Source organism: Desmodus rotundus, chromosome 5 (assembly GCF_022682495.2).
Source record: "Desmodus rotundus isolate HL8 chromosome 5, HLdesRot8A.1, whole genome shotgun sequence".
NCBI classification, from domain to species: domain Eukaryota; kingdom Metazoa; phylum Chordata; class Mammalia; order Chiroptera; family Phyllostomidae; genus Desmodus; species Desmodus rotundus.
This window is the reverse complement of record NC_071391.1, coordinates 12,195,109-12,297,252: the sequence shown is the minus strand read 5'-3', so window position 1 is coordinate 12,297,252 and position 102,144 is coordinate 12,195,109. Positions and strand designations below refer to the sequence as shown.

Here is a 102,144-nt window from a genome sequence, read left to right as displayed (position 1 = left end):
GGTTAAAGAGCCAGGGAGTGACGCCCTGGCCAGGCCCCATTTCCGCGCCCACTGAGGCACATTAGAGCTACAAATACATGTCTGTTTCTATACCGCAGCCCACGCTTGGCACGCAGATGGGGGTGGGAAGGGTCTGCTATTTGCCTGATGGTCTAGGTCAGGGGTTGACCAACTTTCTGGAAAGGTGCCAGATGGCAAACCTTTGAAACTTTGCAGGCCCTACAGTCTCTGGGCGCAGCTCTTCACCTCTGCGGGGCAGTGTGACAGCAGTCGTGGACGACGCAGGGAGAGTGAGGGCCGCTGGTCCGACCAAATGTTACTCGCCAGCACGGGTGGCTGGCTGGAACTGGTCCATGGGCCCTAACTCACCAACCTCAGATCTAGGTTCTTTGTCTCTTTTACAACATGGGGTCTTATTTTTTAGGTGGCAGAATGTGTATTAAGCAACTCTGTCTCTCTCTCTCTGTCTCTCTCTCACGCACACACACACACACACACACGCAAATGCACACGCACAAATCATCAGCAAAGTGTGACTTTCTCTTGAAAGCAGAGAGAGTGATTTGCATTTGTAGTGGGAACTTGCAAACAGCATCCTCATAGTTGAGAGAGGAGGCAGATGTAAGGCCGCTTTTCCTTAAAGGGCTCCAGCACATTCTCTGGGAGTAAGAAAGGAATGATTCGAGGGTGTCTTTGCTAGCTGCGTGTGGGTGCTTTGTGCAAGGCCTGGATTGGAAATGCCAAGTTGTGTTGTTTTTGGTGGTTCTTTAAATGTGAGTACTATAGTACGCCTCCTTCTGAGTTGTTCAGCCTGTGATACTCTCCTCATCGCCTCGAGGACGATGGGGCTCCGACACACCACCAGGTGTGGGGGTCATGGAAGATGAGTAATTTGCTGCTTTCGTAAATCTGCAGCAAAATTTCAGGAAGTGACGTCGAGATCTCTCTCTCTGTCTCTTCATTTGGGCCTGTTTCAAGTACCTAGTCATTTTGCTCTGAAGGTTTTCAGCAAATCTCACACGCAGTCCTTTGCCGCATGCGGGAGGCAGCATTGCACGATGGTATTTAAAAAAGTATTTAAAAAATTTGTGACAGATGCTCAACATCACTAATCATCAGAGAAATGCAAATTAAAACAACAATGAGATACCATCTCACACCTGTCAGAATGGCGACCACCAATAAATCAACAAACAAGTGGTGGAGAGGTTGTGGAGAAAGGGGAACCCTTTTGCACTGTTGGTGGGAATGCAGACTGGGGCAGCCACTATGGAAAGCAGTATGGAGATACCTCAGAAAATTAAAAATGGATCTGCTTTTTGATCCAGTGATCCCACTTCTAGTAATATGTCTGAAGGAACCCAAAACACTAATTCAAAAGAACACAAGCACCCCTATGTTCATTGCAGCATTACTTACAATCACCAAGGTATGGAAGCAGCCCAAGTGTCCTGCCATAGATGAGTGGATAAGACAACTATGGGATGTTTACACAATGGAATACTACTCGGCCATAACAATAGAAGGAAATTTTATCCTTTGCTATAGTATGGATGGTCCTGGAGAACATTCTGCTAAGTGAAATAAGCCAGTCAGAGAAAGACAAATAGATTTCACTCATATGTGGAATCTAATGAACAAACTGAACTAACAAGGAAAATGGGGACAGACTCATAGATGGAGAGCAGATGACAGCCAGTGTGGGAGGGGAGGTTAGGGGGTGGAGGGACTGAGCAAAAAGGAAAAAGGACTTATGGACATTGTCAGCAGTGTGGTGATTGCTGGAGCACAGACAGACGCACAGGCACGGGCACAAACCTGGACAGTCTGCAGACCAGTCAGTGCACATTCCTAGTGCTGCCTTGAGGCGTTGGAGGCTGGACTGCAGAGTGGGCCCTTGGCACCAGGGGTGGTTTGTGTTTCTGCTGCCGCTGCAGGAGGGCGGGTGTGACTGGAGGAAATGTGGGTATCAGTAAGGAGAAGAATTGTGCATGGATTGAGTTGGATCCTTGGAAAGGGACAAGATCACCAGTGACCAGCTGTGGAATGAGAGGACTAGGAGGAGAAAGCAAAAATAAGATGGGGGGCACTGGGTGCGGGGGACAGCTCTCCCGAAGACTCTGAAAGGAAGCGGAGTGGCGAGAAAGCTGCTCTGCGAACAAAGGGTGGAAAGGGAGCAAACGGAGGTGGGATGCAGGAAAGCTGCAGGCGAGAGGCAGAGCGTACAGAGGTGGTAGAGAGACAGCTGACATGAGGCAGCAGCCCTCTCCTTCCTGCCCCACATCTTCCAACGAGGCTTTCGCATCCTAGCATTTCTCCCCTTCTCTGGTCTCTTTACTGGCCAACCTCTGCATCCCAGCGGATTGCACTTTCCAGTTACTAACACTCCTGATGGTTCCCCAGAGTCTGCAGGATGAACCCCGAAGTCCGTAACAGTCCTCCGTGAACAGGCACGAGACTGCAGCAAGGGATTTTTTATAATTCACCCACTTAACAAAAGAGTCTTTTGTCTCCTATCATTTCAGATCACCCATCCCAATTACCGCCTCCTGGAGGAGACTCCATGGCTAACACACATAATGTGACTGAATTCATTTTTCTGGGACTTTCTCCTAATCAGGGGGTGCAGCAAGTTTGCTTTGTGATATTTCTGCTCTTGTACACAGCAATTGTGCTGGGGAATTTCCTCATTGTGCTCACTGTCTTTGCCAGCAGAAGTCTTTGTTCCCCCATGTACTTCTTCCTCAGCTACCTGTCCTTCGTGGAGATCTGCTACGCCTCCACGACAGCCCCCAAGCTCATCTCCGATTTGCTGGCTGAAAGGAAAGCCATATCTCTGTGGGGTTGCATGACACAGGTTTTCTTCATCCACTTCTTCGGTGGCACTGAGTTTTTCCTGCTCACCGTGATGGCCTATGACCGCTACGTGGCCATCTGCAAACCCCTCCACTACACCACCATCATGGACCGGCAGGTGTGTGCTGTCCTGGTGGGAATAGCATGGCTGGGGGGCTTTGTGCATTCTTTAGTCCAAATCCTGCTCATCTTCCCCTTGCCTTTCTGTGGCCCCAACGTGATCGACCACTATTTCTGCGACGTGCTTCCCGTGCTCAAACTCGCCTGCTCTGACACCTTCCTCATCGGCCTGCTGATTGTTGCCAACGGGGGGACCCTGTCTGTGCTCTGCTTTGTGGTCCTCTTAGCCTCCTATGTGGTCATCCTGCTCCATCTGAGGACTCGGAGTTCTGAGGGGCGGCGCAAGGCCCTGTCCACCTGTGCGTCCCACATCACCGTGGTGACCTTGTTCTTTGGGCCCTGCATCTTCATCTACCTGAGGCCTTCTGCCACCCTGCCTGTGGACAAGGTGGTGGCCATTTTCTACACGGTGATCACGCCTCTCCTCAACCCTCTCATCTACTCCCTGAGAAACGCTGAAGTGAAGAAGGCCGTGAAGAGGCTGTGGTCGAGGACCATGAAACCGGACTGGGAGTAGAGGTTGGGTTGTGTCTTGGCACTCGTCCCGGGGCTTAGAAGGGATGAAGGGAAGTTCACGGGACTTGTTAGCTCTAGAGTTATTCTAACTGGTCGTCATCTTCAAAAACTTTATTGTAATCACTTGTAAAATATTCCCTCTTAGGGATTTGTGTACTATATTTTAATTAGCCAGTTCCTGTTAGGTCATTTCTATGTTTTTACTAGTACAAATAACATTGTGGTAAGTTGATGCGGACTCTGGCCAGCCATGTCCGCAGTGTTGTGGATGAGACGGGACAAATTCACACGGACTACCAAAGTCCTGTGGAGAAAAAGGACAGTGTGGTCACTCTCTCAAGAGGGGAGCACCTCAACCCTTGCCTGGACAGGCTTTTATTGCTTTCTAATAGCATACATCAAAGAAGGTTCTCATTCATTATGCTCAGTTTTGCTCTAGATAATTACTTTTTACAGATAGGAAAGCAAAGGATGTTACTGATTACTTCCTACAGATTAACAAGGGAAAAATGTTGCAAATGCAAGGGAAGATAAGAGTAATTGGTCTGGTTACACTTCAGTCCTTGGGAGAATTAGCACAGACTTCAGGAAGTTACTTGAAAGATATTCAGTAAGCATTTGCTGCTTCAACTCAGGGTGAGAGAGTTTTAGCAAGAGCAAGCCTTATAGCAGCCTAGGTATAATGCGGGCCTGATTTCCCGTGGCTGAACCGATCCGTGGGTTTGGTGTCCTGCCTGCCGCCATGCACCTATGGGCTTTCCAATAGGGCTGGGCTGCATTTGCCATTTCACACGGTTAGGTTCCCTATAGTAAGTATTCTTGAATAGAAATCTTCACACTTCTGATTTTTCCTTAGACTCATTTGCTATAGTAAATTCACTGTGTTATAAGGTATGGCAACTTTTGATGCATAGTGTTAAATTGATTCTTAGAGAGATTGTAATAACTAACCTTCCACGTGAAAGTACCCTCGACAGAATTGAACAATGTCATTCAGCCTTTTCTTGATGAGAAATAAGATTTTACATAGCCTCAAAGTATCTCCCTGCAAGATACTAATTGCAAGAGGCAAGACGTAGCTCAATAGTGAAACCTGGAAGACACTTCCTTCAATAACTGCTCAAACTTAACGTTGTCAGTATTGAGAGGCACATGGACTCATTAATGTGTCCTTCCCACCAAACGTACCCAACCTGAGACTGGTCATGAGAAAATATCAGGCAAAACCCAAATGTAGAACATTGTCCAAAATTGCTGGCAGCATTCTTCAAAAGTATCAACGCAAAGAAATAGAAGAATTTTTTTTACAGATAGATGATCACGAAACACTACCTGCGATCCCTGACTGAACCCCGTGCTAGATGAAGGTGAGTAGTGGGCAAGAGAGCTGTAGGTGAGATGAATAGAGCTGTGTCAAAGTTAACTTTCTGATGTTGACAATTACAGTGTGTTTATGTCAGAGAACGTCCTTGGAATGAGGAATGATTTACTAAGGTATCTACAGGTAAATGGGCATTATGTCGTCACATTTCAAACATTTCAGAAAAAATTCTATGTATTGAGAGAATGAATGATAAAGAAAATGTAGAAAAACATTAATATTTTGAAAATTTGAAGGAAGGGTTTATAGGATTTCTTTGTATTATTATTGCAACTTACAAGTCAAAATTATTTCAAAATATAAAGTGAAAATATTTTGCAAATTAGACATCTTGTTTAATTTACATTTTTTTGGAGTGAGGTGAGACGTTTTAATATTTATTAGCCTCAAGTCGTATTTTTAAACGTTTCCACGTGGGCTGGCCCCTTCATATTGCTCTTCTTTTTCAAGGGTCTCCTAGGTATTCCTCCCTCACAGAAACTGTGGATTTAGTTCTACTTCTCTGCCTGCTCTATAGCACCCCCACCCTGCAAGGACTTTTTCTGACTGATACCACATTATATTTGTAAGTGTATTTAGAAAGAAGCAGCACCTGAATGGTATGCCTTCCCATGCAAAACTAGGGTTTGTCTTTCCATTTGCTGATGTCTTCTTCTGCGTCCTTCAGTGGAGATTTATTCTCTTAGCAACTGTCAAGTATGTAAGGCCGTAGGAGGAACTATAATCACCCCAGAACTGGTTCCTTCACAACTGAAGTTTGCATTCTTCAATGAACACGTCCCCACCTTCCCCAGCCCCCAGCTTCTGAAAACCACCGTTCTATTATCACAGGTCTTTATATTGCTAATGAGTATCCTTTTATTTCGGCTTCAAGAGCTTCTTTCAGGATTTCTTCTAAGGCACAGGTGACAAACACAAGCCCTGAGGGCCGAACGCGGCCCTCCACCTTGTTTTATCCACCTTGTTTCTACCCGGCAGCAGTGCTCGAGCTCCTTGCTCCTAGTTAAGGAGTAGTTACATTTACACAGTCCTGAAATTCCGTTCGGCCCTTTGAAGGCTGATGTGGCCCCTGGTGAGAATGAGTTTGACACCCCTGTGAGGCCAGTCTAGTGGCGGTGACCACTGCTGGCTTGTTTGTAGGGGAAAGTCTTTATCTTGGCTTCATTTCAAAGAACAGCTGTGCCGGTTAAAGTAGTTTTTGAGCCATTTTTTTTTTTTCTTTAGCACTTTGACTAGATCATCCCTCCTGGGAGGTTTCTTCTGAGAAGTCCGCTGATAGCCTTTGGAGGTCCCTTGTTTGAGAGAATTTGTTTTTCCTTGCTGGCTTTAAATTTCTCTGTCTTTGTTTTTAAACAGTTATAATGGTTTTGGAGAGGATATGTTTGTATGGACATTTTGGGGGTGATCTATTAAGTTCATGGAATTGGATGTCCAAACATCTCCCCAGATTTGGGAGATATGCAGCCATTATGTTTTTTAAAAAGCCTTCTGTCCCCCCCCCCTCTCTTCTTCCTCTGGGGCTGCAATAATTCACAAATTATTTCTTTGTACGATATCCCACCGTTCACATAGGCTTCCTATACTCCTTTGTATTTTGTCTAAGTTCCCCTCTGACTGGATAATTTCAAAGGTGCTTTCTTCTACTCACCGATTCTTTTTTTCTGATTGATCAGTTCTGATGCTGAACTTCTCTATCGCGTTTTTATTGTCATTCATTGTAGTCCTCAGCTGCAGTGTTTCTGTCTGATTATGTCGGTTGTGGTAATCATTTTATAATGTATACAATGTGATATATACCTTAAATATATACTATTTTTACTTGTCAATCATACTTCAATAAAGCTGGAAAAATTGAAAATAAACCTAGTATTAGCTATTTTTATTACCTTTCTAAGCAAATGGTGTGTGCGTGCGCATGTGTGTGCGTGTGTGCGTGTGTGTGTGTGAGGTGTATACACATGAGTGAGTGTGTGCGTGTGTGTGAGAGAGGCAGGGAGGTGTGGTGTGAGGCGGAATGGAAGTGCTCCCTTCCTGTATTCCTTCAGGGGAGTAGAAATGCACGCACGGGCCATTGCACTTCTTCACTCTATCCTTCAGCCTTCGTTGCTCCTAGAAGCCCTTCCCGGGTCCCTGCTGTAAGCCAGCTGTTAGTGATGTAGTGAAAGCTCACTGTCTTCCTTTTTCCCTTCTCCAGAGCTATTTTAGTGAGAGGTTGAGAAAGGCTGTGTTTATGACAGTAGCCAGTGCTGTTTAATTAGAAACTAATCAATTCGGGGGTTATTGATGTATATCTGGAAGGATTTAACATAGGATTCTTTAAGTAGTGAGAATTCCTGGTGCTTTAAAAGTAGAGTGGGAGTTCTCGCGGTGTTTCAGAAGGATTATGGTCGGGAAGAAGAGGCCACGCTTACGCCATTGTTTCATACTTTATTCGGCCCCCAGGACCAGAACTTTGATGAAGCAGCATTACTGCAGGAGCGGAAGAAGATGGCGGGCATAGCTGAGTTAGTTTTATTATTGGCCTCTTTGTTTCCTACCGGGGCAACAGTGGCTGGTGACGTACTCTGTTTGGGCAGGAAGTGTTACATTTAGGCGTGCGGCCCAGCTGGACGATCTATGGGTTGTGTGGATGTGAGCCATTCTCTCATCTTCCTGAGCCCCAGTTCCCTAGTCTGTTCAACGGCCATACCAGCCGCCCCAGCGGAGTGTTACTTTGGCTACAGGTGCGATGTGGGAAAAGTGGCAGGTGCAGTGCTGCCCAGCACACGTGCGGTGTGTTGCTACTTAGGAGACTATGCCGAACAGTTAGGGAACTCCAGTCTTTCCGAAGCCCTGGCACATGAACCCGTGTGTCGGAAGTTGGTGGTAAAGTGCTTAGAACATTAGGGACGAGCCGTTGAACTGTTACAAAGCGGGGGGGTGTGTGGCTCACGATAAATTATTACAGAAAGGATCCCCCTTTCTGTCTCTGGAGGTTCCTCCCCCCCACGCCCACCTGCTAGGTTCGCAATGCCCGCCGCCAGAGGAAAAACGTCTCTCAATGCCAGAGACTGGTGAAAAGGAAAAGAATTGTTTATTTAAAAGTTACACAGACTTAGAGTAATGACTTAATGTCTTCAATAAGATACTAAAGTCCTCTAGAATACCCACAGATGCACAGTCCTTCCCTCTCCCTGTGCCCAGTCCGGGGTACCGTGTCTCAGGAAAGGAAGTAGAAGTCCGTGATTCAGGCTCCCGGCACCATCAGCTGTGTGGCTGCTGCAATCTCCAGTTAATCCAAAGCCATGTGGCACCTTCCCATGGCCCACCAGCAAGAGTCCTTTCTCCCCTTTTCTTCCTGGCAAAGTCTCTCCTGCTACCTAAGCCGCATGGCAAAAAGAAGCACTCCAAAACCTCGTGGTCCTCTCTACTCTCCTTCGGAACCTTGTGGTCCTCTTCCTTTCCCCCAGAACCGCATGGTCCTTCCTATTTACTCCAGATCCTCGTGGCCCTCTCCCTTTCCCTTCAGAACTGCGTGGTCTTCTCCCCCTATGGATCCCGGGCCTAGGTGTAAAGCCCAGTGCCCATCTTCCTTTGCAGCCCCATTTCTGACTCCTCCTACAGTCAGTTACACCTGCCAGCATCCCCGTATTCTTCCAGCTTTACTGGGCTGCCATAGTAAGTCTGGGCAGGTGTGGCCCCATGGCATGGAGCCGATCATCTTCACGCTCTCACCCAGGCCCTGTAACCAGGGGGAGTTGCTTCCCAGACCCATCTTGGGTGGAAGTCACTCCCATCTCCCTGGCTCAAAGCAGGGCCACAGCTATGGAACATATCTATGAAACCAGTAAAAGGTTATAGATATGTTAAATGACTGTGCCAGGGGTTAGCTGCAAAGCTCTTGCTACCCAAAACAGCTCTGAATGGCCCTGTTCCATGTGTCCCATCCCCCCTGGCTCAGGCTTGTGGGGGTGAGGACATCCTACATACATTTTTCTAATATTTCCTGGACACCTTGAGTTCTGGACCCCATTACAAATCCCTTCTTGGGGTCCTCCTCTTGGCTGCACCCTGCTTCAGAACGACTCCCGTTGTAGGAAGCAGGACAGAGCTGCGTTAGCCGTGCCACCAGCGCGTGGGGCAATTTGCACAGTAATTTTTCCCTTTGGCTGTTTTTCCACCTTCAAAGTGAATGAGTTGGATGTGATGATCTTGAAGGCCCTTCCATGTCTAACTCGATATGATCAGGTGACATGTCAAAGCGTGTGTGCGAAGTGCTCCAGGCCCATTGGTTGAAGTCCCCTTGGAACGCACCGTGAGGGATGAGGGCAACACGGGCCACGGAGAGCCTCTTGCGGAAGTCTGCGGTGGGGACACAGGGGTCGTGTGAGTTGGGTTCTTCTCTGTCATTTGCTTGAGAATGTGGAAATAAACCTCTAGGGGCCAGGACAAGTAGAAGTCCTGACTTTTTAATTGGATTAATTAGAAATAGTTTCCTTAACCTCTGTAAGAAACAACTGGGAGGGTGACTTTTGCTCTTCTCGGAAACTCCCCAGATGGGAGAGCTAGAACAGCTCAGGGAATTCAATTCTCTGATCTCAATTTTCCACCTTATGCACCTTAGATGCTTCCAGCTCCACAGTCCAGCAAATATGCCCTTCAGTCCTCACTGTAGTGGACTTTAGGGTAGACTGTTCTATTTCCCTGTAACTGTCTAGTGAGAAAGTGATTAAGTTCTGGAGTTGGCCGACAGAGGTGGTGGCATGGATGGCAACTGGTGAGTCCGTAGGGGAAGATCAGAATTTAGTGGCCCCTTCATGTGTGGAACAGATTCTGAGTCAGTTCATTCACTGAGGCTTTACCATGGATGAGCTGACCCTGAGGCCGGGCCCTTCACACACATTGGCATGTTTTACTGATGTTATTCCGGCTTCCAAATCCTTCCATAGGTGGGGAGCCTTTCCTAGGTGGGGAGCCTTTCCTAGGTTTGCTCCCTGGTTCAGCTGATGGGGCAGACCTAGGCAACTCTCTCCTGCCTACTTTAACAATAGGGTGAGAAGGTAACTCTGTTTCTTTCTTTCTTTCTTTTGTTGTTGTTCAGTTACAGTTTCCCAATTTTTCCCCTGTTGCTTTCCCCTCCCCCACCCATCCCAGCTCCCACAATCAACCCCCACCCTGTTGTCCATGTCCATGGGTCTTTCATACATGTTCCTTGACTAGACCCTTCCCCTTCTTTCCTCTCTTATCTTCCTCTGGTCACTGACAGTTTGTTCCTTTCTTTTTAAAAGATTTTATTTATTTATTTTCTAGAGAGGGGAAGGGAGAGAGAAGACAAGGAGAGAGACATCAATGTGTGGTTGCCTCTTGTGTGCCCCTTACTGGGGATCTGGCCAGCAACCCAGGCATGTGCCCTGACTGGGAATCGAACCGGTGACCCTTTGATTCACAGGCCGGCCCTCAACCACTGAGTCACACCAGCCAGGGCCAGTTTGTTTCTTATTTCCATGTCTCTGGCTCTATTTTGCTCATTCATTTTGTTTCTTAGGTTCCACTCGGAGGTAAGATCATATGATATTTGTCTTTCGCAGCCTGGCTTATTTCACTTAGCATAATGCTCTCCATGCTATTGTTGCTCTTCAGCTTGGCCTAGAGCAGATGTTATAGTCACTTTCACCAGAGCCACTTGTAACGTGCTCTGTGTGGAGTCATTTGCAAAGCTAGTTTTCAATCAACTGCTGACTCATGCATTTTCAGAAATATTCTCTTGACAAGTTTAAGGGGATCGGCTAAGACAGTCCCACATCTGACCTTGTCTGGTAGAAATGAAGGCATTAGCTTTGTTGGAGCCTCGGTGGAGATTTGGCTACAGAAACCTGAATTTTGCTGAGGACCCACCTTAGCAAGATGTCCAGGTGTTAGATCAGTGAACACTAATTCCCCCAAGACCTGGAATTTATTTATAAAAAATTGTGTATTTACTCCTACATGTTTAAATGCCAGTCACCTTTACAGTACTCTCCATTTGATGCAATACACCTATCGAGACCTTTTTTCCACTGCTCAAAGCAGTTTTTGAGCTTGTCAGTTTTGATGCCTTTCAGTGTTTCTGCTGTTTTTTGTTTCTCCTCTCCCACATCAGGAAAATGTTTCTCTTTGCGGACTTTTTTCATCCGGGGAAACAAAAAAAAAAGTTGCTTGGGGAAGATTGAGTGAATAGGGAGGATGGGGCACGGGGCTCATGCTGTTTTTGGTAAAAAACTGCTGAACACTCAGTGCAGTGTGGGCAGGTGTGCTTGTAAATCACCCATCATGAAATGAATGGGCAAACGCATTGAAACAGTCTTCAAAAGAAATTCACTGAAGCCAGGCGCAGCCTCTCACAACAACACCAGTTGGTATACTGACCCACATGGGTTCCTATAGCACTAACCTAGCTGGGGAAGCCTCTACTAAGGGCCTGCCCTCCAGAAGATAATTCCATTTTCTGGAGTCCCCCACCTTATATTTCTTTGATTACTTTATTTTTACATGTTAGTGAAGCAAATCTTTCTTTTCCTGGGATGACTTGTGCAAGTGAATCAGCTTTCTGACTACAAAATATCCAGAAGAGAAAGTTAAGAATCAAAGCAACAAAACAATATTCAAGGTAGGTTCATTCCCTGAAGTTCTATAGAGACATGCTTTGGAATTAGTTTCAAAAAGAAGAGCTATTTTTTCCATTCTTTTTTTCCCCACATTTTTTTAAATGTTGTTCAAGTACAGTTGTCTCCATTTCCCTCCCCCCCACTCCTCCCACCCCCCTGCCAGCCACCCCCACTTCCCACCATTGATCCTACCCCCCTTTGGCTTTGCCCATACGTCCTTTATAGATGTTCCTGAAAACCATTTCCCCTTTCCCCCCTCATTATCCCCTCCCACCTCCTGTCTGGTTACTGCCAGTTTGTTCTTAATTTCAATGTCTCTGGTTATATTTTGCTTGCTTGGTTGTTTTGTTGAAGAGCTATTTTTATACTAGATACCCTCCCCATACACATTAGTCTTTTTATTTTTATTTCTACTTATATATAAATGAAATCCTTATATTTATAGGCCCCTTGCAGTGATACCTTGGTTTTGAAATAGATACAGTAGCAGATGGAGGATTCAGGGATCAAATCCTAGTACTTATTAACATCTACTGAGTTCCCCCTACCCAACTCCCCCAACCCCCGGTTGAAAGGAGTGACAGTGGATATGAGACTCTTCTAAAGCCTCCAGAAGGTTCTGTGCTCTTCTCTGAGGAGCCTTGACAAAGGCAGGTGAAACAGCTGGAGAATGATCTGACCCCTGGTGACAGAGTGCTGGAGCTCGGACCTTGCCACCAAGCACCTGGCAAAGGCTTCTTTCACTGGCAGCCCAGTCTGGCCAATTCCTAAACTACTCTCTCCTCCCAGGGCCCTCCACACTCCTCACAGGCTGTCTGGGCCGGAGGTGGAAAACTGAAGTCGGCCCACATTATGGTTCATTTTCTCAGTGTGAATTTTTTTTTAGATCTTAACTCTACAGTGTTGCTTTGCCTTTTATTAGAAACACATACCGTATTTTTTGGACCATAAGACACACCTAGGTTTTAGAGGAGGAAAATAGGAAAAAAAATTTTGAAGCAAAAAATGGGGTAAAGTATTTAATAACATAAATAACATAATAGTTCACCAATGTAAATGTAAATGCAAGCTACATTTGGACTATAAGACGCGCCCCCCTTTTCCTCCCAAACTGGCGGGGGGGAGTGCGTCTTACAGTCTGAAAAGTACGGTATATCTTCTCTCTCCACACCCTCCCTCCATTAGGGAATCCAGCTCTGGGGGAGCACCGGGGGAGGAGTCCGTGGAAAAGAGCGGTGAAGCCAGTATTGACCTGAGACTGTGGAGCCTGATCCTAGTCTGGGCTGCACCCCAACTAGCTGTGTGATTCTGGGTCCAGGTTCCTCTTCCTTCCGATTTAACAGCCTCCAATTCCTCGGTCAGGGACACTAGCAAGGACAGGCCCTGTGCGGACTCCTCTGGCGACAGGATATCTTTGGGGAGAAAGCAGGAGAAAAGGAATGCTAGAAAAGGCCAGGTAGACCAGTCTCATTTTTCAGAAACCCCCAGGGCATGGACTTCTGTGATAGGAAAGATACCATGAGGAACCATGAGGTGGGGACCAGATTTATTGTAAAGACTGAAACATTTTCACAGATGTTGCCCATCGGGGCCAATCTGTCTCAAGCTTCTATTATATGTCATCCTGTTTAAGTTTCCTGAACCACAAGCTGCGGAAAAAGGCACACGATCTCGTGCTTGTCTTTCAGTGTCTCTTCCTGCCAATCAAAAAGTCAGGATTAAAGTTATTCTATAAGGAAGTCACTGCCACCATCAATGGCTTAGGGGTCTGATGACCTGTTTGTGAAATTATCTCTAAAATGTCCTCCATTTCTACTCAGTTTCAACACATGTGAATTTCCTTTTCTTTCTTCCATTCCATGGCCTTTAAAAATTTAACTTTTCAGAGGAGATTTGATGACTCCACTGTATGTATACATCTCACTCTGCTACCTTCAACAACTTTGGAAAGCAAAAACTTAATTTTACATTTTTACCTGGAACCTAAAGTGGTCCCTACAAAGCCTCTGAGAGGGACTCTCACTGACACCCCTAATCAGAAGCCATTATAGAAGCAGCGAGTGTTTACTTTCAAAGCTTAATTTCACAGAGATGACTTGCCTAGTAATAGAGCCAATTTGGCTACGAGGGTGAAACAGCCCACTGAAGATTCCTGCTCTCCATATAGAAAACATCCCGGGTGGAAACATTGGTCATGGCGCAAATCAGCTGGGAACACAGTGAAGCCTGATGGAGAGGTAAGGGAGGGACACAACAGTGAGAGGAGAGCTCTGTGCTCAGAGAGGTTGAGTCACTTCCTGAAGGCCACACAGCACATATCTGAGCTGAGGCCTGTATTTTCCAGATGCTTTCATTATCTCTTACCCCTGAAGCTGCCTTATGTTGGCTGCCTAATAAGGTGTCATATCTGACCTGCCTTACATATTAACATGAAATTGACTTTCTACAGCGTGTGCCAGTGTTTCTCATCCTCAGTTACTCTGCATCTTTTGAAACTAACCAGCCCCCTAATAGGCATAAGAAAGAGACTAAAGGGGGCGGGGGAGGGGGAAAGACAAATCTGACCTTGTCCTTGGAGGTGGGTCTGAGGAGGGGAAACAGGAGTCATTTGGGTTTGTTTGTTTAATTGTGTAAAATACACATAACATCAAGTTTACCACCTCAACCATTTTTATACGCACAGTTCGTCACGTGGTTGTGCAACTGCCACCAGCATCCACCTCAAGAACGTGCACTGTCCCGAACTGAAACTGTGCTCCCTTACGCACGGACTCCACCTGCTCCCTCCCCAGAACCTGGCAACTGCGTTCTACTTTGTCCCAATAAACTGTACCGCTCTCTCCGGGCATTGTGGGCTCAGACAGTGTTTTCTTTATGTGACTGGCTTAGCAAGTCACTTGGCATATCCGGTCCTGTTGTATCACAGAGCCCGCTAGTCCACAGGCCGTGGGCGGAGGCTCAGATGAGAACCCTAGGGTGCGGCAGGTCCACGCAGAGGTGGTATCTGGCCTGCTCCTAAAGCAGGAGCACCCCGGCGAGTCCCCGGCTCGCTGCCCTGATGGGACACAGGCAGAGTACAAGCATGTTCAATTATACGCCAATGCTCTTGCCAGTTATTCTCTTGTACTATTACTGTTTGTTTTAAAACTTAATCTCAAAATAGCACCATGGAAAAGGTATTTTCTTTCTGTTTTTTTTTTTTTTTTTTTTTTAAATGAAAATTCTGGGCTTGGAGGAGATTCTGTGCTTGTTTAATGTCACAGCTAGCTGCCAAGCAGCAGAGCTAAGACTGAACCCAGGTCTCCTGACCCCGAGGCCTGTGCTCCTGTCCCCAGGTCACAGTGCTGCAGCTGCTCTGTCACATGTCGGGGGGGCTGCGAGCTGGTTTGCGGGCAGGCATGTTTCACCCCGAGGGAGTGACTGCTCAGAGGCTGTGACGATGGAGTTCCCGTGTCTGCTCACCTAGTCTGTGTTCAGAGCCCTCTGCAGTGCATGTCGGGGACTCCTTCACTCACGTGTGCTTCAGGAGGCGGTCCTGACCCCCCACTGCCGGGCGGACTTCTTCTGGTGCGGACTGCTCTGAAGCTCTGTGGTGAGCATGCGTGACATCCCCACGGAATAATAATAGGCTTTTATAAAGTGGAAACTGAAATGACCTTTGAATTATTTCTTAGCCATGGGTTCCAGGATTGTAGAGGCAGCCTGCTACTGCCTCACATTTCCTCTTCCCCATCTCCATCTGCAGGAATGGTAGTGGAGGCTTGGTGACTCTCCTTCCCCTTTTCAGCTTCTTCTTTCTGCCTGCTAGCGAGCCAGGTTAGTTTCACAGGTGGCAGAATAACTGGGGTGGAGAAACTCTGGCAGTCACAGCAAAGACAACTGGTTCCACATTACGGTGTGAGGCAGGGTGGGCTGAAACTCTTACTGTGCAGCCAAGCGAAGTTCAGGAGCAGAAGATGAAGCGGAAGCATCTGCATTTTAAAAGATACAGACCTCAGTTCAGATATGAGCTCTGTGGCTTTGAGTTAGTGACCGAATCTTTCTGAGTCTCAATTTTCTTAGGTATAAAATAGCCACACATTTTTCTTTAATCCCCACAGAGGAGATATTTATTGATTTGAAAGAGAGAAAGGGAGAGAGAGAGACAGACAGACAGACAGACGTTGGTCGGTTGCCTCCCTCACGTGTCCAGACTGGGGCTCTGTCTACAACTTTTGGTGCACAGGCCGATGCTCCAACCAGCTGAGCACCGGCCAGGATGCCTCACATTTTTGTAGTGAGGATCAGAAAAAACCCTTCAAGGTAGTTTTATTATAAACTCAAATCTTTTAGGAAGAATACTGAACAGCCAATAATCATCATTTTGCCCCTTGCCTTGCGGAGAACATGTATGGGAGATGCCCAAGGGAGGGTGGGACTCAAGAGGGAGCAGAATGACAATCGCTGTCAAGGTCTGAGAAGGATGTTTCTGATTATTGAAGGACAGTTCTTTGATTTCTGTTATTCCAGGCCATCAGCCTCCGTGCTTTAAAACATGGTCCCTCCGAGCAATGTGACTGAAATCACTTTCTTGGGATTTTCCCAGAACCGGGGCACGCAGAAGGTCATTTCTGTGATTTTTCTCCTCATGTACTTGGCCAGTGTGCTGGGCAATGGCCTCATCGTGGTGACCATCATGGCCAGTAAAGGACTCACCTCCCCCATGTATTTCTTCCTTGGCTACTTGTCCTTTGTGGAAATGTGTTACTGTTCCGTCACAGCCCCCAAGCTCATCCTTGACTCTTTTATTGAGAGGACAGTCATTTCCCTCAAGGGATGCATCACACAGATATTTTTCCTCCACTTCTTTGGTGGCACCGAGGTCTTCCTCCTGACAGTGATGGCCTACGACCGCTATGTGGCCATCTGCAAGCCCCTGCACTACACGAGCATCATGAACCGGCGCGTGTGCGGCCTCCTGGTGGGAGCAGCAGGGGGCGGGGGCTTGCTGCATTCCATGGGGCTGGCCTTCCTCATTTTCCAGCTGCCCTTCTGTGGCCCCAAGGTCCTTGACCACTACTTCTGTGATGTGCACCCCGTGCTGAAGCTGGCCTGCTCCGACACCTTCCTCATTGGTGTGCTGATCATCACCAATGGTGGCTTCATTTCGGTGATCAGCTTCATGGTCCTGCTCGCTTCCTACGTGGTCATCCTGTGTTCCCTGAGGAGCCAGACCTCAGAAGGCCGGTTGAAGGCCCTGTCCACCTGCGCCTCTCACGTGGTGGTTGTAAGCCTGTTCTTCATTCCCTGTTCCTTTGTCTACATGAGGCCCTGTGTGGCCCTCCCTGCAGACAAGATAGTCGCCATATTTTACACAGTGGTCACACCTCTCTTAAACCCCATCATCTATTCCTTCAGGAATGCAGAAGTGAAGAGCGCCATGAGGAGACTGATGGACAGAAGTGACTCGGGAAGAAAAATAAATAACTTAGGTAGGGCAAATGGGAGAATCAAAGGACGGGAAATTGGGGCACAGGATTCCCAGTTTGCTTCTACTTCAAACTGAGGGAGTGGCCCCAGGCCAGTCACTTTCTCTCTTTAAGTTTCAGTCTCCTCATCTTTATGGGATTAGAGAGGATTGAAGGGGTTTCTAGGATGAAGTCTAGGAGCGGTCTTCCCATGCTGCCCTTCCACATTTCACAGTGACCTTGAGGCAGATTGGCTGGCTTTGAGACAGTGAACTCTTCTAGAAACCAGGCCCTCTCAGGGAATAATGATGAAGAGGGAGGTGGAACAAAGAAGGACAATGGCCATATGCCTTTGTGTTTGAAAAGCCTGCACTTTTGGAGTCTGGGAAGTCACGCAAATGCTTAGAAATTCTATGGACTTGACTCCCTGAGAATGTGCCTAGTGGGTTCTGGGCAGGCCGAGTGGACCTAGAAGGGATTCGTCTTCAGAACAGAAAGTGTTTTGACTTTTGAAGAGATTCACATTAGGTCATGCTTGCATTAGACTCAGGCTTTCAAGATTTTAAGTGATTTGAAAGTACTGGCCAATGATACTCACTTTGTAGGCACAAGTTTTATTTTCCATGTAATATGGGTACTTAGATGTCTAACACTCTCTTCTTTCACACCTGCCATTCTTTTTCCCTGTTTTTTCTTCCAGACCTCTGGTTGTTTGGCCCATTGGTTTTCTGTGTGTTCAGCCCCTTGGCATCTTGTGATTCTCAGTCATTCCAGCAAAACACCCGATAACTGATAACCCCCTCTCTCATGCCACCATATTGAATTCTTGCTCTCCATCCACCAGCACTCTGCTCCTTTTCATTCTTCATTCTGGAGCTACGTTTGATTCAAGTGTGGGTTCAGCTGCTCTTGGGTCCTCACTGCTTGTCCTATGGTATTTTAATCATCTTTTTTTGAGTCCTACTTCATGTAGCTACCATCACATGGCATAACAATGTAACCTCCGACCCTAACCCCAACACTAACCCTCACTCTCAGGAGATGATTCCTGCCCCCTCCGCCCGCCCCCCCCATTTCCAGATTAATCACCCAAAAGCACTTCTCTGACTTTACTATTCCCCTCCACAAAGAAATCTTCCATGCCTCCCTGTTGCCCTCTGCATCTACCACAAACTCCTACCTGACACACACCACCCTCAGGGTATGGCCTTCCCTTTATGCTCTATTTTTATTTTCAGTTACATTCTGGCGGACACAGTGCTTCCTGAATATCTCCTTGTGTCTCCCACCTAAAACACTTCCCCCATCTCTTCCTGTTAGCATCCTATCTACTTTCTAATGCCCACCTGAACTTCTGGACCTTAAGAAGCTTCCATGATATTCTTGTTTGGATATGTCCCTTTCCTTTTTTGAACTCCAACAACTCAGCGGAAATCCTTTAAGGCCTATAGTATCTATATTGTAGTGATTATTTTTTCCCCACTAGACTGTCAATCTTTTAAGATTATGGCCTGAATCAGACTTTTCTTTGTATCTGGCTCTAAGTGACATAGAGTAAAACTCAGTAAATGTTGGGCCAATTCAATTTCTAGAAGTCATTATTTCTTCAGATGTAAAATGTTGTTATGTCTCTATTTTCACCTCAATTATTAGGTAATATACCAATGTTTCACCACTGAATACAAATCAGTGATCATTCTTGATATTGTTTCTGAGAATAATATTTATAAATAAATAAGGAACATGTATGTGTGTGTTTATTTTACTACTACCCAAGAGATTTCATATATTTTATATAATTTGATCCTAAAACAGTCTGGTGAAGTGGGTATGAGGACCCTGTTTAACAGAGGAAGAGACCAACTCTTTGGAAGGTCAGCGTCTTGATCAAGGTCTCAGTAGCTTACAGAGCCTGAGTTCAAATCTCGATCTGCCTTATTTCTAAGCCCCTGCTTTCTCTGTCCTTTCCTCTGCTTCTCTGCAAAGATCCCCCAGAACATAAGTACATCTAAGTCTCTGAATTCTAAATCTGAGGCTTGATAATTTCCCTACTGTCAGGTGTTTCCCTCTGGAATTACTTCAAAGTGAATCAAAAGTTTAAAAAATATATAGCATGAACTCCTCATAGGTGTTTACAGGTGTTCCTGGGTCCACAGAAAACTAGGGCTCGAGATGCCAGATCTGCAACTGGAGGACAGGAAAGCAGGAAGATATACTGTTTCTGTGAGCTCAGGCTTCTCTTACGTTGGTAAGCCTGGGCATTACCTGCAAGAGATGCCTAATGGATGGAATCAAAACTCTATGTGTTGGCCAAGAGGAGATTTTTTTTCTAGTGACATAATATGGAAAATGGCCGCATTCTTGAGAATATCATTCAGACCAGAAAATGGGAAGCAGGAGGCAAAAGACTAATATGAACGAAGCACCTGCCAGTAAATTTCCTAAAATTAAACCTCAGGACAGCGCTACCCTGTAGAGGGGATAATGCACACTTTGCAGCTGAGAAAACTGCAGATCAAAGACGGTTCCAAAGTCCTCGATGTGTTTTCTATGCCAGTGGTTTATGGACTATGATTTGGAGTTCAGAATTCTTCAGGTATGTCAGGGATTGGAGCAGGAGGAGCAGGAGAGGGTAGGAGGCATGCAATCGGGCATGTGCGGGACTTCAATCAAAACAACTGATTGTCTGTTTTTGAAAATCTTCTTTATATAGATTTACATTGATAAGAGGTATTTAAATCCTGAAAAACATGTTTAAAAACCACTGTAATATTCTATGCTTACACTTCTTTCTTGATTGGTCATATACAGGTGTGGCTTGATAGGAAGTGTCAGACTTCAAGAAATGAGACCTCCATTCTGAGAAGGGGAAGCAGAGCCAAGCCCTCTTCTAAAGTTTAAGTCCAGGCAGTCAGGGCAAGAACTTCTTTAATGAGAGTAAAGACTTCAAAAAAAGTGGCCTGTCTACTTGGGGTGAACTCCCTTGAACATGCAATGTGGACTCAGCCCCATCTGAAACTGCCTCACCTCTCGGATGATGCAGCTACAGCCCCTTTCTATTACAACTGCAGAATGTGCCAGGAGACTCGGAGCATTCAGTCTTCTTCACGATTTAACAAAATGTGTGGCTTGTATAGAATTAGAAGTTCTGTGCTTGGATCATTCATGTGTGTGGTTGATGCCGAGAGAATTGGGTGAAAGTTATATTATTCCTAAATTATTCTGAGAATTCTAGGTGTTGAGGCTTTTTACCAGTCTGAGAAGCCACGTCCAGCGACTGCTTCACGGGTCCCTCTCTTCTTGCCTTTGCTCCGCATCCATACAGAGTGGCATTTCTGGGAGGCAGAGACATTAGGTAGAGATATGGCTTCTCTTGGAAAAGTGTGGGAAGTCCGCTGTTGCAACGGGATGACTGATATAAGTGGTTATCATGCTGTATCTTCTGGAAACGGTGGTGTCCTTGTGTGTGAAAACGCGCCGTGGTGAATTGTTCGTAGTGTTAGACCTGGCACAGTCATAGCTGTCATAGACAGGGCATTAATGTCATGAGGGCCTTGGGGATGCTATGATGACCCCTATTTTACGTGGGTCGCAGCTAAGACTCAGCTAATTTTGGCTAAAATTGAAGAGCAGGTAGGTAGAGAGGGGATTTGATCTCACCATGAACTCTGGAAGGCAGGCTCTTTTTCTCCCCCAGCACTTGCTCCATCAGGGAATCTAACTCACATCTTCCTTTAGCATAGACTGCTCTTCAAACATCTTTAGTGCGCCTGAAAGGCACTTGATATTCCATCTTCTATTCAATATAAAAATTTGATTAGAGGGTGTTTCTTGAGTGGCAGCCACAAAACGGATAACATGGGCACTGGAAGTGTGTAACTCCCCATGGCCCCCTCCTGGTGTTGTGGAGTGGGACAGAGGCAAGAATGTCCCCCAGCAGCCCCCATACCTGTAGACACTCCCGGGAGGCCCTGCCCCTCTGCAGGTGCGTGGATGTGAGCAAATGAACCTCTTTCAGGTCGAGTCTGGGCTCTTCTCTAACTCAGGGCCCTGGAGTGGTGAGTCTGCATGCGAGCTCTGGAAGAGCTCTTTCTCAGTTTGCTCAGCACTTGGGGTCTCCTGGACGCGAGTCCCGTTGGTGTTCAAAGCAGGTGTTTTGGGGGCTCGTCTCTCAGGTGCAGGTCTTAAACGTTGGGGTGCCCCATGCGGGGTACAAGTCCTCTCCCCCTTGGAGAAGCTCTAGGTGTGTGAGTTCCCCACCAATTGTGTGGGTCCCTGTTGGGAACCACCCTGCCTGGTTTCAGAGGCTGTAACCCCCATGATTAAGGCTGAGTCAGAGTTGGGACCATAAGCCACTGAGGAGACAAAGCTTGTCTCCCTGGCAGGTGTGCCACCTCTGCCCACTTCACCCCGCTTGGCCCTGAGCTTGGCCAGTTAGCCAATGACGCGTAAGAATCCTCAAGGGAGGATCAACCTAAGACAGGCTCTGGTCACGGAAGAGGCCCGCAGGGAAGGACTTGGGGGGCTGTGGAAAAAGGGGGTGATGGACCCTCGCCCCTCGGCTTTCAAATAGCCTGAGTCCTCATTCAGTCTGCAAGAAGTCTCCTAATCTCTTGGCTGCCTTACTTCCCTTGTCTGACTTAAGCCTAAAGCAATAACAGAGGGCAGTGCAGTCCTGTGCTGGGAGGGGCTGATTCCCTGGGGAATCAGGCCTAAGAAACATACATACATTCCTGTGAAACCTACTTAATTTGTACCCTCAGTTTAAGAGATAAGGGTCCAGACCTGAGATGAGTCTGGCGCCTAAAGTTTTATGGCCCTCTAACTAATTGGCTGTAACTCAGAATAAGCCCTCAGAGTTCACTGTAAATCTTGTATTGTTTAACCCTTACTGCCTGACAATGATTGATGAGCTTTATCCATATTCCTATGCGAATGAACCCAATAAAAGCCCCTGGAGAGAGAGGCTCTGGGCCCTTCTCCCCTGGAGAGAAACGGCCACCTTTCCTCCCCAAGCAGATCATGTCTTGGTAGTCTTTTTCTTCATCCGTGGTGGACCGGGGGGGCTGCGTTAAAGCCCCCCGACAGGTCCCCACCCTGGAGTGGGGTGTATGTCGTGATTGTGTCTCTTCTGTACATTTCGACTTGGCCTTCTTCTGGTTTGCCTGATGTGAAGGAGCTGCTTGGTTAGTTTTCAGGTCTTTTTCAGGGGAAATTGCTCCATGTGTAGCTGTCGGTTCAGTGCGCCCATGAGAGGAGGCGATGGGTCTCTGCCCGCTGTGGTTTATCACCTCTGTTTTTTCATGTTGAAACCTCGTTGTGTTGCTGGGATAGGCCTACTCGGTCATGTATATTATGCTTTGTACCCATTGCTGCATTTGATTTAAATGTTTTATTGAGGATTTCTGCATCTATGTTCATGAAGAGTGTTTGTGGTTTTCTTTTTCAGTGGATTTTTTTTGGGGGGTCAGGGTTTGGTGGCAGTTATACTGGTTTTATAAATAAGTTGGGAAGTTCTGTCTTTTCTTCTATTTTTGAAAATGTTTGTGTAAATTTGGTGTTATTTCTCCTTTACGTGTTCGATGAAACCAACGAAATCATCTTGGCTCGAGGGCTTTGGTGTTTGTAATCTATACATTCAATTTATTTAACAAATACAGGGCTGTTCAGATTTTCTGTTTCATTTTGGGTCAGTTATGTAAGTTGTATTTTTTTCCTAGGACTTTACACTTTTCACCTAAGTTGTAGAATTTGATAATTTTAGATCAACAACTAACATTGATATTAAAATTTAAAGTTGTCTCATAAAGGCCTGGCTTTAGTCCAAGTTTTTCTGTGTTTTTGTTTTCCCATGGGATTAATTTCTGTTACTTGTGTCCTTCTACTTTGTATTGAAATTTGCTCTTTTTTTTTTAATCTCTTAAGGTGAAAACTTAGTTCGTAGATTTTAGAACTTGATTTCCAATATGAGAATTTAAAACTGTAAAGTTTCTTTAGGCAATGCTTACACAGCATCACCTAAAATTTCACATGTATTTTTATTATTATTCAGTTAAAACATGCTCTGATGTTTAAACATGATTTTTTTGTTGACCAATGCCTTATTTACAAGTGTATTGTTTATTTTCCAAATATTTGGGGTTTCGCCTTGAAATCTTATTGTTATTGATATCGAATTTAATTCCATTATGGACGGTGCCATTCTTTTTACATTTATTGACAGATAAGGTCTGTCTTGGTGAAAGTAGCATGTATGCGTGAAGGAATGTCTGTTCTTTAAAGCGTAGTGCTTTATAAACATCCGTTAGGTTAAGGTGGTTCATATGTTGCTCAGATCTGTTTTTGCTGATTTTTAAAATCTAATCATACTCTCACTTGCTGGGGGTGGTGGTGGTGGTAACATTTCCAACTGTTACTGTGGAATTGCATGTTGATTTCTTTAAACCTGAGAAAGAAAATACTGCAGATGAGAACATGGTATCCCAAGATGTTAAGCCACTTGTTAAAGGCTGTGCGTATCTTCCAGGCCACGTTAAGCTTTGTCCAAGCCAGCTTGACTTCCTCGCCCGCGTTTTTAAGCGCCGTTCTATGTCGCCTCTTTTGCGTTCCGTCCTCACAGGTGGAAGCACTTTTCGAAGTGCTTTGTTAACGTAGGATGGTAGTCGAAGTGCTAGTTTAGATCAAATTTGTCTCTGCTACTTAAAAAAGCAACATATTTGACACCAGCTTATTTCCCCAAATAGCTAGCATAAAACGATGCCCTTTGTATAGTAGCTGCTTAGTAACTATTGTTGACTGAATGAGTTTGGGATGATTCAGCATAGAAATCCAAAGCCAGGATAAACACAGTGGCTTCTTTGTCCTCTAAAGTTTGTCTGAAGCACTAAGTTAATGTGACAGGAGGGTATGGCTGTCTCGGTGGCCCACTCCTTTAATTGGGATGTGATGCCCCTGGGGTCTTATTAACCACACTCACGGAACTTTTGCGAACTATGAATGTGCTATGGCTTCCAAAGTGCTGTGTTTTTCACATTTGGCGATGACTTTGGCTGGGGTGAATCCACGTGAGCTCCCCCGAACCCTCTGTGCTTAAAAGTTTACTGCGACCCTTCTGTTCTCCGTCCAGACTCCCTGACTTCCGCTGCTCAGCTGGGGAGCTTGGAGCTCGCTAAGGTGACTATCCTTATAGTTTTGGTCTTCTGAGAACTCTCTGCCTAGAATAAGCCTGTAGCAATCGGGGACCCTTATGCAACGCAGATGTCCTTGCTTGCTTGCTTTCTCTCTGTTGTGTGCTCATTTATTGTCCTGCTGGACAGTATCTGAGTATTCTCAGGTTCCTGGCTTCAGATGCCTCCAGTGTGAGTTGATACATAGGTTTAGAGTTGTGAGTATGTGAAACAGAGTTTATTCTTATATTATTACTTATTAATTATTGTATTATTTTCCATACAAACAACTGAAAACCTCCTTTTGCCCACTCCGTATATGTATTTTTTTTCTCAGAGTCCCGTAGCATCACTATAACCCTCCTTCCGTCATTGTCTTGCTCACAGTTTAGCTGCTGAGAATGTGTCCTCCTGGGTGATCAGATGCTTACACTTCCCTAGTCAGGAGTGTTGTTTAGTGACTAAGAAGGCGGCTTGGAAGACCGGTACCCTGGGTGGTGTTTCCTGTTCTAACCCTCACTGGTGTGAGAACTTGGCCAAGTCACTCATTTTGTTCTAACCCCCACTTTTTTCTCAACTGAAAGGTAGGAAGGGTCATGTGAGCACCTTCCCAGTGCTGTTCGGTGGGTTAAGTGAGATGGGGCATTTAAAGTGCTCTCTGCAGGGCGTGGCCTACGGCACTGCTCAGGGAAGGCGAGCGAATGCTGACTGTGGGTACTCTTCCCTCTACCTGCGGTGCTGTTGAAGGTCAGAGAGGGTTTTCACACATTTTTTTATTTAGAGGCTTGTGTGCGAATGCCCAGATCATGGCTGGGGGCTGCTGAGTTCCCCAGCCTTTCCCCTGGCTGTCCTGTTGTGTGGGCATGGACAGCACATTAACTTTTTGGAGATTAGCAATTCCAGAGTGAATGTCACTGAAGCATGGTCATGGTACCCTGTCCCCAAAGCCCAGGTCCCCCTGGCGAGGCGTTGTTGCATGTATGTGAATCCCTGACATAGGCAGCTTGAAAGACTCTTGAAAGACATATTTATTAAATATCTTTTTAAAAAATTAAATAAGTCTTTCAAGAGTCTTATGAAGATTTATGAATTTTAATCTTTTAAGGTAGAAAGGTCCCAAGTTACACTGCAGATTTCCTTTCACTCTCAAGACAGAGAATGTGTCTGAAACCTGGCAAGAGAACAGATTCAGGGTAAGGGGTGACGAAGGTAATAGGAGTTCCCGTGGTCCTCAGGCAAAGTGGAGAGGGACTAGTAATGATGTAAATCTGCTCACCTGCTTCCTCGTTATTTAAAAATTCATCAACTATTGATTATCATTATCAGCGAAATTAACTCTTTGTATTTTGACTTTTCCAGCCTAGAACCCAGCACTTAGTCCAACCGTCATTTTGTAGAGATGGGGAAATAGAGCACCCCTCAGAGGGTGTCGTTTGAGGTCACTTCGTTACCAGTGACAAAGCCGGGGCAAAAGTCCAATGCCCTTTCGTGGTGCTGTGCTGCGTGTTTGGGCATTTTCATGTCCGGTGTTAATCTCTCGGAAGTTTTTCAGTAATGGGAGATTACAGAAAGTAGGAGGGTGTAGCCAACAAACATTGCAAGGGGAGGGGGAGGAACAGGCTATTGCAACAGGGAAAAGGGATTAGCAAACTAATGGAGCTCAAGGAGGGAGTCATGGGAGCCCCCATCTGTAGTGATTGGGTCAGAAGCACGCAGATGATAACCTGGGCCTAAAATGTGTGTGTGTCATGGGGTACAGAGCATGGATCCCCTGAGAAGAGAGCAACATCCCCACAATCCTGTCACAGGATTGGAGGCAGGGAGAACGGATAGTATGTGTTTAAGATACACCGCATAACCGAGGCAAGTTAACAGCCGTGCCTTCCTGAAAGGCAGGTTTTGGGGAGCTACAGAATTGTGTGCGTGACTGTGAGAGTGTGTAGTGACTTGTAGGACAGCCAGGCAGCTGTGGGGGTCAAAGACACTGGGAAACTGACAAAAATGGTGGGCACTAATGCACCATAGGAAGGGCAGGATATGAGATTAAAAAGGAAGTTTAAAGCAAAGCATTTAAATTAGGGCAGCCTAAGGTCAGAGAAAAAGCCACGAGGTTGGGAGGTCTGCCTGGAAGTCTGCCTGGAGAGGACAGCGGCAGAGCTGATGGTGTTGTGGGGGACACGACTAGCCACCCACACCTGGAGAAATGCTTGAAGCTGAACTGTGACTGGGAACGCTGAGCTGTAGACCTTCTGCTTTTCTGAAAGATGGTACCTCTGAGTGGTGTATTCTGAAACTGGCCTGGTTTGGCAAAGGGAGGCAGGACTATGTTTTGGGGTTTTTAAAGGGAGTGGGACTTAACAGCAGACTTCTGCCATTATTCTAAACCTGTATAACCTTTAAATAAACAACCCCTTTTCTTTTTCACCAAACTCTTGCCTTGGGAGTTATGCTTCCTGATGGTGGGCAGTTGAACCCTATGGCTGTTCCAGAATACCATTGGCAGGGTTCTGTAACATGTGCGTGTGTGTGTGTGTCTTATAGGACTGAAGCTTAACTTGTGGGACCTGATGCTACCCCTCCAGGTAGTGTCAGAAGGTGAGTTGAATTTAGGACTCACAGCTGGTATCTGAGAATTGCTTGCAGGTGTGGGAGAAGCCCTCTCTCCAATCAAAATTGGGTGTTAGAATCATTATTAGACCTGAGTTCAGTGTTCTGACTCCCCGGTTTTGGGATATTTTCTTATATCTCATAATTTGTGTGCTTGCAGAGCTAACCACTTTGTCGGTGCTCAGGGCAGAGAATCCATGGGTACCAAGAACAACGTGACCGAGTTTGTGTTGTTTGGCCTTTTCCAGAACAGGGAATCACAGCTTGTGTGCTTCGTGCTCTTCTCCCTCTTCCACGTGTTCACTCTCTTGGGGAACCTTATGGTCATCATCACCATCCGTGCCAGCAGGACCCTGCGTGCCCCTATGTACTTCTTCCTCAGCCATTTGTCTTTTGCCGACATGTGCTATCCATCCGCTATCACACCCAAGATGATCGCTGACACTTTCGTGGAGCGCAAGATCATCTCCTTCAATGGCTGCATGACTCAGCTCTTTTCTTCCCACTTCTTTGGTGGCACAGAGATCTTCCTCCTCATAGCCATGGCCTATGACCGTTACATGGCCATCTTTAGGCCCCTGCACTACACAGCCATCATGGATCGACAGAAGTGTGGCCTGATGGCGGGGGCCTCCTGGGTGGCTGGCTTCCTCCATTCCATCCTGCAGACCCTCCTGGCAGTGCAGCTGTCCTTTTGTGGGCCCAATGAGATTGACAACGTTTTCTGTGATGTTCATCCCCTGCTGAAGCTGGCCTGTGAAGACACCTCTGTCGTGGGGCTCATCGTGGTGGCCAACAGTGGCATGATCTCTTTAGTGGCCTTCATCATCCTTATTGCGTCCTATGTGGCCATCTTACTGAACTTGAGAAGCCGGTCATCTGAGGGCCGCCGCAAAGCTCTGTCCACCTGTGGCTCACACATCACTACTGTATTTTTGGTCCTTGTGCCCCCCATGTTTATGTACATTCGTCCCTCTACCACCCTTGCTGTTGATAAACTTGTCATCCTCTTTAACATTGTCATGCCACCTTTGCTGAACCCTCTGATCTACACCCTGAGGAACAATGAGGTAAAAAATGCCATGAGGAAAGTGTTTAGGGTCAAAGGGAGTTTGGGAGAGAAGTGACACCCCAGGGAATCTCATCGAGCCTGGAATGTGGGAGTCTTCCCATTTCGTAGCATCCAACACAGGCTTTGCATCTGCAGTGTGATGTTTGTGGTGATGACTCTCTTAGCTCTTTTTTACAAATTTATTGGGGTGACATTGGTTAATAAGTTTATATAGGTCTCAAGTGTATGTTTTATGATACTTCATCTGTATATTGCATTGCGTGCCCACCATCCAAAGTCAAATCCTCTTCCGTCACCGTATATTGGACCCCCTCTGCAAACCTTTACTACTCCCACCCCCTTCTCTCCAGCAAGCACCATACTGCTGTCTGTGTCTATGAGTTTTTGTCTGCCTCCTAGCTCTTTTCATAATAATACTCCCATAGGTTTCTTCAATCCTTCACTCATTAAATATTTATTGAGTATTTGCAATAAAGGAGGTAGTCACAGTGCAGGAGGCTCATAGTGTGATAATTAAAGGCTCATTCAGGAAACATGTGAGAGCCTGTGAATGACGGAGTATTCGAGTAGCTTACCCATACAATGGGTAATAGCACTAGCTAGCTGCTTTATAGCGGCTAACACAGTGCTTGATGAAATTTATGACATTCATAAATTTCAGTGCTGTCTCTTTTATGATATTCAAGGCACATAACCCTCATTCCTTCATTTCATGCTCTCTCAGCAGGCAGATGAATTAATAAATGTGGAGAGGTTAAAGGATCTGGTTAGTCATATAATAAGTCCAGAACAGGATAGGGACTAGAATCCAGGTTCCCTAAATTTGCCTTCAGGGCTCTTCCCCTTCAGGACTCTTTGACAAAGATTGAATGAATGGACACTGAGTAGTACAGACGAGGACATTTTGAAGGTCAAGGATTGGTGGTGGCCTGAGGTGACGGAGAGCAGAGCCGGGGAGAACGAGCTTCGGCACTGCACCTGGCAGTACTGGCCCCTCTTGCCCAGCAGGGCCTGTGCCCCATTCATCCCCTTTGCTTTACTGTTTTTATCTAGAGGGAGCCCCTTTGTGCACAATGAATTCAGAAGAGCAGGATCAGATGCCCTGCCTAGTTAACCGTTTATGGGCCATTTCATCTGACTGGGTCTCAATTTCCATTTTTACAAATGGAGACAGTAACGATACCAGCCTCAGTAGGTCGCAGGAGGACCTACAGGACTTCGTATAGTTCTGTATCAGTGTTTTCAGAGATGGCTGCTACCTCAGTGTCCTTGTAATGTCTTCTATTCTCTTCTCCCCACCCCGTTATCCACTCTGACCCTGCCCTTTCTCCTAAAACCCTTGTAACTACTGGATTGATTGTTCACCTCTCATGTTTACTGATCACCCCATGAAATGAGCATATCATCAGGGGAAGTGTGCTCGGGGTTGAGTGAGGATGGTAGTGTTGAAAAAACTTCTTGTGTCATCTGATGACTGACAAACACAAGTGCAAACGTTGATCTCGACTATGGGAATAATAGCAATAAAATGGCCATTGACATCTTGAAAAAAATATTCTCAGAAGTTTTTGTACACCAGCTTAATTACTCTGTGTTGAATAAATTACCCTCCTTTAAAAGTCCTTGCAGGAATGTGGGAACATGGATGGTTGGTCATTCAGGTGTGAAGATAAATGTGAGCAGAGGCAGGCTACATTACTTACACAAAGTCACATACAAGGACTGCAAATTGCTAGTTTAATGCTCTTCCTACTGCCACCTTCACAGAGCATTTTAAACTGAAGTGATGCTGATGTGTATGTTTTACGTGTGTTCATGCAGATATGCTCATGTAGGTGGAGACAGGCATACAAAGGCATATGTGCATACAAATGGATACACATGTATGAACATGTCTACAGTTACTGGGGAAGATTGAATATACAAGGTAAAGTTTCAAAATTTAGATACTAAGCATGTATGTGTAGTAGTGAGTTACTATGGCATCTGGAAATTCTACCCTCTTTGAGAAAAACCAAGCATTTACATAATGAAATTCTGGGTGCAGAGGGGAATGAAAAGTGATTATTTAGGAATCTCGTTGTTCCCTTTAACTCCTGTTTATAGGAGTTTGCCCAACTTGGAGGAACATTTTCGGGTTGTGGGATCACAAATGAGCTTGGTCTGTATGGTGGGTGGTTCTTCCTGCTCACGCTGGGGTAGGGGCAGAGGAGGAAATCGGGGGATAACAGTCCATCTGTGTTTTGACTCTGGGTGAGGGGCTGTGTGTGGTATGAGAACTGGGCTCTGAGAGAAGAGGTCATTGTGTGTGATGTAGTGGAAACTGCATGAGAAGGCAAATCCAGAACATCATTCTAGGTACAGGGCTATCTCCATGATGTGGATCCCAGCCAGTGGGATCCGTGTGCTGTGGCAGCAATGGACAAATTCACATGGACTACAGAAATCCTGTGGAGAAAAAGGGACAGCACTGCCTCTCTCTAAGTGAGAGAGAGGGCGAGAGGACCAGAGAGAGCCCAAGAGAGCCCGACCCCTGCCTGGACAGGCTTTTATTGCTTTTCTGGGCACATTACATTGAGGATGGTCCTCATTTATTATGCACAGGTTCACTGTAGGTGATTACCTTTTACAGACAACAAAGAAAAGAATGCTGTTAATTATTTCAAAGAGAAGGATGTTACAGATCAAGGGGGAAAGTAGTTGAACTGGTTACACTCCATACTTGGGTGGTTTAGCACAGACTTTAGGAAGTTAAAGATACTCGGTAAACATTTGCTGCCTCAATCCAGGGTGAGGGAGTTTTAGCGAAAGCAAGTCTCATAGCAGTCTAGGTACAATGCAGGCCTGATTCCCCACGGGAGAACCTGTCCATGGGCGTGGGTCTTGTGTGCCAGACCTCGCACCCACTGGCTTTTCCAAGTGGGAGCTGGACTACATTTCCCACACGTGGAACAATTCCCTATATCCCCACATCTCTCCAAGTTCTCCAGGTTTGCATTACCTGGTGTTCACAAATAAGGAGATTGGCTGAATCTGTAAGGACCTTCAGCTCAGATACCCTATGAATCAGGCACAGGGACTATGTAGTGAATCTGGCTCCCTGCCTTTCCTCCTCATTTTGTCCTTTGTTTCCTCAGAATGATTTGGGGGAGTTTTATAAAAGGAAAATGTTACATATAATTTCTATAGATTTATGGACTTTACATATTTATTCCAAGAGAAAAACATCAAATTAAGCAGGGTTAAGTGTTTTCCAGTATTCCTCTTCCTTAAGAGAATTCCCATTTTAATGTTCCTACCTCAGGTTTCCGGAAGCTACTAATAGAGGAAGTTCATTGTCTGGACACTCAGCCACTCACTCACTCTTATCCTTTCTTTAAACTGTATTTAATAATTTCTATTTTTCTCAAATGTCATTCACTCTCTAGTACTGACTTTCCCTGGAGGACTTATCAGTTACAGATGTAAACAAGATGCAATGTTGTTGTGAGTTTATTTCTTCCGCTCTGGTTGGGGAGGGAGCAGAGAGAGGCTGCTGTGGCAGCTGTGGGCTTGGGGAAGCAACTACAAACTCCTTCGTGGAGGGTGAAATGTCCACAGTGAAGGCAGAGAAGGAAGGTCAGCCAGAGGTTAGATGCACCCCTTCTGGCACCGATTCCCATCATAAAAGCATTTTTTCTTTATTAGCTCTTAAAATATTTGATACAAAGGAACACATGATACATAAACGAGATGTCAGAAACAAAATTATTTAGCGGCCAGTCACCCACTTTCCAAGAACTAAATTGCTAATTGCCATTGCTAATAATTTGTGTCTATGTGTTTCTTCTCTGTTTCTCTGCTTCCCACACATTATAACCAACACACTGAAAACTGGCTTTCAATTTCCTTACTTTGCGAAAATATTTTAACGTATGGGTGTGTGTGCCTAAACAACTCTTGCTTAGCTTTGCTTGTTTCTGATTCTAGAGATACATGGTATCAGACATATATTATCTTCTGGACTTGTTTTTTCCTCTCAACATATTTCAAAGATTTATCCATGGGGTTGCATGAAGCTATATTTTGCCATTTTTTACTATTGTACAATATTCCTTGGGGTGAATATATCATAATTTTACTATTCTGTCATGGTACCTTGGTTGTTTTCATAGTTTCCTCATATAAGAGTGCCGTTGAGCGCATTCTTGTATCTGTGGACAAGTATTTCTGGAATAGATCCCCCCCAATTCCATTTTGCCTTTGAACGTGGTTGTATGAGCAATACTCACTGCCACGAGCCACGTGTAAGAGATTCTGTGGTGCACATGCTTGCTGACAAATGGAACTGCCGAGACGCCTGGTGCTTTCGCCCCCCCGGAGGGTGCGCACACACAGCGTGTGATTCCCTGGGCAGTGGCGACGGTGAGAATACTTTCGTGTGTTTCTCCTCCTAAGTGTTTCTTTTTCTGTGAGTCGTCCATTACATCTTTTGCCTATTTATTCAATTGAGTTGTTTGAATAAAAAATAGGTTTCTAAGAGTTCTGTGGATATTTGGACTAACCCCCTGTCAGATGCATGTCGGTTGTAAGTCCGGCTCATAGCTGGTCTTTCCACTTTACTCTGTGTTAAACATTTTTGTTTCCAATGTGGTTAGTAGTTTAAATTTTTTGGTCATTTTTAGTGCTTTTTATGCCTTGCTTAAGAAATAGTTTCTTAAGTCAAGGTCTGGAAGATACTACTTGATATTTTATTCTAAAAATTTGAAGTTGTCTTTTTCATTTAACTTCTTATTTTACTTAAAAGTGATGGTTGGGCATGATGTAAGGGAAGAATTCAATTTCATTTTTTTCTAATATGGAAAACCGAATGTTCCATTATCATTTAATGAGTTGAAATGTAGCTACTGAGACCAAAGGAGCTCTTTCTACTTCTACTTAATTTTAACAAGCTGAGATTTAAAAAGAAACATGTGGCTGGTGGCTGCCATACTGGACAGCACGGCTCTAGCGTTTTCATCTCTACTCCAGGCTGCAGGGAAGGGGAGAAGGGGGAGGGTACACTGGTCACTTTCCTTTTCTGGAGAAGTTTCAAAGGTGCCTCATGACACTTTTACTTTCATCTTATTTGATAGAAATTAGTCACATGGTGGCCCTTACTTGCAGGAGAGACTACTAGAAACTATAATATTTTATTCCATGTAAAATTATGCTCTTCCAGTTAACTTTGCCCAACCTCTTTCTACCTCATGTGTAACAGAGAAAGTTAGAGTTAAAGGTCTTGAAGCATTTTCAGCTCCTCTCTCAGTGTGGCCTAGATAAGTGGGACCCGGATGTCTCCCTTTGGGGCCGTCGGTGGCAAATCAGCTGGGTGGGTAACATTAGCCAAGGCACCTTGCTTGTCTAGGGAGCAGAATTCCCAGAAAGGAACCCTGTGCTCTGTCCCATGCTGGTTTTCCCAATCAGCACGTCTTCTTGAGTAATGGTCTATTCCGGTGGAGCAGCTAACTTCGTGCTGCCTTGGAGGCACGAGAGTGCATGTGAGGGCCTTCTGGTCCAATTCCACCTTCCCCGAGGACAAACTGGTGCATATTTCACACAGTCGTCACCTCCATGCTAGACCCCGTCATCTGTGCACACAGGAGTGCAGAGGTCAAAATCACCAGGAGGAGGTTGCAGGGCAAGAAAGTGAATTCAGGGGTGGAATAAAAATGAAAACATTAAAAAAATTAGCAAGAACAGGTGGACCAAATGTGCATTCTAATTTTGGTCAACTAGAAGGAATAGTGCAACAGTTAACCTATTCATACTATTTGTTGTATATTACATGAGTCCTTCTGTAGCTGTCTGTACTTTGGAGAATGTTGAAAATTGAGCTACTTCCCCTATTTTCTTCAGTGCTTCCTAGTGCACAGTGCAGACTCCAGGGCAGGACCACCTGGACCAGAAACTCACCCAGTCATCTTCTACCGGTGGAACCTCGGGTTCACTCATTTTACCTCTTGCTGTTGGCATGCTGTGGTACATGGAAAGATGATCTATGAGCAAGTCTTAACTCAACTTCAAAGTAGACCCCATCTTGAAGAGTCCTCATTCCAGACAAGGTGGGATAAGTATAAACCGCCCTTTCTGTCCCACACAGATGCAGCTATAAACCCTAGACAGAGTGCACCGAGAAAGCAGCCGAGGACTCTGAAAACTAAACAACAGCAGGCATATTGGGGGAGCAGATCATATCTGAAGTTTCTGCCTTTTCGCCTCTGTGTCACTTGGTCTGGACTCAGGTGCCGGGCCGAAGTGGCAGTGTGCACTGGGGGTGTGCAGAAGAGATCCCCTGTCTTGTTGGTTGGGCAGGTGGGTCTGAGAGTGGCTCTCTCCCTTTTAATTTCCCCTCTGTTCTCTCCTGTCCCAGACAATCATGTCACAGGGATGACAGTGGTGGCTGGGCAGGTACCTCACACTCTCAGGCAGGGGCACCTTTCTATTTGACCAGAGGACCTATTTGTCTCAAGAGCATGGGACAAATCCCAGTTGCCTTTATTCTCTCTGTGTCCCCCCAAATCTTGGCTCCTGACACGGACTCAGTTGTGGGAAGTGTGCAGCACAGTGAGACAGCGAAAGCCAAGCTTCTAGAGGCAGAAAGCCTCAGGGAGATAAAGAAGAGAAGGACACTCAAGAGAGTCACCCCATAAAGTTGCGTGTGAATTCCAGGGCTCGCCTCTGAGCTGCCAAAGTGTGGATCTGAACTTGAACAGCGTCTCCAAGTCTTTGAGAATGGCATTACAGGTTAAGCTGTCACTCAAGTCTCCCACTGCCTGCTGGGTGGTGCACATGTGGGACAGACATGAGTAGCACTGGATTTGACAATTGAACTCACGTTGGAATCACAGCCCACAGAAGGTGGGTTGGAAATTGCAATCTGAAACCAATAAGATCAATTGCCTGCTAAAATTAAAAATTCAGAATTCTCCTTAATTAAAAAAAAGTCCAGAGTATCACAACATAATATTAAAAAAAGGCTGAAAACTTCTAAAATTGGTGAAAGATACAAACCTAACGGTTTAAGAAGTTGAGCAAATCTCAAACTGAATGAACTTACCGATATCCAACCCAGGCACATTATGATATCAAGAAGCAAAGGTTCTGTAGCCCTTCCAGGACCCTTTATATCTTTCCTGGTCACATCTCTCTCTTCCAGCATCAGTACTACAGGGCTTATGGTAAAACTTTGCTTTTCTTTATACTCTTGCACATTTACCATGAAAGTACACATCCCTACATTGGTCTATTTTAAAATTTTAAATAAATGCAATCATACAGAATGTCATCTTTTGTGATTGTGTTCTTTGGCTCAACACTGTGTTTGTGAGATTCATTGATGTGTTGTACCTATAGTTCACTTATTTTCATTGCTGTGTTAGTCTGTTGTATGCATTTACCATAATTCTTTATTTGTTCTATTGATGATGGATATTTAGCTCATTACCAGTTTTGTGCTATTACAAATAGCTCTATCAACACTCTCAGTGATGTGTCTTTTAGATTTATACTGAGTAGCAGAGTTTCTGGGTCATAGGTTACATGAGTATTTGACATTAGGTGATAACCTCCTGTAGTTTTTCAATATATGCTTAGAAAACAGTTATGTATTTCCACCGGCAGCATGTGAAAAATAGCGTTCCTCCAGTTCGACAAGAAACACCTGGTACAGTCAGTGCTTTCAATTTTATCCCTGCAGGGGCAGCGCTGCACTAGTATTTTATTGTGGTTCTAATCACGTTTCCCAGATGATTAAAAAGGTGAGTCTGCCCACCCCTGTTATTGGTTTACTGGCCACTGGATAGCTTCTTTGCTGAAGTGCTGGTCAAATCTCATGTGTCTGTCTGTCCTTGTCTTAGTAATTTGTAAGAGACCTTTGTACATTGTATCTCAGTCCTAGTTTTCTGAGGAGCAGAAGCTAAAGGAGAGTAGATGTGTAAGAGATTTATAAGGGAGACGGGGTGAGGGAAGGTGGGAAGAGCCACGGGGAATGATGGAGGTCTGACTCCTGTGAGTGACAAGGGGAGAAAAGGAAGGTTGTAGATTGCAATGTAGTTCTAAGACAGTTTGTTCAAGACTCAGAAGTTTTGAGTTAAAATCAAAACCCATCAATAGACGAGTGGATATAAAAGTGGTGGAACATACCATATTTTTCCATGTACAATGCGCATCCACATTTTGGACCCAAGGTTTCAGGAAAAAAATCTTTTGTTTTAATTTTTAATTCAATTATTTATTTACCTATATTTAGAAACGAAACTGAATATAGTATTCTAAGGTATTATTCTGCGTACAGATATTGTTATTGCTTTCCAGAGCTACACTTCTAACGCATAAGCATAAACAAAAAATTAAAAACATTGATATACATATGGAATTAGTACTGCCCATATATAATGTGCATCCTCACTTTCCCCTCAAAAATTTGGGCAAAAAGTGTGCATTATACATGGCAAAATATGGCATATACAATGGTATATTAGTTGGACATAAAAAAGAATGAAATCTTACCATTTGTGACAGTATGGATGGATGTAGAGGGTATTATGCTAAGTAAAATAATTCAGACAGATAAAGACAAATACCATAAGATTTCACTTATATATGGGTCTAGAGAGTAAAATAAACAAAACAGAAACAGACCCAGAGATACAGAGAACAGACTGATGGTTGCCAGAGAGAAGAGGTGTTGGCGGCTGGGTGAAAAAGGTGAAGGGATTGAGCTACAGAATAGTTATGGGGACGTAAAGTGCAGCACAGGGAACAGAGCCAATAATGTTATAATAATTGTGTATGGTGCCAGGTGGGTACCTGACATACTGGGAGAACCACTTTGTAAAGTATATGGTTGTCTAACCAGTATGCTCTACATCTGCTACAAAATGATATTGTATACAAACTATAATTGAAACAAAATAAAAACAAGTGAAGGGTAGAGATTGGAGGTTGGGGAATAGAGTTTTGAAGAAAATAAAGAACATTTTAAATGGTCCTTGAGAATTGGAAAAATTTGTTAATCAAAGAAATACAGTAAGATTGCTGGACAATGTTGATGGGCCTTTTGAAGTTGGTGAAACAAATTGGTAGCAGACTGAGTCCTCCCTCTTTTGTGGCTTTTTCTGGAAGTTTCAGGGAACAGGTGTGGAGAAGGCTTAGAATAGGAGCCACCGGTATTGGAGAATTACAGTACGCATGTGCTGAGTAGGCAAACATAGTGAAAATGCAAATGGTTACCAATGTTATGGAGAAAAATTTGCTGATTTGTCAAGAAGTATTAAACACATATATCTCTGGCTGTACTTAGCATGAAAGTATATTTCTATATTCATACATTCCATATTTTTGCCATTGTAATTATTTTTCTTATGCCCCTGCTTTGGTTTGGAGGCAGCTCTGCCCCTTTTGGAATGTTGGCCGCATGCTGCCAGGGACCCTGTCCGTCTTAGTCACTGTTACATTCCCGGCATTTAGCCAAGTGCCTGAAAAAGTACTCATTGAGTGACTGAAGTGGTGGGAGTGCAATTGAAGTTCTGGTCCTTCTGACCGTAGCCTCCCCGATCTCTCGGCACACTGCACGGCAGAGGCCTGGATGAAGGGGAGCGATTCTTTTCTCATGGTGCTGTGGGGAAGATGAAAGAGATGATGTACGTGAAAAGGCCTAGGATTCGTGCTTAGAACACTGAAGATGCTCAATAAATGCTGTTGATTTTTATTTTTGTCCAGTGAGCAATTCGCCTAAAGATATTGACCCTCTCATATTGGTTTCTGAAATATCATAATTCCCTTTTTCTTCTGCCAGTTTGTGGACTCTCTCTCTAGACACTAGTAGGACAATGGGCACTTCTAGGAGGCAGAATATAGAGGTCACTCCTTGTGAGACCAAATTGTATTCAAAGGGACTAATTAAATAGTGGCATCCACATGGTTCCAACCTGTGGAGGAGGCAGCAGCTGGTTCTAACACCGCTTCAGCCAGTGATCCTGGGAGGGGACAGCTGGTCTCCCTTGGAGAGGCAGAAAGCATGTACACCCAAGATCCCAGTGTTATCCCTCTCGCCTTATAAATAACCTTTTTCAGGGGAAGGAGAAAGATTGCTCTGAGACTGTTCGGGTCAGTCTTAGGCGAAAGCAGAGCTAAGAAGCCAGCTACTCCCTCTGAGAGAACTTCCTCCCTGATGGTAGCGGCAGTGCGTTTTTGAATTGTCAAAGACTGAAGTAGAGAGTGGAAGGTGGTGGCTGTATTGGAGAGAGCACCCAAGTGACCTGGAGCCACGAGTGACCAGAGTTCCTGCTGTGCCTCCGCCATGAATCGCCCACGTGACTTTGGACCAGCTGTATCTAAACTCTCCAAGTCTTCAATCCACCCTCTTTCAAATGCGGACAACTGGAAAAGATGATTTTAAATGTCATAGGGTTCTCCAGCAAATAAGAGGGAAATGGATGATGAAACGAATTCCCAGCTGCTTGTAGATGAATGACTCTCTTTTGAGTTTTGACTCTACTACCGATCTAAGAAACTTTCAGCTCAGATGAATTTCTGTCATTGTTGCAATTGCCTAAGCTATGCTTTGTCTCATGTAAAACACAATTTGAATTTCATTCAGGACTTTAGCCATGTGAAACCGGAAAATTTGGGATGCTATGCTTGGAGCTGGCCTAGATTATCAGTTAAGAACTTTTTCGGCCTCACCATTTTGTGATGTTAGGATGCAAAACAGTAACAACAACAAAACCCCAGACTGGGCGACCTGTTGATGTCCTCAGATCCAGTCGATGTAAGTTTTCTATAATCTATTTTAAAAATTAAATAAAAGAAAAATGCAACTCAAATAAAAATGCCATGGAATAATTTTACTAATATTCCCATTACTTTCTATGAAATAATTTTGTTTCTCATGGATAACTCACACAAGAGATTTTATTCTTTGCTAGTTTTTAACATATAATTTATTTTGGAGTCTTACAAATTTAAATCACAGCCATGAACCATCTTAACATTTTTCTTTTTGGGCATATAGACTTATTATTTGTCTAAACTGTATACTATGATTTCTACTCTTGTATACTGCATGGGGATCAGCATGAAGGCATTTTTCATATTTATAATAAAATTATACCCATATCAATACCTGCTTAGTCTTGAGTACATACACTTAGGTCCTTGGTTCCTTAAGCCACATGAAGAATTTGTTGCCCATGGTGATGATGATATTATCAGAGATGCCATTGATTAAATGTTTCCCACATTCAGACTGGGCACTATCATGTGACATGCACTGTTTTCTTGTACTTTTCTCTGCAACCTCAGGGTAGAGCTGTGTTCACAGGTTCATTTTATAGGTAATAACGTTGAGTCTTTGCATAGTTCCCCGTGAATATACAGTCAGTAAATGACAGGGAGTGGAGTCAAACCCAGGTGAGTGTAAGTGACAGTATAGTACAGCAAAGCCCACAGACTTGAGCTAGCGTGCCTGCCAGCCCGGTCGCTTATTAGCTGAAGGCTTCTGTAAGTTGCTAAATGTGTGCCTGACTTTCTTCTTCTGGGCCACGAAGATCAAGACAGTAATCTCCCTCCTGGGGGTGAGGTGAGGGTGGAACTAATGGTATGTATTAAGGCAGTTAGGACAGTGCTTGGCAAAGACGAAGTTCTGCACAGGCGTCCGCTCTTTTCACTGCTGTCTGTGCTGTCTGTCGTGAAGTTCTGCTCTGAAAAGGTCCCCATCAGACTTGTCACTTGCAGAAGCTGTATTTGCCTTCTTGCAACAAAGCATGGCGAGAGAAAAGGGGACAGCTTCCGGATCCATACAGAAAACTTCCTGCAGTGTTTCTTATACCTGGGTGTCTTTCTTCCTCTGACACTTAACGGTTTTCCATTAGTTCTCATCAGACTGAACATGAGATCTTAGCAAGTTGAGAGATTTAGCTATCTTAAGAAGGTCTGTGTTTTCAGGAAAATAATAGGTTGGTGTGGGTGAGATGACAGTTTTTTGTTTAATCAACACAAACATAGGCACAGGCATTTCCTTAATGTTATTAGAAGAAGAAAGGATGAATAGGGATATTCTGCCCTATGAGATTCTAATATACAGCAGGTTAAGACAGGGCATCTATTCTCCCTGCCCCTGTAGCTTCCTTTATGTAGTGAATACACAGATAATCATTTGATAGAATCTTTCAGTGATGCTCACCAGACTTTCTTTTTTTAACCTTTGCCTCCTCTCTAGAGTGCAGAGGGATGACCAGTAGCTTTAACCAGAAGAATTTTACCAAGCCCAAGCAAAGCAAAACACAGAATAGTAAAATATATAAAGCAAGGGGCAGGAGTAATTTAAGTTGGCTTCCAAGACATGAGCTTGCCCATGGCCTGGGCATGGAGTGGGAGTAAATAGGCAGGGAGAAATGGAGAAGTTGGGAAGTCTCCAGCTGCAGCTTAGCCGGTTTCTTCCACTCCTGCTTTCTTTGGTTTAACATCAGTTTGTGTTACTATCAGAAACATCTGCAACAGAAAGTATAGCAAGCCTCACTGCACAGTCTGAGAAGGAATATTTAATGTATAGACTGTACACACAGAGGTTTCAGGAGACCTGAAATATTCATGATTTTCTCAAGGGCCATTGTGTCTATGTGGAACCATGCTGAAAATTGTCAGAGAGGGACTCCAGTTGAATTAGGAAACCAATGTCTGCCAAATGTTCGATGTCAGTAGTAACAAAGTAAATTAAACTTTAGATAATTAAGTTATTATTTTCATGTAGTACCTAACTTTGAGATCTAGTGCCTAGTGATGCTCAAGCAAGCAGATAGACATGTGTGGACCTTTTGTGATTAACCCAATAAATTGGTACAGGAATTGTGGAACACAAGGAGTGAAGAGGGGCAAAGGAAAGTGGGTGTAGATAAAAGAAACCTTGCACCATTTTCCTTCGGGAATTCTGCTATGATTATGTTTCTCTCTTGACTTTCTAGGCAATACTGCACCTGCCGTCTCAGTGTCCTTGGACTATGGAGACATCACGCAATATCACAGAATTTTTCATGCTGGGACTGTCACAGAACCCAGAAATACAGAGAGTTCTTTTTGTGGTCTTTTTGATCATCTATGCAGTCACAGTTTGTGGCAATGTGCTCATTGTGGTCACCATCACCTCCAGTCCCACCCTGGCTTCCCCCATGTATTTTTTCCTGGCCAACCTGTCCTTTGTTGACACCTGTTATTCTTCCTCTATGGCCCCTAAGCTCATCGCCGACTCCCTGTACGAGGGGAGAACCATCTCTTATGAGGGTTGCATGGCTCAGCTCTTTGGAGCCCATTTTCTGGGAGGCGTCGAGATCATCCTGCTCACGGTGATGGCCTATGACCGCTACATGGCCATCTGCAAGCCCCTGCACTACACGATTGTCATGACCAGGCATCTTTGTGTCCTGCTGGTGGGGGTGACTTGGCTGGGGGGCTTCCTGCATTCATTGGTTCAGCTCCTCCTGGTCCTTCAGTTGCCCTTCTGTGGGCCCAACATAATTAATCACTTTGTCTGTGACTTGTACCCCTTGCTGGAACTCGCTTGCACCAACACATATGTCACTGGGCTGCTGGTGGTTGCCAACAGTGGTGTGATCTGCCTGTTGAACGTCCTCATTCTGGCTGCCTCGTACATTGTCATCCTGCACTCCTTGAGGTCCCACAGTGAAGAGGGGAGACGCAAAGCCCTCTCCACCTGTGGGGCCCACTTCACGGCTGTTGCCCTGTTCTTTGTGCCCTGTGTGTTTACTTATATGCGTCCGTCATCTACTTCACCTATAGACAAAAACATGGCAGTATTTTATGGTATTCTGACGCCTATGCTGAATCCACTCATTTACACCCTGAGAAATGAAGAGGTAAAAAATGCCGTGAAAAAGCTCTTCACACAGTGAGACATTGCAGGTGGCTAATGACTGGTAAAGCAGAGACTAAAAATGACTATTGCTGTTAAGTGGAACAAACGAAAACTTCTTTTTTGTTACCAAATATCTTATTTCATCTTTTCTAGCCATTCATCATCAAAGACTTTTATGGTTAACTTAGTCTTTTCACTTGAATTGCATAATTTGATTATAAAACAACTATATGAAATGTATATGGCATGAGTGAATATTTTCCCTGTTTTAGAAATGATGAAAATGTCCTCTGATGTGGTTAACTAATTAACCAAGTATCTAGCTTTGAAGTGCCTAAACCCAAACTCGAAATCAGTTATTTGTGATTCACCGTCCAAATCTTTAAATAGCAATCCATGTTAGTATCATCTGAGTCTGTGTGATAATTGAGTTGTATAAATGTGAGGCAAAATACAGCATAAGACAAAGTACTTCGTGCTTAGCTATATATAGGAGTCTGTGCATCTAGGCCTGGCCTCTATTTCTTTTTGTCACCCTTTGTGACATCAGCAGTGTGGCTGCTATGCTGGAGCAGAGAGGGTACAATCTTGACTCTGGAGCCAGATCAACTTGAGTTTGGTTCTTATTTCCTGTGCTTCCTCATGGCACAACGTGAGTAAGTGACCAAACCTCTATCAGCCTCTGAGGCTCATCTTTAAAATAAATGAAGATAACAATATCTAAAGTGTTACTGTGAAAATTAAGTTGGATAATCTATGCAAAGTTCTTAATCAGACTTCTGGCACATATATCCCCAACACGTTTTACCTGATATTATTACATGTACCTCAACCTTTCCCTAACCTTTCATAAGGAGATTGCTTTCATTTGCTTTCCTGTCTCTACTAAGTTTGAAATCTGCTATGCTTAGAACAGAGTGGTTTATTTTTGGGCCAATGATGCAAAGTGGACTTTCATTCTTCCTCTTTCTATTTCAAACTCCAAGGGATTCTAGTGTCCTGGAATCTGAAACATCCATCCATGTTCAGCCCATTCCTTTTCTGGTTTTACCAACTCTTATCATATCCCTCCTCGGGCTTCACCCTTTAAGATTGCAGGTTCCCTTAATTTGTAACAACCTTATCCTTTGTTGGACAGATAATCTGTAAGTCACCATCATATCCACTTTTTACAGGATGAAAAAAGCAAATGACATTAATATGCACAGCAATTTCTCTACAGTAAGTACTCAAAATTAGTCCTCAATAACCAATAAATTCAGATCACCGGGAAATAATGGCTTTACCCCCAAATTCTGTATTTAACAAAAACAACAGTTGTTGAGTTCTTGGGCAAAGTAAACATTGTCTTCTTTCACTTTGCCACATTTTGAAATCTAATTACTGACAGCTACATATAACTGAGACCTTGAGTTCTATACCTGTTCATTTCCGCTGTTAGATAATAACTGAGCTAATTTTCCAGTCAACTAAGAAATGTGAAATCATGGTGAGGCTTACTTAAAAACAGTCCATCTCTTTGCCAGCTTGCTACAATTTTATCATGAGACTTTCCAGAAAAGCATCCTCGCTTTAGTTGAGATTTGAAAAGCACCTGTATTTTCAGTACAGTTAACCCATCAACTGGCCCAAAGGCCTGATCCTATCCCCCCTTGGTTTTGTGTCAGAGTCATGATTACCAATGGCCCAACCAACTTATAAATGAATCAAGGACAGAAAGAAATTACACTCAGAAATTTGCTGCCTCAAGACATACAAAGTAAGTGCTTAGGTCATGACTTTATTCAAAGAAGGTGCTCAGTGAACTTTACAATCACCAGCATCTTATTTTCACATTACCCTGTTTCATTCCATCTTTCTTGGGAATTACAACTAGATCTTTAAAAGAAAAATTGATTTTTAAACATACCATTGCTTGTATATATAAGATGTTCACTCATAGGAAAATTTGGCAAAGCATGTATTTTTCAAAGGCCTTCATATAGAATGAAATCTAACTTGATATAAAGTCCTGAACACATGGGGCATGTCAGTATCACATAATATTTGACTCCCTGGGTGAGAACACTCCTGGAAACAAATTTCTGGGCTCTTCCCCAGGAATCACAGACTCTGTCCAAAGATAGTTCTTTTGGCCTCTGGCCCTGGGCTCTCCCTTACCAGCACTGGACAGGATCCACCATTGGTGAGAACTTTTGAAACAAGTTCTGCTCAGATCTCAAATCCCTCTAACCAGCTCCCCATTTGTAACTGCAGAGATATTTAAGGGAATTTTTATCACATAATAGGGAGTTGATGATAGGTTAGCTCTTAATGTCCAGGTGCCTGCTCACTGTCCACATTACGAATCCTTGCTGAGATAGTAACTCATTGTTTTGCCGGCCCTACTTGTAAATGGATGGCATTTAGGACACATTTTGAAGTGAAGTGAGGCTGAGGCAGACGTTTGACCCTCCTGTGATCGTGGTTAGTGAATGACAGTAGCAGTGACCTTGGGCTTCTCTGTCAGGAACTATAGTTCCCAGCATACCTTGTGCTCCAGTGGTATCTCTGTAGGCTGTAGTAGTATCTGAGCAATTTTTGCTATGTGTCAGCTGACTCTTTTTTTAATTTAAATTATTGTTCTACTGAATACATGAATTCAGTGATTGTTCATACATGTGACATTTTTATGTTGATTTGCAGTGCCCCTTTGATGAATAATTTGTAAATGGAAAAAGTTTCTAATTGTTAGAAACTTAGTCATCATTTAATCAAATAACAATATTTTATTAAAGAGAAACTATTGAAGATTTGAGAAAGCAGTGGGGCAAAATCTACTTAAACTCATATTATTTGGCCTTTAAGACCATGATCTTTCCTATTAGTCACACTTGTTCTTAAAATATGGGTAGATTTTGTTGTTACTTCTCTATTCACCTGAATTGTTAGCCAAGATTACTTTTTGACTCCAGAGCTTCCTCATGGCGTTTTTCACCTCTGAGTGTCTGGGGGTGTAGATTAAAGGGTTCAACATGGGTGTTACCATAGTATAAAACATACTATGCTTTATCAATGGGAAAGATGATTATGGGCTGAAGGTACACAAATATACAGGGTACAAAAAATAAGACAACTACAGTAACATGGGAAGTGCAGATGGAGAGAGTCTTCTGTTGTCCTTCCATTGTCCTTCCGTGCTGTGCATTCTTAGGGAGAAAGGAGGAGGACATACGAGGTGGTAAGAATGAAAAAATGCACGTACACCTCCGTCCACTGTTGGCAGTAACAAAAAGTCCAAAGATGCGTGTGTCAGGGCAGGAGAGTTTTAGCAGAGGGAGAAGGTCACAGATGAAATGGTCAGTGACATTAGGGCCACATAAAGGCAGTCAGGTGATAAAAAGAATTTCAGTCAGAGTGTGTAGAAATCCCCAGCCCAGGCCACGGCCACCAGGAGGCCACACACGTGCCTGTTCATTGTGATGGGTAGGGTAGGGGCTTGCAGATGGCCAGGTAGCGCTCGCAGGCCACCACTGGGAGGGGGTGATTGCAACTCCTCCACAGAAATGTCCAGCAAAGGGCTGAGTCACGCAGCCACTGAAGGAGATAGTTTTCTTTTCAGCGAGTAAGTCAAATACCACTTTGGGGGCCATGGTAGAAGAGTACCAGCCATCTACGAAGGACAAGAAAGAAAGAAAAAAGAATACGCGGGGGAGTCCAAGGCTCCGCTGGTGGTGACTGTCATTACGATGGGTAGGTTGCCGGCCACAGTGAGAAAGTAGATGATTGTGAACACAGCCAACAAGAGTTTTTTCACACGTGGGTTCTGTGCCAGGCCAAGCAGGGTGAATTCTGTCACATTGTCCCTTTGCTCCGTGAATCTGCTTTAGCATTTAGATACTTGATTTATCTGTGCATAGCACAGGGGTTACAATTGTGGCAGATAAATTTTGATCAAGCAAGTAATTTCTGTCAGGGTTGTTTTCTGTAAGACTGATGGAAACCTCAGGCAGATAAACCCAAGTTAAATTTGGGCCATATTATTAGTTACATAATGAATACATAATGCTCTCTTCCTCTCAGCCCACCTCCCCCCTACCTCCCCTCCCATACTCATTCATACAAGAGTGTACATAACACAGTTTTATGATTTGACATTCCAGCCACCTTTCCTGTAATTGTCTATGAATTGATATTCTCCCAGCAATTGCCATAGTATTTTACCCCAAAGAAAAACAGGGGTAAAGGGAGGACCCACAGAGGAGCAGAGGCATGAATTCAAGAGTATTCTCATATGCCTCTCACCCAGTCACTTGTGCCGATGAAGCTAAACCTCAGAGTTCTTTATTCCTACTATTTCCAATTTGTTTCAGGGTGAATATAGAACATCAAGTGAATTCAATTTGAAATTAGGAATGATGTAGTCACATTCCAGAAAAACCGAACTGGGTGGATGTTGGAGGGTCCAGTGAGGTACACCTGGCAGTGAGACTGTGCGCTTATACCACATTTAAACACTGTTGTCTAAGGGGAGCACCACACAGGAAGGAAGAAGAACTTCCTGCAGAGGATGAAGCAGACAGCACGAGGCAGTGCGGAATCCCCAGATTTATTTGAAACGTTAGAATTCACTACTTGGAGAATTTGTGTCATGTTTAGGTTTCAGGGTGATTTTGCAAATCAAAACTCAGTCTAAGGGAGATTAGAAAAATTCTTGGGATCTCTTTACCAAACAGCTACATTGAAGGTGAGGAGGAAGCAATTTGTTGGACAGAGTGTCTTCTTTATAGTCAGAAAGACTACTTTATTTCATTCTTTTTTCGTTGAGGAGTAACCATATGATGTTGTATAGAGATCTTAGTCTGCTGTGCCTAAACTTTCTACATATAGGATAGGACAAAGAACGAATGCCATAGAAGATCTAAAGAACACAATTATCACACAGGCCAAAGTTTTACCCTAAAGGTAACACATACAGCTTTCCACACACTCCAAATTCTTGCTAAAAGAATGGAAATGAAAATACTCACATGTTATTATTCTTGAAATATTTGATTGTTATAATATTAAGAAAGAAGATAAATAAAGAAGGAGTAAATGAACTAAGTATTCAACTTAAAAGGTTAGAAAAACAACCCATTGTATTAAGAAAAAAGGTTGAATGCAGACGTCAGTACATCAGGCAATAGAAAAATATTGAACTTGATAAATAAATTCAAAAGTTTTTTAGTATTTTAAAAATACAAATAAAATTGATGAGCACAGATAAGCTCAAGAAGAAGCAAATATAATCAAATAGCAGAAGGACATTATTTAAAAATGATATTTAAAAGAATATTATGCATAGTTGATAAGATATTTTTCAATAATTGAATAGGCAACTTTCAAATAAAGTGTCCTCTCCTAATGCCATCACTAAAAACAAACAAACAAACAAAACCCAAAAAGAGAGAAATAAAGAAAATACCCAAGTCGTGTGTATTAAAGTCTTCAATTAAAATAGAGATCTGTTCAAGAACAGAAAAACAAAGAAGTAAATCTATCTAATCCCTGGATGGGGAAAGAGCATTTTAAGTGAAGTACAATGGTATCAACACAGGACAAAACTAATGGGTTCAACCACAGAAAAATACGGGATACACTGGAAAAATCCTTGCAACAAGTACAACAGATGGCCATTATTATAGAAATAGTTTTTTATTATTATTTTTTAACAAAAGGTCTACTCACACCATTATTAAAGTAGGGGAAAATAATAAAAAGACATGTGAGCAAGGGGGTGAGGGAGGGCCAGCTGGGCCGGGCCAGCAGCTCTCTGTGACTGTTTAGGAAGTGATTCTAGCGTCTGGCACCTAAAACACAGAGTTCTGGTTGTGGGAGTGTGGGTGATGAGCCAGGCAGAGTGTATAACACAGCCTCAGTGATACCTGTCTCACAGTTACAGGGAAGACTGCGCACAATAACACGTGGAAACCCCTAAGTCAGTGCAAAACTGATATTCTCCTGTTAATGCCCTGAGGGGAGACACCTGGAGGCTAGAGAAACTGCTCTTTCATAATAAACGTCTGAATCAAGCTGAAGAGTAAGAGTTTTGCTGGCTCTTCTATGTCTATATTATGTTGGGCAAATTCCTCAGCCTCTTCACACCTGAATTCCCACATGTACACAAAGGGGGTGGTAATGGTACCTATCACAGGACTGCTGTGGTGGTTCTATGAGATAAAGCACATAACATGCTTAGATTAGTGCCTGGCATAGAGCAAAGGCTCACTGTCTGTTGTCATTTTCTGTTATAGGCAATCAGAGCTCATGGTGTGAACGGTTCAGGATTTTGGCAAGAATTGTCTCAATTGATCTATTATCTATCATCTATCTATCTGTCATCATCATATATCCACCCATCTATCTTCTTTACTTATATTGTTGGTAGAATCTGGGCAAATAAAAAGAAGAAAGACCAAGTTTTAAAGTACTAAATACTGATTCATAAGTCATTATAATTCTGAAATCTTTCTCTGAATGTTTGATCTTCTTTTTACTAAAAAAATCTGACTGTGAATTTGAAAATCCTTGAAAAGTTGTAAGAGATAAAGGAAATGTGGATGCAATGAGGACTAACAAATAATCAGTGCTCTGTATTTATGTCACTCTGCCAAGTGTGGTATATTATCTAATTCTCACATAATCTGCATGAGGGAGGAATTAATAATTCTGTTTTATGTTTAAGGAAATTGATGCTCACAGTGAGCATCATTTGGTCAAGGTCAAAAAAGCTAATATTTGGTAGAGTTCTGATTTAAATGCCAACTGACCTACTTTCTAAGCCAGAGCTCTAACAATTACATTATTGCAGTGCCTTAGACACGGATTCCATGATGTGCCCCGTGCATTGTGGGTGGTGGGGGAGGAGATGCTGATTCAGACCAGCTGTGTACAATTTAGAGGCTTTGGTTCTAACGAGTGGCAGGCAGGACACATCCCTGAGACAGATGCCATGTGCAGCGGTGACCATATAGGAGGGCCATTTCAATGCGTCAAAAAGGAAATCATGAGGAAAATTAGAAAATACTTTGAAATGAATAAAAATGAAAACACAACATACCATAGCCTATGGGGTACATCTAAATCAGTGCTTTGTGGGATTTTTATAGCTATAAATACCTATGTCAACAAAAGAAGAAAGATCTCAAATTGATAATCTAACCTTTCCTGTTAAGATACTGGTGGGGGGAGGGGCGTGGGACAAATGAAACCAAAGCAAACAGAAGGCTAAAGTAACAAAGATTAAAACAGAAATGTAAGAATTGGAGAATGAAGAACAGGAAACTACAAAACCAAAAATGGATTTTTTGAAAAGATCACCAAAGTGATAAAACTTTAGTTAGATTGACTAAAAAAGAGATGGAAGATTCAAACTAATTAAATCAGGAATGAAAGCAGGGATATTACTACCAACCTTACAGAAATAAAAAAGATTATAAGGGGATACTATGAACACTTGTACACCAACAATTTCTATAACATAGATGAAATAGACAAATTCTTGGTAATGCATAAAATGCTGAAACTGATGCAAATGAAATAGTCTGATGTATTTACAACAAGTTAAGAGATTGAGTTAGTAATGTCAATTAAAAAAAAAAAGCAACTTCCCACAAAAACACCCCAAACAAACAGGCCAAGATGACTTCACTTGGAAGTGAATTTTACTGAACTTCTAAGGAAGAATTAACACCAATCCTTCACAAACTCTTCCAAAAAAACAGAATAGAAAGGAACACTTTCCAAATCATTATATAAGACCAATATTATCCTGATATCAAAATTAGATAAAGACATCACAAGAAAAGAAAACTGCAACCAACTCTTTTGAATATAGATCCAAAAATACTCAATAAAATACTAGCAAACTGAATCCAATAGCCTATAAAAAAGATTATACACCAAATGGGATTTATCCTAGGAATTCCAGGTTGGTTTAGAATATAAAATCAATCAATGTAATACTCCATACTAGTAGGTTAAATGTTATAATGCTCAGGAGTGGTAGCTACTATTATTACTATTTTTCCCAGAGCTCCATCCACTGCCTAGCCACATATTTAAATATAACAGGTGCTTCAGCTCATATGATATATTATTTAAACCACAGCCTCTCCTCAGGCTACAGAGTACTTGCTTTAGCATGTGTTTGCAAGATGGCAGAACATACGTGGCTTTTCAAATCTTTGTTCTAGGATATTATGTGTGAAGAAAATCTGAGGCAGTCTGTTCAGTTAAGTAAGGCTTCTTTCACTGGATGGCCAGTGGAATTCCTAGGCTCCCCCCAAAAGGCAACAAAAGAGATAAAAATTCTTTTTATATTTTCATACCATATAAGTTGGCACTAGGATTCTAGCCTTCCATTGGCACCCAACTCTAGATATCATTCCGCCTGAAAATATGTCGAGTTGCAATATTCCTACAAACAGAGTATGACTTGGTATGTGTGTAGTGCAGCTGAGAGACTGACTCAGTACCTCAGCCTCCTCTGCTGATCTCAGCCAGTGAGGAAATTTCCTCAGGGACGTGCAACCTGAATGAAACCCCACGTTCTTGTTTACACAGCATGGAGAGTCCTTCAGGCCCCAGTTCATGATACCCAAGGGCTTAGAAGAAGGGTGCTTTATCACATAATCTTCTAGACCAGCAATATAGGCTATTACTACATAAGTTTAAGTGAAGGAAAAAGGACCAGTCAGGCAAAGGTGTGTTGTTCATAGAGGAATCCTCCCAGATACCTGTTTCTAAGGTAAGATCTTTTTTTTTTTTTAATTGTTGTTCAGTTACAGTTGTCCCCACCCCCCCATTACTCTTCCCTGCCCTACCCACCTCCCACTCCCCACATTCAATCCTCCTGCCCCTCCCACCCCCCAGTTTTCTTTGTCCTTGAGTCCTTTATACATGTTCCTTGACTTGACCCTTCCCTAAGGCAAGATCTTTAAAAAAACGGAGATAATTAATTCCTGGGAGGGCCAAGCCTTAGATAAATAGATAGGTCCTTTCATGCTGTCAGCATCCTCTCAGTATGCTGAAAAAGAAGGTGCTTTCTTATTTTAAGAGCAGAATAAGAGGGGTTGGTTATTAAGTGATAGAAATATTTGTGTGTCTTGTTCTGTAACTGTAGAGTTAGGCGCTTAAGATCAGAAGTTCCCCTTAGTACCTGAGGACTTAAGGTTTCAAATTCAACATCTCATTTTTTTCCTTTGACTTGAATTTCTAAGGCATTTGTGCTTTAAAAATGCTGGATGAATCCATTTGGATAAATTTGTGTGATTTTCATATTCTTTGCTTCCTGTAGTAGTGTCCAGTGAGTAGCGACTTGAAGAATATCCATTACACAGCATGATGTTTGGACAGCTATATATAGTTATTTCTTATTTCTAAATACATTGGACATTCTCCTTAACTACGGAGGCAACCTGGTAAGTTAACCAGAATTGCTTATGTTTAATCCAGTTTTTATATTTCTGTTTTCTACCAAGGTGTTTATAACTAAAATCATTGATGCATTACTTTCTGACATTTGATGGGGATCACTTTGAGAGGTTTTTGGATATTTTGCAGAAATATTTGCTATTCTCACTGTACATGACTATGTGTATATAATCAGGAACAGGTTTACAGTATGTGGATCCCTGAGTGACGTTCTCAGCTTGGGACTGTGAGGCACTGTAGTAGTGCAGCAGAGTGGCACTTGGTGGGCCACTGAAGGTTTCCTCCAGGGGTGGGGCATGTGGTGTGATGGTTGGATAGTCAGAGACTGGCTTGTGTACAGTCATTTCCTCGAAACAGTGCTCTGACTGTCCTCCCTGGAGAAGTGTCTGTTCAATTCCTTTGCCTATTTTTTAATTGGGTTTTTTGTCTTCCTGGATTGGAGTTGTGTGAATTCTTTGTATATTCTGGAGATCAAACCCTTGTCCAAAATATCATTTGTAAATATGTTTTCCCATATGGTTGGTTCTCTTTTAATTTTAATGCTGTTTTCTTTAGCCATGCAGAAGCTTTTTATTTGGATGAAGCCCTATTTGTTTATTCTTTCCTTTATGTCCCTTGCTCTAGGGGACATATCAGTGAAAATATTGCTGTGTGGAATATCTAAGGTTTTCCTGCCTATGTTCTCCTTGAGGATTTTTATGGTGTCATGATTTATATTTAAGTCTTTTATCCACCTTGAATTTATTTTTGTGCATGGTGTAAGCTGGTGATCGAGTTTCATTTTTTTTTGCATGTAGCTGTCCAGATCTCCCAACACCATTTGTTGAAGAGGCTATTTTTACTCCATTTTATGCTTCTGCCCCATGTCGAATATTAATTGACCATAGAGACTTGGATTTATTTCAAGGCTTTCTATTCTGTTCCATTGGTCTATGTGTCTGTTGTTACATGATGGAATACTACACAGCAGAAAGAAAGAAGGAGCTCCCACCCTTTGCAACAGCATAGATGGATCTGGAGAGCATTATGCTAAGTGAAGTAAGCCAGGAGGTGAAAGGTAAATACCATATGAGCTCACTTATAAGTGGAACCTAATCAACAAAACAAACAAGCAAGCAAAATATAACCAGACACATTGAAATTAGGAACAAACTGTCAGTAACCTGAGGGGAGGTAGAAGGGGATAATGGGGGGTAGAGGGTGAAAGGTTTCCAGGAACATGTATAAAGGTCACATGGACAAAACCAAAGGAGGGTAGGATCAAGGGTGGGAAGTGGGCATGGCTGGGGGTGGAGTGGGGTGGGGAAATGGAGACAACTGTACTTGAATAACCATAAAAAATGTGGAAAAAAAAGATATTAAAAATGATAAAAAAAGGACATGTTAGCATGGGACAGAGGAGAAGGACAACATTTGCATTCTGTTTCTCAAAGGAAATCTTTGGCCCTAGAACTGAGACCTGTAAGAAGAATGCATTAAAATACAAGATCTGTGAGCAAAGGATGTACCTTCTGCTGTGGTTGGGAATATATATTAAACTCCAGGCTCAGGGACGCTTTTTATTCTGACTCTATTCAAACTTTTTTGGATCTGTTCTAAACAGGTAAGAGCTTATTTCTGCTATGGATTGTAGTCCCAACAATATAACTGAATTTCTGCATCCCTGAATTTAGCCCCTTTTTAGAGAGTCAAGACAAGTATTGCTAAAGATACGAGATGAAAGTCAATTTTCTTTGCCACTGTAGGGTGATTTTCCCTTGTATACAGCTCATCTTAAGGCATCATAAGAAAGGCAAGGTGTGGCGGTGGGAAAAAATCCATGTGTTGGGCATTGGAAGGTTTGTATTCTTGTTGTGATCTGATGTAATCAATTAACTGTGTTTCTGTGGCCTTCTCTGGGCCTTGGTTTCCATATCTTTAAAGACCCTAGAAGGATTTCTAGGGTCTTGTCCAGTAGATCCTCAAACTTATTAACATGTGACAGGTTAGCAAAAGCACTGCCATGGATTTCCTGTGGTCACAAGGATGGTGTTAGGTTTCAAGCGACTTGTCTAGATTCTGACACAGCTGATTCCTAGAGGTAAATGGCTCTATACTGGAGATGTCCTAATATTAACAAGCTAGAGACAGACATCCTGGATTTGAGTACAGGTTCCTCTATTTTCTTTTATCATTATAGCTTTGGGCAAGTCATTTATCTTCTCCTACACACAGTTTGCTTTTCTTTAAAATATAGATAACTGTGTACCAATCACAAAGCACTGTTGTGAAGATTAAGGGAAATAATGCATGTAAAGTACTTAGCATAGTGCCTAGTACAGAGCAAACACTCCACAAAACATATCACTACAGGAACTACATGGTGTGACAATAAATCTCTGCATGTTACGAAGAAGGGTGAAAGCAGAGTTATAATAAAACTTTGCATTTCAAAGTATTTGAACATATGAAATTTAAACAATCATGGAGGTTTCTCTGGCTTTCTAATTTGTGGGCACTTTTATGAAAGACCAACATCATTCTGCTAGATCAACATTTTCTCTGCTTCTCATTTCTTTAAGAATATTGGTATTAGAAAATTTGAGCGGTAATAGGCACACTGATGGTCTTTGAACTAGGGCAGAAAAAGAACTGATTTTGTGCTTGAGTCTCTCAATTAACAGAAGGCATCAAAGACATCACTTTTGACATAAGACCAAGCTGCTTCTCTGTGATGTGGGACAAAAGGAGGCAGATGAAAACTGTAGAAGGGAAGTGTTTTAAAATATGCCCTAAGTACTTCAAGGTTTGTAAGAAACTGAAGTAATAAATGAAATCATGATGATGAATGAGTCAAGTTTATGTCTGATTTCAATAATGAAATCTAACCTTTGGCACAGATCTTTCAGAAGTTGTAAAAACATATTAGTAGTCAGTTGCTGGTTCTCTCAAGGGCTCTCTCCTCTAGAGAAGAGTTGGCAATTAGAAGTGCACTCAACTTTCTTCTCTAGGGTTCCAGCCCCTGGAAGGATTCTCTGATGCAGTGGGTTATCCAGAAGGGAGGCTGCTATCCTGAGGCTTAGACTCTAAGGCTAGCTTCTCAGTTGTGGGAAGCACTTGTGGGATCATCTGAAAAAGATTTCCTTCCCATATACCTCATTGTGTATCTTGTCCGTGTGTAATATGGACAGTTTGTCTTACCCTTCACTCTGTCCTTTAGGAATACATTAAGATACAGGGAATAAAAGAATCCAAGGACAAGCAAAAAGTGAGAATGAATAATGGCAAAGTTTAGTTTTAAATACTATTTGGAAATTTAATCAAATGATATGTGTATTCTTCATCGAGTAAATGGGAATAGACTTTGCATTAACCTTATCTGGTTGATTATTTAGACTTGGCATATTGGATATCAGCATCAGTGGTTTAAGTTCCCTTTTCTTCTTTCTTTTTTTAAAGGTAAAGCATTTCTTCCTTTTTATCACACATACTATATAGATGGAGAATAAAAGGAATGTGACTGAATTCATTTTAACAGGTCTTACACAGAATCCCCAAATGCAGAAAGTAGTGTTTCTGTTATTTTTGGTTTTATACCTGGTAACACTCTCAGGCAACCTGCTCATTGTGGTTACCATTACTACCAGTCAGGCTCTGAACTCTCCCATGTACTTCTTCCTGACCCACCTTTCCTGGATAGACATAATCTATTCTTCTTCTTCAGCTCCTAAGATGATCGTGGACTCCCTTCACGATAAGAAGGTAATCTCTTTCAATAGTTGCATGGCTCAAGTCTATGCAGAACACATTTTTGGTGCTACTGAGATCATTCTGCTGACGGTGATGGCCTATGACCGCTATGTTGCCATTTGCAAACCTCTGCACTATACCACCACCATGAGCCACAGGCTGTGCTTTCTTCTGTTGGGAGTGGCCTGGGCTGGAGGATTTCTCCATGCGACCATTCAGATCCTCTTCGTAGTATGGCTGCCCTTCTGTGGCCCCAATATGATTGATCATTTCATGTGTGACTTGTACCCTTTGTTGAAACTCGTCTGCATGGACACTCACTCCCTTGGTCTCTTTGTTGCTGCCAACAGTGGGTTCATCTGTTTATTAAACTTCCTCCTTTTGATGGTCTCCTATGTGGTCATCTTGCACTCCCTAAAGAACTATAGCTTGGAGGGGAGGCGCAAAGCCCTCTCCACCTGTATCTCTCACATCACTGTAGTCATCTTATTTTTTGTGCCCTGCATATTTGTGTACTTGCGTCCAGTAACCACACTGCCTGTTGATAAAGCTGTTGCTGTCTTTTATACAATGGTGGTCCCTATGTTAAATCCCTTAATCTACACCCTCAGAAATGCTGAGGTGAAAAATGCCATGAGGAAGCTCTGGAGGACAAAAGTGACTTCAGAAAAAGATTAAACAGAATCATTGAACATTACAGATAGAAGGAATAGAGGGAATCCAGTTCAAGTCTCTTAGATCTATAGATGAAGTCATCGACTCTTAGAGGAAGTTGGGTAGTACTTGCAGATAGCCATTTAAGCACAGAGCCAAAAGTTAGATTGGAATCCACACTTACTGTCTTCCAACTGTCTCTTGTCACCATAATTTACTGCCTCTTAACAAATAAATAATGATACATTACCTGGAAATTTGAAGTATCTTTAGAAGCTAAAAGGTATGGATCTAGAATATTGGATTGGTGTTAAAATAATCTTATTATATAACATTGAGATATTGGTTCCCACCGGGATTCCAATCTTTTGGGAAAGGTGTAGTCATTGCCCAGTGGGGGGAAGTTCAATGGGTTGCCTTGGGCCAGAACTAGTTCATGGTACCTAGACAGAGACTGATAGGCAAGAAAGGCATTGGCAAGCTGGGAGCGACCCATGGGGTGCTGGTGGGCTGAGGCTGGCGCACAAGGAACTGTGGTCTGGACTGGCAAGCAGGAAACAACCCTTTGGGGTATAGGTGGACCAAGGCTCTAGTCATTCATTGGCTGCTGCTGAGTCCTGGGATGGTAAGGCTGTGAGCTACTGGCAGCCCAAACACATAGTAGCAGGTCACAAGGGAGCAGTGAAAGGGCCTGGAGCTGGACACAGCAGTGTTCACTGAACTCTGCTTCCTCACTGGCACCACCAGAGTGCAAGCCTCCATTCTTTCCCATCCAGATCACTGCAGTAACCTCCTAACTGGATAGATGGAAAGGACTACAGATTTCAGAGGGGAGGGATTGGGAGGACCTGGAAGAAATTAGCCAAAGAATATATATGCATATATGCATAGCCCATGGACACAGACAACAATGTTGTGAAGACTGGGTGGGGGCTGCGTGGTGGGGGGCAAAGGGGAGAAATAGGGGACATCTGTAATAGTGTCAACAATAAGAAGGACTTTTGGTCAAGATGGAGGCATATGTAAACACAACTTGCCTCCTTGCACAACCACAACAAAATTACAACTAAGCTACAGGACAACTGTCACTCAGAACCATCAGAAAATTGAGTTTTATGGGAGTCTGACAACTAAGGAATTAGAAAAGTCACATTCATCCAGAGCGGTAGGAGGAGTAGAAGGGTGGAGATGTGGAGATGTGATGTGGAGACATGGAAGGGGCTGGTCCCACATCCATGTGTGGTGGATAAATATTGGGAGAGATATCTAGGGAGTGAAGGATCCCATCCCCACACTGAACTACCTGGCCCAGTATTCCAGTGTCAAGAAGATAAGCCCCCATAACTTCTGGCTGTAAAAATCAGTGGGGGTTCAGTTGGTGGAAGAAACTGTGGGATTCTTAGCAATCTCCAATTAAAGGGCCCCCCACACAGACTTACTCAGACTCGCTCCCTATGGGCTCCAGCATGAGGACAGCGGCTTGAGGGCACTATTGGTATGTAGGGAGGAGCTGAAGCAACAGGGCAAGAGCTGGTGGACAGCTTTCTCCCAGACAGAACTGTAGGAGTGACCATTGTTCTTTTTCTGAGGCCCTTCACCCCCCACCCACAGAGCCATGGTGCAGTGGCTCTATATCCAAGACTCCATCAACCTGGTTCATATGGCTTGCCCCACCCAGGTGATTAAGGCTCTGCCTCACCCAACTTAGGGGCCCACCCAAATTGTTAACAGTGGCTTTTCCATATGAATGGTTTGGCTTGGCACAGGCTTCAGACCCTCCAAAATCTGATCAAACAAGAAACAGCTGAGCCCAGCCTCGGTGCCTCTTGCTAAGTGGCCCCAGGCCTGGCACTAGCAGCAGCCACCTGCAGATCACTTTATAGCTTATGCCAAGTGGCCCCAGACAGAACACAGGTGGTGACTGACTTTTGCTTACAGCACCTGGGAAACCCCAGAGCCTGTGCACCCAGTGGACAATTACAGACCACATTGGAGCACCACTACTCAACCACCTCCAAAAACCATGGAGGGAGGTGGTTGGTGGCCAGTGGTCACAGCCAATCCTACCAGATGACTGGCCTGGGTAAATCCCTCCCACTGACCTGCCGACAGCAATCAGGACTCAACTACAAGAGGACGGAGTACACAGCCCACACAGAGGGTACACCTCAAGTACCCAGCTTGGGTGATAGGAAAATCTGTGTCACTGGACCCTACAGGACACCTATTACATTAGGCCACACTACCAAGACAGGGAAACAATGCAGCTCTACCTAATACATAGAAACAAACACAGGGGAGCTGCCAAAATGAGGAGACAAAGAAATATGGCCCAAATAAAAGAACAGTTCAAAACTCCAGAAAAAGAATTAAATAAAGTGGAGATAAGCAATGTATCAGACGCAGGGTTCCAAACACTGGTTATAAGGATGCTCAAGTAACTCAGTGGGTATTTCAACAGCATAAAAATGATCCAATCAGTAATGAAGGATACACTAACTGAAATAAAGAACACTTTACAGTGAATCAACAGTAGAGTGGAAAAGCCCAGAATGAAATCAGTGATTTGGAACATAAGGAAGCAAAAGTCAACCAATCAGAATAGCAAGAAAAAAAAGATAATCTGAAAAAACAAGGATAGTGTAAGGAGCCTCTGGGACAACTACAAGCATTCCAACATTCACATCATAGGGGTGCCAGAAGGGGAAGAGAAAGAGCAAGAAATTTAAACCTATTTGAAAAAAACAATAAAAGAAAACTTCCCTAATTTGGTGAAGGAAATAGACATACAACTACGGGAAGCACAGAGAGTCCCAAACAAGAAGGACACAAAGAGGACCACACCAAGACACATCATAATTAAAATGCCAAAGGTTAAAGATAAAGAGAGAATCTTAAAAGCAGCAAGAGAAAAGCAGACAGTTACCCACAAAGGTGTTCCCATAAGACTCAGCTGATTTCTCAAAAGAAACTTTGCAGGCTAGAAGGGATTGGCAAGAAGTATTCAAAGTGATGAAAAGCAAGAACCTTCAACCAAGATTACTCTACCTACCAAAGCTATCATTTAGACTAGAAGGGCAGATAAAGTGCTTCCCAGATAAAGCTAAAAGAGTTCATTATCATCAAAGCATTATTATATGAAATGTTAAAGGGACTTATTTAAGAAAAAGATCAAAACTATGAACAATAAAACAGCAAAAATACATGTCTATCAACAACTGAATATAAAAAACAAACTAAGCAAACAAAACAAAAACAGAATCATAGATATGGAGAACATTTGGATGGTTGCCAGTTGGGAGGGAGGTTTGGGGAAATGGGGGAAAAGGTGAAGGGATTAAGAAGTACAAATCGGTAGTTATAGAATAGGCAGGGGGATGTTAAGAGCAAGTATTGGAAATGGAGTTGCCAAAAACTTATATGCATGACCCATGGACATGAACAAAGAGGGGGGAATTGCCGAAAGGAGTGTTGGTTGCTGAGTGGAGGGGGGGAAGGGGTAAAAATTGGGACAATTACAATAGCTTAGTCAATACAATATAATAAACAACATTAAGATGACTTTCAATGCTTTCTCCACAGTACTTAGCATCGAGCTTTAACACGGTCATGAAACTCTTCTTGATCTCTATTATTATCTCTCCAGTGTCATGTCTCACCATTTTCCCTTTTACAAACTCAGTATCCAGCATGGTGCCCAGCACCCAATGAGAGGCTCAATCAATAATTGTTTAATGAGAGGATAACTCAATTACCACAGCTATGCTGATTTGGTTAGGTTTCCTGCACACTCTCTTCACCTCCTGCCCTTTGTTACGTATTCCACCTCCTAGGACACTGTTCTCCAACCTCATGTCTATTCACTGTGCTGACCAACTTTGCATTTATTAAGTCCTGTTTTTCATGCTTTTTCATTAGAAATCTTTTCCTGAGGCAGCAGGTCTTTGTAGTGTGTCCCTCCAATGTAGTTTCATAGTGCCCTGTGCCTCCATTATTTTATTATTGGTAACACTGTGTAATAATTTTCTGCCCCTTCCTGGAGACTGTAAGTGTTCCTAAGTTCTATGAAGGCAGGAATTGGGTCTCTCTTTATTCATTGGTGAAGCTGATGCAACTATCAACATGCCTGATACATTACTTATGCTTGAAAATATTTGTTGATTAATGAATGAAAGAAGAAATGAAAGCAATAGATTTATTCTAAAAATGCTTTGTGTGTTGATAGAGCCACCTGTTCTTAAAAAATATCTTTTAAGCATAAAATGTAACTAAAAAGTACACCAATTTACAGAGAACTATAACATAAGCTGCTCACATCCATAAGATAATAAAATCTGGTTGAGATCAGGGAGAATATCAAGGTAAACTAATTGCTTACATGCCGAGAGCTGTAGTTTCAAATTTTTCTCATCCTTAGTGAAAGCAGGAGTAAAAACAAATCGTAGTTCCCCTAAGAGTTCTCACCAGAATTCTCCTTAGACTTACCACAGATAAATGTAGGAAAGAATTCCCTAGCCTCCAGTGTGACCTTTCTGCTCTTCATTTTATTGAATTCATTTATCTTTCTTTATACTTTCATTCATTTAATATTTATCATGAACCAGACATTGTGCTACCTCGTAGAAACTATTATTATATAGCAGGCAAATACTTAATAGGGTATGACTGTATATTTAATAAATAGAAATTCCTGTATTACATCAAAATGTTCAGCAAAGGAACATGAATAGAGGACTCATGGGCACGGACAATGGTGGGGATTGACTGCGGGAGGGGGGGAAGGGCAGGGTTGAACAAAGGAGAAAATGGTGGGGCAACTGTAATGAACACCAATAAATAAAAAATGTTCTCTTATTTGAATCATTACTCTTTCTTATGGACAATTAGCATAAGAATAGTGACAAGAGCAATAGAAAATTGTTCTAAAACTTCCAAGGAAATTTGGAAACATGGTGTAATCTTCATTTCCTACCCATCAGAGGTTAAATGGCTGATGCTTTTATAGCCCTAAAGTAGCTTTATATTATAATATAACAGGCAACATATGACAATCAATTGTGATATATAAAAACAAGGACAGTTATTAATTAAAAATTATTAGATTTTTAGTTGTAGATAAAAAAACTAATATATACATTGTGTCTAGCACAGTACCTGACTCAATAAAATTCCTATCATTATTGCCTGGCAGTTAAGGGCATGATCTGGGAAATTGGTCAGCTTTGCTTACTGGCTTTCTGAAATATCTGTTTTGATACCTTTGCTTTTCTGTCAATTTCCTCACCTGAAAAGTGATGATAACAGCAGTGCCTACCTTCTTGGATTGTTACAGAGTTTATTGATCAATAACAATAAAATTTCATTATTTCTTTAATTTGTTGTTAGAAGGAAGGCCTGTGAACCATACACATAGTTGAATCTAGCAAAACTAAACCTTAGTGTGGTAGTATTTTTAAATATGCAAAGAATGGTCCTAGGTTATGCTTTTCTCTCTTGCATCCACTTCTGCTTCCCTCTGTAGAATCTATGATTTATAGCAATTAATTCTTTTATCCCATAAGTATTTATTGCTGAGATCATCCAAAATGTCCTTTGATCTTTACCTCACTTGAATTACTGTTGGGATCCTGCACATTTATTTGTCACCTGAAATAATTTCCTAATGGCATCCTTCATCTGGGAATTTCTCAAGGTATAGATTAAAGGATTTAACATGGGTGTTATGATAGTGTAGAATACAGCAACTCCTTTATCAATTGATAAAGTAGCTGCGGGTCTCATATACACAAAGATGCAGGGCACAAAAAATAAGACGACCACTGTGATGTGGGAGGCACAGGTGGAGAGGGCTTTGCGCCTCGCCTCTAAGCTGTGGCTCCTCAGAGAGCGCAGAATGACCACATAAGAGACCATCAAGAGGAGGAAGTTTAACAGACAGATGAACCCACTGTTGGCAGCAACGAAGAGCCCTAGAGTGTGGGTGTCAGTGCAGGCGAGATTCAGCAAAGGGTTCAGATCACACATGAAGTGATCTATGACGTTAGGGCCACAGAAGGGCAATCTGAAGATGAAGAGAATCTGTATGGTTGCATGAAGAAAGCCTCCCACCCACACTACTCCCACTAGCAGGCCACACACCCGCCGGTTCATGATGGTTGTATAGTGCAGGGGTTTGCAGATGGCCACGTAACGATCATAAGCCATAACAGTAAGCAGGATGCCCTCAGCACCTCCAAAAAAATGTTCCCCAAAGATTTGGGTCATGCATCCATTGAACAGAGTGGTCTTCTTCTCATGAAGTGAATCTATGAGAAGTTTGGGGGTGTTGACAGAAGAATAGCAGGCATCAATAAAGGAGAGATAGGCAAGGAAAAAGTACATGGGAGATCCCAGTGATGGGCTGGCATTGATGGTGACCACGATGAGCACGTTTCCTACCACCGTGATGGCATAGATGAAAAAAAACACAACAAATATGACTTTCTGCATCTTCGGATTCTCTGTGAGCCCCAGGAGAACAAACTCGGTCACATTCCTCCTGTTCTCCATGTATTTCATGTGACAGTTAATTACATTACCTGGAAAGAAAATTATTTGTGATGTTACTGAAGGGAGACACAAGATGGCGGCAACATAGGTGGGAGCGGAGTCCACTTCCCCTCAACGCCAGGGAAATACCTAGCTGATATGAGGAGCAGAGCGAACAGCCAACAGTATTCCAGCATATACGAAGATCAGAGACCAAAGATAGAGGACACTGAAAGATCTGACGGTAAGAAGAGTGCTCAAGGACAATAAGGTCCACGGGACCCAGGACCGCGCGGTACAAGGGCGGTAGAAGCGCCAGCCCTGGCGCAGGGGCTCCTGCAGGAGTCTTGGGAGAGGGCCAGGCTGCGCTGTGAGCAGCCAGGTGCTTGATTAGACCAGGGGGGCTTGAAAAGGAGGAATTTCTCAAAAAGAAAAAGAAAATAGAGACACTCAGGGGCTAATTAGAGAACTCTCGGTAGTAACCGAGGCCCCTGGCGCCCCTCCCCCCTCCGCCCCTGGACTGCTACGCTCACCTGAGGTCCGGTCGCGCGCGCGAGCAGATTAGCAAACGGGACCCACACTTGAAACCCCGGAGGGGCGCCCACACCTGAAACCTCCGAGATAATTTGGAGCAGAGACTAGCTGCTCCACCCACAGGCCCAAAACCTCGGAACCGAGTGCCGCGTGATTCAGTCCCAGGGCGGCCCCGCCCGCCCGAGAGACTCAAGCCCAGGGCGGCTGGATCGGGCCCCCAAGCACAGAGCCTGTGGCTCAGCAGGCTGCGCGCGCTCACCAAGCACAGGGCCGGCTGGGTGCCTGTTTTCCAAATACAAAGCTGCTGGCGAGTGTCCTAACCCCAAGGCGGCTGAATCCGCCACCTGCGCGCCAGCGTTCCAAGCCCTGGCGGCTCGATTGGTCCGCCGGCTGCGCGCTCAGGGCACAAAATAACGTCACAGACCCAAAGCGGCTGGATTCCCCTGCTGCGCACGCACGCGTCACAAGCCAAAGCGGCTGGATTGGCTGATCAATGGACTGATTGACTGCCAGGGACCACACCTACAAAACAGCGAAGAGTGTGACCCAGGAAGAGAGAAAAGTGAAACCAATCCTTCCAACCACCCCCTCCCGTTGCACAGACAGGACACCAGCAGAAATAACCTGACCGGTTTAAAGCCAACAGAAGATTTTTTTTTTTTTTATCCTTTTTCTTTTTTTTCCTTTCCCCCTGAATTCCTTCTTCCTCTCTCTTTTTTTCTTTTTTTTCATTCCTTCTTCCTCCCATCCTTTACCATTTTTATGTCTTCTTCCTGCCTTCTTTTATCTATTTCTATGTTTTAATTTTTGCTAAAATTCCTTCTTATCTTGCCTCCGATCTTTCTTTATTCCTTCTTCCCTCCTTCCTTCCTTTCCTCCTTTCCTATTTCCTTTTTCCCTCCTTCCCATCTTTGTTTTGGTTTGTTTTGTGTGTGTGTGTGTGTTTTTTTTTTTTTCTTTTCTTCTGCCCCCCCTTTCTCTTTTTCCCACAGGTGAGACAACAAAACCTGGAGTGCTGAAAAGACTAGAGTTAGACCGTGTTAAACACATAAACGTCAGCTCAAGACCAGTGAGCACAGGAGAGTAAGGAGACAGCACCACCGAATCCCATTGGCATTCTACCATAGAAGTTCATATCATAAATCCAGGGAGTCAGAACAAAGCAATTTAAGACGCAGAGGCCAACAAGAAGAACCTCACAAACAATGGGAAGACAAAGAAACAATTCCCAAATGAAAGGAAAGGAGGAAGCCTCAGAAAGAATACTAACCGAAAAAGAGGCAAGTCAACTATCAGATACTGAGTTCAAAGCAATGGTCATCAGGAAACTCACTGAGCTCTCTGAGCTCAAAGAGAACTACCAGAAACTACAAGGAAACTACAATGAACTCACTGCAAACTATATCAACATGAAAAAGGAAATAGAAAATATCAACAAGAGCCAAGAGGAAATGAAGAATACAATTTCTGAATTGAAGAACACAGTAGAAGGAATTAAAAGCAGACTTGACGAAGCAGAGGATCGGATCAGCGAGCTGGAGGACAAAGTAGAAAAAAACACCCAGAAGGAGCAAGAAAAGGAAAAGAGGCTCAGAAAGAATGAAGAGGCAATAAGGGAAATGCAGGACAACATGAAACGTAACAATATCCGTATAATAGGAATACCAGAAGGAGAAGAAGAAGAGCAAGGGATAGAAAACCTGTTTGAAAAAGTAATGATGGAAAATTTCCCTAATCTGAGAAGAGAAAAAGTCACCCAAATCCAGGAATCACAGAGAGTCCCAAACAAGAGGAACCCAAAGAGACCCACTGCAAGACACATCATAATTAAAATGGCAAATTTCCAAGACAAAGAGAGGATCTTAAAGGCAGCAAGGGAGAAAAAGGAAGTAACATACAAGGGAGCCCCAATAAGGTTAGCAACTGACTTCTCAATGGAAACGCTCCAAGCCAGAAGAGAATGGCAAAAAATATTCCAAGTACTGAGAACCAGAGGCCTGCAACCAAGACTACTTTACCCAGCAAGGCTCTCAATCAAGATAGAAGACCAAATAAAGAGCTTCCCAGACAAAAGAAGTCTAAAAGAATACAGCTCCACCAAACCAGCTCTGCAAGAGATGCTAAAGGGACTGCTTTAAGGAAAGGAAGGAAAAGAGAAAGACAGAGGAACACAGGTAGGAAATAATGGCAATGAATAACTACCTATCGATAATAACCTTAAACGTAAATGGATTAAATGCTCCAATCAAAAGACATAGAACAGCTGAATGGATAAGAAAACATGACCCACACATATGCTGCCTACAAGAAACCCATCTCAGGACAAAAGACTTACACAGACTGAAAGTGAAGGGCTGGAAACAAATCTTCCAAGCAAACGGACAGGAAAAAAAAGCAGGGGTAGCAATACTCATATCTGACAAAATAGACTTCCAAAGAAGGGCCATAAAGAGAGACCCAGAAGGTCACTTCATAATACTCAAAGGAAGAATCCACCAAGAAGACATAAACATTGTAAATATATATGCACCCAACATAGGAGCACCCAAATACATAAAGAAAATCTTGGAGGATTTCAAGAAAGATATTGACAGCAACACAATTATAGTAGGGGATTTTAACACCCCACTATCAAAAATGGACAGGTCTTCCAAACAAAAGATCAACAAAGATATTGTGTCACTTAACAATACCTTAGAGGAAATGGACTTAACTGATATATACAGAGCTTTTCATCCCAAAGAAGCAAAATACACGTTCTTTTCAAGTGTCCATGGAACTTTTTCAAAGATAGACCACATGATAGGACACAAAGCAAGCCTCAACAAATTCAAGAAAATTGAAATCATATCAAGCATTTTCTCTGACCACAAGGGTCTGAAACTAGAAACCAACCCCAAGAGTAAAAACCCAAAACACTCAAAATCATGGAGACTGAATAGCATGCTATTAAACAATGAATGGGTCAAGAACGAGATTAGGGAAGAAATCAAAAACTTCCTGCAAACAAATGAAAACGAACTCACAACAACCCAAAACCTATGGGACACAGCAAAGGCAGTCCTGAGAGGGAAGTTCATAGCAATACAGGCCTACCTTAAGAAGTTAGAAACAGTTCACACAAACAACCTAACCCTACGCCTACAAGAACTGGAGGAACAACAACAAAGACAGCCCAGAGCAAGCAGAAGGAAGGAAATAACCAAGATCAGAGCAGAACTAAATGACATAGAGACTAAAAGCACAATTGTAAGGATCAATGAATCCAGGAGCTGGTTCTTTGAAAAGATAAACAAAATCGACAAGCCTTTAAGTAGGCTCATCAAGAAAAAAAGAGAGAGGATCCAAATAAACAGAATTAGAAATGAAAGTGGAGAGATTACAACTGATACCACAGAAATACAAAGGATCGTAAGAAATTACTATGAAGACCTGTATGCTAAGAAATTTGAAAACCTAGATGAAATGGACACATTTCTAGAAAAATATAATCTTCCAAAACTGAATGAAGAAGAAGCAGAAAACCTGAACAGACCAATATCAGCAAAGGAAATTGAAGAAGTCATCAAGAAACTCCCATCACACAAAAGCCCTGGACCAGATGGTTTCACAGGAGATTTCTACAAAGCATTTAAGGAAGAACTAACCCCTATCCTTCACAGACTATTCGAAAAAATCCAAACTGATGGAAGACTCCCAAACTCTTTTTATGAAGCCAACATCATCCTAATCCCAAAACCAGATAAAGACACAACGAAGAAAGAAAACTTCAGGCCAATATCGCTGATGAACATAGACGTTAAAATTCTCAACAAAATATTAGCAAACCGCATCCAGCAATATATTAAAAAGATCATCCACCATGACCAAGTGGGATTCATCCCAGGGATGCAAGGATGGTACAATATTCGCAAATCAATAAACATAATACATCACATCAACAACAGCAAAGACAAAAATCACATGATCATATCAATAGATGCGGAAAAAGCATTTGATAAGATACAGCACCCATTTCTGATAAAAACACTCAGCAAAGTGGGAATAAAGGGAGCAGTCCTCAACATAATTAAGGCCATATATGAGAGACCTACAGCCAACATCACACTCAATGGACAAAAACTTAGAGCTTTCCCACTAAGATCAGGAACTAGACAAGGATGCCCTCTCTCACCACTCCTATTCAACATAGTATTGGAAGTCCTAGCCACAGCAATCAGACAAGAAAAAGCAATAAAAGGCATCCAAATTGGAAAGGAGGAAATGAAACTGTCACTGTTTGCAGACGACATGATAGTGTACATGGAAAACCCTATAGACTCCACTCAAAAACTACTCGACCTAATAAATGAATTTGGCAAAACAGCTGGATACAGAGTCAATACCCAGAAATCAAAGGCATTCCTGTACACCAGCAACGAAACTGCAGAAACAGAAATCAGGAAAAAAATCCCATTCGATATAGCAACAAGAAAAATAAAGTACCTAGGAATAAACCTAACCAAGGAGGTAAAAGACCTGTACTCAGAAAACTACACAACACTGAAGAAAGAAATTAAGGAAGATACAAACAAATGGAAGCATGTACCATGTTCATGGATTGGAAGAATCAACATTATCAAAATGGCCATACTACCCAAAGCAATTTATAGATTCAATGCAATCCCTATTAGAGTACCCATGACATATTTCACAGATATAGAACAAACATTGCAGAAATTCATATGGAACCATAAACGACCTCGAATAGCTGCAGCAATTTTGAGAAAGAAAAACAAAGCAGGAGGGATCACAATACCTGATATCAAACTGTATTATAAGGCCACTGTAATCAAAACAGCCTGGTACTGGCATAAAAACAGGCACATAGACCAATGGAACAGAATAGAGAGCCCAGAAATAAACTCAAGTCTATACGATCAATTAATATTTGACAAAGGAGGCAGGAGCATAAAATGGAGCAAAAACAGCCTCTTCAACAGATGGTGTTGGGAGATCTGGACAGCTACGTGCAAAAAAATGAAACTCGATCACCAACTTACGCCATACACGAAAATAAACTCAAGATGGATAAAAGACTTAAATATAAGCTGTAACACCATAAAAGTCCTTGAGGAAAACATTGGCAGGAAAATCTCAGACATTCCACGCAGCAACATCCTCACAGACACATCCCCTAAAGCAAGGGACATAAAGGAAAGAATAAACAAATGGGACCTCATCAGAATAAAAAGCTTCTGCATGGCTAAAGAAAACAGCACCAAATTACAAAGAGTACCAACAATATGGGAAAACATATTTGCCAACGATACCTCAGACAAGGGCCTGATCTCCAAAATATATAAAGAACTCACTCGACTCCACTCCAGGAAGACAAACAACCCAATTAAAAAATGGGCAAAGGACTTGAACAGACACTTCTCCAAGGAAGACATACAGAGGGCCCAGAGACATATGAAAAGATGCTCAGCATCACTAGCCATCAGAGAGATGCAAATTAAAACCACAATGAGGTATCATCTCACACCAGTCAGAATGGCCAACATAAACAAATCCACAAACAAATGTTGGAGAGGATGCGGAGAAAAGGGAACCCTTGTGCACTGTTGGTGGGAATGCAGACTGGTGAGGCCACTGTGGAAAACAATATGGAATTTCCTCAGAAAACTAAAAATGGAACTGCCCTTTGACCCAGTAATTCCGCTGCTGGGATTATACCCTAAGAACACTGAAACACCAATCCAAAAGAATCTGTGCACCCCAATGTTCATAGCAGCACAATTTACAATAGCCAAGTACTGGAAGCAACCGAAGTGCCCATCAGCAAACGAGTGGATCCAAAAACTATGGTATATTTACACAATGGAATTCTACGCAGCAGAGAGAAAGAAGGAGCTTATACCCTTTGCAACAGCATGGATGAAACTGGAGAGCATTATGCTAAGTGAAATAAGCCAGGAAGTGAGGGACAAGTACCATATGATCTCACCTTTAACTGGAACATAAGCAATAGAAGAAAAAAGCAAACAAAATATAACCAGAGACATTGAAGTTAAGAACAATCTAACAATAGCCAGGGCGGGGGTGGGGGGTGGGGGCGGGGATAGTGGGAAGAGGGTATTACAGGAACTACTATAAAGGACACATGGACAAAACCAAGGGGGAGGGTGGAGAGGGGGGAGGGAGGTGGGTTCACCTGGGGTGGGGTAGAGGGATGGGGAGAAAAGACATACAACTGTAATTGCATAACAATAAAAAAAAAAAAATTTAAAAAAAAAAAAAAAAGAAAATTATTTGTATTAATGAAAACTTTAATCCATTAAACTTTCTATTCTAATATATAATAAATTCTTGGTTTCTATTAAGTTGTGAATTCTTCTTAGGGGTGTGTGTGTGTGTGTGTGTGTGTGTGTGTGTGTCAGAAAGAAAGTTTTTGAGTTCTAGAAGATTACTCAAATTGCCTCCCAGGTGCAGTCTTTGTAAAGATTACAAACATGAGGAACTTCCATAAAGACACAGGCAGGAGATCAGCTGTACACACTCAATCATCCCAGATAAGCAAGAATCTAACTAGAAGTAGTAGATTGCACATGGAGGGGCAGCCGAGCCTGAAAAGGAGGTGGTTGATGGATGTAAAGTCTATAAATGCAGAGCTTCACAATTTTTTCTTTAATCTCTAGGAAATGGGGAACTATGAAAGATTAATGAGAATATATGTAAATGGAAGGATGAAGGGGAATGTGAAGAAGGAAGAATCTTAGATATTATTCAAGTAAAAGATCTGCGTGTATTTTGGATGCAACGGGCTGAGGTTCAGTAAGGATGTTGAAGGTAGACTCAGGATTCTCGGTAGCATAATATTTATAGTAGTTGAATAAGGTCTAACAGGGCATTGGTGATAGGAATATAAAGAGTGGAGCTAGTTAAAAGTAGTCATAATGCATGTGTCCTAAATTCAATGACTGTATAAGAGCTAATAATATACACTTTTAAATGATGGATTGCTATGTGCATTGTATAGTAGCGGGTGCTTTGCACACAAGATCTTTTTAATATAATAACAACCTGTATGGTTGGCATAATAGCATTCATTTTGCAGATGAAACAATCTCAGAGACTAAGGTAGATAATTACAATGATGATAATATTAATGAAAACATACTGAATACTTACCGTGATCTGTATTTTTTGCAGGCATTTGACTAAATCTCACTACAAACTTACAAGATGGTTACTACTGTGTTATATTTATTTTACACACTAGGACATGAGCATAGAGAAGTTAAGGATTCTGCCAAGAACAAGCAGCTAATAAAGGGTAGAGTGAAGATTAGGTCAGAATATACTTGTTAATTTTTTCCAGTTAAATTCTTTTTAAAAAAGATTTTATTTATTTATTTTTAGAGAGAGGGGAAGGAAAAGAGAAAGAGAGGGAGAGAAACATCAATGTGTGGTTGCCCCTCACACACTCCTTACTGGGGACCAGGCCCGCAACTCAGGAATGTGCCCTGACTGGGAATTGAACCGGTGACCCTTTGGCTTCACAGTCCAGTGCTCAATCCACTGAGCCATACCAGCCAGGGTCCTGTTAAATTCTTAACTCATACCCTTTATTCTTATGTTATAATAAACAATGTTGAACTAGTAATCTCTTTTTGATATGACCATAATCATTATAATTACCTTAATGCTACTTCGGAGGTAATTTTATGTGGAGAAGATTCATCAGCACAGACACATGCACACACCACACACAATGACAACTGGAATTCCCAAATGTTAAGAAAAATGTGGCACTGCTTTCATTGAACAGCCCTTTTATCTTGGCCTCTCCCTTAGCCCCAAATATTTCTACCTCTAACCCCTTCCAAAACATGGGCCCCCAGACTGTTTTCCAAAATATCAAAAACGACGATCCCAGTGGTTATGTGTAGTGGTTTGAGAACCAGAAAGCCCAGGTTAGAATCATGTTGCAGTTTCTTTTATCTGGGGTACATTACTTTGGCACCTCACATCCCTCCTTCCTCATCTATAAAGTGAGAACACTAATATCCACCTCACAGGTTGTTATGAGAATTATCTGAGATTGAATTGGGGTGTGCATGGAATATTGCTATATCTGAAAAGTGTTGAAAAACTGTATATGGAAGGTAATAATCTTTGATAAGCATTAGTACTATTGAAAAACTTACCTGAGCTGCTTTAGATGATCTTACGGGTATTTGAGGGTATTCAAAACCATCCCAGATTCAAACTGAGAGCCTCTTGTAATGTCACTTTCAATATGAAAGATATGTCACATTCATGAAAAGCCTATCAAGATAATTCACTATCCAATTAATCTTTGTTAAGAAACTCTATATATTGATCATGTGAAAAATTTTTTGGGTGTATCAATTATACTTCAATAAACCTCATAAAAAAAAGAAAGTCTAAATTTTTTTCCACCTAGACTAAAGCATCAAAAGTTTCTCACAGAAAACCTGTTCAAACCCTGTTTTCCGGTTTTGAGTTTAGAATGGGTTCACTTGAAATACTATGGAAAAATAGCCTTAAACAAATGGCTTTGGCCCTGAAGGGCCAGAGACTGTGGAGGAAGCACAAACGGTTCGCCCTGCCCGTGATGAATCTTGCTTGGGAGAAGCAAACGATGCACACATTTTCTCCTTGCCTTGAATAGATATTTAAAGAGGTGGGGAGAAAATGCAGAGAACTGTAATTGAACAACAAAGTAATAAAAAAAAAAGAGGTTTCCACAACCTTCAGGCACCTTGTCTGTAGCTACTGCTTTCTCTCCCAGGAATTAATTATCTTCTTTGATGGAAAGCCTTTGCCTTAAACACAGGTATTCTGGAGAGACTGCTGAAAACACACATTCTTCAGTGGGGAATTGTATTCTCTGCATTTGGAAGCTAAGCATGAATGGGGACCTTCTCTATCTGAACCTATGTTATTAAGAAAGCTAAATGCCATGTGAATAGCTGGCATAACTCCAGTGTGTGGGCCTCAGATGAAGTGCCCCTGTTGACTTATGCCATAGAAGACTTTCTATTTTCTTTTTAAAAACATTTTTAATAGTATTTTTTTCCTTTACCATTTAATCCCCTTATAACCCCTTCCCCCAGCAATCACCACACTGTTGTCCATGGGTCCTTTTTTCTTTTTGCTCAATGCCTCCCCCTCTTACCCCACCCCCCACACTTAGTGGTCATCCTGCTCTCTATCTGTAAGCCTATCTCTATTTTGCTTGTTAGTTCAGTTTGTTCATTAGATTCCACATATGAAGTGATGTTGTATAGTATTTGTCCTTCTCTGACTGGCTTTCTTTTTTCTTTTTTAAAAATTGTTGTTCAAGTAGAGTTGTCTCCATTTTTACCCCACCACAACCCCCCACCCCACCCATACCCACCTCCCACCCTCAAACCTACCCTTTGGCTTTGTCCATGTGTCCTTTATACATGTTTCTTGATGGGCCTTCCCCTATTTCCCGCCATTATCACTCTCCCTCCTCCCCTCTGGTTAATGTCAGTTTGTTCTTTATTTCAATGTCTCTGGTTATATTTTGGTTGTTTGTTTGTTTTATTGATTAGATTCCACTTATAGGTGAGATCATATGATATTTGTCTTTCACCGTCTGGCTTATTTCACTCAGCATAATGCTCTCCAGATCCATCCATACTGTCACAAAGGGTAGGAGCTCCTTTCTTTCTGCTGTGTAGTATTCCATTGTGTAAATGTACCACAGGGTTTTATCCACTCATTTACTGATGGGCATTTAGGTTGCTTCTAGCACTGGCTATTGTAAATTGTGCTGCTATGAACATTGGGGTGCATAGGTTCTTTTGAATTGGTGTTTCATGACTTTAGGGTATAATCCCAGCAGTGGTATTTCTGGGTCAAAAGGCAGTTCCATTTTTAGTTTTTTTTTGGAAATTCCATACTGGTTTCCAGAGTGGCTACACCAGTCTGTATTCCCACCAACAGCACACTAGGGTTCCCTTTTCTCAACAGCCTCGCCAGGACTTGTTTTTTGTTGATTTGTTTATGGTGACCATCTCACTGGTGTGTAGTGGTATCTCATTGTGGTTTTAATTTGCATCTCTCTGATGGCTAGTGATGCTGAGCATCTTTTCATATATCTCTGGGTCCTTTGTATGTCCTCCGTGGAGAAGTATCTGTTCAAGTCCTTTGCCCGTTTTTTAATTGGGTTTTTTGTCTTCTTGGATTAGAGTCATGTGAGTTCTTTACATATTCTGGAGATCAAACCCTTGTCTGAGGTATCATTGACAAATAAGTTTTCCCATACTGTTGGTTCTCTTTGCATTTTAATGCTGTTTTCTTTAGCCATGCAGAAGCTTTTTTATTTGGATGAGGTCTCATTTGTTTATTATTTCCTTTATGTCCCTTGCTCTAGGGGACATATCAGTGAAAATATTGCTGTGTGGAATATCTAAGATTTTCCTGCCTATGTTCTCCTCTAGGACTTTTATGGCATCATGACTTGTATTTAAGTCTTTTACCCACCTTGAATTTATTTTTGTGCGTGGTGTAAGTTGGTGATCTAGTTTTACTTTTTTGCATGTAACTGTCCAGATCTCCCAACACCATTTGTTGATTGTAAGAAATTATTACGAACAACTATATGCCAAGAAATTTGAAAACCTGGGGAAAATGGACAAATTTCTAGGAAAATATAATCTCCCAAAACTGAATGAAGAGGCAGAAAGCCTGAACAGACCTATAAGAGCTAGTGAAATTGAAGCAGTAATGAAAAAGCTCCCAGCACACAAAAGCCCCGGAGTGGATGGTTTCACAGGAGAATTTTACAAAACTTTTAATAAAGAGTTAACTCCTATTCTTCTCAGACTATTCCAAAAAATCCAAGAAGAGGGAAGACTCCCAAACTCTTTTTACAAAGCCAGCATCAACCTAATTCCAAACCAGATAAAAACACAACAATGAAAGAAAACTTCAGGCCAATATCATTAATGAACATAGATGCTAAAATCCTCAAAAAAATTGGCAAACTTCATCCAGCAATACATTAAAAAGATCATACACCATGATCAAGTGGGGTTCATCCCAGGGATGCAAGAATGGTACAATATTCACAAATCAATAAATGTAATCCATCATATAAACAAAAGGAAAGACAAAAATCACATGATCATATCAATAGGAGCAGTAAAAGCATTTGATAAGGTACAGCACCCATTTATGATAAAAACACTTGGCAAAGGGGGAGTAGAGGGAGTATACCTCAACATAATAAAGGCCATATATGAGAGACCTACAGCCAATATCATACTCAATGGACAAAAACTATAAGCTTTCCTGTTAAGATCAGGAACAAGACAAGGATGCCCGCTCTCACCACTCCTATTCAACGTAGTACTGGAAGTCCTAGCCACAGCAATCAGACAAGAAGAAGAAATAAAAAGCATCCAAATTGGAAAGGAAGACATAAAACTGTCATTATTTGCAGATGACATGATAGTGTACATAGAAAATCCTATTGACTTCACCAAAAAACTACTCTACCTAATAAGTGAAGTTGGCAAACAATGGGATACAAAATCAATATTCAGAAATTGAAGGCGTTTTTGTACACCAGAAACATCAGAAACAGAAATCATGAAAAAAAATCCCATTTGATATAGCAACAAGAAAAATAAAGTACCTAGGACTAGACCTAACCAAGGAGGTAAAACACCATACTCAGAAAACTACACAACACTGAAGAAAGAAATTAAGGAAGACACAAACAAATGGAAGCATGTACCATGTTCATGGATTGGAAGAATTAACATCATCAGAATGTCCATACTACCCAAAGCAATTTATAGATTCAATGCAATCCCTATTAGAGTACCCATGACATATTTCACAGATATAGAACAAACATTTCAAAAATATATATGGAATCTGACTGGCTTTCTTATTAATATTAAACCTTTATGGGAAAATCACCATTGATTGCTTGAAACCTAGATCAGTAAGGTCATAAAATTAATGGCAGTCGTTTTAAGGTTCTTGACTCTAAAAGCTGTTCCCCTCCACCCCCCAGATTTATTGAATGATTATGCAAAATAAGTTTGTGTATACCTTAAAGTGTATAACTTGATGTTTTGATATAAGTATACATTATGAAATGACCACCATAATGAAACTATGTAACATGTTTGTCACTTGTCATTGCTATTTTTTTTGGGTGATAACACTTAAAATCTATCCTCTTAGCAAATTTCAAGTATGCAAAACAGTGTTGATAAATATAATCACATTGCTGTACAATAGATTTCCAGAAATTATTCATCTTGCATAACTGAAACTTTGTTTCCCTGACCCACATCTCCCTATTCCTTTCTTTCCCCTCTCTGGCAACCACTATTCTATTCTCTGCTTCTATACGTTAGATAATATTAGATTCCACATATAAGCACAATGTCTTTAGCTTCGTCTATGTTGTCACAAATGGAAAGTTTCCTTCTTTTAAGAGACTATATAATATTCCATTGTATATATGTACTACATCGGCCATTCATCCATTAATGGTTATATAGGTGGTTTCCATATTGGGTATCGTGAATAATGCTCCAGTGAACATGAATGAAGATATCTCTTTGAGATACTAATTTCAGTTTCTTTGGATATACCCATAAGTGGAATTAATGGAGAAAAAGTAGCTCTATTTTTAAAGTTTTGAAGAATCTCCATATTATTTTCTGTAATGGTTGTGCCAATTTACATTCCCTCCAACAGTACACAGGGTTCCCTGTTTTCCACATCTTTACCGACGCTTGTTATCTTTTCAGCATTTACTCTTATTACAAATGTGAGTTGATACTACATTGTGGTTTTGATTTGCATTTCTCTGATGATTAGTGATGTTGAACACCTTTTTACATAATGTTGGCCATTTTTATGTCTTGATTTAAGAAATGTCCATTAAGGTGCTTTGCCCATTTTTTAATCAGGTTATTGAGTTGTACAAGTTCCTTATATATTTTAGTATCAATCAATCCCATTATCAGATACATGGTTTGTAAATATTTTTAACATTTGTTGGTAGCCTTTTTACTCTTGGTGGTTTTCTTTGCTGTCCAGAAGATATTTAATTTGAAGCAATCCCACTTGTTTAGTGCCCAGACCCATGTCAAGACTATTTCCCTGTGTTTTCTTCAAGGAGTTTTATGGTTTCAGGTCTTATGTTAAAGTCTTTAATCCATTTTCAGTTGATTTTTGTATATAGTGTGAGTTGAGTCTAATTTTTTTCTTCTGCATGTGCAGAGTTGCTAAACCATTTATTGAAGAGATGCTCCTTTTTCCATTGTGTGTTCTTGGTACTCTTGTTGAAGTTCAGTGGACTATATACACATGGGCTTATTTCTGGCATCTTTTCTGTTCCATTGGTCTATGTGTCTTTATTTTTGCTAATACTCATTGTTTTGATCACAGTAGCTTTTAGTATATTTGGATAGGTTGGGGTGGGGAGAAAATGCAGACAACTGTAATTGAACAACAATAAAAAATGTTTAATTCAAAAAAAGAATTGTGATGGCTTCAATTCTATTCTTGTTCAAGATGGCTTTGGCTATTCAAATTCTTTTGTTTCATGTGAATTTTCATACAAAAGCTGTTGTTCATTTTTCTCAGAAGGTTATTGAAGTAGCCAGAAACTTTAGAAAGTTCTAGATTATGGTTATTTCTGGCACTTACGGGCTGGTCAGTATGGAATAATATTAGGAAGCATTAAAAATGTGGGGACATAATAAAAAAACTCAAGGAAAAAGTTCCAGTTATTGCATCTCCTTGTCAATTGAAATTGTTAGCTGTTTTCCTTTGAGTCATTCTAGGAAGATGTCCTGATAAATTATTGTGATTTTAATTTTTACTTTGCTGATGATAATGATGTTGGACATTTTGCTTTTCATGTTCTTATTGACCATTTGTATATCTTATTTTGTGATATTTCTGTTCATGGCCTTTGTACATTTTAAAAGTAGGGTTTAAAATTTTTATATATATGTCTTTTGTTTGGCTTTGTAATCAGGGTAATAATGGCTTCATAGATTGAGTTAGGAAGTGTTCTCTCTGCTTCCATTTTATTTATTTATTAAAAAATTTGTTTATTGTTGTTCAAGTATTGTTGTCTCCATGTTCCCCCTGTCACTTCCCCCTGCAACCCAGCCACCATTTTAAAAAAGAGTTTTAGAAGGATTGCTATTAATTCTTCTTTAAATGTTTGGTAGAATTTACCAGTAAAATTCATCTGGTCCTGGACTTTTTCTTGTTGAAAGGTATCTTTTGATTACTTATTCAATCTTTGTATTTGTTACAGGTTTGGTTACATTTTCTATTTTTTCATGTTGATTTGATCGTTTGTATGTTTCCAGAAATGTTTTCATCTTATCTAGCTTATCTATCTGTTGGTTTGAAATTGTTATAGTGTTTTCTTTAAAAATCTCTGTAAATTTGCTGGTAGTGTTCTCATTTTCATTCCTGATTTTAATAAACTGAGTCATCTGTGTTGTTTCTTAATTACTTTTCCTAATATTTGTCAAGTTTTTCAAATCACCAAGCTTTTGGTTTGGTTGGTTCTATTTATTTCTACTCTCAATTGCATTTTCTACTCTAATAGTTATTTTCTTCCTTCCACTTGCTTTTAGTATAATATTTTCCTCTTTTTCTTATTTATTAAGGTGAGATATTTTTCTTTTACAGCATAGGCATTCACAGATATAAATTTCCCTTTGAGCACTGTTTTTTTTTGCATTCCCTTAGTTTTGGTGTGTTGTATTGTTATTTCCATTTGTTGGAGATATTTTCTAATTTCCTTTGTATTTTTTCTTTGACACATTTGTTGTTTAAGAGTGTGTTGCTTAATTTCTACATATTTGTGAATTTATCAGTTTTCCTTGTGCTATTACTTTCTAATTTCATTCCTTTGTGGTGGGAAAAGATACCTTGGATGAGTCAATTATTTCAAATTTATTGAACTTTGTTTAGTGACCTAACCTGTAGCCAAGCCTGAAGAATTTCTCATGTTCACTTGAGAAGGCTGTGTATTCCAGAGTATATGGGTCACACATATTTCAGTTATAGTTGGTTTATAGTGTTGTTTATATCCCCTATTTCCTTATTGATCTTATTTCCAGTTATTCTATATACTTTTGAAAGTTGGCTATTGAGATATCTAACTTATTGTAGAACTGTCTGTTCTCCCTTTAATTGGTCAATTTTTTCAATGTGTTTATAATGATATCTCTCTTTTACAGACTGATATTTTTATCATTTTATATGCTCTTGCTTTTTCTCTTGTAACAATTTTAAAGTTGTCTTAAAGTTGTTTGGGTTTTTTTTTTAGTCTAATAATAAGATAGCCACCCCATTTCCCTAGTTACTGTTTGCATGTAGACTTTTAAATTATATAGCAAAGAAAATGTTACAAACCAGAAACACCAACATCAGCCGTGAAGCACTACCAGCATGGGTGCCTGAGCCCAAAGAATGAACCCAAGGCACAGCTGCAGGCTTCCGCACTGGAGGCCTGCAGAGCTAGGAGCTCCAGGGAGAGGGGGACTGTTTAGTTATTCTGTGATGGGAAATAATTCATGAGTGTCTGAGAAGGTAGATTTCTTTCATCACTTGAAAATAGATTCTCAAAGTCTTAATGGAAATTTCATCTCAAGGTTGGAGCGCTGTTTTCATTTTTAAGTTAGTAAAAATATGACAGTTTTTTATTGAATATTTTTTAACTGTTTAATGCTCAAAACAATGACATGTTAGTAGTCGTATTTGGAAGATGAGAAAAAGTGAGGCTGAGAAAGATTAAGGAACTTATTTCAAGGTAAGAAAGCATGTACACGGAACAGCTTAGACTATAGAGAGGATTTGTGTTTGTCCAATGTCTATGTGCTTTAACTAAGGTGTTACTTAGTGAGTCAGTTACAACTGGGGTTTTTCAGTTGTTTGATGCATCGTAACTCTTCTGCTCAAGTAATTTCTAGCAAGTTGATGGTGACAATGAAAGCGTGTATTGTACTTGGATGTATGTTTGGGAAAGCACAATGGATTGGGTTAGCTCATAACAGGGTGGAATCACAAGTGCACCAGGTGGGCTCACACAGGTACCTTGTTCACAGTTCATCAAAAGATGTAGTGCAGCTCAATTCCCCAATATGTTAATCTTCCCAGACCCTCTCGTACTTATCTAATCTAGACCTTGGATAATATATTTTTTGACTTCAGCTTCATTACTTCCTTAAGATTTTCTTCCTTGAGCGTTCTATCCCACCCCTGTTTATATTACAAAGACATATACCTCTTTCTTATAGGGCTCACCACTTTCTCTTTTGTAAATGATTGAATGCTTATAACAGCAGAGCAGGGACACTATCTGGGCTCTGGAGGCTGATTTGTGTTTAAATTTCAGTCCTGCCATTACTCAGTCCTGATCCTGGGTAATTTATGTAAACTCATAGTGCCTCAGTTTCCTCATTTGTAGAGTGGGAATAATAATAGTACCCACCACAAAGGGTACTCTTATTATATCATGTGTTTAACACAGGGCCTGGCATGTGTCACTCAATAGTTATTTTTATTTTCATCATTGAACAACACTGCCTGGTACTCTTAGATGTTCAATGAACACTTGTTGGGGGGAAAAAAAGCAATGAAGAATCCAGGTTATGGCTGTAGTCTGATGATTATCTCAGTCTTGTAGATGAATTCTAACCCTTGTCAAAATGTGAAGGGAGAGGAAGTTGGTTGCCATCTTGGCAAAGACTCTTTAAAGTAATTACTCTTCCCTGGAGGAAACAGCACAGAGGTGAGTTGCCCACGTGAGTAAAACTCAAGTCTCTGTGTTGTGAGAATTAAAGGAGTTGAGGAGCGGGACTGAGAATTTCTTGGCAGAGCGAACCACAAAGGCAATGTCTCTCCCTGACCTCTTCCGTAGCTGGATATGAGCTTCTACAGAAGGGACAGGAGAAGGCAGAGCGAGTCCCGGGGACCAAACCCTAAGGCTCTGCTCTGAAAAAAGGCTTGAAGAATTGTCTTCAAGAGGTTCCGTATCCAAGAGACCTTTAATCAACTGCTGATGGTTTGGTAGTTGGATTTGCTTTTCTAGCTTTAAAAATGGTGATTGTGTTCTTAGGGTCTGTACCAAGGCTATCAGACCAATTTCTACATAAGTATTTAAAATACATAGATTCCTGTGAGTCCCATAGAAATAGCAATGTGCTAGAGCTACTGAAGTCTTCCCCCTTTCTCCAAAACTAGGTTTCTTTTAAATAAGACATGCATGTGTCTACTATCTGAGATTCTTATTAGTTGAAAAATCAGGCCAGGATGAGAAGTCCTGGACAAACAGGATGTGATTAGCATTGGTATATAGAAGCACGATTTTCTTCTTTTTGATTTTACTTCAGCATTTCCATTTCTGGAAACACTTTGGTTTCTTTTACAGTAAATTTATATAAACATGACTCTGGATTAAAGAAAATCTCAATGGATTTTAAGTATTATTGAATCAGCAAAGAATCAGCTCATAACAACACAGTAGTTTATAACTGTCAATATTGAGTTGGGCCAGAATAACTTCTTTTCCTGACCAATTTGTAAAAACAACCTGCGAGTTATTTATTTGTCCCCTGCTGTTTATCCTAATAGTCATAATCAACAAATGAGTTTGATAGAAAGTTTGGATTTCAGGTGCAACACTTGTTGGAAATAGTATGACACACCTACTTAAACATTTTTTCTTAGATGACTAAGAAAGAGTCATTTTTCTCTTCCCCCTTTTTTTCTCTTTTCCTCTCTTTGGCTCACTTTCTTTTCTCTCCTCTCTCACCCCCTCTCCTCTCCTCTCCTTTCCTCTCTTTTCACATCCCCTTTCTCACTCTCAACAATTGCTTTATAACATCTAATACTGGCCAGCATTGTGGATATAAAAATAAATAAATCATAAAACTAGTGAGGCACAACGTACTACAAAGCATTGATTTGAGTAATGACCTGGGTTTAAACTAAGTTTCCTGTCTCCTGGAGAACTCTACCCTCAGTCATGGAGTCAAGATTAGAAGGAATAAGTTTTCCATGCATTGGAATATGTCTTTAGCAAATGAGTTAATGGAGTGTGTAGGCAATAAGTCCCACAAAACAAATAAGCAAACTAAACAATAAGTCAGTCTTTATGATAAATATTTTTAATAGCTTGATTATTTTTTTTAATCTGCTGGCCTTTTTGACACTTATTCTCATTTCCCATGTCCTCCTTTTCTCCTCACTTGGTTAGAGTCACTTTTCAGAACCTTTGCCTTAAGAGGAAGTTTTGAAACTTTTCTTAATGATACTTGCATGGGAATAGTAAACTCATATGACAACAAGAGTAACAGTTAAGTTTAAAGTGATTTAATTTTCACAAGAGTCCTAAATGTAGCACATTTATCCCTCCTTTTAATAGGTGAAAAATTGACATACACATAGAAAGATAAATTAATGTTATAGGTAATAAGGGGTAGATCCCAGACTCCCAAAGTAAGTCTTTGGGTTTTAAGTCAGTTCTCTTTCTTTGCTCTTTAATGCATTTCTACTTTTCCATTTCTCTTTTATGTTCTCTTTCACAGTTTATTCTCTTTTGCCTCCTTTCCCCTTCTTTTCCTCTCACTAAATGTGTGATGAGTGACTATTATTAGTAGTATTTAGGCCAGGACCGAGGACACGGAAATGAATAAGGTGAGACGAGTGTGCGACAAGGTGTCAAGTGCTGTAACAGACCGTCACCACAGCCTCGGAGGTTGGAAGGAGGTAGCAATGCCATTTTTTGGTCTTGAGGAAGCAGAGAAGCTTCCAGACAGGCAAGCAGGGGACAGTGTGGCTCATGAAAGCATATTTATGTGTCTTTGAGTCTTTCTGAATGACTTAGATTAATAGAACAAACTGCATTTTCCACTCGTAAATATATCCAGCAATCTTGGGGTAAAATACACGCATCTTTGGGTATTTGTGAATGTGCCACATAGGTGTGCACATCATCGCCTGGCTCTTAGAACTTGAGGCATAATATTTTTCTCTTCTTATTTTAAAAGTTATACATTTTGTTATAGAAAATTAAAAACAAGCTAGAAATTATAAAGAACAAAATGAATAGCACCTATATTGTTATCTATATTAATAGATGTGGATATAAAAATAAGTCAATCATGAAACTGGTAGGTCTCAACATTCCTGCTTTGTCCTTACCTCAGAGAGTGTTCATCTGTATCTGTACTCATGTGACCAGATTTTTCAGGAATTGAAATGATGGACTCAAAACATAAACTATATACATGAAATTGTTCTCCATCCCTCCGGCAACCCAAAGTTTAACAATGCTGTGTGAAGACAGACCGGTATAACCGACTAGGAATCATGATGTTGTAAAGGCTATTTCACTATTATTGCTGTAAAACACAAACTGGACAATATTATCTAAATAATTCATATACAATTTTCTCTCTCATCAAGATGTTGATTTCCCATTTGATTTTTAGAGGATACATTCTGGCAATGACTATTTTGGGTCTCTGTTCACAGTTAAGGTAACCAGAGGGGAGGGGGCCAGATAATGGGGGAAAGAAGGGGAAGGGTCATCAAGGAACATGTATAAAGGACCCAAGGACAGAGACAAAGGGGTGGGTGGGGATTGACTGTGGGAGGTGGGGGCGGGTAAGGTCAGAGGAGAGCAATGGGGGGAAAATGGGGACAACTGTAATTGAACAACAATAAAAAAAGATTCAGAGTTATTTAGGTTACAGGACATTCCTATTCATTTTGAAATGCCCAACAATTTGAAAGGTAGTATTTTTATGAAGGACAGATGAATCAGACTTCCTTTAAGCACAGCCAGTGTTGGTCACATGGGAAGTTTGATGTCCAGTGATGCTGTATGTGTTATCCTGCTCTCTGTGTCCATAGAAACAGCATCAGTGGGCAAAGGACAGGGAGAGGCACCACAGCCCAGAGCGTGAATTGAATGGCTCTCTCGTTATAAAGGTAACGCAGGAAGTGCATTTATACGTACGATTCTGAACTAGGCTTTGGCGGTGTGAAAATTCACAGTCTTTTAAAACTTCTCCTATGCAATTCTCATATTCAGCCATGTCCATTTGATTACTAAAATGTGTGGGGCTTAATTCAATTCTGTAATAGTCTTTTGGATATTTTCATATGATAAAGATCCATGATAAAGTTACCTTTTTAAGCTCAGTATTCTTTTTTTAATTTTAATTTTTCAATTACATTTTACATTCAGTATTATTCTGTATTAGCTTCAGATGTACAGCAAAGTGGTTAGAAAATCATGCACTTCAGTATTCTTGGAAACTAATTTTAAGTATAAATATTTGGGCATATTTTACTAGGCAGATATTTTCAATCTCATGACAGATTAAATTTATATGTTTGCTAGGCATTGTTTGTTAATCGATTAAAAATGAGAGGAGACTGTAGCATCTGTAGAACTTGACAGACTTTCAAAACTCCAAGGTAATACTGCAGTAAGAAAGCTCTTCAGTTTGATTTTTCTGTTTGCAGGTGAGTTTCAGCATCTTATATGCTTTTTGCCACTTCTATTTATTCTTCCTTTATTTGCCTGTTTATGTGATTTACCCACTCTGCTATTGGTTTGTTCTTTCATTTGTTAATTACTTAGTGCCCTTTGTCTATTTTAGATATTAATTCTATATGTAGTCTAAAATATCCATCTTTTTCCCAAAATACTTTTGTATTGACTTTATGGTATCTATTCCTAAATCCTTAAAACAATTTGATATTGTCTGCTTGGGATTTCAATGATAAGTTAAGAAGATTCTCCCACCTCTAGAGTGTAGAAAGTCATCTCTTTTATTACTAGAAAGTAAACATTAAGTAAATCTTGCTTTAGTTTTTCATTAAACCTTCAATCAGTTTTTATTTTTGTATAAGGTATAAGCTATATGTTTACTTTCATTAGCTTGCAGCGGAAACCCACTTATTTTATAATGCCTTCTTTTCCCACATATGCCCCTAGTACTTGCCTCTCCACTAGCCTGTAAGATTGCTGAGGTTAGGGACCATGTGTTAATCAACTGGAAATTCTTATAATCTCTGAAATTACTGCAACATAATAAGTCATAATGCCTCTTTGCTGAATGAATGGACAAATTATCTTAAGACTTCAGGAAGTCACGGGTAATAATTATATTTACAGGTAATTTTGTCCTGAACTCTGCAATACGACGTACAGAAAGACCTATGGAAAAAAGGAACAATGTGACTGAGTTTGTCCTCTTGGGGCTCACTCAGAGCCTCCAGGGTCAGAAAATATTGTTCGTTGTGTTTTTGTTCATCTACATCGTGACACTGGCAGGCAACCTACTCATCGCTGTGACTGTCGTGGTCAGCTCAACCCTGGGTGTCCCAATGTACTTCTTTCTTGGCTACTTGTCATTTATAGATGCTATTTATTCTACAATAGTTACCCCAAATATGATTATAGACTTCCTCCATGAGAAGAAAACCATTTCCTTCCAAGGTTGCCTGAGCCAGCTTTTCCTGGAGCACTTATTTGGTGGTGCTGAGATTTTACTCCTGGCGGTCATGGCCTATGACCGCTACGTGGCCATCTGCAAACCCTTGCATTATTTGATCATCATGAACCAACGAGCGTGTGTTCTGCTGCTGCTGTTGGCCTGGCTTGGAGGTTTCTTACATGCTGTAGTTCAACTTCTCTTTGTCTACAACCTTCCCTTCTGTGGTCCCAATGTCATTGACCACTTCATGTGTGACATGTTCCCCTTATTAAAACTTGCCTGCACTGACACTTACTTCATTGGCCTCACTATGGTTGCCAATGATGGAGGCATCTGTGTGGTCATCTTTGTGCTATTACTCATCTCCTATGGGGCCATTCTGTATTCCCTGAGGAATCGCAGTCAGGAAGGGAGGCGCAAAGCCTTATCTACCTGTGGCTCCCATGTTACTGTGGTGGTCCTCTTCTTTGTCCCTTGTATTTTTATATATGTGAGACCTTCTTCTACCTTACCCATTGATAAATCCCTGACCGTATTCTACACTGTTATCACCCCTATGTTAAACCCTTTAATCTATACTCTGAGAAATGGAGAAATGAAAAGTGCCATGAAAAAGCTCTGGACCAGAAAAAGAAAATGAGGAAGCAGATAAATGTGTCACCGATTTTTAATGAAGAACTGATCCTTCCAGGAAAACCACGTGTGGTTATTTAACTAGAGTAAACTCTTCCTCAGGTTTAAAACTTGGACATGATGAAAAACATTTATTAGGTGAATATTTTTGATGGTCAAAAAATATTTTTAAGATTTTCATAATTTCTTAGAAAATTATATGTTCAATTTTTATGTATAAAATATTTCTGTTAAGACTATAGATTTATGTTCTATGTGATGAGTTTGTTGGAATTAATACTGTAAATTCATTTCAGTTAGTGGAAGATTTTTTGATGTTTTCTCTTAAATAATGTAATCTTTTTCAGAATTAATATGCTCATTACAGATTTAAGAAAATAAAATAAGAAATAAGACATAAGAACTTGGTTCACTTCTCCCTGTAATAAGATAGCCCATATTAATATTTGAAGTATGTATGTTATTTTTGTGTCTACAAAATACCTTAAGTATATATTTTTTATATTGCTTAGCATGGGAAGGTTGAAGAAGAATGATGCTTCAGAGTTTAACATTAATATAGGGGGGCTAAGTTTTATACAGTGTCTGGCAGAAGTAACACCTACTTGAGTGTGGTTGGTAGGGTAATAATATGGAAGTAATAATTTATAGTTTTAATTTGAACATTTCACCTACAATGTCATATGGTGTGCTTGAGTGTGATATTGCTATGTTACAGAATGACATGTTTATGATTTTGTAAAAAAAAGGTTTTATAATAAAAAAGGAGCATTATTTGTGCTAGATCCTGTATATAAAAATAATTTGAATGAACAAGGCAGATATGTAGAAAAATAACTAAATCTTACATATTTTCCTGGTTGGAAAATCTTATTATCTACTCATGTGGATTATATTTTCATGAAGAGGATCTGTTAATTTTTCCAGATAACTTAGAATATCTGATAACCCCCCTGCATTTTTCAATATTCCATTGCCTTTTTGTTTGTAGTGTTTCATAGCCTTCTCCAGGGACCCAGGCTCTGCATTATATACAATATATAATTAGAATAATCTTTAATCAATGAGCTTCAAATATACAATGCAAACTTGACCAGATATTTTGGGTGATACCATTGTTAAGAAAGATGCTTACAATATATGTTATTCCTACCCTTTTATTTATGGAATGTATGTTATTAGGTAATAAAGAGGTCAGAATATATTGTTTTATTTGACAAAGACCTCAGTCATAACATTCTCTGTATGAACCAGGCTAGAAACAAAATATTATTTGTCTCTGAGATGGTAGGAAAGAAGTGGTCAAAGAAACCCATGATTCTGCCTCTGTATTCATTCTGGATTTATATAAGGGGCTAAGGTGAGGAGGCAATGGGTCCTTTTCTAGGGTAAATCACACTGTATTGAAGCCTTGTATCTTGAGTTATACCCCTGTTCTTATTTCATGGAGGTTTCTTATATCGTCTTAAATTCTTCCCAAACTTTTCACTATCATGAAATAAGATCTCACCTTTAGGTGGAACCTAATAACAAAACAAAGAAGCAAGCAAAATATAACCAGAGACATTGAAATTAAGAACAGTCTGATAGTAACCAGAGGTGGGTGGAAGGGGATAATTGGGAGGAAAGGGGAGAAGGGTTTTCAGGAGCAACTAATATGGGCACATGGACAAAACCAAGGGTGGGGTGGAATCAGGCAGGGGAGGGAGGTGGGTATGGCTGGGATGGGGGAGAGTGGGGGGGGGGTGAAGGCAGACAACTGTACTTGAACAATAATAAAATAAAATAAAAAAATAAAATTAAAAAATATCAAGCACTTGATTTCATCAGAATTTATATAATTAATTCTTCCAATTTTATACATTTTTATAGAGTTAATGTATGCTTTCCACATCTACCCCCCCCCCCCCCCCGCCCAATTCATGACTTAAATCTTTTTTTAAGTGTGGTTGTATTTGGAGGTGGGGCCTTTGGGAAGTGATTTGGTCATGAACGTGGAGTCCTTATGAATAGGATTAGTGTCCTTATTACAGAGACCATAGAGAGCTCTCTTGTCCTTTATGCCAGGTGAGGACCCAGGGAAGATGGCTGCCTGTGAACTAGGAAGCAAGCAGGCCCTCACCAACACTGCAGCTGCCAGCACCTTCACCTTGGTCTTCTCAGTTTCTAGGACTGTGAGAAATAACAGTTTGTTGTCTACCATCCAGTTGATGGTATTCTGTCATGGTAGCCACAAAGAACTAAGACAGGCATTTAGTTAATTTTTAAATTTGTATAGTTACTTCATGTGATAAGATAAAAGCTTGGCAAACAAAATATAACCTGAGACATTGAAGTTAAGAACAATCTAACAATGGGCAGGGGGGAGTGGGGAAGGGACAGTGGGGAGAGGGGATTACAGGAACTACTATAAAGGGCACATGGACAAAATCAAGGAGGAGGGTGGAGGTGGGGGAGGGAGGTGGGTTCTGCTGGGGTGGGGTGGAGGGATGGGGAGAAAAGGCAGAGAACTATAATTGAATAACAATAAAAATTAAAAAAAACATAAAAGATAAAAGCTTGGTTAATTGTCTGCATTCAGTAGTCTCTGTGAAGTCAGGGAAAGCGACTTCACTGTCTGTACTCTCTGTTCATCATTTACTTTTATCTTGAATTCTCCATCTAATGGAATGAGAATTTGATGAATTTTGATGAACTCTTTCTAGATTAAATTCATGTGCATATTTGCTACAAATATTTGTTCTTTGATATTTGCTACAAATATTTCCCTTATTTATGCTATAATTATGGGCGTTCTTACATAAATATGTTATATTTTAATATTCTTTCACTTTTTGATTTCTTCTATCACTTCACTCTTGGAAAATTCCATTTTCTTCTTAAAAGATTTTATCAATTATAACAGCTTTGTTTTTAAATGACTTTCACAATTTTTTTAACCCATATAGAATTTATTTTATGATGAAAAAATATCTAAGCTTATTTCTCCCAAATAGGTAAAATAATTTGTTTTATGATTAATTTCATTAATAATTAAAAACTTTCTATTTACTATGTCAAGTTTTATACATCTACAAGGTTCAATTTGAGGGCTGTTTCTCCTCATCCTCCTCATCCTCCTTCTGTTAGTTCAGGGAAAACCTGACTGAACAATTCTTTTGGTGTGGACTGAGGTCACTCTCTAGTGTTCAGCTGATTGCTGGGCATTTAAGGAGGGTCCAAGATGACTTTGTTCATATGAATGGTGCCTAGCAGGATGGCTAGGATATTAGGCTGTTCTGAGTCCTTTTTTTTTTTCCCCCCATGTACATAAAGGACTATATAGACAAAGTCTCTCCAGTGACATTGTCAGGCTTGTTAAATGGCAACTCAGGGCTCCCAGAGGGAGGCAGCAGAAGCTGTCAGGCCAGTTAAGATCTCATCCCATCCTGACATCAGCTTGAAGTGCAGGGTCTCAAGTTCGAAATCCAGACTGCATGGCACATCACAGGAAACAACCAACCAAATGAAAAGGCACCCCACGGAATGGGAGAAAATATTTGCAAATCATATATTTCACTAGGGGTTAATATCCAAATTAGATGAGGAACTTCTATAACTCAGTAGCAAAATCCCCCAAATAACCAGGTAAAAAATAGACAAAGGACCTGAATATCAATGAAAAAATATTTTATTGTTATTCTATTAGTTGGCCCAATTTTTTCCTTTTTGCCCTCCTCCACCCAGCCCACCCCCTGTCTCCCACTCCCACAGTCATTCCCCACCCTGTTGTCCATGTCTGTGGGTCATTCATACATGTTCCTTACTAGTACCTTCCCTTGTTTTCACCATTATCCCCCTCTGGCCTGTCCTCTGGTCACCTTCAGTCTGTTCCATGTTTCCATGCCTCTGGTTCTATTTTGCTTGTTAGTGTATTTTGTTCATTAGGTTCCTCTTATAGGTGAGATCATATGGTGTTTGTCTTTCACCACCTGCCTTACTTCACTTAGCATAGTGCTCTCCAGTTCCATCCATGCTGTCAGGAAGGGTAGGAGTTCCTTCTTTTTTTTTCTGGGTCAAAACTGAACAACAATAAAAAAAAAAAGGCAGTTCTATTTTTAGTTTTCTGAGGAAATTCCCTACTGTTTTCTACAGAGGCTGCACCAGTCTGCATTCCCACCAACAGTCTACTAGGGTTCCCTTTTCTCTACAACCCCCCAGCACTTGTTTGTTGATTTATTAATGATGGCCGTTCTGACAGGTGTGAGGTGATATCTCATTGTGGTTTGAATTTGCATCTCTGATGGCTAGTGATGTTGAGAATCTGATGTCTATGTTCATAGCAGTGCTATTTACGAGGGTGTGGCCAGGTCCCATTGCAGAACAGCACGTGGATGAGAGATAGTATTCGTTTTGGGGAAATACCGTTGTTCACATCTCCAAAACAGCATGCTCTTAGCTTTATGCTGATTGAGTTGAATCTATAGATCATTTTGGAGTGAGTAACATCTTAACAATTTTGAGTTTTCTAATTCCTGAACATGATATATCTAATTATTTAGGTGTTTAAAAACTTAATTCTGAGAAGATTTGTAGTTTTTAGTCTAGGGATCTTGGTCATCTTTTCCTAAGTACTTACATTTTCAGATGCTATTGTAAAAGGTGCTTAAGTTGTTTTTATTTTCTGATTGTTGTTGATGCTAACATATAGAAGTGCAATTGAATAATTTTTTGGACCTTGAATTTTACAAACTTGCTAAATTCACTTACTATTTCTAGTAATCTCTAAAGGTTTCTTAGTGTTTCCTATGACGTAATCATGTCTACAGAAAAGGACGGTTCATTTCTTACAGACAGAGGAGTACTTAGCTTATCAATTTCTTTGAGTCATTTTAGCAGGTTGTGTTTTTCCTATACTTTACCCATCTCGTATAAGTTATCAAATTCACTGACTTAACATTTTTCATAACTACCATTGATTACTCTTTTTATTTTATTTTTATTTTTTAATTTTATTTTTGACTTCACATGGAAGATTTTGTTTTCAATCCATAGTCCACAGTAGCCTCTAAGTGTCCTTGTCGTTTCCCTGAGGTACTGGGGGAAATGGTTCCAGTCTCCTTTACACAGAATGGGCTGATTTTGATGATCCTATTTTATTCTACACTTTCTTTTCTTTTTAAAAATTAAGTTTATTGGGGTGACATTGTTTAATAAGATTATATAGGTTTCAAGTGTACATTTCTATGATACATGTTCTGTATATTGCTTTGTGGGCTCACTACCCAAGTCAAATCTTTTTTTAAAATATAGATTTCATAAATGTATTGTTAGTTAGAGGGGAATGGAGAAAGAAGGAGAGGGAGGGCAACATCAATCAGTTGCCTCCCACACCTCCCCAGCCAGAGACCTGGTCCACAACCCAGGCATGTGCCCTGACTGAGAATAGAACTGGTGAACTTTTATTTTGTGGGATGACACCCAGCCCACTGAGACGCACCAATCAGGGCTAAAGTCAAATCCTTTGTCGCCATGTTTTTGGCCCCCTTTACCCTGTATGAGGGATCTGTATGATGTTCATCTGCTTTTATTTCTGATATTAATAATTTGGATTTTCTCTCTTTTCTCTATAGGTACCAACTTTTGGCTGTTTTGCTGTCCTTGTTTCTATTTTATTGATTTTTAAAAATATTATCTTTATTATGTCCTCCCATAACATATTTCTATATAAACTGTTTCCATTTCCTTAGGGGGCTTTATTATGCTACTTCATGCTCTTGGGAATGACCTTCTGACATTACTTATGACATAAAGGGCACTTGTGATGCCATTAAATTGTTTCACTATGAAAATCCAATGACCTCCAGTAGTTGTCTTTCCTATGAGCTGCATCTGATCACTGCATTAGGGAATTACTGAATCTCCAATTCAAGTTTTCAAAACAGGATGTTGGGATTAGGCTTCTGCTAAAGTCTCCAGGCTTCAAATATTCATATAGTAGAGACTTCCGAGAACGTCTGAGCACTAGCGTTATGGGGTTCCAATGGCATTGCATGAATAACTTCCCATTTAAATCCCCTGGAGTCAGCGTTCCTTCTTTCTTGTTATATACTTGGATGTGATAGAGATAGTAATGGATTAGGTAGGATTTGTAGAATTCTGTAATGGTCACGGACCCTGTTATTCCCATATATTTACCAGGTTGGGGTAGGGTTGGTATTTTGGCTAGATTGAGCAGTCATAATTGACTAATAATGTTTACCATAGCTCCCACGTCCTCCCAAACTTTTTCCTTTAAGAAACTCTTATGATGTTATCAGTGTAACAGCGTAACTTATTTAGAGTATGTTCACATCTAAATTTCCTTCCCAAACATGACAATAGATACGGCTTATAGAGAATTACTGTGGATTATTGCATATTTTGAGGCAACATCTGTATCAGTTAATATTTGCAGTGTATCATTCTTATTGGAGCATATAAATCCAGCTTCTGGACCATTGTAATCATGATTGGATCTAGCAAATATCTATCATTCAGATAAACAGAAAGCATTAGTAGTTCTTTGCATTCAGCTGGAAGGAATGTGGAGAATTGAATCTATGCATGTATTTGTTCTCCAGTTCTGAGTCCTAATTTAGTCCAGAGTAATCTTGTCATATCAGTTAGTTCTTCTAAATTAAGGATATCTTCTCCATCTTTTGCCACTTAACTTGAAGAGAAGAACAGTGCTTAGATGTACCCTTTAAATCTTAGAAGTAATGTGTATAACATTTGGGCTTGCTAGATTTCATCCATTTCTTTGTTAAGCTGGAAACCACCAGGTTTTAAAAGGTGGGCTTAGCACATAATTAAAATCTTCAGCTGGTCCAGATAGGTATTTAATGCCTCCTTATCTAAGGCCCTTATGACAATATAGGTGGACGTGGAGATGCTCAGTAGAGGCCAGAGTAAACCATTCTAGGGAAATCACAGTGGAAGCCCTCACAGACTGGATGTAGAGGCAGGCTCTTGTTGGAAAATAATTCCTTTCTTGTAGAAAGTTACTCACTTGATACTAGACTGAAAATAAAGAACTGAATTAATGGACTAGAAATCACTATGATTCAGCTGACATGGATTCAGACCTTCAGAACTACACAACTGTGATTACTTGTCCTTTTAATAGTTGAAACACCAACTTCAATAAATCCCCCAAGTCCCTGCTTCTCTGCCTCTGAGCTCTGGGCCTCTAACATCTAGCAGGGGTGTCCAACCTTTTGGCACCTCTGGGTCACCCTGGAAGAAGAAGAGTTGTCTTGGGGCACACATTAAATACATAAACACTAATGCGAACTGATGAGCAAAAAAAAAAGTTTTAAGAATTTACAATTTTGTGTTGGACCACATTCATAGCCATCCTGGGCTACATGTGGCCCACGGGTGGCAGGTTGGACACCCATGGCAATAGGGACCTCCTTTTCTAGGGATGTGGCTGGATAAAGGGACCCAAGAATGGCTCTCCCCTCATTTGGGCTTAAATAATGTTTGCCTTACCCAAAGATTTCCTAAAACGAAACCCATAAATTCTTACTCACTTTGTTTAACTTTTCTTTTCAAAGTACAGGCTTTCCATCTATTTGTCTCTGTGTCATTCTTTACTGGCAAGATCCAAATCCTTTTCTCTAAGGATTGTTTTAGGGGAGAAAACTGTCCTTACTTCATTTGAATTTGTTCCAAATATTCAAGTAAATGAATCTATAATGACCTTACATTCTCTTTCATTTAAAACAAATGATATAAAAAGCCAGAGATGCTGTGTCTGCCCATAAAAGTGGAAGAATTATTTTTCTGATAGAAATACCTGAGAGATTTCTGGAACCTTCAGTTTCTGCCTAGGCTGAAGTTTATTGTCAACTGGTATCTATTGGTATCTGATCCTCTAGATGTTTTCTTGTTTTATTTTCCTCAGCATAGATATTGCTCATTGCGTGTAGAAACTTGAGTAAGGTCCCAATTTTCTGGGACGAAGCTGGGGAGAGGGAGAGACATACTTTTAATTAGGGAAAAGGTGTCTGGGGATACGCTGTTTGAGTGACTGAAGGGCTGAAGAGCCTGCTACCCAGGAGAACGCCCAGGCATTGTCAATTTGCGGAAGATAAATCCCAGCATTTGTCTTGTTAGCTACAGAGATTAATGGCCAGAGACATGAATGCTATCCTAAATCCTCATAGGTAAGTCCTTTTCGGTTACCTCACCATCATCAACTGAGGAGAAGTGCATTCAGATAACTTTCAGTGGTTTCGAATTTCTGGGGTTTTTGTTTTGGCAAATAATGGATTTGGCCAAGTGAATTTCCACAGATTTGGCCAGTGTTTACATAGCCCCGAGAACACAGCAGTTTTGTTTTCCTTTGAAGAAATTTTCCCAGCAGGTGAGAGTGTTCAAGTATTTTGCAAGTAAATGTTTATGTTTTATTTAAGTGTCCTTATATCCTAGACATCTGTCTGGGATACTGCAACCCTTGTCTGAAAGACTGAGGTGATGGGGAGTCTGTGTGGCAACACGGGAAGTGTGGCACGTGAAGCTATTTCTACACCTACCGATCACTATCCGGTACTCGGCGTTCCACGGTCACCCATAGATACAGGAGGCATCCGCAGTCACCGCCGATGAAAGAAGCTCTGATTTGAAAGACTAAGGGAAAGACTTGAGGTGAGTTCTTAGAACAACCAAAATTCATACAATATATTTAAATGTTGCTAATGTCATAAATAGACATATTTTCATTGGAAGAAATCTGAATTAAGAAAATTAAGCTAGCAAAATAAGGAAATGAACCAGAATATACAAAATGTGTTTGGTTTTTAGCATTACAGCCTGACAGGTGTTTATTGTTTATTTTGCCAAATAACAAAGAGAAACATGGAATGCATTCTAAATAAACTATGGGTTCGTAGTCTCGGTTCATGGGCTATTATATTTTTCATGGTAAATTAACATTTATAATTATTCTAAGACCTTTAAATTAGAGAATTTATGATACAGTATAGGAGATCACGCTGCGTGGTGTGGGCCCAGCTCCCACTCAGAAAGGCCAGTGGGGAGTGAGGTCCAGCACAGAGGACCCACACCCATGGATAGGTTCTCCCGTGGGGAATCAGGCCCTCATTGTACCTAGGCTGCTTGGAGACTTGCATTTTGCTAAAACTCCCTCACCCTGAATTGAGGCAGCAAACGTTTACTGCATATCTTTAAAGTAACTTCCTAAAATCTATGCTGAACCTTCCAAGGACCATTGTAACCAGCTTTAACCACTTTTCCCTTTACATTTGCAAATATCCTTCCTCTTTCATGTGATTAGCAACACCCTCTTCTTTGTTTTCTGTAACCACCTAAAGCGAACCTGTGCATAGTGAATGAGGATCATCCTCAATGTAATGTGCCCAGAAAAGCAAGAAAAGCCTGTCAAGCCAAGGATCGAGGCGCTCTCCTCTTGAGAGAGTGGCCGTGTGTGAATTTGTCTATTGCCGCCACAACACCGGATCCCGCCGAGGGCCAGGATCTGCATCAATACGTCATCTGTATATTGCATTGTGTGTTTACCACCTGAAGTCAGATCTTTTTCCTCCGTCACCGTATATTTGAGCCCCTTTACCCTTTACTACCCTCCCCCCTTCTCTGGGGTAACCACCATACTGTTGTCTGTGCCTATGAGTTTTTGTTTTTCTTCCTGGTTAATGTGTTGCTTTCAGTGTTCTTCCCCACATATGAGTGAAATCATGTGGTCCTTGACTTTTCCTGTCTGACTTATTTTGCTTAGTATAATCTCGCGGCGCATCACGTTGTTGCAATGCGGGGTTTCATCTTTTCTCACGGCGGGAGGAGTGTTTGTGTACCTGCCGCATCTCTTTTACCCCGTCACCTACCGAGGGACACTTTGGTTGTTTTCATGTCTTGGTCACCATGAATAAGGCTGCAATGAATATAGGGGTGCATATATATATCTTATGTCACCCCCCAATTTAATTAAAAAATAATGAGAGAATTTAAAATTGTAACAGCAAGTGTATTAAAATAGGGGGAAACAAATTCCTATTCTATTCTTGAAGCTTGATATGAGATTTTGGATTTTTTATTTGAAAATTTTTAAATTATACTTTACATTCAATATTGTTCTGTACTAGTTTCAGGGCTACAGGGCAGTGGCCACACAATCATATACTCCACAGTGTGTTTCTCTCGATACTTCAAGCGCCCACCCTGCCCCACACCTAGTTATTGCAGTATTACTGACCACATCTCCCATGTGGGGTTTTGCTTCTGATATGGAAGCTTGATATGTGTGAACATTTTCAGAACTGAAATTCATAGACACAGACAACGGTGCAGTGGTAAGCAGAGGGAATGTAGGTGTTAGTAATAAAGGATAGAGGGGGCCAAATCTACAGTGATGGAAGATGATTTGACTGTGGGTGGTGGGCACACAGTGCAATATACAAATCATGTATCATAGAAATGTACACTTGAAACCCATATGATCTTACTAACTAATGTCCTCCTAATAAATTTAATAAAGGAAAATTAGCACAGCAACCCATATTGGTACATGCTTAAAAGAAACCTGTGTTCAGGTTTCTTTATTTGTTTATTATCACTTATAGAGTCATAAAACTGTAATTTTAAAGTACTTTAGAGGGTATTTTTATTACTGTGGAACTTTAATTTATCTTTTTAACAAGCCATACTCTTAAGAAACTATGTTAAATGATGTTTTTTTTAAATAGAGAAGTGTTAACTTAGTGGTTTAAGTTGAAAGTCTAATAATACTGTCAGTTTTTATAGTATCAGATCTTTGATGACTTTCCCAACAGAGAATCGATTATATGCCCACCTTTTACATCTAAATAGTTTAACTGGCTAGTAGAAGATTTATTCTGGAGAAAGCTAACATTGTTGATTAACGAGAGTAAGGGCTCTAGACAGACCCCGCGTGAAGTAAGGAGTGAGACAAAGAGAATTGGATAGAGACTACCTTATACCCTCCTGCTCTTGGATAGGTGTGCCGTTATCAGCCTGCAGCTTCAACAATGGTCGGACTTCTGAATAACCTGGAAGCGGCAATGTGAATGAGGCATGTAGATTGGTCCTCACAGCTGGCTTCTAAAGCAGGCTCAACCTTTCAGCACATTCTCCCTCCCTCCCCTGCCAAATCTATGGGAATGGAATCAGCTTGTCTATCTTTGAACATCAGTGATTTTGTAATTTTCCTCTGCAATGAAAAGCAAAAAATTTAGGTTTGTACCTATAGTTGTACAATTCTTCTCTCTCATTTAATTTTGTCCTTCACCATGAGCTGTAGGGGAACCCGAGGAATCAATTTTTAGAAAAATTTCTTTGCTGTTCTTTATTAAGCTGTGCTCTGTGTTTATTTCTTACAGCGTCTTAAGATGCGTCCCGAGTAAACCCTGGAGGAGCCCTGGGGAGCAGGCTGCTAACACTTCCTCAAGAAAGGAAATTTTTCTGAAGAAGATTTTTTAAAAGATGACTCATCCCACTTAATTATCATATAATATTCTTATTACTTGTGGCTATTTATTTCTTAAATATAATTTCTCCTCCCTGAGTTGATCCTTTTTTCCTTACATTTTATGCTATTTAGCTCTTCCTAGGATGTATGGATCTCACTTTTCCCCTGTTATTATGCTTGCTTCTAGTTAAAATACATTCCATTACAGGTAAATACTACTGCTCGTATATAATCAAATAGATAATTCCTGAGACCTACAATCTTATCCTATGCCTCAATAGGGGTTTACAAATTATAATATTCTTTTTATCCTTAGCCTATGTCTATAATTCTTACCATGTTGACAAAGGTCCAGACAATTCCTTGTGATACAATGCCCATACTGGAGCACTGAAGAACATTAATGACAGCTATCATTAATTGAACCTTTACTGGGTGCCAGCCAGTATTCTAGGTATTTACTTGTAATAGAACAACAACTCAAGAGGCAGGCTCTATTGGTTTCCCCATTCTAAAAAGGATGCAACTGGGGCACAGAGAGGTTTATTAATTTACCCAAGGTCACATAGTAGTAAGTGGCGAAGCTGGGATTTCAACTCAGGCAATGTGTCTCCAGAGTCCGTGTGATTCATCACTGTGCTATGCTCTCCCCCAAAGGGGTTTTTGGGTGTTAAATAAGTATACACTGAAAAGAATAACTTGTAATCAGTACTTGGTCTCTGTAATTGTGAAATCCCACTTACCACTGGGTGGCATTTTTTAAGGAACAGTTATAGGCTTGGACATTTCTATTTTATTATAAAAACACGGAAAAGTCAGTAAATGGATATAAGATAGGGTTGCACAAAGAGTGCCATGGAAGGTGAGACTGGACGAGCTTTCTGAGATTGTCTGGTTCCAGCCCTTTATCTTCCAAAGAGCAAACTGAGACAGACTTGCAGATACATTTAGAAATGACTCAACCCCATGTCTTCTCACACTGACCTTGGGCTCTTCCCTTGAGTATGCTGATTTTTGGGACCTGGGCACCAAAACTCCATTTCTGAGCAATCTCAGTACCTTGGAGGAATTATAAACATAACCATGTCCCATTGCCTTCTACCTCTCTTTTCAGTGCCTGTGTTCTCCTTCCTCAGTACCTAGGTCACCCCTAGAGTTTTGAAAAAAATAACACCGCTGGTAACGTAAGAGTTAATGATAGTCATGAGTCAGTGAAGTCCAAAAATATTTGGTGAAAACCTAAATAGTGTCTCTGTGTTAAGAGTTGTACGATAGACAAAGATTACGTGGAGAGAATTACAACTTCTTAAAAAGCTGATAGTAAAAACAAAAGAAACAGAGAAATTGCTGACAGTCACAGAGTCCAACTGAGTAATTGCTATAGGGAACAATGTGCTAATAATGTCATGGTTGGATACAGTCCAGTCTGTGGAAATTTAATGAGAATCCAAGAAGACTGAACATCTTTAGAGACATAAGGGACTGAATACCTAGAGCAAATTAGTGTAGTATTAAGTGAGTTATTCCAAAGGAGACATTATTTTTGGTGCTACATAAATTATATTATCAAGGTTCTCACCACAGATACTACCACCTCAGAGGACTGACTTCCTGCCAATTTATTTAGAGATTTTTTTTTACCACCACCAGAGAGTAAGTCATTGCTGACTTGTGTGCCCAGGACTGACAGTTTAAATAGGGCTCTGTTAAAGATACGACTGGTTGTTGGGCCTTTGATACTTTTCTCTGTCGACAATCCACTAAGACTTAGAGAGAGAACCTCTTACTTGTAGCCCGAACAAAATCATGTGAGGAGAAATGAGGTCATCAAGGGAAGGTGCCGTAGGCTATTAGGAAGAAGAACTCATAGGTCTTCACCAAATGTTTATTGTGTGTAACCCCCTGTAGAAGGTACAATAATGAAGATGCACTCCACAACATAATAGATGTATTCATAGTGTGTTCACGATTTCATTACAGGTCCCTTCTCCTGACCTCTCTTTCCGGAAACAGGCTTTAGAGAAGACTCAATGGGACAGAGTAACAATGTGACAGAATTTGTCCTCCTGGGCCTCACTCAGGATCCTGGGAGCCAAAAAGCATTATTTGTCATATTTTTACTCACTTACATTGTGACAATGGTGGGCAACCTGCTCATTGTGGTGACTGTTCTCGCCAGCCCCTCCCTGGGCTCCCCCATGTACCTCTTCCTTGTCTATCTGTCATTCATGGATGCAGTGTATTCCACTGTCATTTCACCCAAATTGATCATAGACTTACTCTGTGGTCAAAAGACAATTTCTTTCTCAGCTTGCATGGGACAGCTCTTTCTGGAACACCTTTTTGGAGGTGCTGAGATCTTCCTTCTGGTGGCAATGGCCTATGACCGCTATGTGGCCATCTGTAAGCCACTGCATTACATAACCATCATGAATAGACAGGTTTGCATCCTGCTGTTGGGGGTGGCCTGGGCTGGAGGTTTCGTGCATTCTGTGGTCCAACTTCTTTTTGTGTACCGCCTCCCCTTTTGTGGCCCCAATGTCATCGACCACTTCGTCTGTGACATGTACCCACTATTAGAACTTGCCTGCACTGACACCTACTTCTTAGGCCTCACTGTGATTGCCAATAGCGGAGTAATCTGTACGGTCATCTTTACTTGTCTACTAATGTCCTATGGAGTCATCCTAAGTTCCCTTAAAACTCACAGTCGGGAAGGGAGGCGCAAAGCCCTGTCTACCTGCGGTTCCCACATCACGGTGGTGGTTCTATTCTTTGTTCCCTGCATCTTTATGTATATAAGACCTGTTTCTAACTTCCCCATTGATAAATTCGTAACTGTGGCTTATACTGTTATCACTCCCATGTTGAATCCTCTGATATACACTTTGAGAAATTCAGAAATGACAAATGCTATGAAAAAACTCTGGTGTAAGAAGTTAGCTATGGATAGAACGAGAATGTGTCATTCATGTTGAATACACTTGTTACTCATTCTGAAGCCACAAACAGGCAGTGCGTTCTAACAACGATGACTTAGTCAAGTCGATGAGTTCTTTTGGGATGCTTTTCTTTATTCATACAACGGTATCAAAAAGTAGAACAATTATCCTTTGAGGTTAGAATCAATCTAATACAGGAATTCTGAAGGATGAATAAAAAGGCACAGGTATTTTTCCTGTTATTAGGAAAAATAAACTAAGTTCACCTTGTAACATTTTTTATTGTTCAGTTATAGTTGTCCTGATTTTTTCCCCATTGCTTTCCCCTGCCTCATACCAACCCCCGCTCTCTGATCTCCCACCATCAATGCCCCCCATATTGTCCATGCCTATGAGTCCCTTATTCTTGTTTCTTGGCTCGGCCCTTCCTCTTTTCCCTGTTAACCCCCTTTCTCCTCCCCTCTGGTCACTGTCAGTTTGTCCTCTAGGGTTTATATTGAAATGGGGCTTTAGAAGAGTTTTTTTTTCCTTTGAAAAGTGAAAAACAAGCTACCTTTGAAAATTTGCTTTTACCCAAAATAATGGGAAAGCAATTTGGCTAATGTTTAGAACAAATTTCTAAGGTTAAAACAGTGGTTTTTATTTATTTATTGATTTGTTATTGTTGTTCAAGTACAGTTGTCTCCATTTTCACCCCACCACGCTTCCCTGCCCCACCCATCTCCATCTCCCACACTTGAACCTACCCCTTTGGCTTTGTCCATGTGTCCTTCATACATGTTCCTTGATGGCCCTTCCCCTATTTTTCCCCAGTATCCCTCTCCTCCATCCCCTCTGGTTACTGTCAGTTTGTTTATTTCAAAATGTTAATGTTTGTTATTGTATGCATACAACAGGTTTTTGCAGCTGCCTTAAGCATTTTGTCTTCAAGATTACTTCTGTTTCTCATTTTGATGCCTGTGCATTTGCAGTTCAGGATGTTTGGATGGGAGGTGATACCATATTTGGTTAAATGCACAATCACAGAACAGTTCTGTTAGATGGGATGTTGGGTATACTCACGGCTTGGGATGAACCCAAATGGGATGGTCGACAATGAAATATAGAATTAGAATATAGAATATATTAGAATATAGAATACCATAGTAATCCGAGTTGTAAACATATTTTCATGCTTTTCCGCACTAGTTATTATGTGCATTTTTGTCATTCTTCAGAGAGTAGATGAAGCTTATTTTGTCTTCATGATACTGAAGATTGGATAAAGAAATGTATTATTTTGCACAGCAATGTGTTCACTAAAAGTTGCATTCAACTTAAATATTTTAAATTATGGACTTAATAATTTGTTTTTATATAAAAAAAATTTTGTTTTTCAATCTTATCTTAAATTTTTTTTTCTCAGTTTATAGTCCCTCTGGAACATCACAAACTAGGAAGAAGATGGAATTGCTTTCAGTGTACTGTAGGAACATCATCTATGTTTTGTAAGGGTTTTTTTCCTAACTAAAAAAAGTTAGAACTTTTCTTATTTAAAAATTTTATTATGTATTTTTTCATGCATACCATAATATATGCAATTTATACCCAGAAAATGATCAATATTGAAATCACCTGTGTATACCATTCCTCTCCCTCTTTCCAGAGGTAATCCCAATGTTGAATTTTTTATTAATCATAGTTAAAAGTAGTTTAACTACATATGTCTGTGTCCTTAAGTTATAGCATGTACAGTTTCATATTCCTCACCTTTTTAAAAATTATGCTACATGGTACATAGTTTTCTGAGTCTTTTATCCACAATGTTGACTTCCTAAGATTCAATCATGTAGCCACATGTCTCTGTAGTCCCACCGGTTCCCTGCTGTGTGTTATTCCACGTCCAGATGTACCACCTGTTATGGACCCATTTAGCCTGCGTGCTACTCTGTGCTGCTACGGACATCCTGCAAGAAATTACTTTGTGTTCAGCAGGCTGTTTACATGCTCACTTTTATGGATGGTTACAGTTTCCTCCTAAAGATGTATTATCAGTTACACTCCTCTTGTGTTTGCATGTGTACATTTGTGTGTGCGTATGTGTAAAGAATTTAAATCTACTTTACAAAGGGCTTTCTGTTGTGATAAAACCAAGTTTTTGAGCACATTTTTCAAAAATGCAACCTACTTCCCTAATCTGATATGTCATATTTACGATAAAGTCCAAATACTTGTGTACTTATTTCTAGACTCTTTTCTTTTGATTGGTTTGTTATTCCTAAGCCAATACTACATTATTTTAGGTCATGTAAGTAGATATTGATATCCGTTAAGAGGTCTACTACACAATATTCTTATTAAAAACAATGCTTTCTTTTTCCAACAACTATTTTCCACATAATTATTAAAATAATTTCAGAGCATGGACAAAACCAAGGGAGAGGGTGGAAGAAAGGGAGGGAGGTGGATTTGGCTGGGGTGGGGGGATTTGTGGGGGAAAATGAAGACAACTGTAATCAACAACAATAAAATAATTAAAAAAATAATTTCAGAGGTCATAGAAACCTACTAAAATTTTGAGGACAGTGTATTAAATGTCTAATTAATCTAGAAAAGAATTGATGTTTTGATCACACTGAATTATTCTTTCTAGGAACATGAAAAATCTCAATATTTATTTAGGTCTTTAAGATTCAGTTAACTTTTGGAATATTGCTGAGCAGTAATGATATCAATGACTTTTCTTTCCAATATCTTTCTAATATTTTATATCATATTTCTCACTTTATATTACTGAACAGATGAAAAATGATATAATAACTGTGAGGAGAGAAAACCTGGACTTATTCTTAGCTTTAATGGGGGTGCCTGTGGTATTTCCCTATAAAAATGTGTTCATTAAAAATTATCATCTCATGTCCTCAAGAAAATTATGGACAATAACTGAAAGAAGAAATCCCCTAAAGTG

At 41.2% G+C, this 102,144-nt stretch overlaps 8 protein-coding genes and 1 pseudogene across 12 annotated transcripts; 7 read left to right on the top strand and 2 right to left on the bottom strand.

Annotated features, from left to right (window-relative positions):
• The first annotated feature begins 2,197 nt into the window (after positions 1-2,197).
• Positions 2,198-3,795, top strand: LOC128781124 (olfactory receptor 4X2). Its single transcript, XM_053925749.2, has one exon. The coding sequence runs from the start codon at positions 2,564-2,566 to the stop codon at positions 3,491-3,493; it is 930 nt and encodes a 309-aa protein (XP_053781724.1). The 5' UTR covers positions 2,198-2,563; the 3' UTR covers positions 3,494-3,795.
• A 5,713-nt stretch (positions 3,796-9,508) lies between these two features.
• LOC128781123 (olfactory receptor 4X1-like) lies at positions 9,509-17,176 on the top strand. 2 transcript variants are annotated; one of them, XM_053925747.1, is made up of 3 exons: positions 9,509-9,629; positions 11,393-11,498; positions 16,006-17,176. In XM_053925747.1, the coding sequence occupies exon 3, from the start codon at positions 16,031-16,033 to the stop codon at positions 17,039-17,041; it is 1,011 nt and encodes a 336-aa protein (XP_053781722.1). In that variant the 5' UTR covers positions 9,509-9,629; positions 11,393-11,498; positions 16,006-16,030; the 3' UTR covers positions 17,042-17,176. The 2 variants fall into 2 exon arrangements, with proteins under 2 accessions (XP_053781722.1, XP_053781723.1); XM_053925748.1 differs by having other exon boundaries at positions 11,388-11,498.
• Positions 17,177-24,026: 6,850 nt separating this feature from the next.
• OR4S1 (olfactory receptor family 4 subfamily S member 1) lies at positions 24,027-27,843 on the top strand. Its single transcript, XM_024558222.2, has 2 exons — positions 24,027-24,116; positions 26,877-27,843. The coding sequence occupies exon 2, from the start codon at positions 26,914-26,916 to the stop codon at positions 27,841-27,843; it is 930 nt and encodes a 309-aa protein (XP_024413990.2). The 5' UTR covers positions 24,027-24,116; positions 26,877-26,913.
• A 12,869-nt stretch (positions 27,844-40,712) lies between these two features.
• On the top strand, positions 40,713-41,741 carry OR4C3 (olfactory receptor family 4 subfamily C member 3). The gene has a single exon (XM_024558253.3). The coding sequence runs from the start codon at positions 40,808-40,810 to the stop codon at positions 41,714-41,716; it is 909 nt and encodes a 302-aa protein (XP_024414021.2). The 5' UTR covers positions 40,713-40,807; the 3' UTR covers positions 41,717-41,741.
• A 2,849-nt stretch (positions 41,742-44,590) lies between these two features.
• On the bottom strand, positions 44,591-51,479 carry LOC139440899 (olfactory receptor 4C5-like; annotated as a pseudogene).
• On the top strand, positions 50,380-55,730 carry LOC112302665 (olfactory receptor 4C12). Of its 3 annotated transcripts, none has more exons than XM_053924683.1 (5): positions 50,380-50,449; positions 50,999-51,122; positions 52,103-52,192; positions 52,569-52,738; positions 54,574-55,730. In XM_053924683.1, exon 5 carries the CDS (start codon positions 54,613-54,615, stop codon positions 55,540-55,542), a length of 930 nt encoding a protein of 309 aa, XP_053780658.1. In that variant the 5' UTR covers positions 50,380-50,449; positions 50,999-51,122; positions 52,103-52,192; positions 52,569-52,738; positions 54,574-54,612; the 3' UTR covers positions 55,543-55,730. The 3 variants fall into 3 exon arrangements, with proteins under 3 accessions (XP_053780658.1, XP_053780657.1, XP_045049544.2); XM_053924682.1 differs by lacking the exon at positions 50,380-50,449 and adding an exon at positions 50,725-50,740; XM_045193609.2 differs by lacking the exons at positions 50,380-50,449; positions 50,999-51,122 and having other exon boundaries at positions 52,048-52,192.
• Positions 55,731-61,131: 5,401 nt separating this feature from the next.
• LOC112302679 (olfactory receptor 4C46) lies at positions 61,132-71,108 on the bottom strand. The gene is made up of 2 exons (XM_024558233.3): positions 70,773-71,108; positions 61,132-62,096 (listed from the first exon to the last, which is right to left on the bottom strand). Exon 2 carries the CDS (start codon positions 62,074-62,076, stop codon positions 61,132-61,134), a length of 945 nt encoding a protein of 314 aa, XP_024414001.2. The 5' UTR covers positions 62,077-62,096; positions 70,773-71,108.
• Positions 71,109-82,538: 11,430 nt separating this feature from the next.
• On the top strand, positions 82,539-86,263 carry LOC112302668 (olfactory receptor 4A15). 2 transcript variants are annotated; one of them, XM_045193587.2, is made up of 3 exons: positions 82,539-82,617; positions 83,033-83,157; positions 83,813-86,263. In XM_045193587.2, the coding sequence occupies exon 3, from the start codon at positions 83,857-83,859 to the stop codon at positions 84,772-84,774; it is 918 nt and encodes a 305-aa protein (XP_045049522.2). In that variant the 5' UTR covers positions 82,539-82,617; positions 83,033-83,157; positions 83,813-83,856; the 3' UTR covers positions 84,775-86,263. The 2 variants fall into 2 exon arrangements, with proteins under 2 accessions (XP_045049522.2, XP_024413995.2); XM_024558227.4 differs by lacking the exon at positions 83,033-83,157 and having other exon boundaries at positions 82,551-82,617.
• Positions 86,264-92,872: 6,609 nt separating this feature from the next.
• On the top strand, positions 92,873-99,656 carry LOC112302666 (olfactory receptor 4A5-like). Its single transcript, XM_024558224.3, has 4 exons — positions 92,873-92,959; positions 93,209-93,440; positions 96,167-96,463; positions 98,236-99,656. Exon 4 carries the CDS (start codon positions 98,286-98,288, stop codon positions 99,231-99,233), a length of 948 nt encoding a protein of 315 aa, XP_024413992.2. The 5' UTR covers positions 92,873-92,959; positions 93,209-93,440; positions 96,167-96,463; positions 98,236-98,285; the 3' UTR covers positions 99,234-99,656.
• Positions 99,657-102,144: the final 2,488 nt, after the last annotated feature.

Coding starts and splice junctions, on each gene's coding strand:
- LOC128781124 (XM_053925749.2), top strand. CDS start 2,564: ATGGCTAACACACATAATGTGACTGAATTCATTTTTCTGGGACTTTCT.
- LOC128781123 (XM_053925747.1), top strand. CDS start 16,031: ATGGTCCCTCCGAGCAATGTGACTGAAATCACTTTCTTGGGATTTTCC.
- OR4S1 (XM_024558222.2), top strand. CDS start 26,914: ATGGGTACCAAGAACAACGTGACCGAGTTTGTGTTGTTTGGCCTTTTC.
- OR4C3 (XM_024558253.3), top strand. CDS start 40,808: ATGGAGACATCACGCAATATCACAGAATTTTTCATGCTGGGACTGTCA.
- LOC112302665 (XM_053924683.1), top strand. CDS start 54,613: ATGGAGAATAAAAGGAATGTGACTGAATTCATTTTAACAGGTCTTACA.
- LOC112302679 (XM_024558233.3), bottom strand. CDS start 62,076: ATGAAATACATGGAGAACAGGAGGAATGTGACCGAGTTTGTTCTCCTG.
- LOC112302668 (XM_045193587.2), top strand. CDS start 83,857: ATGGAAAAAAGGAACAATGTGACTGAGTTTGTCCTCTTGGGGCTCACT.
- LOC112302666 (XM_024558224.3), top strand. CDS start 98,286: ATGGGACAGAGTAACAATGTGACAGAATTTGTCCTCCTGGGCCTCACT.